The sequence below is a fragment of the Citrus clementina genome, unplaced genomic scaffold (genome assembly GCF_000493195.1).
Source record: "Citrus clementina cultivar Clemenules unplaced genomic scaffold, Citrus_clementina_v1.0 scaffold_3, whole genome shotgun sequence".
NCBI classification, from domain to species: domain Eukaryota; kingdom Viridiplantae; phylum Streptophyta; class Magnoliopsida; order Sapindales; family Rutaceae; genus Citrus; species Citrus x clementina.
In genome coordinates, this window is record NW_006262339.1 from 50,639,195 (window position 1) to 50,776,248 (window position 137,054).

Sequence of the window (137,054 nt, forward strand, 5' to 3'; positions counted from 1 at the left end):
TAATGAAAACAATTCCTGGCAATAATAAATATGACGTGCTAAACTTAACTTGTTCAAACTTGAAAGTAGGCGAAAGGTAATATTTCGAATCATCAACATCACCAACAGGAATATCAACTGGACCCCTAGAATAAGATCCATCCTGCCAACCAAACAGTTAAATCATTAAATTATTAATGTCTTGACATAGTAACTTTTTCCCACTTCAATTTACAATCAAATAAAATGTGATATGTTGTAACTAATGCCCATCCATGGTGGAATACATCATACCTCAAAGAAAACAAGGCCAGGTTCATTGCCCATGACATCTTCTTCCATCACATCACTTGCTTCAAAGTCAAAAGACTTTAAATTAGGCAATGTTACACTGCCATCAACCACTTCCTCTGTAGGCGAAAATCCATTCCTATCCTTGAACACTTGTTTACTTTTACTATTATGAGTGCTTCCAATATGCTGCAACATTTCACCATGAGGGTTCAGAGTCACCCAATTTATCTTCCTTTGAATCAGAGATGTCTGTGCTCCAGAAGATGAAGGCACTGCCTCAACACGAGAAAGAGTATAACAGTCGTACAAGTTTTCATTCTTCTTTCCAATTTCAATTGGTTCCATTTCAGCAGTCATGGGAGAAAACACTGCCCCAACCCCCTTCCATATCCCACTCACACTGCTAGCAAATGTGTACCATGCCGGTTTTATTACAGGTTCCTGAATTGAGCCAATAAAATTCAAAATCAGTTTTTTTTTTTTCATTTAATATTTATATATTTGTTTATCAAGAAAGAACTGCAAATACAATTCCCGGAATTGAAAAAAGAAAGAAATTCCAACGAATAAAGATAAAAATAAAAGATAATACAGTAGAGTAGTAGTACCTGAGTTTGAAGGACAGTTTCAATTTCCATTAACATGGCGGGAGAAACCAAAACCTGACCAGTCTTCCCCTTGGCTTTGGCGCCCCTCCTTCTCCCTCTTCTCCTCGTCCTAGACTCTTTTTGCTTGGCTTTTGCGACTTCATTATCAACGCTCCAGACATTTTCCTGTTTGCCCCTGACCTCCACTCTATCTCTATTGTTCTTCTCTTGGTTGGCCTTGTAGCTCCGCAGCTTCTTAGTCTTAGGGTTTGGTTTAGAATTTGATGCGTTAAAATTCATCAAATATGGAATCGTGTTTGTGTGTGATGATGTGAGACTCACTGTGTGATGAAACAACCCTAACTTAACTGTGCTGCTGTTCCCAAATCCAAACGATTGCATTTGCTGCTGCATCTTTGCAATTTTCACTTCTCCTCCGACCGCTCACCACACCGCCGTTGTACAAGTGCTGCTGTTCTACAACCTGAATTTATTGGCTTTGTAATTGTATTCCCGAAATAACCCTATCAATATTCTTTTTTACTTTTCAATGAGCAAACACGGGGTAAATTATGCAAACCCCAACCTTCTTATCCGGTTCTGGTATTTACTATGCAGTGTAGTGTCTTCTCTTCTCATTATTCTGTTTTATTTTATTATTAGCTAAGAAATGATTTTTTTTTTTTTTGGGTAACAAATCAAAAGCCCGTGATGAAACTGCTTTTGGGCCGTAATAACGAGGATGGCTGCCCAATTATTCAGGAGTTAAGCTTTTGACACCACTTAAATATTCTTGTAAAACCCCTCATCCAACTCATGAAAACCCCCTCGTAATTCCACATTTTAAACCTTAATTATAATTAACTTAGATGGCAGAGAAAATGTATGAGTTTTCTCTCTCATTGAAATAATTGTTCACACACGCCTAATGTATGAGTTTTTTCTTTTTCTTTTTTCCCTCTCTCATTTTGTATGTTTTAATAAGAGACCCAAGTTTACAAATCACTTGCATGTGAAAATTTAAAAAAAAAAAAAAAAAAAAACTGGGTTCTTGTTTTCTGCACTTGGATTGGGATTTTGTTTATTAGAGCTTTTGTTATACTCTGTTCCAGTCTTATATATTTTCAAATTTCTTCCTCCTTTACCGTGCATGGTCAAATTACAAAATTTAGATCCGACAAGTGTCTTTGATAAAACAGAGTTTCCACGTCTGGTACCTGAAAATTGTTATTAATGGATAGGCCTAAGCCTAACATATCATGTCGGCCTCATCGATCCGTATTTTGACTCAATCTAAATCAAATCAATTAATGTTCCACACTTCCATTTTGTTGAATGTATGCACGAGGCTTTGCCTCAAAATACACTCCTACAATAACTACCAAATAGTTTGTCTCCTGAGGCGGCCGAGATTATTTTTATTTAACATCTCTTCAAATATCCGATTTCATATATATATATATATATATATATATTCCTTCTTAATGAGGTATTCTCAATAAAATGTCAGTAAAAGATTAAAAAAAAATGTAAATTTCAATACATTAATAAATAAAAAATATAATTTTAAATATATTAAAATATAATTTTTTTTGTATCTTAATTCACTTTAATAAATTCTCGTTTGAGAATAATTATGTACATGTATACACACCCCTTGGTACATCATTATAATTCAAGGGTGAGCTACGCTGTGCACCTGGTGCATGGTGCCTACATTAACCCAAATTTTTTTTCAACCACACGGATGTATTTTCGTTGGTCCATAGCATTGGTGTCCCTATTGTTTCATGAAAAAGCAAAAAAAGTGGAAGGTTCCAAAATTTGACACATAATTTTGAATTGTTTCAAATTTTTATATTTTGATCAATTGACCTTATTTGACTATTAATATTAGTGATAATGTAAGCGCAATAACTTGTAAAAAAAATATATTAGTGATAATTTAGCACATAAAATCTTTTTTTTTTTTGGAAACAACATAATATCTATTTTATCTATGATAAATAATTTAAATTTGTAATGGAGATATATTAATTTACCAAAAATATTAATTTTTTTTGGAAATAACATAAAATATATTTAATCCATAATAAATAATTAAAATTTAATTTACCAATAATAAAATGACCTAATAATAATGTAAACAATTTCATAATAATCCAGTATGATCTAGTATCCAAGAGTAAATAATAGAAATATAATTTAAGTGGAAATAATAGAAACATGTACGACTTATATAGTTATGTGTTAAAATTGTTGAGATCTCTAATATTTAGACCAATTAAAATTACATTATCTGATGCATAATCTTTACTTAATATTAAATTTTACAAATCACAATTTTTAAAATGCGGATGAGAATAATCAGGCTTTTTTTTTTAATCACAATGTAACATTAAAACTTCGTTCAATGCATTCATAAGATATATAGTAGCTTTAGGTGCCCACCAAATCCACGGACATAATCTATTGTATACCATTTACTCCGTCTTTTAAGGTCAATATGTTGGTTGGATTTAAATAATAAAATATTTATTTATTTCTAAATCTTTGAAGATTATATTTACCAACTTACAGAATGGAATTGTATGCAGTTGGGAGAAAACTAATTAATATTATATCTCAATATCAGTCAAATTCGTTTGTTCTAGGTCACGTCAGTTGAACAATTTATCGTGCGTCGTCGGTTATCCTGTCACGTATAGTCAGCTCTTTTTTCTTTTTTCTTTTTTCTTTTTTAATAATTTGAATAACAATTTATGTGCAACATCACGTAGAGTGCAGGCAACAGCAACACCTTATAAAAATCAACATTCCCTATTCCCCTGCGGTAATGTATTGATTTACAGTAATTGAAAAAGTAAAACAAAAAATCTTATCGTTGTGTGATATTACATTCAAGATAGATAGATACATACATACATACATACATACATATGTGTGTTAAGTAATTTTTATTTTCATTTATTTTTGTGGTTGTTCACAATGGCCGCCATGTTTTTGTCCAAAAGCACTTTACATGCTTTGTTGTAAAGAAAATAATATGAATAATTCGTTGGTTTGTCCTTTACCTACACACTTTCTATCACATTTCGGGGTAGGAAAATTTGGGTTGAGATCGAGTTTATTTATAATTTGATCTGATTTTATCTTAATATAATTCAAATCGAATCGAAAGTTTAAGCTAAATTTGGATCGGATCGAATTATAATTATATGTGTATCGCGTTAGATACCTAATATGATCAAGTTAGAGCCTTCTTCGGCATCCGATATAAACCCAAAATTTTTCGATCAAATCAAGTTATTTGATCACCCTAATCATATCCTTTTTGCCAAACAAATGTTACTATTCATCACACATTTGTTAACCGGTACATCCTCAAAAAGCCTTATTGCCAAACAACTACTTTATCAAATGGCCTATTTTGAGATTTAGTTCTTTTTTTTTTTAATTTCCTTCTAATGACAAATTACTTTTTTTTCCCCTATAAGTAAGATTCGATCCCAATTCTCTTATTTTCGCATTAAATATTTTTATCAACCAAACTAAAACTTAAATAATTCAATTGATTAAATTTTTTTCTTCTCTCCGGCTCCTCTTGTTGCTTGATTATTCCTAAGTACTAAAATTTTAAATTCAATTTAAGAATGAAAGAGACTTAACAAATTATACCAATCGCTTTGTAACTACAGCCTAAGCAGTGTTATTGACACATTAATCATCAATTGCAAATGCATATTTGGCATTATTTATTATTGTTTATTTTTTTGAATTACTTCAATTTTACTATTGCTATAGTGATTCCACTTAAAAATGAAAGGGAAGGCGACGAACAGGTGATAGAAAGCGGTATTGTGTTCTTTTTTTAAATATAAATTTACTGGAATAATAAAATATTTAATTGAATAATGTTAAAAAAGAGAAAAGGTGAGAGAATTTTGAGCTCTCTTTATCGAACCCACTCCCTCTCTTTTTTTTCAACGCATTTTCTCTTGTCTTTATCTCTTTAGCATTTTTCTGTTTAATTACGTGAAATTGACTCTAAGATAGACCGACGTTTGCTTTCATAATGGAAAGTAGAAAGTCGAAAAGAAAGCACCCATGCCATGCGTGTGGACCATTACCCTCATTTGGAGGCTATCATAAGTGAGCAAGTACAAATTATGTTACTGTGGGGTCTCACTTAAATGAACTCATCCATCGTGCGCTGGTCCAATCCTTGGCAACATCCCATGTGACTTTTTCGGTTTTCCCCCCACTTTTCTTCACAAGGGTAGTTCCGAATTTTCACTTCTCCTCAATTCCAATTCAGTGGCGAAATTAGATTTTCATTTCAACCTAGGGCCAAGCTATAATAATATACTTCAATAATTTGTATTCATCGGAAGTTCGGTACCAATGCTAAACTTTTTTTGTTATATATATATATATATATATACACACACACACACACTGTAAGAGGCTAATATGAACATTACTATTGTTATACAGAGTATAGAAAACAATGAATATTACTTATTTCTTTTTTACAGTTAATAAGAATTATTTAAAATTATCTAAGTTTAAATTTTTTTTTCTAAGAACTATCGTCTTAGCTTTTGACTCTTGTTATAATTTTTACATCAAATTTATCACTAATGTACAGCAAAGTGCGAACAAGAAACGTCTAATTGTAATTCAATGTTGTATGTATCTGAACAAAATCCACTAATTTCAACAATATTATTTCAAAAATCTTAATAAATTAATGACAATATTTCCTCTCAATCTAAGAATGAACTTGAAGATATACAAAATGACTAAATTACGCCCAACAGTTACTTCACAGTGGAGTGGGTGCCCAGCAACCAACGGCCTTTTCCCGCACTGCGCCCGTTATCTTCAAACGACATGAATCACCATCATCATTCGATTAAATTGGCAATACGTAAGCGCTAACCCAAAAAATCCTAAATCCTTTTTCCAAAACAAATAATAAATAACAATAATTAATGTGAGCTATAAAAAGATTCAACTTCCAAAAGGCATTACCTAATTAATAAATGCCATTTCGTAATCTCCGATTCGCTTTTCTCTAAATCGGCCCCACCGTTCCCCCAACGAAACCCGCCAACAAGGCAACACCACCGGTCCACCACCACCACCACCTTACGAGCCAAAAAAGAAAGGGAAAAGAAAAAGTTGTATTTCTCTGGAAGTTGTAACTTCTCTCTCTCTCTCTCATCTAATTGACACCTTATTTGTAGATCTCGAAACCCTAGCTTTATCGTTTAAAGATTCTTCCAAGAACCAGTCCACTCTTTTAACCGAGCTCCATTTTTTCCGCTGCCAGTTGTTTACAGAGCTGACTTTAATTGAACTCATTTTAGTATTTCTTTCTTTCTCTTTTCTATCTACGAATATTCTGGAATCTTCTGTGATTTCGGAGTGAGTCACTGCTATTACCGATCCGGTTCGATACTGATTGTTCCTACATTTTCGGTTCCGGTTCGCTTTCGGCTGCCTTAAGGTACTGTTTGGATTCAGTTTTGTCTCTATTCTCTTATCCGAGAAAATTCGAACATGCGGTGTCGTTTTGATTAGAATCTGATTCCCTATGTGTGCGTGTGTTTGTTAGGGTTTGTGAATTGGAGATGATGATGTGGATGACATAGAGAGAGGAGAGAAGAGAGAGAGATGGATGAAAGAGGAGGTTCTTTTGTCGCTGTGAGGAGAATTTCTCAAGGACTGGACAGAGGGAATACTTGCCATTCAACTTCTGGTAACTTTCACTCTCTCAGTTTCTCTATTAACACAATAATTGTTCTAATTCACACTGAAGTGATTTTTCTTTTTCTTCTATTTGAATTGATTGAATTTTGGATCTGGAGGTTAACTCAGTGTATGCTTAGCTTCGAAAGCTTCTTCTTCATGTTTTCGGAGATTCAAATTTGTTGTGGTGGGTGAGCTTGTTGTAAAATACTAATTTCTATTTTTGAATTATTGTTTTTTTGTTGTTAGGTTAATATGTAATTCCGAAGATGGTGAAATTTGGCAACTGCAAATTTCTTATTGAAATATTTGATTACAAACATGTCACCTGTGTTTCTACTCATTAAACTCTGTTCAGTATTTCTTAATTTGATAAGCATTACTTTTCATGCTGCTTCAATTTGCTTTTAAATTTTTATGAACGTTTAAGTTTGTGTGGATCTTCTTCATTATGATTTCTGCTTGTTGATTTCTTTGGAAATTCTGAAAATCCTTATGCTTGAAAAACATACTCTGTGGATACTATTTTGCGACATGGAAATTCTATAAATATCATTGTAAATAAATGATGAACTTGAGGAGAGATGATAGCTCGCACTTTGCAGTTGAAGGTCTAAGTGGTCCATTTTCATGAGCAGATGGTTTTATTTGTTACAGCTGAGGTTGTCGCAGGATCAGCTGCGTGGCTGGGTCGAGGTCTTTCTTGTGTTTGTGCACAGAGGAGAGAGAGTGATCCTCGTCCTTCATTTGATTTAACCCCTGCTCAGGTAACCTTTATTTATTTATTTTGGGGTGGAGGTGGTGGTGGGATTTGAATTTGCAAACAGAGTAGAGAGTGATCCTCATGTCTTCTTTTACTGTTTTCCTTTCTATCTTGTGCTAGAAAATGCTCTTCAGTTCTCTGCAATTAATGTCCAAGTACTAAAAAGGAAGCAGACTTGTATCATCAATTTTCTTTTGGGTCCCATCTGTCTCAATTTTGATTTTTAGTCAAATATCACTGATGTAAATATGTTTAATTTCCACTTTTGGTGCTGTCAGGAGGAATGCTTGCAGAGGCTGCAGCTTCGTATAGATGTTGCCTACGACAGTTCAATTCCTGAGCACCGGGTAAATATCTCTTGATTCCATCAGCTCTATAGACTTAATGTTAGAAGTGTTTAATTTCTTTCCACGGAATACCATGGTCCTAGGCTTGTCATCATTATAACCCTTGTTCATTTTCTTTATTTTGGAAAAGGAATTTATTTATCATTAGGTGATCAGTTGTTGCTGTATAAAACTGCTAGTCTTATTCATATCAGAGAAAGAAGCTTCTATTCTCACTGTTGTATGCTACCATTGCTCCACTGTAGGAAGCTCTGAGGGCCTTGTGGAATGCTGCTTTTCCAGATGAAGAGCTTCGTGATTTAATATCTGAGCAGTGGAAGGAAATGGGTTGGCAAGGAAAAGATCCATCAACAGATTTTAGGTAGATTGGTAGTATTCCATCGTTATCTATTTCTTGCCCTAATTCTGTGTTCCCATCAAATTTTTACTGGTAATGTTTTTTGTATTTGGATGTCTTGCAGGGGTGGTGGTTTCATATCTTTGGAGAATTTGTTGTACCTTGCTAGAAATTTTCCGGTATTTTTTTTACTTGTGCTGTCTCTCACCCCATTTGTTTTTCTGCTAGAAATATCTTGTGTGCTACATGTTTCATTACAAATTTGATGTTTAGAAATTGATAAAAAAGTTCTAATAAAAATTTGTTTGGTCACTTCTTCTGGAATTCTAGTATGATGGTGTATAATTTCAAATATTTAGGTTTGGAGGAAAAAAAGGTACAATATATAAATGTATAAATATAGAAGACAATAATGGGATCATGTACGGAATAAGTTGAACAGCTTGTTCAAAATAATCTTTAAGAATGTTGGTGCCTAGAATACATCTGTCATCCCCCTAGTTGGTCGGTTTGCAAGCCTGAGGGATAAAGCTGGTTCCTGTTCAAATGCTTAATACCTTTGTCTTAGGTACCGGCAGAAGTAGATATGTACAGGCATTTGTGTGATAGAGATGTTTGTGTGTTTGATTATTTTACTTTCAGTTTTAACCCTGTACCTTTATTTTCTTCATTTTATTTTTGAAGTTTGTCTGGTTAATAATAAACTGTGCATATGATACTGGTAATTCTCCAGAAGTCCTTCCAGGATCTTCTGCGAAAGCAGGAAGGTGATCGGTCAGTGTGGGAATACCCATTCGCTGTAGCTGGTGTAAACATCACATTCATGCTCATTCAGATGCTTGATCTTGAAGCAGGTGCATAGTATTTCTTTTTAGTTTTCCCCTTCAAGCCCTCTCTTCTTCTCCTTATTCTTCTCTTTTTAATTTATAAACCTATATTAAGAGAAATTCTGTTGCTGAGAATCTGAAAGAAGCATCACAAACTGCAGCTTTTTTTTTTTTAATCATTTATAACTGGTGCTGCTTCTATCTAGCACATGGGTCTGCTAGAAGTCCAGTTCTGTGTTTTTCAAAACTTGTCTGTATGACTATGTTCCAAGATATCAGTTCAGTTTTTAGAATATTGCATTCTGTTCTCCTTTTTTCAGTTATGTTGGTAGGCCTGTGGAAGAATTTATTTTTTTTGATATAATGATGATTTTTATAAATTAACAGCATGCTTTAACTTTACAGTCAAACCACGAACAATGGTGGGAGCAACATTTTTGAAGTTTCTTTCAGGTAATGTCAAAATACTTGAGTTCTCACAAAATCTGGAGTTGATCCACCATGTAAAGTTTGTTGCAGTCGGTACTCCCTATGACCTGTAACATTTTTGCTCTTATGCTGCAGAAAATGAATCAGCGTTTGATCTTCTCTATTGCATTACATTCAAGCTGATGGATCATCAATGGCTTGCAATGCGAGCATCATACATGGATTTTAATGTACGTGTCCCTTCTACTTGCTAGTTCCCTGTGTGATTATTAATTTCAATACTGAAAATTGATATATCAACCATCTTTAGGTTGTGAACAGATAAAGTCATTTATTTATATTAACAAAAAATTATCCGGTTGTCACTTTTCATCAGCTGTCTATTTCACTAGATGTATGTTCTCTGATATTCTTTTCTTTGCAGACGGTAATGAAATCCACACGCCGACAACTGGAAAGGGAGCTTTTACTTGAAGATGTAACTCGGCTGGAAGATTTGCCCTCCTACAGCCTTCTTTCTCGATAGAATAGCTGTTCCAAAAGCTAAAAAATGGGCTTGTAGCGGCAAGATGCATGCTATCGTGTGGGCGCGTTCTCCTTTGATCTCATAACTAAATGGTGCTTTGTACATGATATGGTTCCTACTTCCTTTTATAAAACTCATCTCAAAGCCATGCTTGTGCATTTTCCACTTGATTCTTCTAGGAAAGTGTTGATTTTCGCAAGTTTTCTGTATCCGGAAAAAAGGGGATTATTGAGTTTGTAAGGTTGAGACTAGTGTGTAGAATGATTTGTTGCTTTCATGTGCGGACGGCTCCCAACTCCGTGGTTCTTGTGGAAAATTATTTCCCTTGGCATGATAACCTCAAATAATGTAGGCAGGCCCAGTAAGTAAGGTGAACGGCCTTTTTGGTTCAAATTTCACCACTTGTAAAAGAATGCAAGTTCAGATGAATTTTATTACTCCATTTCATTCCAGGTTCACAATGCCAAGTTTCCTGTTTCCCCACTCAATGTTGCTTGATTTGATTTATGAAAAGTGTATTTTCTATGATGCTGGTTAGAGTTTTAGCGCATCAGGTGCGTTTTTTTTTTTTTTTTGGGCGTGGGGCGGGGTGGGAGGCGCTGAGGTGGTTAAGATACAATCACATGCAACCCAAGAATTGTATCTGATAACATCAAATAAGTCTTCCAGTTCTTGAATGCCAACTTGCACGTCTAATCTTTTATAAATATTACGTTTCAAAATCTTTATAAAAATAATACGAATCTAATAAGGTATCGCAAATAGCAAAATCTAGTAGGGTCTAATAGGACGTGTTGAAATAGATTTGATGATTTTACATTTCACTTAATAATAACTTGTCTAATTAAGGTAGCATCTATTTTTTTTTTTTTGTCAAAGATATGAGAATTTATATTTGTTTTGTTTTGTTTTATTAAATATCCAAATATAAGTGACATTTTTTATTTTTATAAACAAAAAACATTTTAAACATGATTATTTAACATTTACATCTTTATAAATCAAAGAAAAAAAATTAAATTTTATAGTTGAGAAAATAAGTATGTTTTATAAAAATATTATTAGAATATAATAATTATTTCTCACTTAAACCTTTTCCCATTAATAGAAAAATCAGGTGTAAATATCTGAAAATCAAAATAAAAGTTACCAAAAACAAACAAGTAAATTTTTAAAAAAATTAATAAAATTTCAAATTTCATACATTTCACAAATAAGCCTTAAATTCTCTTCACTGGTTTGTAATTCAGCCATATTAAAAATAACTTTGTCTATTTTGTTCCCAGTAACCTAAAACACTGCCTCAAAACACTCATTAACCCATCCAAGACAGAACTAGTTCAATCAATCAATACATTTTGACAACCTGATAAAAGATGTCATCAACAAAAACATAAAAAGTGCAACCATCATGTGCTAACCATTAACAAACTCAATTCATAATACAGTCAACAAAAAAGCTTAAATATTGTATATGGCAACCACAAGAATGAAAGCAGCCAACATAACCAGGATTGGTCTCAATTTAACTCAATACTTCATAACAGTTCACCAACAAGGAGTAACCATAAATAAGGAAATAGGGATAGGGATAGGGATAAGTCTAACTGCAGGAACAATTAGGCTCCTCAACCAAACATTAGTTTACTCATAGATCCAAGGGTGAAGGCTGCTCTGCCAGTTAATAGGGCCATCAGGGAACCACAAGGCGATTTCTTTCTGGGCACTCTCAACTGAGTCACTTCCATGGATGATATTCCTGCAAAGAGAATACTCAGGACATAAAATATTTTAACATCCAAATGCTAAGCTCATTGATAATTTAACTTGCTTCGAATTAATCAATAACCACAAATGAAAGAAGCGCTAATTTAATAAATAACCTGCCCGTCACGATAGCCAAATCACCACGGATGGTTCCAGGAGCAGACTGCGCAGGGTTGGTGGCTCCAATAATAGTGCGGCCAGTCTTAACAACACCTTCACCCTCCCAAATCATAGCAACAACAGGACCAGAGGTAATGTACTCAATCAGAGAACCAAAGAAAGGCTTCGATGACAAATCCTCATAGTGCTTCTCAGCAAAAGGGCGGTCCACAGTCATAAGCTTCAAACCTTTATTCAAATAAACACATAATAAATTCAGCAATAAGAGAAACAGAGCCAATAAGAGATGATTCAGTTTCAGTAAATTAGGTCTGAATTATATATAAACAATTCAGCAAAGTGTGGCTGAGAAAAATTGGCACGTTGAATGCTTCAATACAATAATTTGGATCAATACAAAAACAATATAACATTCACATAAAATAGAGATTGGCAATTACCCTTCAAGGAGAAACCCTTCTTCTCAAATCTGATGATGATTTCACCAACCTAAAACATATAAATCAATTCAGAAAAATAAACAATATATCTAAATCAAATAAAAGGATAGTCCAAAATGAAACTCAATTTAGATACAACAATAAGTTATTTCAGTTTAATAACAAATGACACCCCCCCCCCCCCCCCACCCCCCCCAGGCAAAAAAAAAAAAAAAACACACGAACAAATGAAAAATAAGAGAGAGTAAAAGTTGGAAACGTACAAGGCCTCTTTGGACCCCATCGGGCTTGATCATGATGAAAGTTTGTTCCATTTCTTTGAGATTCAGAGAAACCAACTTGTTTTGAGAATTGAGTGAAATAGCACAGCACACATGCGAGAGAATGAGCTTGCCGTTTTGCAAGTGAGTATATATGTAAAGAAACGCTGAATCGTAACCCTAATCACTAATCACTAACGAATATTCGCCTTTGTAGCGTCGGTATTTTTGCACGAGCCCACACACACGTGCCTCCCACCTTAAGTTATTACTTTGTATTTTCAAACTTTTTGCCTTGACAATTAAATGAGGCTTTGTCCACCATCCCGAAAGCATCGTAATCGGTCGGGAATTTCGTGGGAATACTAATATTGGTACGTATATGTACTTGGTAGAGCGTATTTTAATTATCGACTTTTTTATTTGTGGTGGGTTTGAAAACAGATGCGGATCGGAGATTTTCTGATAAAAATAAAAGATACTCGCCTCCTCCTCCTCATATCCCCTCTCTATCTCTTTTTATTTTTTAACATCTACATACATTAGAAAAAAAAAAAAATCTTAATTATTTAATTCTAGATAGACATGCAGCATTTCATTCTAAAATATTTTACAAAATTGCTTTTAATTTTAGGTAAATATTAATTATAATTTGATGATTATTAAGTTCAACTTTAACTAATTCATGATTAAATATTAAGATCGAAAACAAAAGTTTCTCTTTTGACATTTCTTTATCCATCATTCGCTCCTGTTAGATAATTCTGATTTTAAACATTATTCTATCCTTATTTATTTTTACTATGACCATTTAGTATGGTCTATTAAATGTCAAGTCTATTAAAGTAGTACAATATCATATTGGATAGTTGTTTGGATTGCTAAGCTGCAAAATGCTAATAATTATGCTTTAGGATTTTAATTATTTACTTTATTATTTATTGATTTAGCTATTAATTTTCACTTTTTAAACATTTACAAAAATTAAATAGTCAATATCAAAATAGGTTTTGGGTATGAGTATTAGTATTTTATACCCATACCTGACCAGCCCAATCAATGGGTATGAAAAATTATATTTATACCTATTCTTTCTATATATATATATAGAAAATAGAGGTAAAATTAGACTCGATATTTGACTCTATTATAATGAGTTCTCATAACCTTATATTCATGGGGGTATTTGGCCGTCCCTAATTTACCTATGAATAAATATGTTCGTTTAATTTAGTTTAGTTTAATTATCTTTTAATGTTTACCTTTTAAATACAAAACAAAACATAAAAAATTATGTTCGAGTTTATTCATTCAACTTTAATATACTAACGTTTGTGATCATTTTGAATTAACCTTGTACTCAAATTAATTTGAGTGAAAATGTAATCCATTCAAACTAGATTCAGGAGTGAGGTGCTCGCAAGAGCCGAGGCACTTGCAAGAATAATCCAATTTAAGCCCATATAAGGGCTGCAGCTAGGACCACGATAGGCCGCTAAATGGGCTCAGAAACTTAAAATAGCTTCAATTGTAGGCCTAAAAGCAATGGACAAATTAAGGGTTGGGCCACAACATTTGTGGGCTTAGCTCGTGTTTGCATTCTCATCCGGTATGCATAATGAATCTGATGGGAGCGCAGGGGAATTCGGAGAGTAGAACTAATATAATCTGCTACACTGATCGATGACACTCAAACAAGAAAAGCTAACTAGATTATAACGTTTGACAACTAATTCTAAATTTTTTTATTACCATACATATATAGTTGCCGTAATTGTATACATATGAACAGATGATCAGAGATTCGGAGTATTGGATTCAAGCCTAAAAACAAACAACCCTTAAATTAATGTCTTTGATGACTGATAAAATAAGAGACGTTGAAGCCACAGGAGCCTTTTTTTCTTTCTTTTTTTTAAGGAAATTATTTATTGATATATTGTGAGTGTATATATGTAAAAAAAAATTTATGTGAAATTTAGACATTCAAACAAAGGTATTGTTAAAAGAAAATATTTCCATAACCATACGAGTGCTATGATGTCATATATTTATGATCAAAGAGTTGGTGGGGATTGTTTTTTTTTTTTTTTCTTTTTTCTTTTTTCATCATTTATAGTTGGTAAGGATTGTTAAGTCTTACCTGAAGTAACAAATCCTTCAAATTTGAAACCCAAATTGAAGAAACGAAACAGTAAACAGAATGGACAAGCTTGGAGACATGGTGGGACCAATCAAATATATGATGTATCACTCTATCATGATGATTTTTGCAAGACTTTTGAAGTTGATTGGAAATGCCATGATTGTTGCATGGAATTCTGCATATGTTGCCTTCGTCTACCTCTCTTATTGCTTCAAATTGTAATTTTATTTGGAGATTTATTTATTACACGTTTGAACTTTGCATTCTTTGATATCATGGAGTTGTCGGAATTGCAAGTTAACTCATCTCATTGCACAAGTGTGAAACGATTGTTTGGTTGTTTTTTTCTGTTGCTTTGTGTTTTCGGAATCACCAGTGATATCACTATTCTCTCTAACTTTCTTTAGCTAGCTAGGGTTCCATGGACTTCCTCATGGTCATGGATAGCTCTCTCCTTCATGCACATACGGACCATGTGCACGTACCAATGAATATTTACACATACATAATAAGTTTCAAATCATAATTAAATTAGGGTTTTGCACAAGTATGTAGTCAGAAATTTTGTTTAGTTTGGGCATGTCCAAAAATATATTATAATTTTAAAAATTCATAGAACAATAAATACTGCAATCACTATAATATTTATTCTTCTCAACAAGTGTTCATGTTTTTGAAATGATGTATGATAGTTTTATTATCAATGTGTGCTTAGGATAGCATATTGGTGATGGCAACATAATGGCAGAAACAATGGGTTAGTATCCAATGAGATTAGGTGATGTACCTAGGGTTTAATTTTATTACTTTTTTGGTTTTTAGCGTATGCTTATATATGTTAATTATTTTTCAGTATTGTGCAAAAAAAAAAAATTAAAAAGAAGAAAACGTTATTTTTCCGTATAATTTATGTTTGTCATTTGTTATTTATTAAGGGTAGGTAACACATTTTGTAAAATCAAAACATCAAATTAAACTCTAAAGAATTGGGCTTTTTTGAAAACATTTGTTAAAAACACTTCAAAATCAATTGGAAAATTTTCATAATTTCATTACTTAGATGGGGTATTTTACAAAATTCAAAGAAAATAAGTTTTTTTTTTTTTTTTTTTTTTTTGGGGGAAATCATACGTTGAAATTTTCCAAAAGCCAACTGGGTCCATGCCTCACCTGGCCCCTATACTTGATCCGCCCATGATTTTGAACAATTCACATTCATCACTACTTGTCACGCATTTTAATGGTACCATTGTTCTCTTACGTAGGAAGAGCTGATAAGGTGACAACCCACATGGCCGATCTCCTGAAGCGAGCTGTAGGTCGGTCCTATTACACAACTCCCTTTGCCAGGTTGGCGATTTTGTAACATATAATATTAGAGTCAATAATTCGTTTCGAATTTTATCTGTTTTATATTTTATCATTGTCTCTTATACAATAACTAGATCCTCTTAAACTTTTGGGGTGTAACAATTTCTCTATCAACAATTGTGCTACAGAGACTAGAGGCTTTATTTTATTTATGATACGGTGCTGATGAAATTGATGATGAAGATGGGAATATTTTAAAATACGAATTGTTTTCTGTTATTTTATTAATTATATTTTTCTTTCTTTATTTTTTTTAATTTTTTTTTTTGGATTGCAAAATGAAACAGTTAAATGTCTTTATTTTAATACTAATAATAATAATAATAATAATAAAAAAAAAAAGAAAAGAAAGAGATTAAGATCAAATTTTCAGTTGATGCTAGCAATGATATATAAAGAGTCATATCCGTCAGTTGCGCTGACAAGCCTGCAATCATTCATATATGCAGTGGCCATCAATAAATAGAAATGGCATCCAATCTGCAGGTTTCCTCCAAGAGCTAGCTATCGTACTTACATCCGGGCGATTCACGTGGGCTCTAATTATAATAACTTGGAGAAAAAATGATAACTAATTTTTATCAGTCTTATTATATTAACCTTCCATTCAGTATCAAAAAGTAATCAAATTTTAAAGGGGAAAAAAAAAAAAAAGGTTATCAAAATTTTCTGTGCTTCATTGTTCTCGCTGGCTTTCCGAGAGGTACATAAAAGACAGAAGCGTAATTAATTATTGGCAGAATATTTTCTCCTCCTCGTTGTCGTGTACACATCAAACCCAATTATTATTATTATTATTATTATTATTAATTATATCTATGAATGCACGGGTTAAGATAAAATTAATTTGTAAACTTTAAGATTGGAATAAATTTGATGATATTTTGGGGACAGGGCTTGACGACCATTGACCATTTGTAAGGCACACGCGTGTTTATTTGAGATTTGATGATGACCAGGAGGGCCGGCCGGCCGGCCGGCGAGAATATTCTTTCGATTTATAATGATGAAGTTGCAACTGCAACTGTGCATGGGGCAACTTCTGGTTAATGAATTTCAAGCCGTTAATTATGACTTATGAAATATTTTTTGAGCGGGAGCGAGGTTCGATCCCCAACTTGTTAATTGCTACCGTTACTTTTTAAGTGTCCAGCTTTTGTTAGAGTTTCTAATTACCACGTTAACCTACAAGCTTAATTAATGAGCTTATTATAGTGGTTAAAGGCCTAATTCTAAACAGCGATATTTAGACTTTGCTGGACGACACAATTCAATCACCGAGTTAATAATAACAAGAAGCTACCTTTTAAGTATAGTCCATATTACTCAGTATCTCTTGACTTAATTTTGAAGAAATTAAAGATCTTGAAAAGAAATTAGAGGGAGACAAGCGTATATACACATAATCTTCATATATATCTTTTGTTATATATTCTACCTTTTGCAGCTTCTTTATCCATCAGCCAGCCGCATGTTCCTCCTAAGAGATTAGAAAGAGACGTAAAAAGAGAAAAAGGGTTGGCCGACCAACGAATACGTTAATACTTTCAAATTCTTCGCATCAAACAGTTCGTGAAAACGATGGCTTCAATTCTTCGAACGACCGACTTTAATTAACAAGTACATAATTAATGCTCATAACCTTTTTTTTTTTTTTTAATTACCACTTATAATTTTTCCTAGATCTATTAAATTTTCTAGTGGTGGCCATCATCATCATCCCCCAATTCCTATCACTCTGACTTCGAGATCTTCAAATGGGTAATATTATGGCAAAATTCAGCAAATTTATTTTTAAGTTTACCAATCTTTCTTTCATTTTCATTGTTAATTCTTCGAAATTGTTTCTTGAATTTTCTTTAAACACGCTCTTTTTAAAAATCCAACACTTATCGTCATATGCTCAGCGTTGCCAACAATATGTTGGATATAGCCACATAGGACTCTTCTTCTTAAGCCCTGCTTAGTGCATCTTTTCAAGTATAACTTTTATTAATAGAGTTTTTATAAAAAAAAAAAAAATTAGTTGTTTGGTTATCAATAAAAATTTTTATTAAAAATTTATGAAATTACTTTAATAGAATTTTTTTAAGTTATATTATAAAAAAATAAAATAATATTGTCAAATAAGTAGAGGATATTTTAGATATTTTAATATTTAAAAAAATCTTTTCAACCTCAACTCCCCAAAGCTCAAAATTTGAGTTTTTGCTAGTAAAGGCAAAATAAGTTATTTAAGCTTTAAAAGCTCTATTAGAAAAACAACTAAACAACAACAAAAATTATGATAAAAACTTATGGGATTAAATAAGTGCTTATGACCATTAAATAAGTCATATCAAATATATACTTAGTAATAATTCTATAAGTTTTTTCCCTTCTATATTAAATCTATGAGAAGATTAGAAGAATGTGAAGATTTTTTTCCTTTTTCCTTTTTCATTTTTTTCCGCATATAGTAGAACGTGAATATTAAAATAGAGAGTAAATCTTAAAATAAATAAAATAATGTGTGTGTGTGTGTGTATTATAATATAGTACCACATGTCAGTTATAGGCTGGCTAGAAGCACTCAAAATTTTTTCTTGTTCGTTATAATATATTTAAAATTTTAACATCTTGCATGTCACATTTGTTTGAATTTTATATTTTTTTTTAAATATTAGATTCAATAGTTACAAAAATAATGACATAGGTATTTTGATTTTTTTAAAAAATATTTAGACGAATTGAATAATTAATTCAAACTATAAGGAAAAAAGATTTATTTTACCTTTGCAATCCAATAAAAAGGGTATATAACAGGTTAGGTCAAAATTGAAATCTTTGAACTTTTGGATTTATCATCGGTAAAGAAATTGAATTATTGTCCTTATACTAAGATTTATGCTAACAAATTCAAACGTGACCTTAAAAATTGTGATATGAAACAAAAGAAAACATGAAAGTTGAGATCTGATAAAGTTGATAAATATGAGTCGGCTATGTAGCAGTAGCAAGTTGAAATTGTCCGTGCGCTGGACCAAAAAGTCAAGCCAAGTAATCTAAAGGTATGTTTTCAGCTTCAGCATAACTTTGAAAATATATCACCTTAATGATAAAGCTAGGGTTTCGTTACGAAACAGACATTCTGGTAAAAATTTGCAAGAGAGAGAGAGAGAGAGAGAGAGAGAGGATGTGATTACTGAGGGGCAGAGATAATTTTTCGGTTCAAATGTTGTTGTTGTGGGGGAAGTTGTGGATGTCTTTTCATGGTGAGAGATAAAGGAATAAAGGCAGAAAAGAACTGTGGATGAAGTTACAAGTGAGAGTAAGTGGAAGGCTGGGGAGGATAGCAGAGAAAAATATAATTATGTGGGACTGGGGCGATAGCTAGTGTTATCATTGAATTCTTTTTTTTTTTTCTTTTCTGCAGAAAAAAAGCGTGGCCCAATTGACAAGTTCATTATTATTCATTTGTGTATTATATTGGAATTTGATTTGGCACCATTTCTTTTTCTATCTTTCAACCGCCTTCGACACTTTGACATGGATGGAAGGTTTGATGTTTCCTACTACTCATTGCCCTCAAGACTCTCGACTCTCGACTCTCTCTCTCTCTCTATTCTTCCTCTTTTTTTTTTTTTTTACTTTATTCACTAATTTTTGTTGTTGCTGTACTAATTATGGATTTTTTTTATAATATCAATTTGATTACAAGACGGAGTAAATACATTAATAGAATCCTACAACTCAAATAAATAACATATTTCAATTCTCACTTTTCATTGTAAATTCAACCTATTTTCAAATTCGACTCGTTCATATTCCTACTTATTTCAATTTTAAGTTAATAAAAACACCCTACACACACATGTATAGACATATATTCTCGGGCATGGATGTCCTTTTTTTTTCATGCGAACATGTTATTAAGCCAAAGGGTTTGATATAGTCGGTGCTTAATTCACTATAAAACCTTATAGTTTAATATATTGTTTTATATCGTGTCCACATAAGAAAAAAAAATGAGGGCAACTAAACTTGAGAAGTACTATATATATACACACACACAAAAATCCATACACCTCTTCTTTCTCAAGAAGAGGTCAGCCTAATTGGACTATCATAAGATCATTTGAGGATAATTCTATGATTCTTTATATAAAGTATTTTCCAAATTTATAGTGAGAAAGATACGACTAGTGTGTGGGGGTTAGATTTGGATTCAGTGTTGAGCTGATTTGTGCTTAATTTTTCATAATTTCTATCATATGTGCATGTATAGTAAAATACAATCAAGATTTAATGAGTTTTATATTCTTATTTAATAACTATCAATTATATCTTTTTAAAAGATTAACGAAAAGAACAGTTCAACAATGAATCCAAATCCGCGTAATGTGACTGTAGTATAATTCTATAATTTTTTAGCTAAGATTGATCGTAATTATCTCCACATTCTCCCACACGTTCTAAGAAAATTCTATGAATAATGCTTGGTTAAATTAATCCAAAAAAAAGTTATTAACCATTCACTTTGAGTAAAGAGGATAGCCAACTGCTCGCACATTACGGGAAATTAGTTTCAGCACAGAATGCGCTAATATTTTTATTGAACAAACTGATGATCAATTACTTAATTCATTTCATTACGGAATTATTTTTTTTAATGGTAATATTAAAATTAGTTTTAATCTATATCTCTTTTAAGATTTAAATTTAAATGATCAATTAATTACTAAAAACAACTCGATCTGGACACTCCAACTAAGTTAATTGTGTAACTCATTTCACTAATTGTGAAAAACGAAAAAAAAAAAAAAAACATATTGACGGTGGCTTTCATTAGATGGCGAAAGACAAAAAGGAAAGGATTAAGGAGCTCTATATAATTTTGTACTCTTTATTATCCAAGATTTACAGCTTTCGCTGTTCTAAAAGTTTGATCTACTGTGAAACTCGATTATCCAAGATTTTGAATCACTGGCATTGTCAGGAATATGTATGTCATCATCAGGATGTTCTAGTGCAATTATATAAGATTAATTTCGGGATGTGATCAACTTACATTATATCTAATATAAAAATTAAACTCAATAACTCATGGTATACATTGATAATCAATCAATACGTAGCTTACATCCAAGGTAAAATTTATACGCAATAATTTAGGACATATTAACAATCAAACGACATTTTTAAGTTTTTGGGGACTATCTTTGAGTTGATGTATAAGGTACAAAATTTAAAAATCATTTGGATTATGAATTGTGTGAAAATGTATCAAGGGCTAACAATGAATTAATGTTTGTCATCGTTAATGATGGCGCAAATTGCGTGTTAATAAATTTGACATTTATGGGAAATGGAGTACTCTCGTCTAATTAGATTAGGAAAACATGGAAATACAATTGCCAAACGTGTTGATTTTGTTGAAAATCATAAAAATGCAATTCACTATATATTAAAGCACATCATGAAAGTTCAATAACTATCATGATTGGTAGATTTTAAAATAAATATGTATATAGTATATAGATAACATTTTATTAGGCAATGGATCTCATAAATGTTGAGTGACGTCCTATACATACAAAATTTTGCTATATGCGTATAGTAATAATAATAATTTCTTCATATATTGGTACTTTTGCACACAACCACATATTTCGCAGTGATAGTAGTAAATTCGTAGAAGAGCCATTGGGCCAAATAGTAAATAGCTGACTTCCTTGTAATGGATGGCAGCTAGTAGAAAATCACTCGGGCAGGCTCTTGGGTCATATATTAGTAGCATTGTAATTGCAAATAAAAAATTAAAAAAAAAAGGGAAAAAAAATCTGAAGAGGAGAGAGTCGAGAGCCGCCATATCTCTAGACAAATACTGTATCCTTCTGTACCGTATAGGAAGAAGTAGAAGCCTCTGAGATGAGGAAGGAATAATAAATAAATTAATTGATTAATTCCCAGGAAGGTTTCCATTCAGTCTGATGATGCTACTAATTGCTTGACCATTAGTCCCGTTCCGCGTGTGAAAGTAAAACACAGCAACGACTATAAGTTACGCGCACAACGCATATAATATATACATATATATAAATGTCGACGCCAACCAACAGTATTTAATTTCTTACAGAGCTCGAATCTGGAATATATGCATCCGTATGCATATATTGTTGTACGGATCGGATCATCATCGACGACGACTCCACTGTCCAGTTGCAAGTGTAGCAAGAAAAAAAAAATAGAAATCAAACACAACAGCTAGCAGCTAGCAAACTTATTAAATTTCGGTGTTAGCTTAGCCTTAGCCTTTGCTAGGGTTTTTAATGGAAGGAGAAAAATCGTCAGCAGGTGCAGGTGTAGGTATACCAAACTACGAGGTACAAGCTTCGTTCACAACGGCTGAGGCTGAGGCTGCCGCTGCGGCTGCGGCTGCACAAGGGATGGGATCATTTGTTCATGATTTCGATGAAAATCATGAGCATCAGGTCTTAAGTTTCATGGGCGCTCCTCCTTCTAACTCCCACTCACACTACTCTTCTCCCATATCTCTTCACCCTCTTATCATTAATAGCCGCCACTCCACCGAAAACTCTGCCCTAGGGTTTACTCATACTAGTAATCACGACCATCATCATCAGGTGGTTTATTTGTTTGATCATTACTTTGCTTGCTTCTGCTTCCTAATTAATTAAATTTATACAATTGTTATTTGATTGCTTTTGTATTTTGGTTCTTTAATAATGGAAATTTCGCAGGTAGGGCCATTGAATCCAAGGGCTGTTAACAACGAAAATTGCACCAGTAATCATGCTAGCGACGAAGGCCACAATTCATGGTACATAGATATATCTCCTTATTAATTTCTTTTATACATATTTATACTCCCCCCCCCCCCTCTTCTTCTTAATTTAATTTCCACGGATCTAATTTCTTTCTTCTTTATATGTATATATGTATGTGTGTATGTGTGTCTCTGTCTCTGTGTGTGTGTCTGGGAGAGATGTTGCTTCGGTGCTGTCATATATATATTCATCATCTTTTCTAATATAGTCTCTCTCTCTCTATAGTTCATAATATATATATATATAGTGGGTTCTGATTCTGAAGATGCAAGTCCTTGATACACATTGATAGCAAAATCCACATATATATGTCTATATATATCAATAGATGACTGATCTAACTTTATGCTAATTAATTATAAAGCAAATTAACTAAAAACCATAGCCTGAGCTTTCAGGTGGAGGAGCTCATCATCGTCAGAGAAAATCAATAAGGTGAAGGCAAGAAGAAAGCTTAGAGAACCAAGGTTTTGTTTCCAAACAAGGAGTGATGTGGATGTGCTTGATGACGGTTACAAATGGAGAAAATATGGCCAAAAGATCGTGAAAAATAGCCTTCATCCCAGGTACTTACAATTACTTTTAATATCCATTCAATATTTCATTCCATCACTTTTTCATTCATTATGAATCAACACCTATTATCCGTCTCTAATTTTAAGTCTATACATATGTAAATTGTTTCAGAATTAATATCAAAACAAGATAATAGAGAATATTTTTGGTACACTGTCTTCGCCATTTAGGCTTGTTTTAATCATTGAAGCAAAGAAAAAGGACTTTGCAGGTGCTGGGTGCTGCTTTTGTTCAGGCATATATTTCTTTTCTTTAACAGTTGGTGGAACACGTACATCCATAGGATATAGGTTGATTTTGCCTTCTTCAGATTTAAGTATACCATAATATGTCTCAAATCTTGGCTTTTGGTCTTTTAACTTTTTGATGTAAGATCTTAGAAACAACTTAAGAATTGCATTAACATACAATTTTTATTCTACGTACCCAATATGTAGTCTTATTGCATAAACACCGTGATTAATTTTGATAAAATTGAAACCGTCAATTCATGAAGACATTCAATCGAGTAAAGACTTAATAAGAAGAGTCCAGTGCGTAATGAACTTTCATAAATGCTGTTACAGACTCAAGTAGTTAATTGATGTGTCAAATACAAAAAATGTACTAGTTTCATATGAACATTATTATATCTAAAATGAAACATTTGTAACGTTTTGCATGCATGGGGGCATGCTTAATGGTACAAGAAATACAGCCATATTCTAAGATTGACATTTTGAGGACCTCATAGCTGGTTATGAGCTGATTGAAAGCTATTATCAAACGAACTATCATTATAATTTGTGCAAATTTTCTTTTCTGCAAAGCTTGGTATTGTCATAATTAACCAATTAATTAATTAATTTGAAAAAAAATGCTTAATAATATTGGTCTCATTGATTCTTCGGATCTAATTAATTGCAGGAGTTATTATCGTTGTACACACAATAACTGTCGAGTGAAGAAGAGGGTTGAACGATTATCAGAAGATTGTCGAATGGTGATAACTACTTATGAAGGTAGACACAACCACTCTCCTTGTGATGACTCAAATTCATCCGATCACGAATGCTTTGCCCACTTTTAATTAGCAGCAGCTATCTGGCTTAATCTTCAGTGAACGTAATTATCATTGTTGTAATGGTTAATTATATATATATAATTTAATTAGTGCGACAATCTTAATTTGTTTCCAAGTACATCTGGGATTTCCTCCATGTATTATATATGATTCTCCTTCGAGATTAATCCACCTGGAATGAATTAGAGTGCTTTCACTGTCACTTAGTCTTTGTAGCGATCATAATAGTTTGAACTAGAGTTTGTGAAGTATATATGTTGATAAATATGAAGTATAAACAACGAGTGATGCTGGAATAAAACTTACCAGTAACGTCAAAATACCAAAAACATATCCCCACTTGGTTGATTTTGCATGTTTACATAATTCTTTGAATTCAACAAATAGACATACAATTATCCATTTTGAATTCCAATAGATACGTGTGTGTGTGTGTGTGTGTGTTTAAATACAGTATACATACAGATAAATGTAACACGTGACTAATGAACATCATCAAATTGAACTTTCGATTAGTTATAATTTTATCCATCCACAAGATTTTGATACGATGCAACTAATTATTAATTTATAATCGAAATTAAAGATTGAATGAGAAAGATGATGAAGCTTTATTAGCAATAGAATAAGGGTGAAGTATTAACAGTGCAGCTGGAGCTGGTTTAGGTTGCAATAATTCCCAAGAGTAAGGCTGTAACAGTACTAAAGGGTATGGCATTTGATGGCTGCTGGCATATATAGCTCCACCCCCCACCCGAAAAAAAAAAATCCCATGGCCATGGATGAGGACAGGGATTAGGATGCGGATGAGCTTAAGTTGTTGCCACCACAGGCCACTGGGCCGCCGGCCGAAACATTGGCATCCAATGAAATTTCAAGATAGGGAGACTCATATTGTTTATCATCTCCAAGATTACACGCAAATTCAGTCCTATGCGAACATCTTCAGGATTGAACACTGAATATAACAGTTTATATGAAACAGCATCACGTAAGGGATTTCAAAATATACATGTCCCTATCCCTAGTAGTAGGTACCGCTGGGTCTCAAAATTTTCCCAAATATGAATCGAATTATGATCTTACCATTCTATATCACGATTACTAAGGCTCCAGGAATGTCAGTGGATGATCTAGAAAACTCCAATATCTTAGAGATAATCTCCGCTGGATTCTCAAGATACAACCCCCACTTAATAGTCACTTTCTCCAAGACATGTCCATTCTTAAGCGGAAAACACATCAGCGTAAGGTCATTCTCAAAACCTTCACATCAAGGAGCTCAGCGGCTTTGAGATGATTGGTCAAATGTGAAATAGCCTTACTTGTAGGAATAAGAATCATTGAATGTATTTATTAACTAAATTAGATGGGAATGAGAATCAAGTATGTGAATCCCACACACTTTTGAAATTAGCAAACGAAACTTGATTCCCAAAGGGATTACAATTTCCTAATTTCATAAGTAAACACACTATAAGCCTATTTTATCAAGTTTTCATTTCTAGAAAACTATTTCTCCCCATTAAATTTTAATAGTTCCCAAATTATCCTTAATTAAATTTAAAAAATATAAATACAAAAAAATCAAAAAAAAATTCATCAAATTCTTAAATCCATCAACATCAAAACCTACCCACAGAGAGGAAAACACCCCCTTATTGCCTCTAGAGCTGTAGCTAGTCGCCGATTGGCCAGTATCTTGTCTTTTATGGTTGATTTATTATCTTAGATTTTGTTAGTTTAATTTTTTATTATTTATTTATTGTTCACATCTTGTTTTAATTGTATAAAGAGAAAAAAAGTTAGTTTTCGCCTAGTCTACACTTGTTAAGTTAATTATTTGTGGGTTCCTTTCCTAACAAAACCCAATGACATCAACTAATCTTTTACTATTTCTAGGAATGAAAAAAATAAAATAATGAACAAAACTTTCTCAAATGTAATTAGTAATTTCAAACATATAATATTGCGGAGTCCTTCGAATATCTTATACATATCGTACTGACACTCTTCAAGCATAACATGCTGAGTTAGAGAGTCAATATGCTAAAATCCACATTCAGCAAAGAGTTTGGATCCTGAAAGTCGAAGTCCTTTAGCGATCATTACAAATTTCTCTTTGCTAACGGACTAGTAATATGCATAGATGTGAGACTTCGACAAAGACCCTTTAACTCACAGTTCTCTAAACCATCACCACCGTGATCATTACAACCATTATTTATAATAAGATTCTTCAAATTAGCAGAACAAACAGAAAGAATCTTCAAATCACGAAAAACATAAGATTGCAGACTCAAATCCTCAATACATGAACAACTTGAGATAAAGTTTCGAAGTGAAGTACTATCTTTTAACTCAATATTGTTTAGGAAAAGAGACCTGATGCAGTTAAAACTCCAAAGGGCAGAAATTCACAAGTTAAAAGACAATGCGGTAACTCAATGACTGTCTTTGGGAACACAATCAAAGCAATGGCTTACACATTTCATCTTCGAGTTCATCATTGACTATTTAAATAGAGCAAGTTTTTACTTTGTCAGACCAAATTTTATGGAAAATGCTGAAGTTTAATGAAGGCATTGAAACCCATAAAAAAAAAAAAAAACTCTTTGATTTAATAGTCATAAATTAATAATCTCTATTATATAATAATTTTCTGTGGTTCCGACTTAGCCAAAAGGTTAATTTAATAAAATAATATTTAAAAAAAAACTGCTACAATTTTGGGGTCTTATTCATATCATAAGTTAATAATTTACAGAAGTTATAAATCTCATGTTATGATATTTTATTAAATAAGATATCACTCCATTGTTATTTTTTTCTTGAAATTTAAATATAATTGGATCTCATGTTTAACTTTATTTATCCAGGCTAATATTGCAAGAATTTTTTTTGTATATTTAATTTATCTTTAGTGGATTAATTTATCTTTATTGATTAGATTGGTAAAATATAGTAAGTTTTTAATTGATTGAAATGTATGTTCATCGAATTGTATATATAGCCTATAAATCAATGAATTACTAATTTTTCTATTAATTAATACCTTTTTAAATTAATAAATTTTATATGGTCTTGACATTATTAATTAATTTATAGAGATTTTACTGTACTTATGTCTTGTTTTAATTTTGAATCTAGTGAAAAAAATAATAATTTTGATAAATGGACTTTTGATATGAAGTGTATAGTTGAGCTCCTAACACACTCTTATGAAACCCTAATTATCATGTTAATAGCCTTACCTTTATTAAAACAATAATGTTAGGGATCTCGACATTTAAATCCGAACTTGAGTCCCAATGCTATGTGCCACTTATCTATTGGACGATAGATTTTATAGCTAGTAAAATTACTTAACCACCATCCAATAAATGAATGACACGTCAATTAGGACTCAAATTGGAATTTAAATGTTGAGATACCTAGCATCGTTCTTATTAAAATTGCAAAAAAGGATAAAACATTATAATAAAGTTAATTAAATTTAAACATACTTTTTGATAATTAATAAGTTAATTAAATTTTACACATACTTTTTAATCATCAATTAGATTTTACACAATCTTTTTAATAATAAAGTTGGATAATTTATTACTTCATTGTCTCAAAATTATTTTGATTTTATTAAAAAAATAATTATATCATAAATCAAGATTTAAAAAGATGAGAGGATCCATTATTTGTAGGTGTAAACATATTTTAATTTAGTTCAATTCATAATTGTCCTTTATCTTGTTTCATCTAGTAATAGAAGTATGATAGGAGAAAAAAAAAAGTTTTATAAGGATTGTAAAGGGGTGCGGAAAGCATTACTCTTAACTTTAAGCCAAATAAATTGGACCGGTCCAGGAATTACAAAACCCGCTTGAGGTTATCGGGATAACCCACACATATCGACACACAGCAGCCGTGAAGACGATTCACCGCGGCCTAGGATAAATTGTGTCTGATACAACAGAATTACATGAACAAGGAAGCTAAGGGCGAGAGCCAAACATAACATGAATCCGGAAACAATCTCAAGCAACGAGAATATGTGATGAATAATGTGCTCCGGAAGATTGCCGAGTCTATTAATAGTAATTCCATTTTATCACTCCTCCTCCTCCTCCTCCTCTATTAATAGTAACAATTTATTATTATTATGAATAATAATAATAATGATTATAAAAATGATAATTATTATTTCAAAATGAGAATTAAATGATTATAAATAATCATAATAATAATGATTATTAAAGATAAAATGAGAATTTCAAAATTTAGGCGGAGTTAATATGGTCACTTTAAAGAAAGAGATTAATAATTATAAAAATGATAATTCTGATTTATAATCATTTAAGGTTAATTTAGTAATTTGTAATAATTCATTGCGATTTCTAGATATAGCAAATACATCAATGACAATACAGTTCATTCTAATTCTGATTCTTACAGTTGAAATAAACAATTTATTTTGATTCTCATTCTCTATTCCGATTCAAAATAAACAGTTTATTTTAATTCTTATTTCCTATTCCGATTCTAGCTCATTCTCATTCCCTATTTCGATTCAAAATAAACAATTTATTTTGATTATTATTTCTCATTTTGATTCTACTCCATTATGATTTCGGCTCATTTCGACTATTGATTAATAAACGCACCAATAATGTTAAAGATACATTTCGGTGGGTCTCTATGAGTCTATTGTCTAGCCCCTTTTTTTTCCTTCAATTAAAGTAAGGGATTGGGAAATTCCGGCGACAGAAATTAGTACGGTGGTTGACCAAATTAATTAATTTCCATTCAAAACAAGAATTTAATTTATTTATTTTCGGGTATTTAAGTAATTTTAATTAAAAAGAATTTTACGTGGAATTTAAAGAGGAGTCAAAAGGACCCAGACCTATTTACATTCACCACTGGCTTTGAACAATGGAACTTACCGGCCCAGTTATTTCTTCTTCTAATTTCTAAAAAGTGAAATATCCAATCAAATGAAATAAAATAAACGTGCTAGCTTCTCCGATAGCACAAATTTCGCGATGAATTCATCATCTTTTTCTAAGTTCTTGAAGATTTACGGTATGCACACGGTTTACATTTTATTCTCAAATGCTGTTGTATATTGATTTCTGGGCAAATTTGTAGGTTACGACATCGTTTTGGGATTGATCGCTACATTTTATGTACTCGCGGTGCCGTATACGAAAGTTGAAGAGAGTTTCAATGTTCAGGTGTTCGAATTATCTTTTCTTTCTATTTAGTAAATTAACCACTTATTTTTTTGACCGGAAGAGTATTAACCACCTGTTTTTGCCAATAGAATGTACGTAATAAAAGAATCGTTGAATTTTAAATTATAGATTTTTTTCTTTCTTTCTTTCTTTCAATTTTTTTTTTTAATTGTGCTGGAGTTTTTGACTTATCCAAGAGTAATTGGAAGCTTGAATCTATGAGATACAAATTCTTTGAATTTTAATATTTGCGGGGCATAATTAATATTAAGACATTTGGTATTTTTATTTCAAAATTATCAGGATTTCCTGTTTTGCTTTGCTTCTTCTTCTTCTAACTTATTTTTACCCGCTATGCTTTATTGTCTTCTGTCAAGGCAATGCATGATATTCTTTATCACCGGCATCACTTAGATATTGTAAGTTTACTTGCTATACTTTCAAATCAATATTTATTTTTATCTTTGTTTTTAAAACTAAGCTGCAATGGGATGTAATGTATGGGTGTTTAAATGTTTACGTCTTGTATCAGTATGATCATTTGGAGTTCCCTGGAGTTGTTCCTCGCACTTTCATTGGTAAGCTTCATATATTCCTAGGTGTAGTGAAATTGTTTTAGTCTTTTGACAGTCTTGTGAAATAGTGGAGTAACTTGATAGAAATGCTGGGGCAATACAACCCCATCACATAGCATGTTTTAATTGTAACAGAAAACTATTCCATTTGTTTTCTTGGTCTTTAGTAGTTTATCTATGTTCCAAGTTTTGTTGCTTTACTCACATCCAGTTCAGAGTTCAACCATCTTATGCTCCAAGCTCTTCCCAATGTATTGGGAATGGTTTACTTATTATAAATAACCTTAATTATTGGTACGTGTGTACATGAATTGTCCCTTGCGTTTTACAACTTGAGATTTTAATATCCTTCAATGTACTATTTATGTGAATAATTATTTGAATAATTCTAGAATTCTATGCTAATCAACCTCTAACTATAATTTTTTATTTTTTGGCAGGAGCGTTGCTTGTATCAGTTTTGGCATCTCCAATTATCTTAGTAATGAGCTTCTTGCACTTACCAAAGACACATGGTCTTATTGCAGGTTGTTTTACAGAATGCTTAGTTACATTCATGAAGTTTGTCTTTGAAGCAGTGAAATAGATTCTTTTGAGGTGCTGTACCATGTGATATCTAAAACATAAAATTGTCGTTTCACTTGCTGTTGTCTTTTCTTTCTATTTTAGTTAATGTTAACTGTAGCACTTCTTTGGCTTGTATTAGAGAATGTCAGCAGTGCAGATCATCTCAGTTTTGGGTCTTGTGACACTGAATATGGTTCTCACAGTGACAATTCACTTTTCAGTTTTGTTATATATTGAAGTAATCTGAAAATAAATCCAAGAAAACACTTTTGTCACCCTTTGAAGCATTGTTTCCTTTATTACCATGCTACATTAGCTCATGGTACATCCCTTATGAATCCTTGTCAATCATTTTGGAATTCTTTTGCATCATTCTTGAACTCTTCTAGCCCTATGTATGTTTCAGCTATATGTATATGTCTATATGCATAGTTTTCATTTTTAAACTTTAGTTGTGTTCTGACTTCTTATCCAGTTTTATAATTCAATCATTTCTGCAATTGACCGACTTATTTAGTTTGTGTTTTGTAGTACGTTTGGCATTGGGTTGCATCACACTGTCTACGCTGCGCTTCTTCCGTGCTCAGGTTTTTACTTTTGTTTTATTTTTAACTATGTTTATGTTTACCTACTATACTCTTTAAGGGGTAATCATTTATTAAATTATGAACCAAAGTTATTGTTTATATACCCAACCTATGTGGTAAGAATTGTTCTTTTTTTGGCTGGAGGATGATGTTTCAATCTCAATTGAACTAGTGGCCATTGTAATGTCAGAACTTGCAGCCAAACACTATTTCTGATTATGATATTTATAAGTCACATACTCCACTTAGACTCTGAGACCATAGAATTTTCGTATTTAGTTGGTTTTGGTGGTGTTGCAGTAGATCCTTTTCTAAGGAACGTGCTTTCCATGTGTTTTCAGCAATTGGAGGGTTGGAAATTGGTAATGCAGTTTAAAATATGTCTATCAACAAATTATTTCTCTTTAAATAAAATCTCTTCTGGTTGGATAGGGGAAACAATGGTTAAACCACTTACGCTGCATATTATGGCTAACTTATCCTACATAAATTTTAAAGTTTGAGTCTATTGATGATTGATTCTTATAAAAGAAGATATATATCTTATATAATTGAGTTATTAAGGTCAAATTTCTTGTAGCAGGTTAGATACAAGTTTGGAAGCCAAGTAGAAGCCTTCTTTGTGATACTAACTGCATTTCAGTTTCACTTGTTATTCTATTGCACTCGTCCTCTTCCTAATATCCTAGCTTTGGGTATAGGTAATTACTCCTTGTCTTTAACTCCCTTTATGTTTTCCTTGCAAAACTAGTGAGTTTATTTTCCTATGAAAGCTTGAAATTGTAGTTTTTATGGACTATATAGAAGTGAGCATTATCTGGAGAAATTTAATAGGTTGCACTTTATACTTATCTAATTATTTAAATCACAAGAAAGTTTCCAGCCTCAAAACGATTATATGAAATTTGTAATTGTTTAGTGTAATTCTGTTATTTTATCTTTGGAGGTGTTTCAGATATTTTTCATAGTCAACGTGTGATGGACTCTAAGTTTCAACACTTGGGAATTGGGTTTTAGGCTGCGGCTTAAAATTGATGGGACTCGTCATCATTTTTTTTTTCAGTGTTAAGAAATTAGAAAGTGTCCATGCACTCTTCTGGACTTGGTACGTTTATTTTTGTGCTGTTCCAGATTTTTTATTGAATAATGTGACGGTGGATCTCAACTGTGTGTCAAACTATAGTGTCTGTCTAGTGAATGTTTCATGCATATTAATTGACCTGTGCGATTAATATCTATGCTCCCAAAGGGAAAGCTGTGAGAACTATACTACCAACCCATGTGCAGAGTACCAGTGATGATCTTTTTAATTCTGTAAAAGAATTAAGCATTTATAATCTTTAAGAAGAAGTTCATATTTTCTTCAGGTCATATCTACCTAGTTTATTATCTTTATTGGCTAGAAAAGGTTGTGTGTGCAGTTTTCTCTTGTTTTGAACCCTTTCTACATTCAAGCGATGCAGAAAGGGTTTCTGGAGAAAAAGAAAAAAGAAAAAGAAAGTGATGGACACATTTTAAAATAACTGTTGCTAACTCTTTTTCCTCAATTTTGTGCAGTCAATCTGGCTTATGGGTTTTGGCTCAAAGGGGACTTTTATGCCGCATTAAATTGTCTGGTTTGTCTGCTGCTATTGCTTAAATTTTATAATATTTGTGGTTATGCAATGTTCATTTTCAAGAGATAGCCTTCGGTACTCCTAAATTCCCACATTGCAATGCTGGTGTGCTTATTGCATCCAATTAAAAAGTGCCAACTGCTTTCACATGTCCAGTTCTATCATCATATTCTTTTGGCTTTTTTCAAATTTCTAACAACTTTCTGTTCTATCATGTGATTAGATTTTCAGTGCAGTTGTCTTTAGATGTGATATGGTGTTACTTCTTTGTCCTCTAGGCCTGGTGCTTTTGTTGGTATGACAATTTTTGTCTCATAATGCACATTTTATTACCACAATTTTCTAATTTAGCGGGCATGTTTGATGAACGTTTCTGCCTTATTATAAGAACTTCAGTATGTCAATGACAGACCAAATCAATTTCATTATGGAAGGCATTGAAATGCTGTATTGGAATGGCGCTACTGTCTGTAGGTAAATAATTTGAGTTTTTTATTTGGACTTTTATTTTTGTTTTGGGTGTTTAAATTTATGTTAAAATTGTTCATGATCTTGGTTCCTGAATTAGCATCCACTCTTGGGCAGGTCTTACAGTATTGGTTGATTCAATTATGTGGAAGAAGTTAGTGTGGCCTGAATTCGAAGTTTTATGGTTCAATTCTGTTTTGAATCGGAGTTCTGAATGGGGTGTATCCTTCTTGGAAGAATTTTCTCTTCCATATTTTGATTGGTCATAGAATTTTACGGAGTTCTTGGATTTCCTAATGAGAAACCCACAAACCTGAGCAATATATGTTGAACTAAAATAGAAATTTTTGCATGTAGGTTCTTCTTTCTTGATTATCAATTATTATAGGTTTTTTATGTTTCCGCTGAGAAGTTTGCTCTACGACATCTAGGTAGTGATCAGCGTAAGGTTTTCTGTGTTCCTTCACTGTTTTCATTAGACACATTCCTTCCACTGGTACTTCACTTCTGCACTTCCACGCTCATTGCTGGCTGCATATCCTCTTTGTTTTGTGAGTATTGAAACTACTTGATTCCACATTGCAGCATTTTTCTGTTCTATTTTGATACTGATCTTGATTGTTCTGTGCGTCATCGTGTTTGTTGCTTAAAATGTGATTCTGTCTTTTATTTGAATGTTGTCGTATGGAACTGATCATTAATACTATAGTTGCAATATATCTAATAAGGTTTCTTCCTTGCATGAGGGGTTTGTGAAAATTTTTTGTGTACTAGACTTCCATTTTTGTGTGGTTGTGTATTCCACTCTATATTATTGCCTATGCACATTAGCATGACCAATCAGTATGCGACTTGTTAAACATCATGTTTACAGTTGCACAATGTAAATGTTTCTTAACTGATTGCTTGAATGTGTATTTACAATTTTAATCAATCATCTTACCTCTTGTATATATGATACATAATCTTCTTCCTCCAGCCATTTATGTGTTTTAGCTAGCAATTTGTTTCTGGGGTCCACTGGTTTCCATTAAGTTATTTTTATTAATTCTGATACTTTATTTTGTATCAGGTGCTAATTTATGTTTTTCATTTCACTCATTTTGGTCTCTAAAGACATGTTTCCATTTTTGCAGCTTGGGGCTTTACTTGATAGGAGGGTTCTGCCCTTCGTTATCCCAGTTTTCACTTTTGTGTTACTTTACTCTAAGCTTCCTCACAAGGTATTGCACATGGAGATTTAGTGATTTGTCTGGTATATACATTAGTATGAACTCAATAGCATAATCATATTTTTTAATGATACAGGAGCTTCGTTTTATTATTAGTTCAGTTCCAATTTTCAACTTGTCTGCGGCGGTTGCAGCTAGCCGAATGTATGTTACTTGCGGTTTCTTCATCATAATCTGAAATAATTTTTCTTGCTTTATCTTTTTGTATGCACTCAATTAGATCACTGTCTCTCATGTATTTCTCAATTTTAAAACTTTTTTGTTTTCAAATGCTAATAGACTTTATAATTTCTTGTACACAGCTTCATGAATAGGAAAAAAGCTTTCTGGAAGTTGCTTAGCATTATTCTGATAGGATTTCTTTTGATCAGGTTGGAAGAGGTTGTTTTACTTTATGATAGTATATTACTTCCTCCATGTTTACTTATTTTATGTTCTTTAGTCTAGGGTGCACAGCTGTAACTTTCATGGCGTCCTATGAGAATTATCCCAGTGGTTATGCTTTAAAGTATTTACATCAAATCGGTGAGTTCTCTTTTCCTCTTCCAAAACTAAATGAATACTGCTGTCACACTAGTAAAGATATTGCACGTGGTAAAAGTATATGACGTCCTCAGTAGAAAACGTATATGAAAGAACAAATTTTAGGACCTCTGCTTGTTCTAAGATTTATAGAATATACTTTTTTGTTGAGAGCCATACGTTGTGGTGTTATTTTGTTTGGATTGTCAAGTAAAAAATTTTGTATTTTTTCTTCTTTCCTTAATAGCATAAGTTAAGAACAAACATCCAATGAATGTTTTGAACAAAATTTAGTTCATCAAGGAGAAACCATTTCTTCTCCCTCCTCTCCCCCCCCCCCCCCCCCGATTGGACATTGTAAATGTAAACTTTTGATTATTATTTTCTTTTAATTGGCATTTTCTTTAACTGATTCTTGTTTATGGTAGGTCATCTTGCTAGCAATACTGAGGAACAGTGGGTTCACATTGATCCGTATTCAGCCATGAATGGAATTTCCCGCTTTTGTGAAAATGATTTCCCATGGAGGTAAACTTGATTTTCATGTGTGTAAACAAAGTTTAGCCTTATTTTAACTGGTGTGAAAAAAATGAAAACATCAAAACGACAATATTTCTCTGCTTTTGTGAGATTGACCATATGGGTATGATTATTGGTCAGTACATAATCAAGCCTACGTGGAGACACTGACATGAGTTATTAGAAAAAAAAAATTGACTTATTATTGTTGTACTAGGAAACTTACAGAAATTGGTGTTTAACGTAGTAGCGTACTAGCATGGGATCCAATATATTTATAATCCCAAGATTTGGTGAAGAGATGAGCTGTATGTCACATTCAAGTAATTCAGTTATTTGCATTTCTCATATGAGCATTAGTGTTCCATGTGGTGTACAGTAATCATATCTTCTATTTTCAAGGTTGATCTATGTGGTTATGACAGTGCTACTCTGTAATGCAGATACTCCAAAGAAGAAAGTATTCCTCTGAAAGAATATCAAAATAGAAACTTCACCTATCTAATAAAGTAAGTAACCTATGATACTGAAGTTTTCTTCTTGACGTGGCTTTGGCCAAAAAATGCCATGAAATCAGTTTGGGGTTTTGCAATTTCTTTCCCATCTTATAGGATATATAAGACAGCCAATTAGATGTGTGCGCACAACAGTAAGTGTTGTAAGGTGCCTCCTGTTAATTATCATTTTCCTTTTCCATTGCAGTGAGCATTTGTTAGTTGAGGGATACAAGTGTTTATTTTCTGTGGATGGTTTCTCGAGGGTTCGTCCTCAGCTGAGGTTTCCACCCTTCTTATTGGTAGGTACTCAATAGTACTTCACTTAGGAGTGAATATGATATTCAGATCTGAAAGATGTGTTATTCATGATTCTCTGCAGATTAAAGAGCCCAAAGTGTATGTTCATGGAAATATAAAAAATGAGGATCTAATGAACAAAAACTGGCCAGGATGCTAGTGAGTCTTCCAGATCATACGGTAAAAGTTTCCAAAATTGTAGATTTATAAAAGAGATGGTTATTGTGGTTTCTCCAAATTTTTGCTCATTTGTAATGCTTTTCAGGTACCTGTGCTCTTTTATTATTTTCATATATCTGTTTAAAAGCGTCACAAGTTAGTTGAGATGTATTCTTTGCATGGCTTTATTTTGCGTTGTTAGTTATGCGAATTCCTGCATAGCTACGGTTGTGTTGTTATATGGTACAATGGTAGTAGTCTAAGCAACCTGGAACCAAGATGTTCCGACTTGTGCAACCAATAACACGTAAGATATTTGCTGAAAGTTATTTTAATCTACTGGTTTAACCCATTTATTAACTCACAAAGCTTGGAGAATCGACACTATACGCGTTGAAAGAGGTGATTTTAGGACAAACATAAATGAAGAAAAAACTCGCATAAATAAATAAATGAAGAAAAAAGTAACCCCACCCACATGCTTTAGAGCAGCTTCCTAAACTAGACTGATCCAGCCCTTCTTCTAAGCCGTTGCAGAGCATCACCGCTTCAGCCATTGTTTTTACCCTAACTGACAAATTGTAAAACAACCCCACTTGGAAATTCTCCTAAATTGTTTGTCTAAGGGCTTCTTAAGACTTTTTTTTTTTTAAAGGTTTAAAGGTGATTTTAAAAAATTCAAAATTAATTTTAGTGTTTGGTAAATTTTTTTTATAAATTACTTTTGACTAAATCATTCTATTCTATAATAGATTTGAAAAAGAGGGAATGAGTAGCTTTTGAAATTTTGATTTTAAAAATTATTTTTATACTTAATATAATTTTATATACATCTTTATATAAATTATAAAATTATCATTATTAATTAGGAAATAAAATCATCAACTTATAAGAGATTATTATTATTATTATCAAATATAATGAGATAATAAGATAAAAAAATTAATAATATAAAATATTTATTTTAATTATTAATTATTATATGTGCATAATAAAAAAAATATTTTATATGCATGTTTATAAATATTTAAATAAATTTTTTTCAACGTTATATTTGATTAAAAAATTTACAATTTTAGAGTAGTTTAATACAGAGATTTATTAAACACATACATCTGTCTTCAAAATATTATTGTGCCTTTAAAAATAAATTTTATCAAATGTTAATTAATTCTTTTTCAAACTGACTTACAGCGGATTATTTATAAAACACAATTAAAATTAATTAAAATATAAATTTTAATAAATTTGAGACTGTATTTTATCTATATATATATATAATTCTTTAATTAATGAAGGCATCCTCATTTTAATTAAAAATAAATAAATGTATGTATGTATGAGCTCCGATGTGATTTAACTCCGCCGTCTTGAGATCGAGATAATTGATATACAGTATGTATTTGTCAAACATGAAATAGCCTCGTTCGATATTTTTGCAATAATTGTAAAAAAAAAAAAAAATGTCATACGTATATTCTACTCGTCAACAAAAAAAAAAATTGAACTACTTCTGACATTTTTACAGTTGCTGATTTTATGGCCTGTAATTATTGGTCATGCACAGCCATAAAAGATCAAACTTGATCAAAGTTCACATTTTAAAATATAATTATTCATATGAAAATTTATTATAGCACAACCTTATGTTATATAGCACGACCTCAAATTGTCGCAGGGACTTGAAAGCAACAAACGTAAAGTCGATGTAGAGCTTTGCTTTCTTGTTATTTTATATATGGGTTCAGTTACGTTGAACATCCCAACGCAGAGCAACTCTTAGAGTTATTAGATGTATATTATTACGATTATTTCAAATTCAGTTACTCACATTTAGCTGTATATATCCAACAGTTTTGGGGACTACATGCTCCAACGTAACAACTGCCTTTATATATATGTAAGTATGAAAAGGTTATTAAACTTGTAATAGTTTAATATGTATGCATGTTGCTGATCTGGTCCAATATCTAATATTATAAGCTTTATTAGAGTTCCAAAAAAAATATAATTTCATTGAACTATTAAACTCTACATTTAATAACTTTTTCAAACTTATATATATGTATGTATGTATGTATGTATATTTAGATCTGGATTCTGGTCCAAGATCAAAATGCGGTGGGCGCGGCGCAAAATAAAAATATCGATGCGGGGTGGACATCGAAAATTGAAGATAAAGAGCGAGGCATCAATGTAATTACCGCTCTCGACTTATCACTTATCTCCAAGGCCCCGAACGAAAGCAAGTCTCCTTCGTTTCACAGTTGACGGTCATTAAAAATTGTAAAGCTTGCCTTGGCTTGTCTCCTCGAAGGGTCTGAGAGAAAGAAAGAAATGATACTTCAACCGAGTCTGCACAATCACCATAAGATTTGTCTCTCACAGTCACGCACTCAACCTCTCCCCTGCAAAATCCCCAGATGTTTTACCCGTCTCCATCAGCAAAGTGCAATAAAGCACCAGAGACAGAAGCTGCCGGTCATCAAATGCTCGATGTCACAAATTCACAGCTATGGAACAGTGGACTTCGAGAGAAGACCCATGATTAAATGGAACGCTATATTCAGGAAATTATCTCTTATGGACAACCCTCAACTGGGTTCTGCTTCTGTCTTGAATGATTGGGAGAAGGGCGGCAGAAGCCTCACCAAATGGGAGCTTTGTAGGGTTGTCAAAGAGTTGAGGAAGTTCAGGCGCTACAAACATGCTCTTGAGGTTGTCTTGGATTGCTCTGTTACTTGTTCTTTACTAAATGAAATTGATTGAAATCTTTTTATTTTTTGGGTTCTTCGGGTGGGTTTATGGTTCCCTTCTCTTCAAACGCACACAGCTTTGTATATGCCTTTGAAAACCTAGTCTTCAATTTCTTAGTGTGTTTGATTGAAAAAATTGTTTAGAGCTGAATGATTAAGCTTGTCAGCTAGAACTTTAACCTTGTACCACAAAGATGTGCTGGTGATGCCGATGCACTGTGCGTACAGATATTAATGAACTGGTGATTTGATTGATGCCATGCGTCATAGTGCTATGATTGGATTTGGCTCCTCACCATCATTTTTGCTGTTCTAGTCAAGTGTTACAGAGTTTGATAAATGATATACCTTATATCATGGACATGTTTATTGAAATTTCTAACATTCTTGCAGGTATATGACTGGATGAACAATAGAGGAGAGAGGTTCAGATTATCTGCGAGTGATGCTGCTATTCAATTAGACCTAATCGCCAAAGTGCATGGAGTTGCCAGTGCTGAAGATTTTTTCCTAAGTCTTCCTGATACTTTGAAGGACAGGAGAGTATATGGGGCTCTTTTGAATGCCTATGTGCGGGCTAGGATGAGAGGAAATGCTGAATTACTAATCGACAAAATGAGAGATAAAGGTTATGCTGTGCACTCACTTCCATACAATGTGATGATGACTCTTTATATGAAAATCAAAGAATATGATGAAGTTGAGTCAATGGTTTCTGAAATGAAGGAGAAGGGCATACGACTGGATGTATATTCTTACAACATTTGGTTATCATCTTGTGGATCCCAAGGATCCACAGAAAAGATGGAGGGGGTATTTGAACTGATGAAAGTGGATAAAGCCGTTAATCCGAATTGGACTACATTTAGCACAATGGCAACAATGTATATTAAGATGGGACAGGTTGAAAAAGCTGAGGAGAGCTTGAGGAGGGTTGAGAGTAGAATTACTGGTCGGGATAGGGTACCATACCACTATCTCTTAAGTCTATACGGCAGTGTTGGTAAAAAAGAGGAGGTGTATAGGGTGTGGAATCTTTACAGATCAGTTTTTCCTGGTGTTACAAATTTGGGGTACCATGCCATGATCTCTTCTTTGGCTAGGATTGGGGATATTGAAGGGATGGAAAAGATATTCGAGGAGTGGTTGTCAGTAAAGTCATCTTATGACCCTAGGATAGCAAATCTTATGATGAGCTGGTATGTTAAAGAAGGGAATTTTGATAAGGCTGAGGCTTTCTTTAATAGCATAATTGAAGAGGGAGGAAAGCCAAACTCAACTTCATGGGAAACTCTTGCCGAAGGGCATATCAGAGAGAGGAGGATTCTGGAGGCTTTGTCTTGCTTGAAGGGAGCTTTTGCAGCTGAGGGAGCCAAGAGTTGGAGGCCGAAGCCTGTAAATGTCATTAACTTTTTCAAGGCTTGTGAGGAAGAATCTGATATGGGAAGCAAGGAGGCCTTTGTAGCATTGTTAAGACAACCGGGTTACCGTAAAGAGAAAGATTATATGTCACTCATTGGCTTAACTGATGAAGCTGTTGCTGAAAATAACAAGAAGAATGATGAAGACAGTGATGAAGATTCTGAAATGCTTCTCAGCCAACTGCAGTTTGCAGAATAGCCTGTTTTATATACATATAAAGCCTTCATTTGAGCCCAACCTGGAAGTTTTTACAGTAGCATTATGTTTCAAAGTGCTTTCTTCTGCTCACACTGTCACAGCGGTCAGAAAATGTGGGAGTCGAAAACTTTCTATGCTCCTTAGACGGTTGAGTAGACGTGTGAAGTTTAGACCCAATGGAGTTTCCTAATCGTACTATTTGTTTAGTACCAGATCATAGGAATTTCGCCATAGCCTTATAATTGGTTCATAGCTGATTAGTATTGCCGCTTTATTTAATGCTTTATCAGTTCCATTTTCTCTTTTTCAAATATTTTTTGTGTTGTGTTTCTATTGATCTTTATATATTGAGCTCTGTCTTTAATGCTGTGAGTACATTTTGGATTTAGATTCTGGAGTGGGGAGTCCTCAGAATCAATTTTTCACGTTCCTTTAAAGTGGGCAGTGTAGGAGTCTGACTATATTGAGCCCAGTCATTAAGTACTTGTCCTCGACCCTCCCATAAATTTGCAGACTCGAAATTCCATTTAAATCAAAGATACATTTAAAGGCAGTCTAATTGAAGTTCCTTGCTATAAAATCGAAGTTATTTTCGAGAATAAATTCATTTTAAAAAATGGATTTTTAGCAAGAAAAATGATTGAACAAAATTTAGCCATTCGTAGAAATAAAAAATAAAAAAATTATGTTCACAGTTGTCTTTCACTCCTAAATTTCATGTCTTCGTGGTACATATTTTGTGAGGCTGACTTCAAAGTAAATTGAGGAGTAACTATTTGTTTCTTGACTTTAATTTTAGTACATGTTTTCAATCTCCACATATGGGTAAATATGCACACTTTTGTTCTCTCATTTTTGTATGCTCTCTTCAAAAATTTTTTTTTTTTAATCCTTTTGTTCTTTGCGGGCGATTAAGTTGTGTGATTTTAAAATATAATTGAAAAAGAAAATGGAAGAAGAAGAAGAAGAAGTAAGGAAGCAGAGAGATGATGGGTTACACCGTCTTCACTCTTAAGATATGACAGAGAAGGGGGACAAATTGGAAATTAAATGGGGTTTGATATTCTATTTTAAAAAGTGAGGTTAAATGAGATAAATGGAGGAGATTAATACCACCACTCTTAAACTTAGAAATTAAGAGTAATGATAGATATCTTAAATTTTATTTAAATAATCTGTTATTTATTAAGCAGTTTATAATTTTTAACAAAATTTAAGTGAATTAATTATATTATCTCATTAACCATTAATAGTAGTACTATTGGACTTTTTATAAATAATAATGCTTAAGATTCTATCATTTGAGTTCAAGCTTAAGTTCTAATATTATGTGTCATTTATCTATTGGATAATAAATATAATATTATTTATTACTTATTTTTTATCATCTAATTTATGAATGTCACATCAGTTGAAACTAAATTGGGATCCCTAACATTACACTTTTATAAATCTCATTTTAGTTCTAAAATTACCTTATCTCCCTCTTCTGCAGATGAACTTTTAAAATATGGCGGTCTTCATCCGTCAATCTCTTGAGCATACTACTTCAACAAACAGTAAGAATTAAGATAAATAAAAAAGAAAGTTCCAATTCAGAGTGCTTTCTTCTGCTCACAGAGTCACAACGGCCAAAAATGTGGGAGTCGAAAACTTTCTCTGCTCTTTAGAAAGTCGAGTAGAGTGTGAAATTTAGACTCAATAGAGTTTCATAGGAACAAAACCATGAAAGTGATAATTTTTTTTCCCCTGTAAATCTATATAAAATTATAAATATTTGTCTCAATTTGAAAATAAAATTAAAAAAAAAAGTCCAATTCAAATGCCACGAATAATATGTAGTGGAATTCATGAAGAAAAAGAATCCAGGGCCAAAGAGAGTGAAAGATAAGTTTTTAATTTGCTTGAAATTATGTAGAGAGAACAAGAATTTTGAGATTTTAAAATTCTAATAATTATTGTACTTTTAAAATAGGTGTAGACAAGAATTTAGGAAGTTTAAATAGTCCATCCAAACTCAATATGTATTTATCCATTGTTTTAAGGGGTGTGGCGAGATTTTTTTTTTAAAGTTATTGATATGCTAATAACACTACTCTTATGATGCATTTAATTTTTCGAGTGAGAGTAGGGAGTATGGATTCAGAAGAAGAAGAAAGAGGTACATTAAAAAAAAAAAAAGTGATGAAGAGGATGAGGAAGCATAATAAACGAAGATGAAGGGAAAAAATTAAAATTAAGAAAAAAGAGAAGAAGAAGAAAAAACTTTAAAATTTAATTAGATATCATGGCTAATCTTTAATCTTTATTAAGCTACTTGACAAAATAAGCCGTCGGTGGGAAATTTAATTCAAAAGACATGATTAAAAAAAGAAAATGCCCAAAAACCAATAGCATGTGCGGCAGGAGCCGAACAAATACGAATACAATTTCATTCGTACAGCTGATCTCCAAAATCCTGGGCTTATGCTTGGAGTTGGAGGGAGGCCTTACTACAAGAATGCAATTGAATAAAGAATGTGTAAGTGAAGTGGGCATGTTTTAATTTAATCCACTACGTATGTATGGTCTTTAATCTTTATATTATACATACATAAATATAGTAATTGTTTATTTTATTTGTGAACTGTGGTACAAATTATATGATGTAAGGGAGAATTCACATGGGACAGCACATGGCTTGGGGATTCAAATACGTAACTGCCACCGACACGCGATTAATCCCACACCCATTTCCTAAATACAACTAATTTTCTTGTCAATTTGTTTTTTTTTCTTCCTTCTCATGCCCTTGATCCTTAATTACTTTTTTCTATTACTATTATTATTTTGTCGAGTTTAAACTATCTTATAACCACTATATATGCTACAACAATCAGACCATTTTCATTAGATTTACAAACTTACGAGTTAATTTGAATTGAAATGTCTAATGCAAACTCTCAAAAGTGTTACAAAATTTGTGATCATTAGATTATAATTATTGCGTTGTATATACATATTGTTTATAAAATAGTCCGAACTAGGGTATCATAGTTGTATGAATCAATTTAAATGATAATGGATTTGGGGTACTATGGTCCATTTGATGAAATAACTATTGTTATGGACCATCACGTTAGAAGCTTGGAAGTTATTGGTGCGCTTGTTGATTGGTAATCAAAATAAGAAATGTAAATTAGAATAAGTTGTTTACTTAAAATGTAAGAATTGAAATAGAAATGAATTTGTATTGTTATTGATGTATTTACTTTATCTTAAAATTAAAATGAATACTGTTGTTGTTATTATTAACATTTAACTAACAACAAAGATTGAAGAGAAGGGTGCTGTTGGATTTGCAGATAGATTATGCAAATCTATTTGGATCTTTCAATCTGGCGGCTACTTAAACATGCCCTGAACCCGAGCCATGCACGAACCATAAACGCATAATTTTGAGCATACATGTATTTGGAGCATGTACTTCATGCTGTGGACCAGCATAGCAAATCCCATGTTCTATCACGAAATTGTAATTTGTGAGGACTCATTCATAACACATGCAAGATCTCAAAAATGTGGAACCCACAAATTAAATTAAAAAATTTCGCATGTAATCACATGATGGGTACGACATGCCATCGCCATTACCACAAATAAATCACCGTAAACTTCAATTTCATCTGTCTCTTTTCAAGATAAAGATACTAATCCACTATGATACCCACCTTTCGTTCCCTCTCACACAGATCAAACTTTGAAATTAAATAATCATAACCCAACTCAAAAGCCCAAAACTTGCACCTCAAAAAGAACTCAAAAGATTCAATACCCCACTAATTGGGACATGCTAGTCATAATTCAAATTCTCGAGGGCTCTTTTAATTTGTTCAAAAATAGTTGGATATATATAAATTGGCTATATATATATATATATATATATATATATATATATATATATACAATTTATAAAAGCAATTCAAATTTAAACTTTTCCAAATTTTAATATAAAAAAAAGATCACCTTTAATAATAATGCTATAAAGTATAATCACATGTTAATTCGGCATATCAACCGCAGCAAATATATGTCTATATAGACGATCGACTATGTTTGTTGATGGTGTTTTTATTAGGCATTTTTATCTAAATGATTTTTTTTTTTTAACTGAAAAGAGAGAGAGAGAGAAATTTAATTTATAACATTTTTATTTTTTATTTTTGGGTGAGAAAACGAGCATAACACAAAACTAATGCTTTTTAATTTATAACATTTTTATTTTTTATTTTTGGGTGAGAAAACGAGCATAACACAAAACTAATGCTTTACGACATGAGAATTTAGAACATTTTTATAAATTAACATAAATTTGGGTTATTTCATTAAATTTCCGTAAAAGTTGCCACCCATTAACCACCGAACCTGTTTCTTTTTTTTTTCTTAAAACCTTAAATAGCTCAACTTGAGCATTGACAAAACTCCACGCAGAAAAAGTTTTTGCTCATCAATGGCAGAGCTAGAGAATCCGAATGTAATGACAAAGCTCATCACTTTTCTCTCTTCTTTCCTTCAAAGGGTTTCCGAATCTAACGACATTAACTGTCGGTTTCAGCCTCAAAAAATCTCAGTCTTTCATGGCCTAACTCGCCCTTCAATCTCAATTCAAAGCTATCTTGAAAGAATTTTCAAGTATGCAAACTGTAGCCCTTCTTGTTTCATCGTTGCATATGTTTATCTTGATCGGTTCGTTCAACGGCAACCCTCGCTGCCAATCAATTCTTTCAATGTTCATCGCTTGCTTATCACCAGTGTCATGGTTGCTGCTAAGTTCTTGGATGACATGTAAGTTATAAGCTATGAATTTCTTGAATTTGAAATCGGGTTTTGTTGATTTTCTTGAAATTTGATGCATACACAGTTTAGCTTTAATTTAGTGAATTTTGATATCTTCTAGAGCTTCTGGCTATAATCTCGAAGAATTTTGTGAAGCATTTTGAATTTTCTACTTCCCAAATCCCAACTAAATCTAGTCGTGTGAATCCCTTGCTGGTTTCCAGATAAACAGCCAAAATGCATATATATACATATATATATATATATGATGTATGATGGATGAAGATGTTTCTGTAAGTGTGCAAATTGTTTAATTAAAAATCAATAACTCCTTTTATCACCATACCAATGTAAATGCATGTGCTTTAAAAGTTGAGGCAATTGGCAAATCCATTTTCATGTCTCTTTTAGTAACTCACATTTTGCATTTTTGACTTTTTACAAACTAAGGTTCTTTCTTTCTTTTTCAAATAATTAATTTTCAGGTACTACAACAATGCTTACTATGCAAAAGTTGGAGGAATCAGCACAATAGAAATGAACTTTCTTGAATTGGACTTTCTATTTGGATTGAGTTTCCATTTAAATGTGACCCCAAATGCTTTTCACACTTACTGTACCTATCTTCAAAGAGAGATGCTACTGCTACAGCCTCCACTAAATGTAGCAGAATCATCTTTAAGCATTGCAAGATCAGCGAAGCTCCACTCGTGTTTCAACGAAGACGAAACCACCTCACAACAAAAGCAACAACAGCAACTTGCTGTTTAAAAGCTTTAATGCAAAGCTGTCAGTGTAGTTAGAAATAGAGAGTAGTGACTGTGTTTTACTCTTGCTCATTTTTTTGAGTTGGCAGACACAGTGGACTCATAATTTGGTGTACTAAAAACTTTTGTTTTATGTCTTGTATTTGTTTTCTTTTCTGGGTTTTGGATTTCAAATTATTTGGTGCTTGTAAAGTACAGATATTGTAGTTTCTTCTTTACAGTCTGGCTAATAACAAAGTCTCTAATGTAAATTAATTCATTAATCTTGTGGCTTCTCATGCATATGATGTTGTGCATTCTCTTTAACTTTTTGGAGGTGCCTATCAAAAGTCCAGACAGGGTTGCAAAATTGGGAAAGAAAATGAGTGGTGACTGGTGAGCGAGAGAGGAATGTAGGGGCAACAAGGGTAGGTGACAAAAGCGAATAATGTAGTACGTGTAGGTAAGTACAAATTTTATAATTTGTTGTGATCGTTTATTTATTTAATAATTTGTTCGTTTTTTGACAGTTGTACTGATTCTTCACGGGGAGACACTTGGACGAGCGAACATGTGCAAGTGCAATCATGGATGAAAGTTTTTAAGACTTTGGAGAGGATGAAAGGGAGAGATGTTGAGCAGCTTGAGCTAGCTAGCACTTACCCTCATTTGCAACATGGCAATTTGGTCACATTAAGCCCATTTTAGTTGACCAATTTATCATGCTATTGCAACATCTAAATCTTTACGAGCAGTCTTTATCTAGTGTGAAAAATGCGGATGCATTAAAAAACAGAAAAATATATTCAAAGTTTGTATTTAAAATGTCCAGCCTAGACAACTATTATTTTTACAAGTATAATTTTTTTTTGACAAAATACTATGAATCTAATTTAGATGCTCTAAATCAATGAGCAAGACAATAATACCAAATTTTGTAGGTCAAGGTTTAGAGTTGTACTCTTTCAGAGGTGTTCCCTCATTTGATCATAAATTTACCTATAACAATGTGAAATTCCCTTTTCTATATTTTCTTCACTAAAATAACTAAAAAAAACATACAATTTTTTTACAACACCCTTTTAGTATAAATTCTCCAATACTCGTTAAACCTCTGTTCTTTTACCTAATCCTTAGTGTTCAGGCATTAATCAAATGAAAAATAAAGACCTAAAGTGTAATTGAAAAGTTTAAGAAATTTGTATTTTCAACGAATTTAACCGTTGAAAGAACTCAACATCGGTGGTGGAAGAAGAAAATAGGTGAAAGAAAGTTGGTAGAAATCATCCTTGAAAGAGTGAAATACATGTTCTTGCATATTTATCACTCTCGTGCCAATTTCACTTGAGAGGTAAAGAAACCAAAATGCTTCTTGTTCAATGCTTTAAAAAGAAGATGTCCAGGCCGTTATTGTTACTGATCCTGCAGAACCAAAGAAGTTTTTGGGCTTGCCATCTACTCCCGGCTAGGGTTAAAACTTAATACAGCGATTTAACTCAGGTTAAAACAATAAATATGTTGAAGGGGCTGCAAGAGGACTTTGAGGGGGCTGCCAATAGCACGTCTAATTTCCCCAAGCTTTATAGAGACAAACATTGAACTGGCCTGTGTCTAGAACATTACCTAAAGCCCAGCCCAAACCCATTCTAAGAAGCTAGAATTAGCTATGTCGTGGGTCCATGATAAAATTAAAAAAAAAAAAAAATTCCTTTTAAAACCCCTCTATTGATTTTATTCTTTTAAAATAAAATATATATCTCTCTTTCTCTCTCTCCCTCTCTACTCTTACAATAAAGGGTAATGATATTTGTATCTTTAACCCCGACTTTTTAATTATCTCCTTTATTTCCCAAATTACCATCTTTTTGAAAATAAATAAACAATTCTTTTTTTCTCTCACATTTGCTTTCTCTGAAAGTCTCAATCTCTTAGATTATCAATTTCTGAAATTTGAGCCGAAAGTAAATTGAAGGTGAAATTTTTCAGAAAGGATGTTAATATGAAGAAGCCCGAAGAGATTACCATTGAGAAGAAGTCCAAGAAGTCCAAAAACCTCTTTCATCCTCTGTACTTTCGTTTGTCAATTTAATTAATTAATCAGTTATTATTATTATTATTATTATTTTCTTTTAAAAATTTTGTATTGCTCGCTTTGATGACGGGAAGTCTATGCGGTTTGGGTAGTTAGTTAATGTGGGGATGATCACGGACGCATTGATGGAATAATATCCTTTCTGAAAAAATTGAGAATTATTTATTTATTTTGTAAGGGTTGGGTTATTTAAATCCACCAAATTACTTAATAAATTTATTTTTTAAAATAATTTTTATGATTAAAATACCCCTAAATTAAACTATAATTATGAACATTAGAATATAATAAAAAAGAAAGAAAAATTAAAATTTGTATTCTTTGAACTCATCTTTATATTCAACATAATTTTATAGAACTCTAATAAGATTTTTATTAAACCCTAATCAATCAAGAGCTGTGATTCTTCTATCAAGCCATATATTTTTGTTAAATGACACATGTGATTCGATTCAGAGCAACAGAGTTGGTTGTTATTGATTTGATGGATATTAATTTGATGGAGGAACAAAACAATATTGACAATAATTTGAATCATGAATAGATATGAAATTTTTTTATTTACATTTGATTTTTTTTTTTTCTTTTCCATTCGAAATTGATAGAGAGATACATTCAAAACCAGCAACATAACAGACAAATATTTAGTGTCCTTCGTCAAAGATTTTTCTTTTCACTCCAAGAAAGCATTTTCTTGTCCTTGGAGGTTTTCTTTCGGTTTCCTTTATAAATCAACTTCAAATACCTTCAAACAAGTATCTCATGAATGTATTCTGAAATGTTAAAAGCAATAAATTCGTTTCCTTTCCTTTTGTTTCTTTTTTTATTTTTTCAGAAGAAGATTTTGACTTATATTCAACCGATTTTTCAGAAGAATTTAATGGGTTTATAAATAAATTTAATGGGTTTAAGTAAAATCACTATTATTATAAAAATTGGGTTTAGTAAGGGTATATTAGATATTTAAGTGAGTTTACTGAGTAAAATTAAAAATTAAAAATTACAAAATTTGATGGTAGATTTATTTAGTAAATAAGTTTATTGAGTAATTTGGTGGGTTCAAATAGCCCTACCCATTTTATAATTGATTAGTGTATGTATTGTATTAATAATTGATTAATGAAGCATGTCAAATCCAATATATAGACATTGATAAAAGATAGACATGGTTAAAAAAAAAGTATATATATATATATATATATTTGTAATATACAACTAATTATTACCACATGGGAGCTGGTTCTTTAAAACTAGGGGTAGAAGCTGGAAACTTTAGTTGTAGTCAAATAACAATTAGATATAAGCCCAAAAAAGTAAATGTGAAAAAAAAAACTCTTAACATCGGTTCGATGTCCTTTTAACGAATAAAAATTATTCATTATTGACTTATTAAATGATAAAATAAAATATTACTTAGCTTGGCTCGACTTGCTATGAATGTGCATTTTCCTCACAGTCACTCAACTTCAAGTTATATGACCTGTTTGGGGCAACTGCTCCCCAGGCCAATTTTAGGGGAATATTCCCCTAGAATTGGCCTGGGGGGCAGCTGCGCGGTGGCAGCGCATCTGCCCCAAACAGATTTATAATATAAGTAAATTACGGTGTCTAATGGTTAGTGTTTCTCATCCCATCCAAAATAAATCATAAAAAAAGAATAAAATATTAGTTGAAAAATTAAAGGAAAAAAAAGTCGATATTAAGTTAGCATTATCAAAGATCGGAACAACAATAAGATTTAGAGACGAGTTGAAAAAAAAATATTTTTTGAATTGAATATTAAACTAAAGAAGATGGTTATGTTTCTTACTACGTATGACAAAAGATAAGTTGTAATGAAATTACAACAACATTTGTAGGACTTTTACAGGTACTTAGGTAGGATACAAAAAAATTAAAGATATTGGGAATATACTAATTAATTCAGGGATATTTTTCAACTTCAATTATAATTTAGATGTAACATTTATATATTAATTTTATTTTCAAAATTCACACTGATGCTGCAATCCCTGTCCGTTTTCATTATGGTTCGGCGCTACTTAAGACGAGATTTTAAAAAAAATTATAATTTACTATAGTTTATAGTTCATTCTTATTTACTATTAGCCTAAATTAAGATTATGGTTTTTTTTATGACTATAATAAAATTACTCTTATTAAAATTATAAGGATTCTAGCGTATATGAAAAGAGAAATTTGAAAAATAAATAGAGTTAATTAGAAAGTGAAATTAATGAAATAAATAGAGAGGCCAAATACTTTCACAATTCATAGAGGCCCAATTTCGGTCTTTCTTTCGCACGGGCCTTTAAGCATTTCCGTTGAAGCTATTGGCGGACCACCACAAGTGTCAGTGTAAAGTATAAGGGTAACGCAATTCCCAACTCGAATAAAATTGGCCTTAAAACTCCTCAATCCTCCCCAACAATTATCATTTGGTTGCCTCTACCTCACCTCTCAGTCCTCACTCACCGCCGCTCCATTGAACCAACACAACTAAGCTAAGTTCAAAGCACAAAGCACACTAATAATTCTACTATTACTACTCTATTAAGAAGAAAAAAAGTTACACCACCGCAGTAAAAAATACCAAAACTCACGGCACCAATAATCCATCCACACGCACACACACAAAACCCAATCACCACCTAATTCTAAACCTAACCCCACCCACCCACAGCGCTGCGATGGGTGGGTTACTGCATCCACCAACGCTACTATTCTCATCTCATTCATCTAATTGACCATTTATACACACACACATAAACGTATATTTTATATTTATTCGATAATAATGAGAAACCACAACTGGTCGCCAAACAACAACAAAGTCAGAAAGTGTGGACCGCCTTGGCCTTGGGTGCGCAAGCGCAACCCCGCACCCCACCCCACCACATCACCCCCGGCGCACGTTAGCCCCCCACCCCTCTCACACCTAAGCGGTGGCCTCAATCCTCACTAACTAGATCTCAAAATCAGCCGCACACCCCTCCACCCTCCCCCCCCCTTCCAATCAATAATATGTCACCAAAACCAAACCCCACTTTCTCCACCACCACCCACGCCCACACCTACACCTACACTCACACGCTGTCGTTTCATTATTATCATTCTCTTCTTCTCCTTCTTCTCCTCTCTCTTCCTCTCCTTTTGTCGTGCGCGCCTTAACCGTTCTCCTCTCCCCCGCACAAAACGCCATGTCGTCTCCTCCCACGCCCCAAGATCCGATCCCTCAAGAAACCCCCCCACCACCGCCTGCGCCTCTACCTGCTCCGCCTGTACATACGCCCTCAGTCAACCCTCGCCGCCTCCCGCCTCCTTGCTGGTCCCACGACGAGACCGTCGCCCTTATCGACGCTTACCGCGACAAGTGGTACGCCCTCCGTCGCGGGAACCTCAAGGCCACTCACTGGCAAGAAGTCGCCGACGCGGTGGGCCGACGCTGTCCCGCCGCCTCACCCGCGAAGACGGCCGTCCAGTGCCGTCACAAGATGGAGAAGCTCCGCAAAAGGTACCGTACCGAGATCCAGCGCGCTAAATCGATGCCTCTCTCCAGATTCTCGTCGTCGTGGGTTCACTTCAAGAGGATGGACGCCATGGAGAAAGGTCCGTCTGTGAAAGCCGATTACAACTCGGATAGCGGTGATGACGACGACAACGATGACGAAGACGATGAAGATTTGAATCAAGATTTGTACCAAGATCGCTCGAATTTCAAAAACGGCGTCGTCAATACGAGGAGCGTTCATAATTTATATCGCAATGGTATTAATTCTGGCCCTAGTAGTGGTGGTGGTAGTGGGTTTAGAATTAGAATCCCCACCGGAGTTAGTATAGCTCAACCTGGGCCTAAGATTTATGCTAAGATTGGAACAAACCCTAACCCTAATCCTAACCCTAACTTCAATCACAAACCTAATTTCGGTTCGGCGTCGGGTTCCGGGTCTGGGCCAGCAGTGAATTATGGGACAAGGGTATTGAGAGGATGTGATGATACGGGTACGGGGATGGGGAAGAGAGAAAGGGAGCCTGTGGTGGCTGAGATGGTGGCAGCGATTAGGATGTTGGGGGACGGGTTTGTGAAAATGGAACAGATGAAGATGGAGATGGCAAGAGAGATTGAGACTATGCGAATGGAAATGGAGATGAAGCGTACTGAGATGATTTTGGACTCTCAGCAGAGGATTGTGGAGGCCTTTGCTAAGGCTGTTTCGGAGAAGAGTAAGAAGCCAAAAAGAATGCCAGACTCTGAATCTTAGGACGTGATAATAATCCAATTTGGCTTATAATGTGTAAGATTTCTAGTTTGCTTTTTATTTGTTGAAGTAGATTTATGAACACATGATCTTGTAGTTGGATTCTTAGGTTTAGATTATTCTTATTGTAGTTTTTCCTAGTGTTCATGTCAAACTTGATTAGCTGTTTCCTTTTATCCTTATTTAGTTATTTATGTACCTTTTTCAATTTAATGTAATTCTACACGTAGAGCTGTGTATTGAGCTTCAAGCGATAGGGTTCTATTGGTAACTTGCTGGTGCTTTTGTGTATGCTTGTGTGTGGAAATTGGAATAGTTAAGATGCATGTGGATTATGGGCTATGGCAATTTAATTTGTTGTTCGCTGTTCAATGACCAATTATGCACTCAATGGTCAATGGAAAAAGAACTTGAGATGGATGTAAATTAACTTTCTTGGTATATGATTCCTTTATAGAAGGAATGTTGTAAATAAATTCTAAGCTCACCTTTTTCTTAGCTCTTAGCAAGGTATCTGCTACACACAAGATTTATGCCTGGAATAGGTCTGAATGCCATTTGTATGGGTACACAACAATTTTCTTGTTATGTAGAGGCTAGAGAAATTTCTTGGTGTAAATTCAATTGGAATTTCTTTCTGCTAAATTTAAATAGTGTTGCCTGGAATTTTTCTGCTCGATTTAAATTCTGTCACATGATTCAAGCAACATGATTCAAGTGTGTAAAAGCTGTGTTGCTTTTTGCTTGAAATGGGTACACTATTTTGTAAACATGCTACATCTCAAAGATCTACCCTTCATGTCTGAGCTTTATCCATTTGCTTTTTTCTGGTCCAGGGATTTGCTTTGGGATCTCTGATTTCTTTCTTGAGTTGTCTCTGAATATCTTTAAAGCAAATCATCAATTTTAGCTATAAACCATGATAATCTCCTTGAGATGTTCACTTGATGGCATATGGTGATTGTTCTTGATTGCTTTGAGTCCCTGAAATCTGTTCAACTATTGTCATTAATTGTGATTTTTTTATTTTCTTATTATTATTATTTTTTTCCCTCCACAAGACAGTTTTAAACTGCAGAATATGAGTTTCAGGATCTCTTGCTCTCTCCAGAATATAGCCTGGTTTGCAATTTACCGTGTCAGATGCCATATGTACCATCTGGCTACTTCAGGCCAAGACGCCTGTTAGTGAACTAGTTTTAAGACTGATCCAAAATCTATTCTCCGCAGATTAATAATAATCAAAGGTGACTAAGAATTAACCAGTGCATAATCTTTCTATTCTTCAATAGAACAATTGCAGTTTTGATCTGAATTGTGCATAAAACTGTAGTGGTGAGGAGCTTGAAGGCATTTTCAATAATTGTGATATCAACTATCACGTGAAATCTCTGTTGTATTACGTTTTGCATAGAGACAACATTCTGTTTGATTTCTAATAAAGTGATAAAATGTTCTTTGATCTCCAATTGATGGTGCAAGCCTCCATTCTTTTCAAAATAACAACAACAACAACAATAATAATAAAAGAGTGCAAGTCTTCACAATTTTTTTTTTTAATATTGATTACACATCATATTACTGTATTATATAAATATTTACAATTGCTATTAAAGTAGACATTATACTGATATTTACAATCAAATATATAATTGAGATTTATATTATTACATTAATTTTATAAAGTATATGTTTAGATATATGATCCTCACAAGCGAGAGATATCTTTGTTCCATTTGCATTTTATAAGGGAGAAAGATTGACAAATTAATTCTACACAATTTTTTACTTAATTGAGAGAGATTGAACTTCTGAAGACTCGAACCACTACTCTCGTAGTCTTACTTAACTTTGAGAGTAGTGATTCACCACCGAGCGAAAGCCCAAGTGGCCCAGTCTTCACAATTTACTAGAAAACAACAAAGCTGGAATAGGAAACGATTTGTTTGGAACACTAGTAATTCCAAAGATCTAATTTTTAACAAACCTAATGAGCCATTTATGGGGACAAATGGGAAGGGATACACCACCACCTATAAGGTCAAAAACATTTTTATACAAATTGATGCGTTAATAATTTAATTAGTTAAATTAAAAAATTAATTTTATTATTTACATTTCCATTCAATCAATTATATTATCTCATATTTATAAGTATTTATGGCTATATTATTCATACGCATGCTCAGTCAAACATATTGAAACGGAAGTCCGTTTAAGAAACCAGCCTGTTGTATATCGAAACATTGAAGATTAGCAAAAAGCCAAGGGGTCTTCACGATATTAGCCCAACATAACAGGCACGCACGGCGCACATCACTCGACCCCTCGAAGTCAGAAAACCCCATTGCAGATCGGATTGCTCCCTTAAAAACAAAAAATAAAAATAAAAATAAATAAATAAATAAATGATCTGGAAAATTCATTAGCAATACTCGGTTTCATGAAACCAAGCAAATTCAACTAATCCAGGGTTCACCAGAATACCAAAACATGTGGAGAAACGTCGTCGTCCGACGACTTATATCTTATTCTCAGTCCAATCGGAGTCAACATTCATCGACAGAATTAGGGTTTCTCGTAAACAGAAAATGCCACGGTGTACGATCTTCTTCTTCAGCTTCAGCTTCGGATTCGGCCACCGGTGCAGCTGCTGATCCGTTCTCGTTGATTCGCCATTACGGTCGCTGCTATTGGGAACTCTCCAAAGCTCGCCTCAGGTTCATGTTCATCACTAATCTTAATAATTTTTTTTTTTCAAAAGCATAATTAGACTATTTTGTATTATTGTGTATGCAGCATGTTAGTTGTTGCTACATCAGGAACTGGATTTGCATTGGGGAGTGGAAGTACCATTGATTTAGCTGGACTTTGTTGGACCTGTACTGGCACTATGATGGTTGCTGCCTCTGCTAATTCTCTTAATCAGGTTCGAGGAAGCATCTTTTGTTATGTTATAAAACATGTGGTGCGTTGTTGGTATTTCACTGATTTTTCCCCCCCTAGTTGTTTGAGATAAGCAATGATGCCAAAATGAAGCGAACAATGCGAAGACCTCTGCCTTCTGGCAGAATTTCGGTACGCCATGCTGTCACCTGGGCATCTTCTGTTGGTGTTGCTGGCACTGCTTTATTGGCATGGAAGGTGACCCAATAAATTTTTTTTCAATTGCTGCCTCTCCTTTTCTTTACCATTTGTGTGATTTTCTCTGAGCGGAGAGACTAATAGTGGAGTTTGATGACAAGGTTTTTGCAGGCTAATATGTTGACAGCTGGGCTTGCAGCCTCTAACCTTATTCTTTATGCATTTGTGTACACGCCATTGAAGCAGATTCACCCGGTCAATACGTGGGTGGGGGCTATTGTTGGAGCTATTCCACCTCTTCTTGGGTAATTTCTTCTTTATTTTTTAGGCTTCTTTTTTTTTGTCTTTTTTTTTGCCCCCACGTTTGATTTGGGGTTGACAGTTATGCTTTGATTGTATTAGAGAAAAGTGCTTTTGCACTTTGTATAGCAAGTGCTACCATCTGAATTGATATTTAATGCACGTTTCGAGTTCAATATGTGATGGGACTTCTTCATCCTAATTTGGTACGCTGAGCTTAATGGATGGGATGAAGAATTAGTATCACTTTAGCAATTAAGTTATTAAGAAATGCAGTATTGGCAGAAAGTGGTTAGTTAATGTATTCCTTACACAATTTTGATGAAACCATGGAGATCAGACTGATTGATATAGAATCAGATTGATATTTCTAGAATCATAATTCAACCTGAATTCATACTTTGACGTTAAGTCAAAACATATTAATCATGCATGATGCAGGCTCATGCTTATCTGTTTGTTCTGATTCTCAGGTGGACTGCAGCTGTTGGCCATGTTTCTCTAAATGGAATGATTCTCCCTGCAGCTCTCTATTTTTGGCAAATACCCCATTTTATGGCTCTTGCGTACTTGTGCCGCAACGATTATGCTGCCGGAGGGTATGTATATTTGTCGTAGTAGATGGATTGATTCATGTTTGAAATATTTAGTGAATCCTCACTTGATCATCAGGCAGTACCCATAATAATTTTCTTTGGTATCAGTTCAATGGTTTTGCAGCGATAGTTTTTAAGCTAGTGAAGTCTATTAACAGTGTACTCTGCTCTTAGTGCATATCTCATTTTTATTATGCATTGCCTCTCCAGATATAGGATGATCTCACTTGCTGATGCTTCCGGTCAGAGAACTGCTTTGGTGGCCCTCAGGAACTGCCTGTATCTGGTCCCTTTGGGATACTTGGCCTATGATTGTGAGTTGCATTCTACCAAAGAATGTCTTTCTTTCTTTCATTCATTCATTCATTTTTGGGTAAACATTTATGTGCAGGATTTCATTAGATATCAATTACTATAGAACAAGGATGCTTAATTCACATTAGCTGCAATAAATTTTTTTCTTAACATGTGAACTGCTAAGACCTTTCTTCTATAAACTATATGGAATGAATTGTTTTTCTAGAAATCTGTTTCCTCTTGATTTCTATATCAAGCAGGTTTAATGAAATTGCATGTATATGTTTGATCTTATCTTAGTTTCTTGCAAGGATTGATCCCATTTCACCTTTGAAAACTTAATGTGCTTTGCCCACAGGGGGGGTGACTTCTGGTTGGTTTTGTCTTGAATCATCACTGATCACTCTAGCAATAAGTGCTGCGGCGTTTTCGTTCTATCGAGACCGAACTACTCAAAAAGCCAGAAAGATGTTTCATGCTAGCCTCCTGTATCTTCCAGTCTTTATGTCCGGGCTCCTATTTCACCGTCTCACTGATAACCAGCAATCCCTACCAGAAGAAGATTCAGAGAAGATTGTCGAGCTTTCTTCATCTTCAGAGACTGTCCCCGTTGAGAGTGAAGATATGAATAGGAAAAAGAAGTTGAGTTATTATTCCTCACTTGGCAGACAAGTGCGCGCACCTGTAGCATATGCTTCTGTTGCCCCATTTCCCTTTCTTCCTGCCCCTTCCTATGCTGAATGATTGAGGCTTTGATTTTTATTGGTTGAGGTAGTAAATGTGGGAAGGCAACTTATGCAAGTTTTCTGGGTTTTCTTGAAAACTTGTTCCTTTTCCTTTTATCATAAAAATTTCCTCAATTTTCTTTTCTGGGGGATTTTTCTTGTTGATAATACGCTGTGTGGGTTGGACTCTTTGTATCTGCAGCAACCATGCAGAAGGGAGAACTTTTGATGATCTGCATCATTAGATAATTTGGATCTTAAAACAAATTCCGCTGCAGTCAGTCGCAAGCGTTAAAGCATCCTGGGGATGAGTGAACAATTATTCTGTAAGTCCCATTTATTATTTCAATAATGTATGATCATTTGTCATTCTGTTTCTCTATAAAATTCGACGGATGCCGGCTAGAGAAATGTGTTCTTTGGTTGGGTTGTTCTCTGTCTGTAAAATTCGACGTGCAAAATGCCCCTTCTTGGTTTTTCGTTTTTGAAGGAGTCGCTTTATTGATTCTTTCTTGTATTTCATTAGCTTTACAAAATGGAGGCGGCCCCGGCCCAGGCCAAGCCCACCTTTTGGTGACGGGCAAAGAAACGAGATGTTATTAGAACTTGAAACTTTAACACAAAATGAAAAGATATATGCGTGGTGCTAAAGTACCAAACGAGGAACAAAAACAACCTTGAATTTCGAATTTGATTACTCAAACCAGGAAAGTGCAGGACGAGAACCGCGTTCACTCTACTCAAGACAAAGAGGGCGGTTTTGTAATTGTATATACGTCTATATACGTGTATTGAGTGAGTTTAAAGAGTTGCTTGACTTGTACTGATTCTACGAAATCTCAAGGGAATGGGCTTTTCCAAGACAGACACATTGACATTGCTCCAGACCTCCTGTTTGGTCGGAAGCCGTGCAATTCTCTCAGCAATCGCCATATCTTCGGGAAGAACAATACCAAAGACAGTGTATACTTTTTTCCACTCATTGTGATTAGCCAAGCTGATGAAGAACTCCGGGCCGGAACCAACCCACGCTACCGACCCTCTCCTTATGGTTGAACAGACCTCTAATGGAATTTCTTTGAACGTGATACTGTGTGTTTCAAGCGATCCTTGAATTAAAGCAAATGGAGGGCCGTATCCTCCGGGAGCCTGTCAAGTGAACAGCATTTTTGTGACGACGATAATGATGAGGATATTCGAATAGTGCGTTTCGTAAATGTCAAAAAGGCCTTACATTTTCAATGTGATTCCCTTCTGTATCCCAATGGGTCCCTCGGCTCTCTGCACGATGAAACTGACATCCCACACAATGTCGAGAGGCCAACAGCTCCAGCATATAAGCAACAGATAAGGGGGCACTATCAGGCAAAAGCTGCAAAACCAAAGATCATAAAAGGAAGCCGACCGATACGCAAGAGAGACCCATTCCATTAAGAGAATCATGGTGAGTAGCTGAACTCGAGTATAAGGATAAGAAATAAAGGTACCACTAACAGTAATTAAATGCCAAATATGATACTGTGACATCACAATGTGAACAACAAGAATACTTCAAGCCCATGCAAGTACAGAACGAAGGTCAGGGAGAGGAAAAGAATTCATGATGATGATGATTATGAAACTTTGATTTGTACACCGTGGATCTATTATGGTCAAATGTTTAATAGCAATCATAAAGGCTTGGACGCATGACAAAAGAAGGACCAACAAAGATGGGACTTTTCAGGTTACAGTTAGCAAGTGGGAAATGCGAAAGACGTATATGCAATAGAAGTATTAATTAGCTGCAACTTAAAGATAGTGATGATGCGAATTATCTCTCAAGAAAACTTACTTTCACATGAAGAGTCCCGTATTCAGTCTCTAACCTGACAATGCCCTACAAGGAAAAGTTAATGATAAATATTAGCAAACTGATCTAAGATTAAACCAATAAGCATGTGTTATCAAGATTCGCACAACATAACAAACAGGTCTTTTTACACTATCACACAATATACCAATGTCAAATATATCCACTTTTATGAACCTCTAAATACATGAAATGCAAATTTGGAAAGCTCTAAATCAACCTTTTCATACAATAATTTTACTAGCAAAAAGAAGAAAGGAGAGAGACTTTCTCTTCAAAATTTACCAGATATTACCTCTCCTTTCCCAAAGATTAGACCCGATGTCCACATAACTTGATCACGTGCGTCTCGTGGATTAGGCTCCAGTGCATCTTTCTGCTTCTTCAGCCAACACTAAAGCAAGAAGGAGAGCGAGATCGCATCATCATAATCACCCTATGATGTCCCGTTAGATATTTGTAATAATCAAATCTGAATTTGTACACCCAGACACACTATTAATTAAATTCTATTTCAGCCTGTTAAATTTCCACAATCCAGTAACCATTAACCACCTCCTATAATTACAACGAAAATAAGGTTTTTTCTTTTTCTTTTTTTTTTTAAATTGTTCTTTCCCACCGGAAAAAAAAAAAAAGAAGAAGACGAAAAAGAAGAAGAAGAAGAAACATTTAAAATTAAAAAGACGAGTTTTGATTTAACAGAATTGAAAAGAAAACCACACCTCACCGAATCTAGAGCCACAGGCTTGTTTATCTCCACAAAACACCCAAGAATCACACGAACAAGGCCGATCCTCAGCCTCACACGTGTCCTTACAAGCCATGCAACACTCTTTCGAAGAATTCACCTTGAAATTAGCACCCCATTTCACCGCATCACCCCAGAGCTCCAAATGCTCAATTCCTCTGCAACATCTTTCTTCTTCTTCTTCTTCTTGGTCGCCTCCACTGAATGACAGTGTTGAATCCAAAGATACATGACTAGTGCTTGGTTTATAGCCTACAGAGAAGCAAAAGTAGAACATGAAGAAGGAGATGCAGCCCAACACGAAGATTATTAGAACAGCTAATCTGCTGAGTTCTGAGTCGGTTTGCCTGCGGCCCATATCGAGTGGAGTTCGCAAACCCAGAAATTGACTCTCTTATTATTTGTTTGTATTCATTCAGATTCTCACTCCTCATTCTGCGAGCTTTTAAAACGAAAGGGACTCTGTTTTGAGTGCATGGACCTGTCATAGGCTGACGTCAACTCAACTGACATCCTTCGATTTGTTTAATGTATTCTACGTACTTTTTGACACGTGTCGCATTTCCTGCATATGGGCAGTAGATTTAAAGGAAAATTATATACACTTGAGGCACCAATGAACTTGATAAATACAAAATTCTAGGGCATCTTTATCATTAATTTAAATTTTAAATGTACCTATTAAATATTTTAAGAGTGATGATACAATTATAAATTCTTGGACAAACTTATCTTGTACAAATTGATGTGACAATAATTCATTGGTTGAATGAAAATATAAAATAATATAAATAAATCATGTGGGGCAAGTGATATTTAATTCAACTAATTTTATCATGTCACATCAATTTATATAAAATAAATTTATACAAGAATTTAAAACCATATCATTACTCATATTTTAACTACTCAGGTGAGTGTGAAATTGAAGTTCGCTCTCTAAGAAATCGGCATTTCAACACTTATTGTACAAAGAATAAAAAATTAATTTTTATAAGATAAAAGTTTCAAATTAGTGCTTATCAAACTACAGAATTGGACGTTCACTAAACATTTTAAGTAATTTTACCCCTTTTTTTCTGGATGTTCACTAAACATTTTAAGTAATTTTACCCCTTTTTTTCCCCACTATATTAAACAAATACGCAATCAACTAGCACATGTTGGGTTGATGGAAATAATATGTTCTTTCGTAGCCACTAGTTTCCTGTTTCAACCGCAATCACCGTCAGATCCATGCATTTTAACCTTTCGCGCCGAAGCTTCTTGTGTTAGGTAACGCTAATCGGCAGCAAGCAGTGTGCACAGACCAAAAAAGAGAGAGGAAAAAAAACACTACTCCAGCTGCAAATTACTTTGAGAGCAAAGCTTTTGGTTGGGGGCATATTTTCTGATATGCACACGTAAATCGTTTTTGTTGCTTATTGTCTCGCCGTCATCTGAGTTACGAGTCAAAGCGTGTTTACTCGAGCTAATGCGTAAAATGAAATAAAAGAGACGGTGATTATAAATAATACTTGACCGCCTGTGGCAGCAATAAGATCAATGTTTGCATATAAACGTGTGGTGTTACAAACAGAACAGTATACAAAATAATCCGCCTCCAAGAACATACAGTTCTCAACTATAGTTACCTCAGAGAGTCAAATATTTACAGAGCTGAATTACATAATTGATCACAAAGAGCAGGACTCAAGTATCAAACAAGTTGATAAAAGGGCCGTTAAAAAGAGGATAATATGTAACCAAACACTAAGCCAAGTGGAGAATGCCTGCACAACTAAAAATCATCTATCATGAAAACTCATACAAACAATAAATTAGTACTAGTAAGCTTTAATAACTTCTCTGCGAATTGGGCAATATCACTACTGTATTAATCCTGAGATATCAAAAACACACAAATGAAGACATTCAACAAATTCCTTAACTAAGATGAAAAAATAAATCATTGCAAAACAAGCTAATATCATTTCACCACCAAAAGAAAAAGCAGAAAAATGTTTTAAAAGAATCAACAAAAGATGGGACAGTCAACAAAGAATAGGTTACAACCCTCATGCATATGATGAAAATACAATAAAAGCCAACATAGTGAACAATCTGGAACACAATCAAGTACCCGGAAGTGTTCATTCAAACAATTCTAGAGGAGAACATGAACTTCAGATTTGTTAAAGTAAGAAATGAACCATCAAGGTCATAACTAAACTTCCTTAATTACTATACAAACCATCAAGGACATAAAGAAAAAACAATTACCGTGCACACAAAGACCAACCATTCTATATCATGCAGGAATTAACCAATCAGAGATCTAATAGCAAGCACCTAAATTTTATGCACCATGTTTCCGCTATACCCACTATTTAAAGGACACCTACCGTCATGAATTAAGGTCCTGAGACACAAGTAAACGAAAAATATAGGCTAAACCAACTAAGATAGGTTCCAGCCCACATCCCACAAATATCCTATTTCCAAAGATTGCACTAAGAACTTACACAGAAGAACCAAAAAAATCCAACTCAAAAGACGTGCGTAGCTTCAAACCAATAAGTTAACATCCAATTCAAGGATCTTGTTCCAAGATTTAGTGAAGAAAGATCTTGAGAATAAGTTCAGCAGTCGATAATAACTGATTTTCATTATCTAATGCAGTGAAGCCCGCTTTGATATCATCCACCCTGCGCCTTCTCTAGATATCAAATGAAAAGAACTTTCATCACTACCACACTCCAAAACACACCAAGCATCTGTGGTTTGATGTTAAAAGAACGGAAGTTACAGGACGAGTCCATTGACAATCCACCGAACCACTCATAAACCCAACAGCTGAACATGGGATATCTTTAATCGAGAAATGAAATCATGTGAAAACGAAACAGCAAATGTTAGGAATATATGGCAACAGACCTTCAGTCTAAATGACATCATAACTTGCTGTTGGTGACATAAACATAGGAATTTCAATCTTTCACCAGATATACTTCAAAATGCCAGTTCATAACTCAGAAGACCAAAAATTAAACGCGAGAAACACAAATCTTAGCATATCACTTGAGGAGATGTCAACAAGTAATTGAAAATTAAACAAACACTAGATAGACAAAACAGCTAAGGTGCGAACAATTTTCATGTGTTCTTCTCCTTTAAAATTCAACTTTTGTTTGTCTTTCCATTGTCACTTAGATTGCAATTCCATAAGAAAATCAAAGCTATGCTGAAATGCAAGGAGCATCTATATGCTTCACAAGCCTATCTGTAGGCTAAGCATGTGCAATACCACTTATCAACTTCCGTAAGTGGTACCAAGTGTTAAGATTAAGAAAACTTGTTATGACCATGCAAAATAATACTCATTGATTTCTTCTTACAACCATCAATTAGTTGCTTGTTAACTCGCTTTCATATTTTCATTCAGGCTTGCGGCACTGAGAGCATACGCGGTCCAACATGACTAAATTGCCTTCTATATCTCATTCAGAACTTATCCAGTGAATTCAGCATAGCAAAACATCCAAAAATGTTTTACCATATAGAGGAAAACCTCAATCTCTCATCAAAAGCTGTCCATTAAACAGATTATGCAGATGCCTCCACATTGTCCATCAAGTGGAGTTCTTATACAGAAAATAAAGAAGCAATTCGTACATATCACACACTGAACACTTCTTATTTTCATCTCTAAATGAGGGAAGTTTCCTTACAGCATTAAGACTTGACAAAGTAACCAGTCTGTAGAACCAAGAATGGCCTAAACCAGTGCAGCCCTTCTCTTACTACAAAATGTTTTAAGTTAGGAAACTTCTTCCATAACATATAGAGGCTACTAAGCCCAGCAACTTGATCCCCTCCAAAATGGTTGGAATCCTAATGCGGGAAGCTCCATATAGTCCACACCCTACAGCAGCCTCTTTTGTCATCTCAAATCTGTTCCATAGAAAATTCACTTGTAACCATAGATTCCTTTGTCGTGAACGATATGTCTTTAGGAAACTAGAGAGATGCCAAAGTCTTCGGTGAACCATTGTCTCTCAGTTTACAATACACTAGGAATATTAGATCATTGTATTTTAACATAAAAGAAAATTTTCACTTACAATTCAATTTTTACCACATCAGTAGTATGATCCAGAACCACCACTACCCATGTAACTGCTGCCTCCCACACCACGACCAGGATACATTGATGAGTAAGAGCTACCACCAACCTGCTAAGTGAGACAGAACACAGTCATAAGAAACATAGCAAAGATTGATGATCAAAATTGTCCCAAATCAATAAGGTTTTAAGAGCCATACATCAGATCCACGAGGCATATAATCACTACCATAACTGGAAGAGTACATTCCACCAACATCACCGCCACTATATGAACCTGAAAACCACACAATAGTTTAGAAAAATTTATTAAAAAATAAGTCAAGTGTCTGTAGCAGTTATAACATACTGCAGTACAACTCACAAACAATATATATTTCCATGATATATGGTCAACATCAAGTTATCTAGAAAACATACCACCTCCATAGCCCATGCCCTGACGACTGCTATAAAGTCCGTGAGAATCCTGACTGGAGATTGAGCTTCTGCTGCCACCATATCCTAGATTAGATCTCCCCATTCTGCAACATCAGAAGAAGTGAGTCATCTAAGTAGTGTTGCTGCCTAAAGCAGTAGTATGAACTATAACTGCTTCAACTTCAAATGCATAACAAACCTATCACCATATGCATCCCCATATTGAGGAGCACCTCCACCGAGGTCATAGTCCAGACGAGCCCTTGAGTGGCGAACACCAGGATCAGCGTAACGAGGCGGAACATCATCCTTGGATCAAGTTTTGAAGTGTGTATGTCATAAACAATTTAATAGCTAACTAAATTCTAACAACTGTATGGAATATGTACAAAATTTAAATGAGACTGAAACTAACCACAACAGAATAAGGACGTTTTGACCCAGACACAGTCTCATAATCACGGGCGCGCCCTTCACGGTAACTTGGAGGCGGCCTCTCAAACCTTTGAGCATAGCCATCATCTACATAAGGTCTCCTTGCTGCACCGCGAGAAGTACTTCTTGGCATGTCAGGATAGCCAGAGCCACGGGATGTATACTCATCTCTATAAGGGCGTCTATCAGGAACAACCCTTGAACCATAATCTACTGGAGCTCTACTTCGTGGAGGAGGAACCTCATCTCGGCGACCATATTCTCTCTTTAAGCCAGGCTTTGGGTAAGAAGGAACTGTCAACAATGTGAATAGCATTATACGCATAACAAATCACAGGCTGGTCAATAAATCACGGTAAGGAAATGATGCACACCAGGCGCTCTTCTATCATAGGATCTAGGTGGAGGTGGGGGCATAGGCCTAGCTCTTGCTGTCATCGACATAATAGGACGTCTATCTCTCACAGGAACAGGCCTCTTCACACTAGCTGGAGGGAGACGACTTCCAATCCCCCTTGCACTACGTCCTGGTAAGCTACGTGGTGATGGAAGACCCCATGAGCCCCTTGTTGCCCGTCCAGTCCCACGTCCCGACCGGAAATCACCACGACTAGCATGTTTGCCTTTACCTCTCTGAAGTGGTCTTGACAACCTGGCCCTAACTTTAGCCTGAATCAGGACAAAAACACAAAATAATGATCAGCTGACAGAAACAAAGGCATTACAAGGAAAAGTTACACCAGTAAGAATCAAGATAAAACCTTGTTGTCCCCTTCACCCAACTCAGCATTGTTGATGCTTTTAGCACATGTGACAGCAGCATCATGAGTATCGAATGTTACAAATCCAAAGTCCTTCCTCTTGGCAGATGGCATATTTCGGGCAAGCTCAATCTTAGTGATCTCCCCATAATTCTTTAGAAGTTCGCGGACACGATCTTCATCCCATGAAGCAGGCAGACCATCAACAAATACAGTTTTAACCTGAAATTTGAAAACAAAGTCAGTCTAACTCTCTCACAAGATCATCTGAACTCCAGGTTAAAAAGCACATCAAGATTACACACAAGTATGTGCACAGATAAAACCAACCTACAAACACTTGTATGCATACGTTTTCCAAATTCACAAACAACAACACAATTAGCATAAACAAGCGTTACATTTAAGTTATCAGAACTAATCCCTCAGACCATATCCTCAAAACAGGAAAATATGATTTTGGTGAGCAATACAGTTTATTGCGTGAATCAGAAGAACCAAATCTTGTATTAACTAACCAGTAGCCATACATCATATCCACAGAGCCACAATAACTCCCTGCATTACATTCAACAAGCAGAGAAGGACTATACCAGCAAGAATTGAAACTAACCCAGCAAGCAATGCAGAAGAATCATCCAAAACATTTACCTGAGCCATAATTTCATCGCCCGGGTCAATGAAGGAATCAGCAAAAGAAACCTTTGCTGGTCTATCAACACCAAACAACACATCTCTCTTCTGAAGACGCTTAAAAGCATCCATGGCATCTGAACGAGATGAGAATTCTAAAAAGGCAAATCCTCGATTCATTCCCTCGTTGTTACTATCTTCTACCAAAGTCAAATCTTCAACATTGTCAACTCCATAATGTTTCAGTTTCTCTTTCAACTGAAAAAACCAGTTAAAGGCTAGTCAGGGTATAATGTCTTCTAATAGCCAGTTATCTTTATAATAGAACTTTATGCCTAATTTTTACACCAGGATATACCACAGTACTTACAGCTTCTTTTGTCCATGTCTTACAAATGTTACCCAGAAAAAGAGTGTCGCTATCTTGACTAGGAGTAACACCACATTGTTTGCCATTGATCTGGAATTGAAGTAATTTAGATAATAAAATTTATCAAACAGGAAGACAACTTTAGCCTCTGTCGATGAGAGGGCAGATAAGAATTTACCACAGGATTTTTGAGCTCTGTAACAGCTTGTCTTGCTTGTTCCACAGTTGCAAAACGCAGGAATGCAAACCCCTTATTCTTCTTTGTCTGTGGGTTCATCATCAACCTGACTTCTGTGACCTCACCAACTTGACTAAAAACTTTCCTCAGATCATCCCCAACGACATCCTTATCCAAACCACCAACGAAAACTTCAAACTCCTTACGTTTGCGCCTCTCCTGAAACATTTCATGATGATCATGTTCCTCTGCATCAACCATCTCTGGACGCTCTGCTTCCTCACCAGCATTCTCAACTTCCTCTTCACCTTGTCCATGTTCCTCAGGAACATCTTCCATTTCTCCCTCAGCTAAATCATCCTCTTCTTCCTCACCAACATTCTCATCATCATGTTCATCCTCTTCATTCCCTACTTCCTGAACATCCTCATGTTCTGTTTCCTTGTCATCATAATCCACCCCTCCATATTCTTCAGGTTCGTATTCAGGTTCATTATCATCCAGGTCTAACCGCTCATCCTTTTCATACTCATCTACAGACTCCTTTACCTCATCTTCTTCTGCCATTAAAAACAAAGGCAGACCAACTAGACCAGTCAAGAAAGACTCAAATTGCTTCTTATCCTTTCCAATACTAAAAATCCATAAATTATCTCTCACAAGTCCTAAAGCTACAAAATATTGATTATACTCAAATACTGGCTATAATTTCCATTTGTAAATACACAGTCGAAACAAAAATCTTCTCAAACTATTGGGCCTAAGCAACTTAATGGAGAACCAAAACTGAAGCATTCAGTCACAAGGAAACCCACTAAGAAAAGCACAATTTTTCAAAAATAAGGAAAAAAATCAAAACACTACATAAATCTTTATAGGAAACATAATTTCAAATATTTTTGACAAGGCCCCACAACCCCCAACCCCCCCCCCCCTCCCCGCGCGGGGAAAAAAACAAATTGATAGCGTTCGATCTGAATCAAAATTAAACCAAAGAAAAATCGAGAAACTTACTTTGCGTCGCAGGAACCGAGCCATTGACATCGGATTTCGGTTCATCTTCAACAACAACTGGCTTATTATCATCCTCAACAACCGCCTTTTCTTCTTCCTTCACCGGAACCTCTTCTACTTTAACTGTCTCTTCCGCGACCTCTGCCTGCTGCTTCGCCGTCCCTCTCGTAGCTCTCGCCGTCCTCCTCGGCCCCGCTGCTCCTCGTTTTACTGTTCGCGGTGGCATTATCGCCTTTATAGGAAGAAGAATCCCTAACCTAATTGACAAGAAGCAGATACCCTAGAATTTGATTTGTGAAAAAGAACCCTAATTTCACCAATTTGATGTAAAGGAATGAATTAAGGAGACTAAACCAAAAAAACCCTAAATATAAAGCGAAGCTGGATAATGTGTTTTTGCAATATAGAACTAACTGATTCTTTTCCGTGTTAAAGTCTGAAAGAGAAAACGAGTGTGTAAGTGTTTTATTGACCACCGCTTGATCCGCTGTTGTCGGTAATTGATTTGTGAAGTTTTGGAGAAATTGATTAGGTATCTGTTATGCGTGATACAGAGGATTAAAGCTCGTCAACGATGACTTGGAAACCAATTAATAATCGATTGTTTGGTTTTATGATGTACTTTTAACCTGAAGTATAGGATCTTGGATTTTTGTTCGTTCAGTCACCGGCATTGCAACGCGACACGTGTAAGCAGGAAGTTATAATAAAAAGAAAAATATAGAATTAGAAAAGACAAATTCTTGTCTAAGAATTTTTTTTTTAATGGAATAAAATACAATTGCTATATTTAGCACCAGAATTTAATATTGTCCAGAATTATTTTTTTTTACAAATTACTCACAAATTCATCTAAGAATTAATGTTAAAAAAATTCTAAAAAATTTGGAAGAATAATAGCTCCACCCACAAATTAGTGGGAGAGCAGGCAACTCCCATTCTATATATATTTATCCGTTCAAATCCAGGCCCCAGACCCAGAGTCTAATTTTATACTATAAGAAATAATTAATTTAAATTTGAAAGTTTAAACATAAATACGAAAAAAAATAATTATGTTTTTCTAAAAGAAAATATTTGTGAAAGTTCCCTTTTTTATTATATAAATATTTTTTTAGTAATGCTATTTGTACATAAAAATATAAAATTACACACTAAGAGACAAAACAAGAAACATTTCACTAAGAGACATTTATTTAGTTTAGGCTATGGCTACCGCGGAACTGTTATAAAGTAGAGAATGAATCACAGTCACGAGTACGAATCACAGCCACATACGCAAATAGATAAATAGTAAAAAAAATTATGATAATTTTAATCGTGTGGTTATAAAAGTGTGATCTACCTTAGAGAATTTGATCGTGTAGTTATGAAAGGGTGCTCTATTTTAGAGCAATTCCAACATAGTCAGAACCTATAACTTATTATATGACAGACAGTCCACAAAAATAACATTAAAAAATCATATAAACAAAATTGACTTTTTATTGATAATACTATGTGTAAATTGAATAAGATGATTGTTTAAGGCACAAGAAAATGATTAAATAAATAAACAAATAATGTTAAAAAATCGACTATAACAAATCTTGTACTAATCATAAAAATCTTGGGTATGCTAAAGTAGAGAGAGATTGAATTGATTTTTTTTTTTTTTCACAAAGAGATTCAATTGATCTAATAAATTAAAAAAAGAAAAAGAAAAAATAATATCCATTTTCTAATTAGAAGTGTTGTGTTCCTGTTTCCAGGAATTTTTACAAGCGTTGTGCGGGGACCACCGATAGGTCATGGTTTTGTTACGACCCATGGTTGGGTATTTAGCTTTCAGCGCCGTGAAACGCTTCCAGTCACGCAGAACAAACTTGAGATCACTGACTTTAGCATCGATATGACGACAACAATTGGAATGCACGGTGGTCACAGACCAAATATTTTTGCTATCCTGACAGAACCCACTGAAATACTGTGTGTCCAGAAATTTAACCCGCATGCCCAATTGCTTAAAGATGCCTTTTCTCATCAACTCCAGCAGCACGTCTTGCTCTTTCATGCCCGTGGAGTTATCCTTCATGCCGTACCATTTGCTGAATAAATCGATGGTTCTGTTGTTTGATCTGATGAAATAGAAGCCTGTGTTGATTAAATTCTTTTGCGATCGCGGGTCCCCGTTGTATTCGTCAACGCTGATTTGGAGATCTTCAGTTTCGTTTTTGTCCAGCATCATAAACGGATTCCTCATCCACATCACGTCAGTGTCCTGCAGTGATTTCCAGTGCCCAAAAGCAATGTATAACGAAAACGGTCTTGTTTACATACATATATGTGTAAATAAATGTAATGTAATGTTACTTAAAATAAAACCCAAGAATTTAATTTTGATGATGTTTCATTGACTAATGTTAATTGCCTCCCGTTCGCCCAAGACACAAGGGAGCCAGTGAAAATCTCAACCAGTATTATCAGGTGCTGCAACACAGAAGTCAAAGTTCAAACTATTATCTATCCTTCAAGTGCAGCACATGGCTAGAAAATGAGAAGACAATAAGGTCAAGGGTACCCGAGTATCTCATAGACTAGAGATGGCAAAGTAACAAACCATGGCAAGAATTTCAAAATTCAATCCTGAATACACGAAAATCAAATCAGTTTGCGTTGCAGACGGTCTCCAAAACAAGTCTTTACAAGTTCAAAGTTTTACGCCGTGGGGATTGTTGACCACGGCAAGTTACTCTGTTTGATGACCACGGCGAGTTGAATCATTGCCTTGTAGACATTTGCTTCAATGGTGAAATTGGACTGTTGACAAATCCCTAGTAATTTTCAGCCCGGCTGCTAACCTAAGACATGAAAATAGTTTCGGCCGCCATAATTACTCGGTGGATTTTTGAAATGAATGGTCAGGAATCTAGATGGTCATGACTCATGAAAGAGTCGCACAATCCATGAGTACCCGACTATTCAGTTAAAATATCTTGGAATTTCATGTGCCGAACAGCCAATCGGCCGATAACTCAACCTTAACTTTTGGAGAACAAATATTAAAATAACCCACTGACATTCCCCCACGTGTCAAGAATCCCCGACTGGCACAGAATCCTCCCCGTGAATGAACTTAAAAAACACCGGGCAAAGACAAAGTCAAAATAATTTAAAACGCCCAACTGCAGTTGATTTTATTAATTAAACCTAACCGCCTGCGGCACCCCCACAACCCCCAACCCCCAATCCCGATCGCAGCATTAACCTATCTTGAACCCCAAGCAACTGAACAACCTTAATTTACAAATCAAAATTAAAAATAATAATTGGCAATTTAGCATTGCATGCAATAATAATAATAATAATAATAATAGTGATATGCAAAAGGAATGTTATAAAAAAAAAAAAATACCGTGAAGATGAAGCTGTATCCACGTTTAAGAACATCAAGCAATAAATTAGTCCTCCTCCACATCATCTTGATGAAATCTTGAGACATGTAAACTTTCTCAGTAGCGAAATCAACGCCGTCCGTCAGTAATCGGTAACAATGCAGACGCTTAAAGAGGCAGCGATCATAGGCCGTCTGATCGACAGCGACAATGAGTAGATTATCGAGCAACGGGCGTGTCCCTTCGCCTAACCAAAAACTCTCCAAGAAGAGATCCAGCATTGTCGTATCAGCCTTAATGCTTTGCTCCACATAAGCCCGGTTCACCACCGCGATTATAACTGTCTTGTTCGGCATTGCCGCTTCTTCCAATGCCAATTCGAGTTCATCTATCGGAAGCTTGATCGTTTTCTGCAAAAAGTTTCTTGTTTTATTTTATTTTTTAATCACTAAATATTAATCTAGACATGCACGCACATAATACTACCGGAATAATTAATTAATTAATTAATGACCGATCATATACCCAAATATACAATAACTGTAATAATCAAAATATTAAAAAAAAATGATGATGATGATGATCACAAATGAAAGTTTATTTGTTCACTTACGAGTCTGGTATGCGGGCAGATGCGTTGGGGTTTTTGGTACGGTAACAAAGGGTTTGATCTCGACGGAGACCAGATGCAAATATAAAGGACCCCTGCGAAGAGAAGAGAGACGATGAACAAATTTCCCAGAGATATTTTGGAATAATCCATCTGGCATAATAACTGTTTCATAGGATTTGGATCTCTCATGCTATTTGCTTCTTTCATGATTCACATATGTAATGTATTTACGCTGTATGTGATCAAAAGACGATCGATCACTGAAGAAAACTGTAAGGTTTTGATGGGTCTAATATTTTCAACGATCTGCTTTGAGAAAGAGAATCAAGGAGAGGAATTAATGACGAGTAGAATGATCATGCAGATGCAATGATGCTGATGAGAAGACTGAGATTGGAGGTCCCATTAAATTCGCATCGCTTTCATTTTAGTTTTGCTTGTATGTATGTATTATTCTTTACAGCTACCTACAATTACAACAAATACACATTATAAATACTTTTTTCAAGCTACGTGTTCTGTAAATTTAGAATTTTGATTAATTTGGAATCTCCAAGTCTTACTCTTTTTTTTTCTTTTTTTTTTACAATTAAGGACACACACACACACACACACACACACACACACACACACACACACACACACACACACACACACACAGATATATATATATATATATATATTTGTGATTCAAAATACCCTTTAGTGCTATATATATTTATATATTAACAATACTTTTGCATTACGGATACTGATTTTGCATGGTCCTTGAAATACACGGTAGCCTCAAATTTAAATTGATATGGAATCAACCTAGTACTTATTTCAATAATCTCAAATACTAATCCGACTATTTATTAATTAATTGTACCAATAGCTAGCTTGTGTAACATTATTCTCATAGATTTTATAAAATCTGTATAAATAGTTAGTTGTTTAAATTTAAAAATTTAATCATCATAATTTTGACAAATCCAAAGGTGGCCAATTGGTTCGTGTTGGCCTCACATGTCTTGATAAGATATTACATCTATGTAGATATTTGTACATGTATTAGGCCAATGCTATGTGACAGTGTCTCACATAAAAGTTGCATCTAAACAATTCAAAATAATTATATATACAACTAAACACACTTGAACTTGTTGGGTGCAATACTTATGTTGATGTATGTCACATATATGTATTGTACGTATTTCGGAATTAGGACGAGTCATATGATATTATCCCAGGTTATTCTGTGGCCAATTCTGTAGCTTAGTTGAAGCTTATCCAAAAACGTACACGAACAGTTAATCCAGCCATGAGAGTATTAGTTTATGGGGAACTATCTGATGATGCCACGCAAGTTGTGGTTATTATTATGTAATTTATTAGTTAGTAATTAGAGTCCCAAACATCTTTGCTTTCAGCTTTGGTCAAACTTTATATATTATGTTGGACACGCATCTTTGTGATTTAATATTTGAAAAAATTTTGCACAAAATTTGGAGTGATTTTCGTAGGGCAAATTCTATTTCCACGGCGGGCACCCCAGAAAATTGGTATGTCCCAAGATAGGAAATTAAAAATTGTTTGGACTTTGAAGGATGTTACTTGTCACTCTCACTTGATTTATGATTATGCTTAAGTGAAAGTTTCCACAATAGCAGATTTGAAGATCGATTTGGTTCTTTGTTTTTTGTTTTTTTTTTTTTTTTTGGTTCTTTGTTATTTGCTGAGCTCTATCGATGGCAATCCGATAATATAAATTAATTAGGTATTTAAAGTCTACGATAACACCATTAATGCAATAATTTTATACCAAAGTGAGGTCATTTTCGCGATCAGCAGTATTATGATCTATGTTTGGTTACGCTTTGGGGATAAAATAAATTGGATGTATATATCCTGTCCTTTTTTTTTTCTTTTTCTACATGACTCAAAGCTTATACAAACAGTTATACATTCATTTTGTTGATGATAGAAATTATAAAATAGTGAAATAAAATTGCTTCTATTCGGGAAGTACTTTATCGTTTTGTTTAACCATGGCTCTTGGGCATCAAAACGACTTGCAAAAATTCCAAATCTGTATTATTGAGAAATTTTAATATATTAGAAATACCATATGATGATATGACACGTGTGTATTTATTTTAAAAAATCATCTTGCAAGTAGTGATTATATTAAATTTAATTACACATGTCATGCATACATAACTTATCGTACCCTAACTCCCCAATCCCCCCCCCCCCCGAAAATGGCAATTAAGGAGTTCTATTGCTCTTGTATCTTTTGTGAAGGAAGGACACTCGTATCTTTCGTGAAGAAAAATTAATTGCAACATTGATACGGTAGTTAATTTGATGAGGAATTCTATAATATATTAAAAGTAATACAATCATATATGATATGTGTAATTGAATTTAATTCTACAATTTTAGAATTTCTCCTAATTTAAGAATCTCTTCTAGCATGTAATCATTTGTGAGATGATCCATTGGTTCCTATTTGAAAGAGTCTACTAGAAGATTATTTGGATTTTCCCAAATATTTGTTCATGTAACCTTTTGTATTTTTATTTCCCTTCTATTTTGTTTTACTAAAATTTCCACAATTTACTAATGGGTCTTTGGTTGAATGAGAGAGGCCTTATACTTACAATGGTAAGTACAACGATTCAAGCTTCCATAAGAGCTTTATGGAGTTTAGTTTCAGTACTCTCTCAATTATCAACTAATTAAGTGGAGATAATCGCTCTCTTACAAAGTGTGAATGAAGTAAGCACCCCTTGAATATTAAAAAAAGTTTAAATTACAATCTCTCTCTTATGAAATGTGAATGGAGTAAGCACCTCTCGAATATTAGAGAATGTTTAAATTACAATCTCTCTCTTACGAAATGTGAATGAAGTAGGCATCCCTCGAATATTAGAGAATGTTTAAATTACAATCTCTTTCTTATGAAATGTGAATGAAGTAGGCACCTCTCAAATATTAAAGATGATTTAAAGTATCTGAGCAAGTGTTTCAATGTGTCAATGTATAGCAATAGTCCCAATTGTATAGCATGATTGTAAATATTAATTGTAATATCTGGTGTAATATCAATAATAATATGTGTATAATAGAATTTAAAAAAATTCCACAATTCAATAAAAAATTACTTTGAAAATTACGATAATTTGCCTTCTATTAAATGAATAGCATGTCAGATTTGGGATGAATTTAATTCTCAAGATAAGTTCTGATACATGTAATATTATCGAACAAAAAAAAAGTTTGGGGCAGATTCTTAAATTATGAGAACTATCCAAACTTCATATAATCATTATCTAAAATAAAAAAGATCGAAAAAAATATATATAGACAACAAAGTGCAATTTCATAAGTAAATTGATTAAGAGAATCCAGAACACATTAAACCACAGCTCAAATATTATTATACATAGATATGATGAACCATCAAGAGAAGTCACCCAAAAGAAGCAAAGAATGAATCAGAATGCACAAAAGAAAGAGGAGCATAGCCATTAACTCGACATGGACAACACCTAATGGAAATTGATTAAAGAACATAGCATAGTCTCAATTTTTTCCTTTCCTTCTTAGTCTTGGGAGGTTGGAGAATCACCTTGATAGCAGCATCAAACACTATCTTCACATTCTGCATTTTTGTTAAAAATAGTTTTAACAAGATTAACAATGAAAAAAAATTGCACCTCGAACTGATTCAGGTGTGTTATAGCGATCTTGCACAAGTATAATATAACACAAAGTTGCTTGGAACATTGATTAATTGCACAAACCTGCTGTGTCTTTGAGCTGCACTCAACATATGCCAATGCTCCTATTTGCTTCTTGAGTTTTTGACCCTGGTAACGGATAATGTATAAATGTATAGGATTTGGAAAATGAAAATAACCCAGAAAGGCTGTCTTAAGCGCTATGTTTATTTTTGAATAGATTTCTTGCAGTTGCAACTAAAAGTTTGCATAATATTAAGGTAAAACGAACTTGCGATTCAGCTAAATTTACAGTTAGTTACAGCCCCAGCCACATCTTTCATACTTAACTTGTGTTTGTGACATGTAAATTGATAAGAGAAGTTGTAGAATCAAGATTTTTGTAGTGCTACTTTGGAACTATATCATTTCTGGTTCATTTCTTCCTGTCACAATAGATTGTGATTACTTTGTTTTGGGTAAACATATAACCAATAACATTAACAAAACCCATATACACATGCCTATGCCCTCTGGAAAGGTAAACACAGTGATAATTAGAAGCCTACCTGTTCTGTAGAAATAGTATATGCTCCGGGATAATCCAAGTGGAATTGTCTGTCTTCTCTAAGATCTGCTACATCACATAATTATGTATTAACAGCAAGAAGGGTCCATACTTTCAAGTGCTCACTTATGTATACACAGACATGGGGAGGTGGGTGTCCACAAATACATACAAACATGCTATTGTAAAAGGATTTTGAGGACCCAAATTGTTCGTTTACATACCACACATGTGTATGCAAAAGTATGTGTGAATTAAGCAGTAGACAGAAAATGGACAAATTTTGAGGCACAAGCACAAAACTAAGCTTAGAAACCTTTGAAAGGGAAATGAGCAGCGAAAAAAAAAAAGATGAAAGGAACTTTATTGTCTTCAACTTTAAGTTCTTTCACCAAACACATAATTATGAAGAGCATTGAGAAACTTGAATGCAAAGCAATGACATAGTTATGGAAATACCCATTCACAGAATCAATAAATCAATTAAGCGAGAAGTATATCACCTAGTTTTGTCCCCACAAGAACAATGGGCACTGATGGGGCATAATGTCTCAGCTCCGGGACCCACTTCTCCAACATAACAGGGGGGCACAAGGAGAAAGGAAAAAGAAACAACGCATAGAGAAGAATCAGAGAAGTATATAAACATGATCGAATCATGCATGGTTGAAAGTTAAGCTTTAGGAGGACCTAGTTTCAAAATTAAATTAAGAAAAAGAGAGAGAGAGAGAGAGAGAGGAGAAGCTTACTTTTTTGGAGATGTTCTCATAACTAGGCCTACTAATGAGAGAAAAAGCAAGAATGAAAACATCGGCTCCTCTGTAACTTAAAGGTCTCAGCCTATTATAATCCTCCTGACCTGCATAATAAGTTATTTAAAAACCAAGAATTATATATAATCCTTATCCTTCCACTTTTTGGCGGGTCACTTTTGTAAAATCATACCATTTGCTGAACATTAACTTGAAAATAAAAGTAAACTATTAATCCCATGAATTAAGGTTGCTTTTGCTATTCAAAAGCAGATGAAAAGCTTGAAGTTGACAAGGCTGTGTCTAGATTCCAACACCTCTAGATTTTTCACATTTGAGAGGTTATCTGAACTATTCAATTGTACAGAAGCTCTATCTTCTTTTGTAGTGGAAAAACTACTAAGCCTTAACTCTCTAAAACTTCTAAGCATCTTTGATCGCAGTTTAATTATCCTCCTGATTGTCGCCACTAGAAAGAAAGTTTGAATTTCTAAACAATCCGAGTGACAAGTTTTGCAAGATTCAATATTTTCTTCTCTGGGTATTGTCAAAGTTTATGTTGCATCAGATTCATATCATGTGAATAAAAAAACCAATCTTCCAGAAGTAAGTATGAGAATATTAACGAACTCTAGCTAATAAAATTTAAATAAAACTAGTGTGTCAATAGTCAGTCATAGCTAAATGGCTAACATGAAAATCAAACTACAAAATTAAGAGACAGAGAGAGTACCAGCAGTGTTCCAGAGACCTAAATTCACAGTCCAGCCATCAACCATGACATTAGCGCTAAAGTTATCAAAAACAGTAGGCACGTAATCATGTCACAGAACCCACAAAGCAAGATCCTTTACTAACCAAATGCACATAAAAACATGACTAAGAAACAATTTTAAGAGAAGTTATATACAGTTGGGAAAGTGTTGCCGGTGTAAGAAATGAGGAGACATGTCTTGCCAACGGCACCATCTCTAACGGTCACACATTTGATGAACTTTGTTGCTATTGTTGTCGTTGTTGTTGAAGATGATGATGCCGATGCTGTTGTACTAGTCATTTTACAGCTGCCCCATAAACAACTTCACTGAAGCAAGACTGGGCTACCTCTTTGTTCCCTCAGCGTCAGTGTCACAGAGAGAGTTGGTCTCAAGTTTTTATGCAGAGGGAATTAAGGACCAAAGAGCAAATGCAAAATACGTCTAACTTCGCAATTTTGTTTGAGCTTGAGATGAGAGGGAGAAGCGTAAAGAAATGGGATGGGTTGGGGTCGCTTTAATTTGAGCTGTCAGAGAGGCAAACTGGAAATTAAAAGCTCAAAGATTACCATTTGAACAGTATTATTACATTTTACACTACCCTACCCCACCCCACCGATGTCTATGTTTCCGCATATCAACCATCGTATTTGAGTGCGATAAATTTTCTCCGCTCTCTACGCGCCTTGACATGCCCTTGCACCTTCAGTATTAGAAAAATTAGAAATTGAAAATCTTTTGAAGTTTGCTATTTTGCTAATTTTTTTCTAGCCGTGCTGTGTCACTGTGTGTGCTTGTACCGAAAGTAGATGTTCTCGGACTTAAAAAGGGCGCGTGCGCGTGGCACGTCAATATCCCGTCACAGTGGAATGAATCATCTGGGTCTCAACTCCCAACCAGGCTCATTTTAAATTTCCCAGGAGCACGAGAGTCACGTTCCAACACGCGCTTTGCGAAAATTTGAATGACAAGTAATGGTTGGGCCGGTAGTTGTCATTTGTCTTCGGTCCAATATGATTATTATTACCATTGTACCCTCCAAAATCCTCTAAAAATTGAATTCTTTTTTTAATTGTACTCTACCTAAAACCAAATGCATCATCTTTTTTTTTCTTTCTTTCTTTTTACTAATCATTGTTTTCATTTGTAAATCTTCTTTCCTTCTTAAAATTTCTTTTGTCTTGATATCTTTATTTTTCTCTTAAAATTTTCTTTTTTACCAAAAGATTTAAGCAGTCTTTAAATTTACACCAACTCTCCAACGATTAAGATAAATAATAATAATAATGCATTAAATTTGTGTAAACCAATTGTACATATTGAAGGGGGAGAGAAAAGAAAAAGTTTATGATGATAGAGATATAAATTATTATATAAATTTATTTTAAACAAATTAACTTAGTCTAAGTTTATTGGTTGAATAAAAATATAAAATAATTAAAATAAATTATGTGGGCCAGTTGTTATTTGATCCAAACAATTGAATTATACTACATCAAGTGTACAAAATAAAATGGAATAGGACAGTTTGTAACTCTACCTTTACTTATAAAATAACACATTGATGAGAGAGAAATTATAACTGAAGTTATTCTATTTGTATTTGTCCAAATACAAATACAAACCATTAATTAATACATATTGAGAGTAGTGAGAAGATTGGTGTTATAAGCACCCCCTCAATCAACCGTATAAAATCCATCACTTGTGCAATTAGGAAAATGACACTCATATAACATTAAGCGCAACGCGTGGCACTGAATAGTGCGTTTTGAGTTGAATATAAGTTCAACTCAAAACCAGTTCCTCACACAAGTCTCACGTTGCTCATGCGCAAAACACAACCCTCTCCATGACCCTTTCCATCGGCCCACGCACAAAACCAGTTCCTCACACAAGTCTCACGTCGCTCGCACACAAAACACAACCCTCTCTGTCGGCTCACGCACTAAACCAGCTCGGATCCTTTGCACTCTTATGCCTGTTGCAACTCATATTTTCTTGCATAATCATCCCAAAATCAGCAATTCATGAAGTGTATATATATAAAAGGTCTCACAAATATCAAACAACAAAACAACATTTTTCAATTTCCAATCGCAAGTTTTAACAGATACTGTCAACAAAAATTAACACAAAACAAGCTAAATCTTCACAAATTCATAATCACCACAACCAAATTTTGAATAAATAAAGCAAATTACCTCAACAAATTGATTACAGCAGCTGAGGACGAATGAAATGAAGGTAAGAAAGTGAAGGTGAGGCGAGAGAGTAAGACACTGTGAGGGAGAGTCGATGGTCAAAGGCACCGTTGTGGTGTGTGAGAATTTGCTAGTCATATTTGGCTTAAGTGAGCTGTGGATTTAATGGGAATCAAGGGGAGAATGCAACAACATCTACCTTGTGTTCAACAATAGCATTTTATATTATGCTCAAAACGCATCGTTCGGTGCTTAATGTTGTGCTATATGTTGTGAGAATATCAGAACCGATGCAATTATAGTAAAAGATAAAATTATCTAACTAAACCCATTGTTCCCTTTCTCTCTCTCAAAAGTCAACTCTTTCGTTCGTAATCTCAATATCAAATTGATGAATACAATGATTACTGAATTTGGATCTAACAATAAATTTTTTGAAGATAATTACTCCATAAGGTAACGCAAAAGTTCAACCGTGCAAGTCGCAAACTTGGTTCTCTAAAATCCAAAAAAAAAATTGTTAAAAGATCATTCAAATAAATTAATCGCTTATGTAGTTGTACAATTTACACTAGTGTTTTTAATGAATTCCTTTCAATCTTTATAATAAAATTCTTAAAAATCAAAAGGAGCAAATAAGATCGTTACAAAATCCCATTTATGTGAACATAGTTCTATTACTAGTTGAAATTATATAAAAGGACAAACTGAATTGAATTAAATTAAAAATATCTTTACACCCAATTATGAAGCCTATTATCTTTAAATTTTAGGATTCGTTTAGTATAGTTTTTTAAGTAAAACATATTTAAGTAGAGCTTTTACCCAAAGAATTTTCGTTGTTTGGTTGTGAATGAAATCTTTTATTAAAAGTTATAAATTTATTTTAATATATAAGTTTTTTAAAGTTATGTTATGAAAAGAATAAAATAAGATTTTCAAATAAGTAGATGATATTTTAGATATTTTAACATTAAAAAAAAGACTTTTCAACTCTACTCTCAAAAGGCCAAAATTTGAGCTTTGTTAGAGACAAAATAATTTATTTAAGCTTCAAAAGCCCTACTAAAAAAACCAAATAACAAGAAAAAATTTGATAAGATCTTATAGAATTAAATAAGTACTTATAACTATTGGATAAGTCATACCAAATAAACACTTAATATATGATATACTTTTTTTTTATAAAATCATAATTATTTTGAAACAATGAAGAAATAAATTATCTAATGATTAATCCTTATTATGAAAAAGTATATTTAAAATTTAATTAATTTATTCTAGATGATAAACACTATTGTATCTTTTGTTCTTTTATGTAATTTTGGTTAAGAGAAAAGCTATGATTTGGCAAAAAAGTCCGGGCCGGCCCAAGCCCAGGCCCGACCCTCACACACCAAGAAAAAAAAAAGCTCGGACAAAGTCCATGCCTACTACTTTTTTTAAAAAATAATTTTATAAATTAGAATAATATAATTAAAATTGAAAATTCATTTAAAAATAAAAAGAAAACTTAAATTCTTAACTTATAAATCAATTATGATTCAAAAAAGCTAAAATTATGATACTAAATTCTCTATTTTGTGTCAATTAATTAAGAGAGCATTTGAATTAGAAAATACAGTATTAAAGAAAATTAAAGTTATGAGCTTTTATTTACTTTATTTATTATTTTAATTTAAAATATTTATTTTATTTTATTTATTTATGATTGTAATAACTTGTTGATTATTAATTTATTTTAAATTTATAATAATTTAAAAAATTAAAATAAATAAATAAAACCTAAGTCCGGCCCGAGCCCGTACACTTAATTAATAATGGGCTTAAATCCGAGCTTGAAAAAGCCCAGTCCAGGCCTGCTGTTTGCCATCCCTAGCTATGAATGTAACGAGTGGGGTGTTTTTTTTTTTTTTTTTTTAATTTAAAGGTGGGGTTTAATAAGAATTTTCTTAGGGTGTTAGGGCTCGACTCTATAATGTTCGAGCCGGCCCACTATTTTGCCACCCAAAACACAAACAGCATGAAAAAGAAATAAGAACTTGAAAGTTGAAACCCAACCAAAACAGATAAGAGTGAGAGGAAACGAACAAGACACAAGCATGGCGTCGGGACCTGCAACTGATACACCGCCATACGCAAGTGCTGCGCGAATCTCAGATTCTCAATGTTACCCTCAGTACACTGCCTCTCTCAAATGTAAGTTCCTCTTTATTTCTTTCTCAACTTTATCTTTTTTCTTTCAATCACGTCGCTTGTAATTTTTATATTTAATTAGCGATTGGTTTTTGGTCTTGAATCTTGCTACTTGGTATTTATTTGGATGGTTTTGGAATGATTATGACTAATTAGTTAGCAATTGTTCAGTTCCATGATTGCGATTTTATTTTAATCTTGTTTCAATTCAATGTTAATACGATGATTTATGTGCAAATAGCGTAGCTTTATGTTTCATCTTTAATTTTGCTTCCGTTGCTAGACTTTGAATGTACGTAATGGCATGTCCGTGTGGCCTTTTTGATGTTTAAGATATGTCCATGTTATTCGCTCATCCTCAAGTTGATACCTATCGACTATTGTGATTCACGATTATGATCAGTTATTGGGGCCTTAAAATCCCCTTGGTAGTAAAGATTCCTAGAAGTTTTTGTTAAGTGACGAAAAAGCAAGATCATGCCTAGAAGCTTCTCATTTTGCATTGCTTGAACATAAGCATGGTGGTGTTCAAAATGCCTTCCTGATTGGTCTATAAAACTATTTGACTGCCCATAATCTCAAAGTACCTTTTCAGGTTGGAATTGAAGTTTAGAAACAACGAGTGAATGGAATCGATGAGGACAAGATAAAGAGTTTAGATGATTTATCTAAAAATGCATTTTTGTCTAGTCTATAGAATCATTTTTCCTTATACAACTCTCCATTTTTTTGTCCACAAGATTACACCAATGATCTAGTGCCCTTAAGATTGCTGGCCTGGCTAAGGAAACTAAAGCTCTAACTAAGACAGCTCCCAACCTTTCATTCGTAGACATCGATGGTTCTCACCTAAATTTTTTACATGTGCTTCCTTTTATTTTATGGCTTTTGGAAATTTGCATATTGGTCTTGCCATATTTTAACAGATTAGTTTTCTTTTAATAACATTTGGCCAAAATATAATCCTGACTTACACTTTTCAGGTCTGGAAGAATTTAGTACAGACAAGAGTAAATGTCAAGAACATTTTGATGTTTATAAAGAATGCAAGAAAAAGGAGGTATTGCATTTTCTCTCGACTTTTCATATGTTATTTTTCATTGTGCCTTTTTGTTTTTTCCCATAGACATCTTCACTACAGCATTTAATCCTACCCAATAAAGGAAAAAAGGTAACAGGGATAGAGCCTGCATTGAACTGTGCATCTCATGTTGTTATTATACTTTTCGCTTGTGTGGTGTCAACAGAGGGAAGCTCGGTTGGAACGCAATAGAAGCAGGTCCTTCTTCTCATGAACTCCTTCTAGGAGATCCTTCTCCATTATACCCTACCATAGTTAGTAACCGGTTAAATTTTGAGCTCATATGGAGTGGTGATCCTTCTCTTGTTGCATGAGGTATAGAGTTCAATTGAGTTTCAGCCCACGTTGTACACTGAATAATACATTGTTATGAACTTTGTCTATTTTCATTTTTTTTTTCTGGACAAGGAAACTTTGGATAAGTTTAATATGGTTCTTTTGTATACCCGGAAAAGATGATGAGATTTTCCTTCCATTGAGTGATGAGATAAATACTGTATTTTCCTAAATAATTATATTGAGGTGTGAACAATAAGTCAATAATTAGTCTGCTTTGTTGGTCATGCGCTCATGGACCTGTGTATATGCTCACATTTCTCCAGTTCCTTGAGATTGAAACGCAATCCAATGTTCTAACTGAAATCTTCTCAAAGTATTTGAAGGTTGAATTATTTTTTTTTCCTTGTAGATAGCATTAGCACTTTGCAGGTATGTATAATCTTTTAAAAATAGTAAGAGAAACCTTTTTCCAGTTGAACAAAGGCAAGGGCTGTGACTTTTCTTTGTGGCCCTCTCTCAGTTGAAGCCTTTTTCATGGTATTCAACTCTTTTTAGGGTAATAATTTTCTGGCTTTGACTACTAATACAGTTAATTGCTAGTGGTTATAAAATCGATTTTAGAGTACGTTTGTGTGTTCCGAACTAACTTTGGAATTGAATTGAATAGAAGAAAAATAAACTAATCTGCTTTATTCGACAAAAGTTTCGAATTTGACTTTGTAATAATACCAAATACAAATTATTTGTCCAAATAACAATATGCTCAGACATGAAAGCACGAGAAATCAAACCCTCCTGACATGGAGTATAATTCCATTTCCAGGCACTATATTTACCCTTACAACAGGGCAGTGCTGGTAATTTGGTGAGAGCGAGAAGCTGAACTTTGAAAGAAGCAGAGAAAGAATCACTTTCAACTCTGCAAGGGCGAAATGTTGGCCTGCGCAAGCGCGAGGCCCTGCACCAAACGGCATATATGCCTGTGGAAACTTGCATGCGGCCGTAACGCCGTTGGCAAATCTTTCTGGGTTAAACTCGTGAGCATCGGAGCCCCAAGCCTCAGGATTCTGTTGTAGTATTGGGATCGGTACCTGGATCCCCATTCCTTTTGGAATCACAATGTCTTTAAACTTGATATCATCCAGGGCTTCTCTGAATACAAATCCTGCAGGCGGGTATAGTCGCAAAGTCTCTTGAATCACCATTGTTAGCTGACAGAAAAAAAAAAAAAAATTAATGATAATGATAATACGTACTAAAAATCAAACACCACCACATGACAATGTGTAATTTATAATGTGAAAAACATCACCTATAGACTTGTTTATACGTACGTACCGTCTTCATACTTGAAAGCATAGTAGAATCCAGCAAGCATCTGTCTTTACAAACTCTAAGCACTTCAGCACGAACACGATCCTGCCATTCTGGATATACAGCTAACAACATTAATGCCCACGAGGATGTGACCGCAGAGGTCTCGTGCCCAGCAAAGTATATGTTCTTGCAGTTGTCCACAATGAATTTGTCACGAGAAATATTCAAAGGAACACCATTGTAGTAACCACAACTTTTAGCACCTTCAAGTATCATTTGTAGAAGATCCTTCTCATGGGAACAAGATTGACTTCGTTCTTTCACTACTTGTAGTATCATTGAGTTGATTTCTTTGTCTAATTTCCATATGTCTCGGTTGTTTTTGGTGGGCAAGTACCTGTAATTAGCATGATCATATATATGGTACAAGTGATCACTTTCCATCCATATAAAAAAGATAATAAAAAATTTGAGATATTTTGTTGTACCTTAAGCCAGGAACTCCAACAGCTCCCTTAGACATGGCTAACACAAGACATTCGAACTTTGAAAATATTTCTTGACCTTTGGAATAATTGCTTCCAAAACAAGCTCTTGAAATTACATCTGCAGCCAAACTTTGCATGTACCTGTCCACTCTAATTTCAGCAATTCCTCCCTCACTTTCAATTCTGCTCTCCCAAGATTTTACTATGGAAGTTGTTGAATCCACCATTAGCTTCACCATCCCCTTTGAATAAAGTTTGCGTAAGGCATTGTTAGTTTAATGAAATATTTGCATACATTATAAGAATTATCAAATGCAGCCTGCTCACACATTTTAAAATGGGAAAATTTTAGGTCAGCGAGATGGTAAACTACTCATTATCAAGGTATTTTTTCTGTACCTTAACCCTTTCGAGGTATAATTCGGGTGCAATAACTTTTCTTTGATAGACCCAAAGTGGGCCGCTTGATGCTAAAATTCCTTGCCCCAGAAGAGGCCCACGATCTTTGGACAAATAAGAAGGCTTGCCTAAGCTCAAAGATGTGCACTGGTTTATTTCCTTCACCAAATCCACATCTGTTGTGCAGAATATCTGGATGCTTCCCATTGAATAAATGTACCTTGATCCTGCCAATTTTTTTTTTTTTAAACAAAATTTGTAAATTGCATTGAAAATGCTTAAAAGATCAATATATAGATGGTGTTCGAATACAATACCTAGGACAATGCTTAAGACTTCGTATTAAATTTAACGTATTGTTTAATTAAAAAAATATACATATTACGGTCACTATAACTTGTTTAAAATCGAAAGAAGAATAAACAGTTTTATACATTAAAATTTAACAAGTTACATGAGGAATTTTATGAGATTGACTTAGTTGACCCACCTCAACTATTATAAGTGTAGATCACATTTTGATAATAAAGAAATGACTAAATTACTATTGTGCTCGCTAAGACATCACAATACAATGACTAGATTAGACCAAAGAAATTGAAACCAAAACAATATAAAAAAAAAAAAAAAAAATCGTCTAAGTCACATTTGCGTAACTTACAATTAGGTAAAACAATAAAAGAATGAAAAGAAAGAAAAGGACGGTGGGCAGAGAGGAAAAGAAAAGAAAGGGAGTTTTCCAATTTTCTTATTCTTCTTTATTATTTTCTATTGACTGCTGGGTGCGGCGGCTCAGTTTGGGCAACGGTTAACGGAAAAGGTCATGAAAAGGACGGTGGGTGCGATGGTGGTGGCTTCTGAAGAGCGGCGGCTTGGTCCTATTAAAATGCCCCTGTTACTATTATTTGCTTTAACCAGAACTTAAATTAAGAACAGAACGCTCAGTATGCAAAGCAATAACAGCGATTCTTGTTCTCCCCTATGCTGTGATTATGAATGAACACGTTAAAAAGCTAATGTTTTGTAGTGAGGTACAAATAATTACTCCGTAAAAGAAAACGACAGAGACAAGAAGGGGTACCATAATCCTTTCTGTACTTGTCGAGATAGGCGAAAGCTATTGGCGGCCAATTATGAGAAATGCCAACTTTTTGTTGGTCTTTTGCAGCAGCAGCAGCTTGGTGTTGAATTCTTTTAATTTCAAAGATGTTTCCCCAAAGAAATAAAGGAGAAGGCCCTTTGACGCCTTGCTTTTGTAGCAAAGCCCTCAGCTTTTTTGGTTTTAAAACCAAAGCATTGTACATGTGTTGAAGTAGAAACAACACCACAAGCACAACGCCTCCCAAAACTACGGCCATTATCAAACTTCAATTTGATTCACTTGCTTGCCCTTTTCATTTTGCCTGTCTTCCGAAGCATTTTATACCAATTTGTCTAGTGGCTAGTGCGGCAACGTTGACATTCTAATGACAAAATACTTAATTTCGGGTTCATAATTATGGTTTTCTTTTATAATGGACCCGTTAAAGAATCAAATTTGACTTCACTGTGTTTTCTTTTACCGGGTTTTCAATTTTGTATCTTTAATTAATACTTAAAATCAAATGGAGACAAAGTTACTTTAATCAACCTTTAATCTAGCTACATAATAAGGGATTTGCCTACCTTACGTTTAACGTAAGGTACGCTCTCTCACACAGCTGAAAATGCGACTGCGACGTTCAACTAACTGGGCAATGATTGAACTTTGCGACTTCCTTCTACGAACCACACTAATCAAAGTGAGAAAATTAACATGGGCTGCCAAGGTCGTGCAATGGTATTAAGGGTGTGTTTGGTACACTGTATTGTATTATACTGTATTGCATTATTTTTATGCTGGTGTATTGTATTATGTTGTATTGCACTAACATTGTATTATAACAATGTTGTACAATGTTTAGTGCTGCACTGTACTGTATTAATTTTTAGTTATATTATGTTTGGTGTTGCACTGTACTGTATTAATTTTTTATGATTAATTTATATTATATATTTATAAAATAATATTTGTTAGTACTTAAAAAAACTAAATATAGAGGTCTTAAATTTTAGAAATTTAATTACAAAATGAATTGTGCTAATATTTTATATTATTATTAATTTTAGATTAGTATTATTGAAATTCATTCGTATTTAAATATTTATTATTTGTTATATTATATTATTTAAAAATATTAAATTTTATATATTAATATTACAATAATTAAATAGTGTAATATTATATTATATTTTATATACTTTTAAGTATTTATTATTAATCATATTAAATTATAAATTTATTAATAAATTATGATGTAAAAATAAAAAATTATATTACATTATAAATTAAAAATTATATAATTATCCATTTTTATTATTATTAAGCAAAACTAAAAGTTAAAGTTAAAAAAAAAGAAGGACAAGCTAATGCGGGAGTTCCCGCATTAGCGCGCCTCCCGATGCTCAATCCCAATGAAGTTCAGCTGCTGCCAAACATGTTATTGGTTTAAATTTATGTTGGGCCCACAATTAATCCTATGTAACACCACACACCAAACGCACCCGAAAGGTTGAATTTGGAAGCCTCAATTATGGACCAGCAAACACTTAGGTCCACTTTCGGCAAATTTGAATTACCCCATTAACGGGAGGAAAGCAAATAAACTCCATATCAAGAATAACAAACGACACAGGAATATGTTTGTGTACAGTGTATATGTGCAGTGGCATCTTTTTCTAATCAATTGATTTTTTTCTTTTTTGTTTATTCATTTACTAATTAAGAAAATCAAAGTAATGTAGTATGTAAGAAAAATGTTTCAAGGCCATGTTTGGTTTAAAGAAAGGGAATGAGAGAAAAAAAAAGTGGAATGGAAGGGAAGGGAGAAAAAAGGAGTGGGGGAAAATAGTAAAATTAAATTTTATTGTTTGGTTTGACATAAAATTTGATAGGGAAATGAATTATAATTTTTTTCTTTGGACAAATTTATCATTGGCCTTAAGTATTAAATTACTTATATTAGTAATGAGCTATAATTTAATATCAATACCGAACTTTTTTAATGTCAAAAAGTCCTAAAACTATTTAAGATTTATATTTAATATAAAATATAAAATAATTTAATATACTAAACTATTTAATATAATTTAATATGAAATATAATTTTTTTAAGCTAATATGAAATATAATTTAATATAAATAAAAGACAGTCAACGACGGTGGTCAACAGAAGTCAATGGCAGCCAACGGCCGCTTTCCGGCGAAATTCCGCGCAGCTTCCGGCAATGGTCTAAGGATCCGGTAGAGCTTTGGCGACAGTCCGGTGGAGGTCCGGGGAAGTTCTAGCGGCTGTCCGTGTGGAGTTCCGGTGAAGTTCTGCGATGTTCCGGTGGATCTCTAGGAAATTTCAACAAAGTTCCGGTGACGGTTAATTTATATTTTTATATTTTCAAAATAAATAAGTTTGTTTATTTTATTATGTTTCTTAAATCATCCATTAAATTTAATTAATATAAAATTATTTATAATATTAAATTGATAAAATAAAATTATAAATAATAATTATTAATAGCCTTATACAAATTAATATGTTGAAGGGTAATTTTGAAAACTTTGGTTTTCAACATAATAGAAATTTAAATTCTTCACTTCTTGGTGTTGGAATTCAAATTCTATATTATAATGGATATTAAATTATAATAGAAATTAAATTCTTATATATTTTGTGTAACCAAATAATGAAAATAAAACTAGAATTTGAATTACTTTCTTAATTTCTTCTCCTCCATTCCCTCATCCCAACCAAACAACACCTAACTTTCTTAATTTCCATGGCATGTGAAATAAATCTGCAATGAGTCTCTCATTTTCCTCAGAAATTGGAAAATATCATACCCAGGTTACATGAAGATTGACACCATGTCCAGGCTCCGGTTCCATAGAATGGCATATGAGCCTAGAAACTCCATTTGCAAATCGTTCAGGGGTGCGCCCATAATCATAAATCGGGATGATGTTGCATCATTAATTAATATTGATTTCATGGAATCACAATGTCTTTAAACTTAATATCTTGAAATGGAAGGCCTCTCTTGGCAGAAGCCAGCCGTATTGGCGGTTACAGGCGCAACGTCTCTTGAATCACCATATTGTCAACCGCAGAAAGATAAGAATATTAATTAAATTGAATTCATTCTCAATTAGAACGGAATTTCAAAGGAAATGCAGTACTACTTGATGATAAATTAGGCCAAAGAAGGAACAGCCAGAAAGCTAATAGCGCTACTTTGTCTGTTCATTTGAAAAATGGTATTCTGAAAGTGGGAAAGAAGCAATTTACAGACCAAGGCTAGCTGCTTCAATTTTGTTGACCATACTAGTAGTATATTCATTTCACATTAAGTATAACCTGTAACTCAGTTGATTTTTTCTAAAAAAACTAGGAGACAGCCTAACCAAAAGCTTTGAAGTAACTCATATCATAGGTATTTTACCATTTCCAAGCTTGGAAGCATGTCAGCATCTGGAAGGCCATTTCCACAAGTTCCAGTAACTCGTGCAATGTGACCATACAGCCAATAAAAGTAATACCCATGACATGATGCTGTAATGGCAGAGGTCTCCGTCTCATGACCAGCGAAGTATTTATTCATATACGCTTGCAATTATCCACTATAAATTTGCCCCCAGAGGTTACTGCAAATTAACCACTAGTGAAATTTGGATGAATATTGTGGTATCATTGAGATGTAATAAGTAACTTAAGCCGGGACGGGAACACCAACACCAACTAATCCTTTCTGCAAAAGAATCTTTTTCGAATCCTTGTGAATATCTCTTGCCCTTTAGGAGTAGCTGCAACCAAACCAAGCACTTGTATCCACAGCCAAACTTCTCGCGTCCATGTCAATTCTAATTTCTGCAGTTCCCCCCTTGTCACTTTGGATTCTACTCTCCCAAATCCAATTAAGATCCTAGCAGTGCCAGTGACGAAGTAGACTCCACCATCAATTTGACCGCACCTTGACTTTGTCAATATAGAATTCAAGAGCAATAATCTTTATTAGTTTTCTATTGTCTCCTGTACTTTGGTTATTTTACGTAATAGAAAATACATTTTGTGCCTAACTATATATATATTTTTAAAAAAAATCTATGTTTAGCCGCCTATAGTTAAATAATTTAAGGGTTATTATCATTTCACTACTTTAAAAATTGACAAATATCAAATGATTACAAGAAATATTGTCCTCTATCATTTTTCTACTATATCTTTACAAAAAAAAATCATTTTACTACATTTCCGTTACAACCGTTAGTTGACCAGTTAATTCACTAACAAAATATCAATTTTACCCTTCATGATAAAAAATAATAATTGAAACTTATTTACAAAATTAGCTCTTTCACATTTATTTGATCATCCAAGTGTCAAAACTCCCTAATTAAGCGACTCAATCCTGTATGTTTTTCTTTGATAACAAACGAATAGAAAGTAGATCCATAATTCAACAACATACTTCGAGGTATGTTTATTTACTTATATTTGTCATAGAAGTCCCCCCTCCTTCCCACCCCAAATTTTCTTTAAAAGATACGATAGTTATATACATATCACGGACTAATCCCCAGCCTCAAATTTATTCTTATAGGTTGGACATCAAATTCATATTTGATCCCATGATTTTACAGATTATAAATTGTCAATCCAATCAATTCATGGTTGGTGAAAATCAATCTAACTCCAACGAGTAAGTCTACAGATCAGCTGCAGATTTGACTCAATTTATATTTAATCTAACATTTTATGCATTGGTTTAGGAATTAAAATTTTTTAATTCTGTCCAATCCATGAATTAATTAAATTAAAAAGTCTAATATAAAAAATAATTTTACTATTGATCAAATCAAAATTGAATAAGATTTAAATAAATAAATTTTTTAAATAAAGCTAGAACGATACATTTAAAGTTTCAAAATATAAAACACAGAAAAAAAATTGAATATTTATTTATTTTCATTATTCTATTATTTAATTACCTTTATTTTATCTTATTATCGGATAAGATATAATATACTGTTAATGTAAATACATTTTAACTCATAATATACTGTTAATGTAAATACATTTTAACTCATTTATTTATTAGTAAGTGGTAATGCTACATTTATAAGTTTTATTATTATTATTTATAAGCAGGCGCTTAATGGTTTTATTTTTAATAATAATTATTATTATAATAATAATAATTATTATTATTATTATTATTATTATTATTATACCACCAAATATTTTATGATATATCACTTTAATATCAAAATTTTCTGACAATTATACTTAAATATTTCAACTTTTATTATTTTATCACCAAACCGTTAAAATTAACATAATTTTAAATGAAAATTATAATAAAAGTCTATTTTACCCCTAAACTGTGTAAGTGTAATTTAATATTCTAAATTAAATAATACCAAATTATTTATATTCAAAGAAATAATACTTTTTTCAATTGATTATTTTATGTATCTAAAATAATTAATTGATAAAATTGTACATACCTTGTGAAATTATTAAAGTAGTGAATATACTAAAATTCTTAGAATACTCATGTAACATCAACAATTTATTAGTCAACTTAGGGGTCATATTTTTTTTAAGAGGCTCAAAAGTGATTTTGAAAAGTGAAAAATTAATTTTGATGATTAATAAATTTTTTAAAAATCAATTTTGGCAAAATCACCTTATTCTACAACAGATTTTGGAAAGAAAGGAGGGAATAGCTTTTCAAAATCTGATTTTAAAAATTACTTTTATACTAACTCAATTCCATATATATCCTCATATATATTACAAAAATCCAAAATTATTATTATTGACTAGGAAATAAAATCATTAATTTTAAAGACATTATTATTGTTGCCAATTATATTGAGATAACAAAATAAAAAAATAAAATTAATAATAGAAAATATCTATTTTACTTATCAATTATTTTTTGTACACAATAAAAAAAATTTGTGTACATGTTTATAAATATTTAAATAAATTTTATTCAATATTATGTCTAATTTAGTCATTTTTATCAAACGTTTAACTAATTTTCTTTACGGCTAATTATTTCTACAACACATCTTACAACAATTATTTTAAAAAGTACAAATTACTAAACCGACCCTTAATGATTTGATAGTAAAATGACAATAATCGAAACATTCGGTTAAAAAAAATTGTCAAAAAATTTAATGATAAAAGAATATGTCAAAAATAATAGATAGTAAAATGATAATATTAAAAAAAATACCCTTAAAAAATTGCGATTCTTTAGTGTTAAAAAAACAAGTAAAATCTCATCAACATATCAAGCTTGCTCTACCTGGCAAACAAGCAATTCTGTATATAGGAATATTAAAGATCTTTTATCGCCTTCTGATCCAAAAACTAAATCTTGGTCGGAATTAAACGCGTTCAAATCCTTTTTTTTTTAAGGGTAATCAATTTGCTTCATGATCATTTACGAAGCTTAAGAGTGAAAGAAATATTAAAGGTAAAATATGAGAGAGAGTGCTGGACAAATCGTAAAAAATAAAAAACCACGGAAAGGATGAGAGAGAAAGACGTTAATAGTTGATTAGTTAAAAAAAATTCATTAATCCAAACAAATCTCAATCATTTAAAAAAGTCAAATGATTGAGATTAATCTATCTCGACTCCCCTTCTGATAAGGGTTTATTTGTCTTTCCGTTTTAGAGGTATAATATATTTTCCTTTAATGTTAAATGAGAGTTATTGTTCGGACAGTGCCATACTAAAATTATGAATGAGAGTCTCGATTACTTTCTGATTATATATATTAGTATAGTTTTGATTATAATATATCAGTATTTTAAAAAAATAAAATCTAAAACTGTAGAATTTTGACAGTTAGGAACACAATGAGATAGCCAAAAAAATCAAAATGGGTGAACCCGTAAATTTATAATTTAAATAAGTTAGAAAGAAAAAAAAATCTTTTGGAATTTATAATACAAGTCGTCCTTGGTTCCGCTACTACTTGCAGATTTGCCCCCTATTATACATACCATAAACTATCATACAAACTAGTTGGAAATTGGTTGAAAAATGAACGTAGTTAATAAAAAATATTTACATACCCAATAATTTACATCCAGCAAGTTATTTCATGACAGGTATAGTAGGTAAGTTTACCAACTCAATTTGTACAAGATTGTATTCGTGGCCTCTTTTTATAAAATTAAAAAAAAAAGTTTCTTTTTAATTGAAATTATCTAAATAACTAAAAATAAAATCAACTCATTTATGTTTTGAATAGAAATTCAAGTAAACAATTAATATAAATGATTATTTTAACAAAATTTTTACACCAATCCCATTTGATAATTTATATTAATATTTTAAATATTAATTGACAAATATTTCTTTTTGTAGAAATTTAAGAGTTTAAAATTATAGAGATAAAGACTGCGTAATATCTAATACAAAGAAATGATTTAAATTTTTAAGATTTTGTATGATTTTATTAATAAAAACTTAAAAGGAAATATTTTTTTAAGAATGAAGTTTTTATGATCATAGGATGATTAATTTTAATATATGGTGCGTATTTTGTAAATTAGAGTGGGTTGTTAAAAGCTCTCGTCATGAAAGAAATTTGAAGAACGAAGTTGGGCCCTGGAGTCCAAGAAAAGAATTTCAAAAAAGAAAAAAAAATCCAAAAAATTCAAAAAAAAAGAAAAAGAAAAACAGTAAGAAAGAATAGATACAACAAACAAAACAAAGTGGGGGGAGACAGAGAGACCTAAGAGGAGCTCGTGTGTGTTTAGTTTTTACCTTGGTTTTCTCCGTCTCTGAACTCAAATCAAATCTAGGGTTTCCCGTCTCCATCCCAAAAAAAGTGTCCTTTAAAGTAAAAAGTCCTTAATCTACGTAATCCATATACAGGTTTTTCTATGTGAAGTATCAAAGCTGGAATCTTTGGGAGTTTAGGGTTCTGAAATTGGAAAAGGAAAAAAGAAAATAAAGTAAAAAAGAATTGGGGCAGCTATGTATAGAGATCGAGGAGGAGGGGCGTCGAAGTCGGAGATAGTGGCAGGACCGTTGGATCGAAAGCGCATAAACGATGCGCTGGACAAGCATTTAGAGAAGACCTCCCCTTCTACTTCGAGGGCCTTGAGTTCTAAAGACAAGGAGAGGTTGTCCGTACCTTCCACTTCTGCCGGTAAATCGCAGCTCGATCACCGCGATTCTCGCTCCGCCTCTCTCCCCAAGAACAAATGCTCTGATGGTTAGTTTTTTGTTTCACTTTAGTCAGCTGATTTTCTGTGTTTGTCTGTTTGAAAAATGTTGGCGTTTCCTTTTGCGGGTTAATTTTCGATGTGGGATCTTGCATTATTTAGGATGCAAAGCTGTAACTTTTCAGCTAATTTTCTTGATAAGTTTTGTTGTTTTCGTTTTCTCGAGGTAGCTGAATGTAGTTATTTGTTGGCGCTGGAAGAGTTTCGCTTCTGAACTTTGTTTTCATTACCGAAGTGAGGTTGATACAGGTTTATGGGATCTGCATTTATTGAACTTTGTTATTTTAGTAATTGGTGATTCTTTTTTTTCCTTTTTTCTCTCTTGTGTTATATTAGCAAGAAGATATTTGTACTGAAATTTGTTTCTGAACATTGCTGTTTTCTGTCTTTATTATGCTTGAGAAAGCATTTGATATTTGAATTCATTAGTATGCTGATGGGACAGAAAAGTCTTATAATAAGGTTTTTTTTTTTGGGTATAGTATTTATAAGCTCCTTGATTTTGTTTTCAAGGTATATTTCATAAATGAGTTATTATGTTATTTATAGCTAATGTTGAGATAAAGGTTTTTTTACCACTTAATTTGTGATGCATATACCATGTTAGTGTATAGCTATGTTTTCTTGTGGGGGCAAAGGTGATATTTTGATGCTATTGATTATTGATATGGCAAAAGATCACATTTTTATTACTTCCATATGTAAAACATGGTGTGGTATCAGCTAATTATGATATTTTTGGTCATTTAAGGAATGAAAATGTTTAATATTTTCTTGGTTTCGAAGTAGAGTACCCTGGATTTTAAGCTGTTTATTCATGGTACGAATGATAAGTTAATATCTTTGAAATTGACTGTCATGTGGGACACGTTCAAAAACATAATTCTGTTATTTGTAACTGACTCAATTGCAAAGTTTGCTTCTCCTTACTTATCTGTTGATTATGAACATGTGTTTGCATTAACTGCAGAGGAATCTGAAACAGACAGTGAAGAATCTGATGTTAGCGGTTCTGATGGAGATGACACATCTTGGATCTCATGGTTTTGCAATTTGCGAGGAAATGAATTTTTCTGTGAAGTTGATGATGAGTACATCCAAGATGATTTTAATCTTTGTGGGTTGAGCAGTCAAGTTCCATACTATGATTATGCTCTTGATTTGATATTGGATGTTGAATCTTCTCATGGTAGGCATTTCTCTCTCCCAACCCCCTGCTCTTTGAATTCTGACTCTCCCTCTCATATCTTCCTTCCCCCCTGCTCTTTTGAATTCTGATATTTTTTTCAATCCATTTTTGGATGTGGACATCTCAGGTGATATGTTCACTGAAGAACAGAATGAACTGGTGGAATCAGCAGCAGAGATGCTGTATGGTCTGATTCATGTACGGTACATCCTTACTAGCAAGGGAATGGCTGCAATGGTAAAATTCAGAGTTTGATCATCTGTACGGGTGCATTGTTAATTTCCCTTTTTATTGGCAATTATGTTGTGTTGGGAACTTTTGCAGTTAGAGAAGTACAAAAACTATGATTTTGGGAGATGCCCAAGAGTATACTGCTGTGGGCAACCCTGCCTTCCTGTCGGTCAATCAGACATCCCTCGTTCAAGTACTGTTAAAATATACTGCCCGAAATGTGAAGATATATATTATCCTCGGTCCAAGTACCAAGGCAGTATCCTTAAAGTTGTTGGGTGTATCTAGCATTGAATGTTACATTGCATGGTTTGGCATCTGATTAGTGTTGTTTTCTCAGTGACTAACTTTCCATATTTTAACAATTGCAGTTTTCTGAAATGAAAGTTCGATACTTAATCCCATGATTTATGGGTGTGTTCCTTGTTATGCCCATTTTTTGACAGCAACCATCATAGCTGTGTTTCAGATTCCACAATTAGCACCTCAATTCCTCTTTGCCCATGGAGCTTGGGTTATGCACTGCATTATGTTTAAAAGTTCAACTGGTGATTAATTTCAAATAGATTGTGTGACAACACTATGTGCTCTCTGTGCACATATTTCTTTGGTTTGTTTAGATGTTGAACTTTCCTTGACGCATCAAGATATCGATGGTGCTTATTTTGGGACTACCTTTCCTCACCTATTTCTAATGACATATGGACACTTAAAGCCACAAAAGGCTACACAGAGCTATGTCCCAAGGGTTTTTGGTTTCAAGCTTCACAAGCCCTAACATTGGAGTTGCAAGTTGCGTTAGTGTTGAGAATTCCGGTGGCAGTGCATTTCACATTTTCTCTTTTGCCTGCCTCTCTACTGAAAGTATGCATGGCCCCAACAAGTGAGGTAAAGCGGGGTACTTCTGAATATATTACAATTGATTCGCATATGGATATGTTTAAATGCTAGATGGTCTTGGTTGAGTGAAACCTATCTTTGAATTTTATTCAAGAATTTAACTGAGCGATTGTAAGCTTATTTCCGTTTCTGGTTTGGAGATTGTTTGAAATGCTTTACTTTGTAGTTCCTGATATGCATTTTTTTCTTGGTGGTTGGGTAATGCATTACCATGTAATACCTCTTTTAAAAACTGGGCCGCGAATCTGTGTGACTGCTCCAACCGATGCGTGAAAATAATTCTTCAAAACAATGTGCTGTCAATAACTGTTTTTGTTTTACGCCATGGTGCAAGAGTACAAGAAGGGAAATAATAGGAGGATATTTAGAAGAGAATCCATTTTTTTGGTTTTGCATTATTTATTTATTTATTGCTCACTGCTTATGGTTATATAAAAATGCTTGTACCGTAGAACTGTACCTCTCACTACCATTTTTTTTTTCCTGATGAGCTCTCACTACCACCTTAGTAAAGTGTGTAACTTGAAAGAATTTATATGGATGGTTGGCATTGGATTATATGATAGATGGATATGAACTTTTTGTTCAATTGTTTGCTTTCTCTCATTCTCTTGTAATTGAAAGTTGATTAATTTAATCCCCACAAGTGGGAAATCAGTAAATTTGACCCCGTGCTTTACAAATTAACGAATGGGATTGTTGCCAAATCTGGAAGCAATTAGCAGCTCAAGTGGAGGAGGACCATCTCATTGCTTCTACGTTGATTTTTTTCCCCATTATGATTATAAGAAGTAAGCCGTCGTAATAATAAAATTGAAGAAAAAAGTTGTGCATAATTAAAAATGACGATATTATTATTATTATTATTTTTTAATTTTGCATTTACAGAGTACCGCTAACTAAATATCAGGCGTGCTTCTTTTATGCGATTGATTGTCATACGCTAGGCACTAGCTTGAAATCACAGAAAGCAAATATCAAACAATTTTATCGATAGAGCGAGAGACGTACGTGCTATATAGATGATTATATTTAGCCTTAATATGATGAGTAATATCTTTGAAGCCGGCTGGTTCCGGATCCGGTTCCCATCGGGCAGCAAACTTGTCGCTTTAATTTTATTAATTGCTAATCAAATAAAATCTAAAACTCTTTATTATGGCTCACTTTGGGAAATCAGATGTCTGGCCAATCCAATCCCCCAATTACCTCTTTTTTTATTTATTTATTTATATGTATACTTTTTTTGGGGGGGGGGGGGTGGGGGGTTTGCAGCAACAAGCATTGTGAATGTGATGACGAGGATGCTTTACATGGACGCCACGTGGAAATGGAGAATTTGATCGTCTAAACTGCGTCTTTTGTCGTTCTCCCCAAGTAAAGGGAGATGAGATGCTGTCGGATGATGAAAGCCCATAGCCTAAGCCCAATATGGACTAGCCATTAGAGCCATAAACGACGACGAATCGATGAGTTCAACGAGAACACTAGAGAGTGTCTTCACTAGTTTTTCGTTTGCGGTACCCTTTTCACGTCAACATCAAATATTACAATATTAACAATAGCCGTTTTGTTTAATAAACTTATTAAATTTCCTTTACTTATTTATGTAATTGGAACTAGTCAACGGCAAATTTAATGTTATGCAATGCAGATTTGGTTTAGCCTTGCCTCAGCGACTGATGTTTCCTTCCCTATAAATAAATGAAGCAGCACACATATAGTAAGTTGTTTAGGGAGAAAACAAAATAAATTGAAAATTAATTAAATGGCGGGCCATTTGTTAAAATAAATCAAATACAATTACGGAAAAGACAAGAGGAGGGCAGTTTAGGGAGAAAAATAATCCCTAGTTTTGAGTTAAATAAAACTCAAAACGAGAGGAGTTGGGCTCTGTGGTTCGAAATTAGTGGATTGCTTAATTACCATAAACTCGACGCAGAGACCGCTCTGAAAGTAAAAGCCTTCTATTTATATACAATTCTTCCGATATTATCTATCTATTTACAAAAGAAATTTGCCGAGAAATTACTTTTTTGAAAAAAAAAAAAAAAAAAAGAAGAAGAAGAAGAACGACGAAGAAAAGAATTTTGATTTTGTTATGTAATGCATCAGAAGAAATCAGAAGTACAGATCGGAAAAGAAAGCAGCGGCGTCTCTTCCGATTTCAACCCTACACCGCCTCTTCTTTCTTCAATTCACCAAAAGCATCAGCAGTTGTCATTCGAAACGACGTCGGTTAAGCACAACACCGGAGGAGACGATCATCATCAAATTCCCCAAATTTTGATCCAAAATGACCCTATTACCCCTTCGCCTTCACCTTACAAGCGATCTCAGCACTCGTCCCTCTCCAAGTCCCCCACCCTCTACCACTTAAACCCTCAATTCGATTCTCCGAATCCGCAGTCTCAGTCTCTGTTTTCCGTTTCGATTGCCGCCAAATCCGCCGCGTTTCGGTTGCTCCGCCGCTGCAAGCACCTCCGTCGTTTGAGAGTTCATTTGCGGCTGATTCTGTTATTGTCGTTGCCCTTCTTTTATTTTCTCGTTTCTCATCCGAGTCATTCGTTTTTTCTCGATTTCTTATCGGCTTTTGCCTTCTCCGCGGCTTTATTGTTCTCTCTCAATCTCGCTCTTCCTCGTCTGCCTTCCATCCGTCTGTTCTTCGCCCGTTCTTTCCCAATTAAGCTCGCTAATTCTTCCAAAATCTCGAGGCCGCCTCTGCCTGTGTTTTGGTCAATCGGGTCGAGGCCCAAGCTAGAAAAGAGGGGAAATTCGGGTTGCTGGGTGCAAGTTTACAGCAATGGCGACGTTTATGAGGGAGAGTATCACAAGGGGAAATGTTCTGGGAGTGGTGTGTATTATTATTATCTGAGTGGCAGATATGAGGGTGACTGGGTCGATGGAAAATATGATGGATATGGAGTTGAGACTTGGGCCAGAGGGAGCCGATATAGAGGCCAATATAGGCAAGGCCTTAGGCATGGATTTGGGGTTTATAGGTTTTATACCGGAGATGTTTATGCAGGTGAGTGGTCTAATGGGCAGAGTCATGGATGTGGGGTTCATACTTGTGAGGATGGGAGCCGATATGTTGGCGAATTTAAGTGGGGGGTCAAGCATGGCCTTGGCCATTACCATTTCAGGTATCTTTTTCCTTCCCTTATGGATTTAGTTTTATCAATTAATTGGGGTGTCTCGTGTTAATATTTACAAAGTTTTTTGTAATCGGATTGTTCTATTTGGTGTTAAAGTTGGGGACTGGTGGCCTTTGTATGTGCATTGGTTTTCATGGTTATTATTCTACTTTTCTGGTTTTTACTTTGATAGCATTGAATTCAATTAATGAAATGTTACTTGCATGGTTGGGGAAAGATGACTTACTTCATCTGCTAGAATATGATCAACATCGAAGTGATATTGATTATGTGATTGTGTTTCATTGGTTTCAAATTAGTGTTCTTATATTAATACTAGACTGTTATACCTCAGTGGATTTGCTGACAACTGTTGGATGATAATGCAAGTGAGCTTAGGTTTGATTGTAATTTTATTAATCAGTGGACAAAGGTTATAGTGATCTTGAAAATGTCATTCATAAGGATAATTTATGTTCATTTTGTTGGTCTGGATACCTTGCTGAATTTTAATGGATAGTGAGTTTAATGGTAGATTGTAGTCATTGTTTGTTCTCGTATTTTTTAATGCATAGGCATATGATTCTTTTTCTTCCCATATTGACATCCATGTTTCTTTCTTACTTAGAAATGGGGACACATATGCTGGAGAATATTTTGCGGACAAGATGCATGGATTTGGTTTCTATCGTTTTGCCAATGGGCATCGGTATGAAGGAGCCTGGCATGAGGGTAGAAGACAGGGGCTTGGAATGTACACATTCAGAAATGGGGAAACCCAATCTGGTCACTGGCAAAATGGAATTCTCGATATTCCAAGCACGCAGAATACGACTCATCCTGTATCACCTATTGCAGTTTACCACTCCAAAGTACTCAATGCGGTGCAGGTACTTGAATGTTCTTAGCCAAACTTCTGTTCATGACCACTCAGCAACTGTTGATGCCTAACATTTATTACAGCTTTATTGTTTCGTTGAAGATGTTTCAACGTTCCTTTTGTAATATGATTAACGTACATCTTCACTTTCAGCATTTTACTGATGTTAGAAAGATGAATGAAATTTTTGGATAACAGTCAAAAGTTATTTTTGAATTTTGGTTGTCTGAGGAAACCACACTGGGTTACACAAAACTTGTTAACATCATAATAACTTTCTTCAATTTAGTTGTTCGATCTCGTTCACTAATTACTTGGGGGATTTTTTTCTTATTGCTGTTGTCTTTTAATCAGGAAGCACGACGAGCAGCTGAAAAAGCTTATGATGTGGCCAAGGTAGATGAGAGAGTTAACAGGGCTGTTACAGCGGCTAACAGGGCAGCAAATGCAGCTAGAGTTGCTGCAGTTAAGGCTGTCCAAAAACAAATGCATCATAACAACAGCAAAGACGGCATCCCACTTCCCATTGTATGATATATACCTATGTGCATCTCATATAGTAATACAATTGTCTACAATGACTAATGAGTCATCATCGTATCTTCATCATCTTTCTTCATCAAAGGGACTTCAAATTTTTGAAGTCCCTGCATTAATGATATTTGCTTCTCAGAGTCGGATGGTGGAAGAGCACTATATTAGGTCTGTCCTAAAATCATCTGTTTAGAAGCATTCCCAGACTAATCGGGAATGGAGAGAGAGAACAGAGGCGACGGCGATAGCTTGTGCGTTTAGATAATATTTGCCTTTTCCATATTCTTAAGAGTTTTGTAAAGTTAGATGTAATGTAAGAGCTGGAGCGCTGGTAAAAGACCTGCGGCTCAGCCTTTGTTGTATTTGAACTCCTGGTTCTTCCAATGAAACGCGATGGATGCCTGCCTGTATCTTGGGGAGTTAATGGGCTTAATCCAAAAGGATAATCAACCTATGCCTTTGAAGGAATTGATTTCATTTCGCTAAAATACAAGAGCAAATATCCCATTTTCCCTTTCAATTAGAGCTAGTTTCTTATAAATGATTACTAATTGTGGAAATCGCTTTTCATTGTCGCCCTTTTCAATAATTATAGCCTTGAAGCAACAGATCATGAAGTTACCACCACAAAACTAAAAGTCCATCAAATCTGTTTAATAAAGAGATTCAAATTCAAAACTTTTTAAACCATATATCCAAGCGTAGAAATTGTTTTAGACAATCCTGCCCCAGGAATTACTCCTATCACAAATAAATGAAAAAAAAGATAGATTGGCAACAAAATTAACTCTCGGTCTGTTCCCTCAGCCTCCGAATTGTACTCCTCACGGTCACAGCACTAGCAGTACTGGAAAGGCACATAGGACAGAATTTAGAATCATTTAAATTGTATAATCAAAGTAAAGATGACACCTGATGAGAATCTTACTTCAAAGTGTAAGCACCTCCAGCTTTCACCTTGCCACAGTCTTTGCAACCCCAGATTCCCACAGCCTTCCTCTTCACAGCATACTGCCAACAGCAAGGAGTATGTAAATATTTAATACATCCACAAGCAAAAGAGTCATTGAACCATGAGCATAAAAAGAAATGAAAAAGGATAAAGAGCAGCACAGAGGGGAATGTACTACCTTCCCACAGAATTCACAGAAGTACTTGCTGTGTTGACTGACCTCCATCTTCTTAATCTGCTTACGCAGACTGGCACCATAACGGGTACCTGGAAAAGAATAATAACTTATAATTTCAAGATCCCAAAGCCACACATGCAAAAACAGACTAAAACATCAAAGCTAGGGTAACAACAAGCTAGAGAGAAACCACCACAAAGCTTTTCATGATATGGTTCCTATCATAAATTTCTGTTTATATAATGCCAGTAGCAAGCTTTCTTGAATTAACATGTGAACAACCCACAATTCACGCTCAAAGCCAAACCAAACATTTACCTCTTGACAAACTAAATAACTTCTTGGCAAGTTAGATAATGAGACATAATATTTTTACCTCCTATTGATATAAAGATATCCCAAGGTTAGAAAAATAAAATGAACATCTAAAGTTTACTTCACCATAACATCTATACTTGAGGACACTAAACAAACCACAAAAAAAAATAAAACTAGCCTCAATACATACCATACTTCCCAACAATTCCTGCCTTCTTGGTCCTCTTTGTCTGCAAAACCCGGCAGAATGGAATCATGATCACAAGTATTGGAAAGCGAAAAACAAGACCAAAACCACAAATCATCAGTATCAAAATCATAAGTATTGGAAAGCGAAAAAACAGAGATTAAAGAAAGTTAAGAGAATCTAAAGCCTTTGACAACCAAATATCGATCGAAGGAACATAACAAACTGGAAGGTGTTACATCAAAGAAAGAAGCATTGCAGCTCGAGAATAAGTACTAACTAAACACATCTAAATTCTAAAAGCTCCAACGCTGGATTCAAAATCTAAGTCGAGTACAATCGATCCAATTATTCTTACTGGATTTGCGATGTATTTTAACTTGATAATAAGAAAACTTTGATTTTCACCCAAATCAACAACATAAATTCACAAGAAGAGAATAAGTAAAATAAAATAAAAAAGTATTAAGAGATAAAGGGATACCATTTTGCAGAAGCAGACCAGAAACTCTAAAAATCGCACTTGCTGCTGCTGAGAATAGAGAGAGATGAGAGTAGCCGAGCTAAAAGCCCTCGTCCGTTCGTTACTGTGGTAGTGGTAATTTATATATTTTGATAACAAACGCAAAAGATTTTGCCCTACGCCCGACCCGTTAATTACTATAATCATTTTCGCTTTGACCCGTATTGTATACTTACTGGACCTTATTAACAACAGAGGCGGCCTAGTATTCTGTCGGCCCACCACGACATTTTATTTTTGTTTTTTTTTTTTACTTTTACATACTAAAATTCAGTGAATTTAATTTGTTCCAAAGATTGTTTTCTAGGGGACCGTTGGCGATTTCTTTTGAGGACATTAAAAGTAATTTTAAATAGTTAAAAGTTATTTAGTATTTGATCATTTTTTTTTAAAAAAAATTCATCTATCCCGTAGCATATTTCGAAAAGAAAGAAAAGAGTAGTTTTTCAAAATCTGATTTTAGAAATTAGTTTTATAATTAAAATTATATATATATATATATATATATATATATATATTCCTCACAAATATTAAAAAAATATAAAATCATCCTTATTCAATTAAGAAATAAATTTATTAAATTTGAAGAGATTATTATTATTACCAATTATAATGAGATAACAAAATCTATATTTTTTGTTTATTAGTGACGTCCTTTTAATTTAATTATACTTAAGAGAGAATTTAATATTATAATTTTAGGGTTCTTTGAATTAGTATTAATTTATGAATCACAAATTTAAGTTTTCATTATTATTTTTCCATTATTTTTTAAAAATATTAATTTATTATTACTTATATATTTATTTTAAAAAAAAAGAGGACCAGGCTTGGCTCACTTTTTTTTTTTTTTTAATCTTAAGCCGTTGTCCAAGCCACCGGCCTGGGCGGAGCCGATCCAGACCTATTTACTCACCCGAAAACCACCTGGCGTGACACCATTTCAAACAAATCTCGAATAAACCAAGGATATTAACATACAAGAACAACACAAAACACATGATTTGCTTAGCCTTGAGAAAGGATATTAACATTTCCTCAAGATTACATAACTCAAGTTACTCAACCTCAATCTTAGTTTTGCTTATCGGGATGTAACAGAATCTGAAACCGCGTTATTTTCCAGATCTCCATGTAGTATCTTACATTGACGTAGGCTAATTACTGCTTGGCCCCTGATTTCATTCCTTCATTCTCTTAAATTCATTTCTTTCCGGTCTTACTTTTGCTTTCATAACAATTCATCAAATGTTGAGATGTGATACCATGGCACACACGAGAAGAGCTAACCTGTCACTGTTTACCTTATACCTGGACCCACCACCAGATTAAGACCACTAAACAAAGGTAATAAATTATGTTAAATATCGGAGTGCCCAAAGATAAACCCCTAGGACCAAAATCCATAGGAGCCCTCCTTGATGAAGAATTCATGCTTGGACCTCTGGCGAGCCTACTAGCTTGTGCTTGCCGTTCTTGAGCAGCATCTCTGTGCACTTCCTCGATCTTTTTCGGCCCTTCAACTTTCCTCCTCTGCTGCCATTTATTCTTTCTCAACTCAATTGAATCCTTCAACATAAGCCTAACCCTAGAAGATAGTTTCATGTTGTTTGACAACTTTTCCATTCTGTCAAAATAAGCATCCATATGCTCTTTGGCCTTGGGGTGATCGATCATCTCTCCTATTGTGCTCATTAATATACACAAAGCCTCAACATCCTCCTCGTCAGGATTCTCATACTGGCCCAGCAACTTCTTGATGCATTCATGCATTATTCTCTCAGTCAACATTTTCTTCTTGTACAACTCACCAATTAGTCTAATGTTGCCTAGCCATCGTCTTCGAGCCTTGATTCTCTTCTCTTCTCTTTCTTCCTCGGTCTGCTTAATCTCCCCCTCTTTATCAGCTTTGTTAGCTTCTTCTTGCTCTCTCTCTCCTCTCTCAAATTCCTCTTGGCATTTGTTCAGAAGCAGTCTCTTGAAAGTAATTTTTTCATTGTCTTCACTGAAATCAGGTAACTCTCCAGCAAGAAAATAACAGAAGTTTGCATACATCTCACAGAAAGTAGGCTCCATTAAAGCTTTGTCAAAAATTTGATAGATCACACCAGTGAGTGTAACAGCATTGTCGATGTTTACTGCTTTTACTTGCTCAAAGAGTTTCTCGAAGTTTTGAGGAGTTAGCTTGTTCAAAATAGCTTTCAGCTGCCTCTGCTTGGCCTCTTCCCCATAACCACGATTTTGATTAGGCAATCCTCGGAAACTACCCATCTGGGTAGTAGGGGAAGATAAGCCCCTAGGACCAAAATCCATAGGAGCCCTCCTTGATGAAGAATTCATGCTTGGACCTCTGGCGAGCCTACTAGCTTGTGCTTGCCGTTCTTGAGCAGCATCTCTGTGCACTTCCTCGATCTTTTTCGGCCCTTCAACTTTCCTCCTCTGCTGCCATTTATTCTTTCTCAACTCAATTGAATCCTTCAACATAAGCCTAACCCTAGAAGATAGTTTCATGTTGTTTGACAACTTTTCCATTCTTTCAAAATAAGCATCCATATGCTCTTTGGCCTTGGGGTGATCGATCATCTCTCCTATTGTGCTCATTAATATACACAACGCCTCAACATCCTCCTCGTCAGGATTCTCATACTGGCCCAGCAACTTCTTGATGCATTCATGCATTATTCTCTCAGTCAACATTTTCTTCTTGTACAACTCACCAATTAGTCTAATGTTGCCTAGCCATCGTCTTCGAGCCTTGATTCTCTTCTCTTCTCTTTCTTCCTCGGTCTGCTTAATCTCCCCCTCTTTATCAGCTTTGTTAGCTTCTTCTTGCTCTCTCTCTCCTCTCTCAAATTCCTCTTGGCATTTGTTCAGAAGCAGTCTCTTGAAAGTAATTTTTTCATTGTCTTCACTGAAATCAGGTAACTCTCCAGCAAGAAAATAAAAGAAGTTTGCATACATCTCACAGAAAGTAGGCTCCATTAAAGCTTTGTCAAAAATTTGAGAGACCACACCAGCGAGTGTAACAGCATTGTCGATGTTTACTGCTTTTACTTGCTCAAAGAGTTTCTTGAAGTTTGGAGCATTTAGTCTTCCTATGTCACCACGACATTCAATATGCAATTTTAAGTTTCTCATCCTCTTGCTAAGCCGTCTTTTCCCTCTGTTATCTGATCTGATTTCCTGATAATAAAAAGCACAGGCAAATCACACAGTTTATCCACTAACCCACTAACAGTAAATGTTTTATCACTAAAGAATTCCAATCAAATCATGCAAATGTAAGTGTCGCTAATATAATGATTAGTTCATGGAAGTGTATAATCACTACTACAGAAGAGAGATAACCTTATCACGTGAATTTCGATGTTTCTTGTCATTCCTCTCATGATTATCATTCTTGAGTTCAGATTCATCGTCAGGCAATAAAGAATCCACGAGGTCTTCGCCAAAATCATCCACATCATCGCCACCTTGACTATAACCAGGGCCATTCTCCCTCCTCTTATTGCGCCCCAAATGCCTTCCTCGACCTTCTCTACGCAAATCCAACAAAGACTCTTCAATGTCTAAGGCTGATACTGAATGAAGATTAATTCCAGAAGGAGGACCAGGATGATCAAGCTGTCTAGTGAGCCCTACACCATTACCACCTTCAACAGCAGAACTAGTAAATCTGTTAGTCATATCAACATTATGCTCAAATCCCCTTCTGCTATTACCACTGCCAGCAACTCTTGCCTTGTTCGAAAAGCCAGGAGGCGGTGTTGAGCCATAATGCTGTTTGCCAAGTCTCAAATCATGTTCTCGAGAATTCTCCAGATTCCTGTGCTGAAATGAATTCGGATTCGAAATAGAACTTGCTCGGGGTTGGTCAAATTGACTGTTCCTATCCAAATTGTATTTCAAATTATCTAAAGGATTCAAATTCAATAAGCTGTCGGGTTGGACCTGGAAAGAACCAAACCGCAGATTCTGCTGCTGCTGCTGTTGGTGATTCGGTTGCTGAATAAGATTATGAATTGCAGCATAATTGGCGTTAGACAACCCTAGTCTCCCCAAATCCTCGCACAAGAGTCGTTGCTGATTTTCAGTAGAAGGAGAAGCCCAAGGGTTTTGAGGAAACCCTAGGAAATTGAGAAGGAGAGGAGTGCGGGGCCAGGTCGGAGGAAGATCACCGCCGTTGGATGGCCACTGTGGCGGGAAATTTATGGTGGGGCCTACAGCCGCAACAGCAGGATCGTTGGGCAGGGATGGTTGTTGCGGTGGAGTTTGATGTGGAGGAGCTTGGGGATGCTGCTGGGGCTTTTGGAGGAGAGATAGAAGAAATTCGCCGCTGTTACAGGCTGGCGTAAGCGGCGATTCACCGCCGCCGCCGGTCATAGCAGTGAGGTTGTTTTTTACACTTACACTGAAGCGAGTAAACGGAGAAGAAGAAGAAGAAGAAGAAGAAGAATGACGCGAGAAAGCTTTCTGAGTCTGACTGTGATTTGTTGGTATTTCTTTTAGTTTTACGGAATTATTGTTACTCTATTAATTAAATAATTTACTTCATCGGCAAGTATTAGATTTTTCGCTACTCGCATCTGATCTGAAGTGGGTCCCGGTTATTAGATCAGCGGAAGATTCGTAGACCACGCTACAACGACTTGTCGTCCGTCTGTGTACTATTTGTCATATGTTTGTGGATTTATGATTCTATTCTATTTCTCTCTTACTTATTCATCAATAATAATAATTATAAAGAAAAAAAAAATCAATAAACGCTTGAAGCCTGCCTGTTGAATAACTGCCGAAGAATCGCAATGCCAAATCCAAGTGGAAGGCATGATCAACACACTAATAAGTATTATACATGTAAGCAAGTCTAATGACAAACTTGAAAACTTTCCATTAACAATATGATAAAATTGAGTCCACCAAATCAACAACAGTATTGTTTATGCATCAAATTAAGTCCGTTATTTATGTGTTGGCAAGTATGATTCCAAGACAGCTACATTTGTATTGCGTACTCCAGGCATTACTGATTAACACACACACACACACACACATCAATTGGATGTATATATTACACAAAACACATGATTTGCTTAGCCTTGAGAAAGGATATTAACATTTCCTCAAGATTACATAACTCAAGTTACTCAACCTCAATCTTAGATTTGCTTATCAGGATGCAACAGAATCTGAAACCGCGTTATTTTCCAGGTCTCCAAGTGTTTCTTACATTGACGTAGGCTTAATTACTGCTTTGGCCCCTGATTTCATTCCTTCATTCTCCTAAATTCATTTCTTTCCGGTCTTACTTTTGCTTTCATAATAATTCATCAAATGTTGAGATGTGATACCATGGCACACACGAGAAGAGCTAACCTGTCACTGTTTACCTTATACCTGGACCCACCACCAGATTAAGACCACTAAACAAAGGTAATAAATTATGTTAAAAATCGGAGTGCCCAAAACCGCATGGACAAACATTTTGATGCTCAATTGAACTCTTTTCCATAATTGCAGTTGCAGTAAAAATCTGCTGATGAAATAATATTAGTAGAAGGAAAACCCCATACTGCCATGTAGCCGCCCCCATCCCACCCATCAAGAAAAATATATTTTAGCATAATAATAATAATAATAACGAGTACCCTAAAGGCACTAGGGATCAATTTCTTCTATCGAGATACAAATGAGCATCACCTATCCCCTCTAAATAAATTTTTCTAGTATTCTTGATCTGTTAGGCTCTGGAGGCCTGAAATCCTCCAATCTCAAATTCGAGCTCATTCGAACCTCATGTAACACACTTTCTCCTTTATCTGATTTAATGATCTCTAATGTGCTTCCAAGAACATCACCCGCAAGCCCAATTTCCTGAAGACGCCCAGGTTCCTCTCCACCTTCACGTAACAACCTCCCAATCTCCCTCAAGGGAATCACATTCTCTTCGACAACTTTGGCAAATATACGGCCAAGAAATTCTGCTGCTCTTGGAGCATCATTTACTGCATCCTCCAAAGTAGTGAGAACAGATTCAAACCTACGCAAAAGAAAAATAAAAATAAATAAATATTCAATATATATCACAAGCAGATAAACTTATTATGAATGTTCATTCATCTAATAAATTTCTTAACACTGTCAAGGTTCTTTTTATTTTGAAAAGAAAAGTGAAAAAATGGTTTATATACCCTTTGATGAGCTGGCCTTGACTTAACATGCCTTCCCGAGATTTAGCAAGATTCACAAGCAGCTTAGCCAAAAGATCCCTTTCCATGTCCTTCCTCTCAAAAGAGTCTGTTACCCAGAGAGAGACCATTGAAGGGTGGAAACCTGGGGAATTCAAATCTTTGATACACCAAGCAACTTCTTTCTCATCCCGGGCACTGAAAGTTTGACGGAAAAAACATCTTAATGTTACTAATATTACAAAATGCCAGCCATAAAATTCAATCATTAGTTTGAGCATTTAGGCACAAGACATTTGCCAAAAAGTAGAGGATTCTTCTTGCATTAAATTATTAGTTCCTAAGAACGATTAGATCATTAGAAAGTGCCACTTGCATTTTTAGGGGATGGCTTTACGTAAGAAACTGTCCTCCTCTAAAGGTTAATAATTTATGCATTATGTACAACAGAGTTTAATCCTATAGATAATTGTAGAATACCAAAATATTGCCCCTGTTCCTTTAAGTTAAGAAACCGCCCCATAAATGAGAGAATCAATCCTTCATTTCATTAGCGTACATATCACGTCTTTTCCTGCTAAGAATAATATCACAAAAGACTTCAACATACTGAGAATAAATCCCTGCCAACATTTAGTTCCTGCCTTCAACAAGTATGATCAAAACACAACCATGATTCTAAAAAACTTAAACCTGTAATTACTATATATCACGTTTTTACTCTCTGTCTCTCTCTCTCTCTCTATATATATATACATATATATATAGTCCAAGAACCCTATTCATCCTGAAATTACTTTAATGAATCAAAAAGTGTGTCATTAGTATTTCCTTGCACCTAAACATGTTACTGTATTAAGTTCCTTCCCTGTGTTTTGGTGCCATGAAATTGCTGGTCCCCAGCTATTACTAAAGAAGAATATGTCCCAAACCACACAATTCCAATTCCAATTCCAATTCCATGGCCCTTACCAAGCTGCGAAATGCAGCCTGAATTCCAATATAGTATACTGCATCGTACAAGTAAAAGAATAGGCATGAAATTTCACCGATCTACAAAGCTTCCACAATAGCATAGGACTTGAGCCCTAGAAGATTCAACACCATCCAAATGATTGAACTTTTGTCTTGAAACAATGGCAAGCCCAACAAGTACAAAGAATCAGTCAACCCTAGCACCTTCATTTCCAATTTGTGCTAATACATAAATCTACTAAACATAAGGCGACAACTAATTATCAAACAAATCGGATGCAGATATTTGGATATAAATACATGCATATTTTCTTAAGCAATATTCTGTCAAGATCAGGTAAATGGACAAGGTGATAAAAGCATGCAAAAAAAAGGAGATACCTGTAGAATTCTTTAATTGCAGCAATTGACTTCTCCCGTAGGTATTCTTCAGACCACACCTTTTCTGAAGGAACATTTTGGGTGATGGATGGTACCTGGCCTTGTGTGGGTGAAGTTGCAAGAGGCCGATCAAAACTTCGCTCAGCAGCCCTTAGGTCTCGGTTACCGTAATTGATATTACGCTCTTGGGCGTTCAATTGGTCAAAGGCAGGCGGGGCTGCAAATCTATCCGGGTGATATCTTGGTATTATATCCTCCCTTGAACCATAAGCAGGCCGCTCTGATAAAGAACTAAAACCATTCAAACCAGCTGGAATTCTTCTAGGTTCTCCAGCACCAGGAGAAATATCGGGTAAGGGAGTGCTTGACATTGCTGGTGGTCCTCTAATGGACATTCCTCTGGCAAGACCGCCTTGTGGGCCCAAGGTTATTGATTCATCACCTATGGGTCTTTGAGGTAAGGGAACTGACAAGGTCCGAGCTTCATAAGACTGCCTGTCCTCAAACCGTACATCCTGACCGCCATAACCACGATTTTGAGTAGGCAATCCTCGGAAACTACCCATCTGGGTAGTAGGGGAAGATAAGCCCCTAGGACCAAAATCCATAGGAGCCCTCCTTGATGAAGAATTCATGCTTGGACCTCTGGCGAGCCTACTAGCTTGTGCTTGCCGTTCTTGAGCAGCATCTCTGTGCACTTCCTCAATCTTTTTCGGCCCTTCAACTTTCCTCCTCTGCTGCCATTTATTCTTTCTCAACTCAATTGAATCCTTCAACATAAACCTAACCCTAGAAGATAGTTTCATGTTGTTTGAAAACTTTTCCATTCTGTCAAAATAAGCATCCATATGCTCTTTGGCCTTGGGGTGATCGATCATTTCTCCTATTGTGCTCATTAATTTACACAACGCCTCAACATCCTCCTCGTCAGGATTCTCATACTGGCCCAGCAACTTCTTGATGCATTCATGCATTATTCTCTCAGTCAACATTTTCTTCTTGTACAACTCACCAATTAGTCTAATGTTGCCTAGCATTCGTCTTCGAGCCTTGATTCTCTTCTCTTCTCTTTCTTCCTCGGTCTGCTTAATCTCCCCCTCTTTATCAGCTTTGTTAGCTTCTTCTTGCTCTCTCTCTCCTCTCTCAAATTCCTCTTGGCATTTGTTCAGAAGCAGTCTCTTGAAAGTAATTTTTTCATTGTCTTCACTGAAATCAGGTAGCTCTCCAGCAAGAAAATAACAGAAGTTTGCATACATCTCACAGAAAGTAGGCTCCATTAAAGCTTTGTCAAAAATTTGAGAGATCACACCAGTGAGTGTAACAGCATTGTCGATGTTTACTGCTTTTACTTGCTCAAAGAGTTTCTCGAAGTTTTGAGGAGTTAGCTTGTTCAAAATAGCTTTCAGCTGCCTCTGCTTGGCCTCTTCCCCATCTTGCACTTTACCGACTTCATATTTTCTATCAGCTTTGTGCATCATCTGCAAAGGAGTCTGAGGAGAAGGAATTAAACCCTTCTGTTGGAAATTAGCAATGCGTTGCCACCTGTCAGCATCAGGACTATTTCTTTGCATCCCTCCCTGAGAACCCATGGGCTGCATAGGCCCAGGTAGGATACCTCCAGGATACTGCATAGGTATTTGTGGTCGGGGATTTCTCAAAACGCCATAGTTACCACCTTGGCCAGGACGGAATCCTGCATTAGCACCATAACCAACATCCAGACGCAAATCCCTCCCCAAACTTGGACCAGGTAGTCTACCCCATCTATCATCATCAACCATTACGCTTCCACGACGATCAACTCGAGGCCCCCCCGATTGCCTATCCGTTGCTCTTCCAGGACTAGGATACGAATCACGATCAACAAGATGAGAAATATTGATATTACCACTCATCAAAGCCTCTGCTATATCAGCTGCTATCTCAAAACCCTCTGGAAGATCAGTACATTGTTCAGCAAACTTCAGGAGAAAATCTCTTGAATACTTCTTCCCCAGATTTCCATTTCCATCTTCATCTAAAGGTTCTAATTTTGGTGTTGACATGTCAGCAGCATCTTCCCAATCATCAGGCTCTGCTTTACTATGAACACTTTTTTCACTGGCTACAGCATGTACATGAACAGTATCAGCAGCTACTTGCTTTGAATTCGCAATAGTAGATGTGTCTTGAGCACTTTCTAAAGGCATGGCAGCCTCCTTCTCCTCAGGACCCTTATAAGCCATGTAAAGATCTGAAGTTGTCCCGGCAGCATCAGCTTTCAGAAGGATTTCTCTTCTCTTCTTCTTTCCTCTAGTAATAGAGCTCTTTGATCTATTTAATTCTACTACAGGCATATCCTTGGAACCCGATACTGGAAGTAAGACTGAGCCAGCACCACTATTATCCAGAACCTCCCCTTCAGTTTTTGGGATTGTTTCCAGAAATTCAGTAGCTGAAACAGGAGCAGGATGCTGCTGTATTACACTTTTGCTTGACAAGGCATCCACAGTCGAAGTCTTATTACCATGTGAACATTCAACATTTGTTGAATCTGCAATTCCGGAGCTAGATGCATCCATATTGTCGGCAACCCTGTGAGCTTCAGTAGAAGCTCTTGCAGATTCACCCAACACTTCCTCCGTGGTTCCCAATATTGGAACCTCATTGCAAACAGCTGTTGCCTTTAATACAGATTCCTGATCAGTTTGGCTGACAAGTTCTATAGATTTCGAAGTAGCAGATTGAGAAGCAATCTCAGAAGGGATAATATCTTGCTTGAAACAGTCAGCCAAGGTCTCTCCTCCCCTAGCCTCTGTTCCCAAAGATTCTTGTGGAGGAAATTCACCTAGCTTTTTCTTAGCATCACAATCGGTGTCCAAGACATTCGCAGCATTTCCAGCACCAGATATTTCCGCTAAAACAGAAGTAACACTCTGCTTAGTGCTCTCATCCTTTGCCTCAGAAATATCAGAAGTAGAAGCATCAATTGCAGATGACAATTCACTAGTTGTTTTAGCTTCCTTAGTTTCAGAGACTCCACTGTTGGATTGTATGCCAGTTTCTGCAGTTCTCCAGCCCAAGCTAGAGGTTGAGGTAGATTGCCCACCAACCTGCAGACAAAGGTTTAAGGCATTAGCAGAATAACTTGAAAGAACAGTTATCTCAAAAGTTTGGCACTACCTGCTGTTGTGTCTGGATTTGTCCTTTCTTGCCTGGCTTCTTCTGATTATCTTTGATAGAGCTTGACCTACTCAGAGACTCCCTTCTTCTTCCTTCCACATTTGCAACTGGTACAGACTCCTCAAATGATGACGTGGGCAAAGAATTGGATGCCAGACTCTCAGTAGAGACAGGTAAAGAAACTGCAACAGACTGTTTGATAGCTCCTGCCAATGAATTGGACACTAACAGTTCGCTGCTGGATTTCATCTTCTGAGAAGATTTTTCTGGAGAAGTCTCCGGGTCTCCTTGATGATGAGATGTAGTAGCTTCCCCGGAAGGCCTTGAAGGTTTAGGTGTTGCAACCTTACCAACTGCAGGTGAAATGTCTGACGAAGAGGAATCTGCACTCTTTTCTCCAACAGATCCTGAGGCTGGTTTAACTGTCACCTGTACAGTTCCTAAAGGGGCAGATGAAATATGTGCATCACGCGACTGCTCAAAATTGGTTGGTTCCGCAATACCAGGCATTGGGGTCCCTGTCTTACTAACAGGCAGAGAATTAAGATTTGGATTCATGAAAGATACATTTTGGGGACCCTGGCCAACCGGATAGTTAAATCGTGTCGCCTGAGAATTGGGTGTTATCTGGCTACTTGTTAACGGAAGAGAACCTGGTGCTGGATAATAAATGGAACTTGCACCATAAGAATTAGGGTAATAATTTATTGGATGAGCAGATGCAAATGATGGTATTGGTTGGGATTGAGACCTAGGGCCTGAGACCCCACCATCCGAATATGTATCTGATCGTTCATCAAGCCTGACCTCCTTATGCGTGTCCGGATGAGTAATCTTTACAATGGTTTTACGAGGACCGCTACCAAATTTTCCTCCCTGCTGTTGGGGGTATTGTGGGGTCATGCCCATTCCCATATTGCCTAGCTGGGGAGGTAGTTGGGGAGGACCCATTTGAGTTGTGAAACCCATGCCCTGTCCCTGATGCATGAGTCCCTGAGGCATTGGATGTGGTTGAAGACCTGGAACAAACATATGCTGCTGCACTTGTGGAGCATTTCCCATTGGTAATGGAATGGGCATTGGCATAGGGAGTGAAGTGGCCGTTACATTCTGAGACTGAACTTGTGGGTTATGCCCACCAAACTGTACAGAAACTTGTGGCTGGTGAAATGGCATTTGCATAGAAGTCATTGGTATGGGAAGAACAGACGGCTTTTGCGCTGGGCTTGCCATGGGTGGAAGTGAGACTTGAGGATCCTTTTTGACTTTTGGTACTTGATGAACCTCCACAGTATTAGATTGGTCAGTAACACCAGCCTCCTTCCTAGGCTGCTGCTGCTTTGGGACAGAAGGCATTGGTATATTTGGCACTGACCTGTAAGCATCATGCAGGGTTAGAAGAAAATGCCTTTGAAGCATATAAAATTATGCATCAATTTGGTCTGACTCCTTCATCCTGCACGTGTAGTTCTCTGCTTGTGGGTTTGTGCAAAAAGGGGAGGCTGCCGGAAAGGTATCAACATATGGTTGTTGGGAAAAGTCCATCCCAACACAAGAAAAGAAAATGTGAAATCTAGGTTCAGACTACTTAGGAAGGAAGAAAAGGGAAATGAGTAAAAATCTACAGTTCATACTATCCAGGAAGACAGTAAACTTTTCTGCACTCTTGGTTCAGATAATAAATCCGACCATTTATAGTTTACTGCTGAATAATATGACCCCAGGATAGAGAAAAATATAAACAGACCTGGTCACGTTTCTGCTCATCCAAATTAGGGGGTGCAGAACTAGTTCGAGCTGGAATCTACAAGGAATATAGAAAAATAATCTTTCAGTCTTTTAGATCAAGACTTTAAATATATAACACCAATAAATACTCAAAAACTAACTCTCTAGATGGCATAAAGTGGAAAAATAATAGAAGAAGAATACCTGCATCCCAATCGAACCAAACTGAAAATGGAATGCCTTAGACACATCTCCAGGAGCTAGACCAAAAGAAAACATTATAAGCATAAAGGTAGTTACATCAATCTAGAAGTATCAAACAGTAGAACAGGATAATTGATGATAAATAATGCTAATCAGATCATATATTACATCAAAACATCAAAAGACCACCCTCATTTTGATATTCATGATTTTTTTTTTTCAGTAAAATTCATGATTACTTGAAGCATTTATAAAACCAAGCACATGCAAGGAGAAAAAACCTTTAGCCTGTGTTGCAGAAGCAGTACTGTCAGAACTCATGGAGGCTGATTGAGAAGTTGGAGCCTTTGGAACAGCTCGGGTGCTTCTCTGAGGGGTGGACGAATCAACTTGCTTGGAAGAATTGGCACCAACTGGCGCATCAGATGCTCCTAGAACAAACATAGATTCAAAATCCCATTCACATTTTTCTCAACAAATGATCCAATTTTGAGAGTAAATAAAAAATCAAAAACAGAAAACCAACAACAAAATAAAAAAATAAAAAACAATAGCAGATGCGTGCACACACCATGCAACTGGGGCTGTAAATGTGCACCGTTTTGTACATTGCGGTGAGCAGAAGCATTGTTAGTAGAGTCCGAAGAATTAACAGCGGGTACATTCACCCTAGATTGGCCTCCTTGTGCATTGTGAGACTTCTTAAAACTATCATCAATTAAAAAAAAAAAAAAAAGAATAAGCGCTCATTCTAATAATATAATCAAAATCAAAGGACTAATATGAATGAAATTAAAGCAAACACAGAGAATTAAAACCCTAGCTTTAGTTCAAGGATCAAAAGAAAAAGAAATGAAATAGAGAGTGACCTGCGATTGGAGGAAGGAAGAGAGGAAGAGGAGTGAACAGACGGTGAAGGGGCGGGGCCACCGCCAGCGCCCTTACCGTAAGAGCCTGAGGAGGTCCGCTGCTGATTGGAGCCTGCGGATCGTCCTGATTTTCGATACTGAGTCTCGCTTCTATCGGACCTTGATTGATTGAAGGACATATATCCTTCGTCGAATTATTCCCCTTAATTTCGCTTTAATCGTTCGTCTCTGTAACCAAAAACAGAAACAAAGTAGATCCACAAAATCAAAAACACATAATAATTTTAATTAGAGTATAATTAGGGTTTGGGAGTGAGAGTGGAAAAGAAGCAAAACCTGAGATGAGAGAGAGTGATGGAGTGAAGAGAGAGAAAATTAGGGTTTTAATTTGTGGTCATGACGGTAGTCGGATACACACAGAGAAGATGAAAATTTTAAAAAATAATGACAATAATAATTAATAATAATAATTTGAGAACGTTTTGTTTGGTGAGAGACGGAAAGCGAAGCGAAGAGAGAGAAGGGTAAAATAAATTTAACAAACCGACCAAGAAGGTGGTCAAAAGGTAGGTTTTTTAGGGGATCGAAAGTCGAATGGGTCGCCCGTTGCGAGTGCTCTTCGGCCTACGCTCCTCTCTCCTTTTACTTGCCGACAAATTACTACTCTCTCCCTCTTCTTTTTTATTCTCCCCCCCTCCCCCCCCCCCCCCCTGTTTTTCACTATTAGGCTATGTTTGGCCTTTAAACTAGTCCCTAAAAAAACCACATTTGGCGGTTGTAAGCCTTGTGGTTGGTTGGGGGATAATCATTGGAACTACACAACAAATTGTTAAATTCTAAGGATGCATGCTGGATTGAATGGAATGAGATGGGAATAACACACGAAAGAAAAATTTATGATTAGATTACGTAGAGTATTATGTTGTATTTGGTAATTGCCTAATTGGTAGGATATAATGAGATTGGAATGAATTTTATTTAGTATTATCTTGTGTTCAGTATTCTAGAAGATTAAATAAAAAATAAACTAAATAAATATTTAAATATCAATATGACAATATAATGTAATAATATTTATAGATGTTATATTGGGGAGATTGTTAATTTCCTCGTTACAGTAATTAATATATACCATCTACTCCCCTAATGTTTTTATAATAGCCAATAACCCCTAACAATATAAGTTTAGAATATTACTATTATTTTCAAATACACTCTTATTTATATTTATTATAAATTAAATAAATCACATAAATGAAAAAAAAATTAAGTATTAAAAATAAGAAATATATGTTTTGATGTGAACAAAAAAATTAATATTAAAATATTTTCTTGTATTTTTTATTTTATAAGCATTTTCTTAATTTAATATGAAAAAATGTTTACAAAATAAAAAAGTACAAGAAAAATTTTTATTATTAATTATTTTTTGTTCACATCAAATCATATATTTCTTATTTTTAATACTTTTTTATTCAGTTTCTATTCGTGTGATTTATTTAATTTATAATAAATATAAATAAAAGTGTATTTGAAAATAGGGGTAATATTGTAAAATAATGTTGTGAGGGGGTTATTAACTATTATAAAAACAATAAGGGAGTAAATGGTATATATTAATTACAATAAGGGGGAAATTGGCAATATCCCTATTATATAGTATAGCTATTCTACAATTATTTTTAAACATGAAAAAATTTATCCCTAGGATCCCAGGGGAATCCTCACTTATCTTTGTGACACCAAATAAATGATTGTACTATTTTTTTAAAAAATAGTTCAATCCTCTTAACTTTATGCCGCCGCCAAATGTGCCCCAAGCTTAATCCAATATTGTGTAGTGAGTATAAATTTTAAATAGTGATGCATTAACAAGACTAAATCTCAACTAATGTGTCGCGAACATAAATTCGTTATTTGGATAAGAAGGAATATGACTCAATATTTGTTAATCACAAAGCCTTACAAAAAAAAAAAAAAAACGACACATTAGTTAGCATACAAACTTTGTATTATATCTTTTTAACGAACATCGTTAAATAATAGATAATATAACAAGTTTTAGTCAATAATCATATAAAATATATATTTTTGGTGTTATTAAAGCAATAACTATCTAACAATTTAATAATAAAGTATTATTTTCTTTTTTGTATTTAATGAGTTTCTTATTGTATCAATTGAGTTAAATTAAGGATCAATTTTGGAATTAAGAAAGTCCGGAGTAAATAAAGAAGTGTGCATCTTAGAAAATTTTAGTGTTTTTTTTTTTTTTCATTTTTGCAAACAAAAAGATGTTGGGACTGGGGCTAGAGGTATTGCATTGCAATTCTCAAAATAGGTACCTTACGAGATGAAGGGTTTGATAGGGAATTTTTTTTTTTTTTTGGTGTTAACAAAACAACGCTTAAATATTTTAATGGTGCATTTATTATACTATATTGTGTTAGCCACAAATCATTCGTGGTGACTATAATATTAAATTAAAATTATTTAAATTTTATTTTTAAATATATTAAGTAATTATTTTTATAATAATTACTATAATTAAATAATATTGTTATATACAATACTCCTCAAATCTTATAATAAAAACTATAAAAAAATAATTAAAAATATATATAATATAAATTTATTGTTATATGTTAATTATCATAATATTACAAATATAAAAATAAAAAAGTAGAATACGATATAAATTATATTATAATACAGTAAAATATTAAATTCGAAATACACCACCACGATATAATTATATAAGTTCCGAAATTATTAAACATGGGTCAGCAATAACTTAAAACCGTATTATGTGGGCTGTCAAAGGTCCCCTAATAACATGTTTCAATGAGCTGGGCTTTTCAAAGGCGCTATTGGAAGTAATTAGTGGATGCCAATCCCCACCTTTGGGCTTCGGGCTTCGGGCTTCGGCCTTGTATCTTAAACCTTCTGGAACACGCAAATCTACGAGTGCAACTGAATGAATCTGTGGCGTTGGACAGCAACGGCAAGCTCGATTTGAGGAGCATTGTATATATATACCTATATAATACAATTTGTCCATGCCAATGATATAATACATGCAATAGGTAAAATCAAGTGACCAAATCATGAACTCTTTTTTCATTATCTTTAGCTATAGTGGGATCCCGTAACACTCGTTAATGATATTGAAACTATAAACTTAACCACACAAACGTTACAAGATGATAAGTCACCGTACGTAAGTATCTATTTGAACAATACGAACCAATGAGTCATCACTTTGAATTCAGAAACTCAAATAATTGCTAACTCGTGAACTTCTATTACATTAAAGATAAAAAAAATAAAATAGATAACTTAATAAATAATCACGTCTCATTAATTTGTTGAATCAGACGTGTGACTGTGAAGCTAAGTAATGAATGAATGCATCACCAGCGCGCCCTTACCGTAAGTTAGTTTAACGGTATATTATTATATGCAGGACGATGCAACTAAGGAAGGAACGATCTGAAACTTTGGGAACAAGATTCCATGACTTATTTGTTAATAAAAATAGATTTTGCGGGTCAGGGGTGTGATTAAACCGTAGTTGACTCATTCCAAAAGTTTTTAAGGAACGTGTATGTTCTAGCATTGTTTTGACTAATTAATGCATCTAACAGCTGATAGTTTGCCATCCTCTCCCGTGTTTCATTTATTAATTAATTTATTTATTAAACTTAGTGAGTTTGACTTTTGTCAAACAAATTTGGTGGAGAAGGTGACAAGAACACAATTTCACAAGAAATTAAGAAAATCACGTGAATATATTAAGTAAGAAAGTCAAACAAGTTAACTTCAGAAGAAACAACTAGAATTAATAAAATTGCATTGAAAAGGGCCAAATTGACCACTATAGAGGAGATAATTTTTTGACTTCCGAAGAAGAAGCCAAGGTGATCGCAACGACGTCTTGTTCGTCTTAAAAAATAGAAAGTTACATTAAAAAGGACCAAATTGACATTGTTGAATTTTTGAAATCTATGACAGGGGATACTTTCGTAACTTTGTAAGACGAAGCCAAGATATTTCACATGGGCCGCATGTAGGATGACTTTGACAGCTCTACTACTTAATATGTTGAGTAATGTAAATATCTCATACTTTTTATCCTAAATTTTATTATAAATAATATCTCATTTATTATATATAGTTAATAATTATTTATAAGATCTAAATAAATTAACATATTAGTCTAAATAATATGTCATTTATTAAATAATTAATTTTTTTTATTAAATTTAAGTAAACCAATTATATTACCTCTCTGTATTTTTTAAAACATAGGTGCCACTTCTCAACTCTGATCCACATCGATGTCCACGTGGGTACAATGTTTCATTCGTCGGATAGAGTCAGTCAAGCTAATAATGATAGAATACTCGCACGCGCCGAACAGAGGACAAAACTGTCTTGCCCGGATGGACGTACCCCACGCCCACTTTGGCATTTTCTTCAGCAGTCCCTACTGTTTCATTTAACAATGAAAATGGTAAGTTTTAAAAATATTATATAATAAGTCCCAACTAAAATATAATATTTTTAAAATTTTAACTCTGGTTGACAAATAATTTTCCTATCCCTTGCCAAAACACATCGACTTATATAGAGGTAAACTGCTTACTTGTCCGAAGGGCAAGGCCGCCGGCAACTCGGAAGGAAGGGTGTAACCGTCATTTCTCTTATTTTTATTAAAAATAGATTGTTGTGATTTCAACTTTGAAAATACTTTTTCCGTTCATGAAAATCTCGGTGGGATTTGGGATTTACGATTATAAGATCCTAAAAGTTATTGAAATTAATCAAATGTGGTTAACCATAAATTTCTTATTAATGAATTTAATTTAGGATTCTGAGCAGATCCACACCGGCGCACCGGAACAGCTCCTTTCTTCGACGTTAGATTTAGATTTGGTTGAAACTTGAAACTGAAGGTCAAGGTGTGTAGAAGTGATGATAACTTTTGTCTTTTTCGTAATGGGTCGCGTAGAGATTTGATAAATCTGTGCAACCGAGCGGGCCCGTTAACCAAGTGAAGTCATAATCAAAACAGTCTCTTGTTTGATCGTCGGCTGAAAAAAATGACTAGTCAGAATTAAATTTTTTATTCTCCAAATTCAAAGCACCAAATATTACAAAATCGTAAACGGGCACGGCAGGGTCAGCGAAAGGTGTATATTCTTCTTCCTCTAATATTTTGTGCAAAATAAAAAATATATAATACTCTGGTAAATTTTCTTCTTGGTGCTCTTGTTGATTTTTGCGGCAAATAGGTTACTAGCTTTTCGTTGATTGCTTGTTTTGTTTTTTGAGTTGTATAAGATGAAGTGCTTTCACTATTTCAAGGAGAAGAAATTGAGAAGAAGGGAAGAAAGATCAGCTCCAGAGTTGAAAGAGCCAAGAAAGTCTGAAGATTATTCTGGGGCAGAGAGTGATCGTTTTGTTAAATCTTCATGCTCAGCGTCAGTGACTTCCCCGCGTGGGATTCCTGAGTTGTACGAAGAGAAAGCTCATAATTTGAGAGTGTTTTCATATTCTGAGATGAGACAAGCCACAAATGATTTCAGCAGGATGCTTAAGATTGGTGAAGGTGGATTTGGGAGTGTGTATAAAGGTCCAATTAAGCCTGCTGCAGGTGATGGGACAAGTGAGGCTACTGTAGTTGCTATCAAAAAGCTTAACAGGGACGGCTTGCAGGTATGAAATTAAATTAATTATTATCTCAATATTCTTCTTCTTTTTTAATTTTTTGATTTGTTTGGCGATCCATTTTCTAATAAAAATATTATATTTGAATGCTTGAAGTATGTATGTATGTATTTGGTCAGAACTCCGATGTGATTGTAGTTTCTGTTCAAATTTTTGCTTATGAATGCCTTTTTTCTTGCTTCTGATTTCTTACTTCACACGAACCTAGTCTTGCATTTCAATCATTATCTTCGGCATTCATTTGTACTCAGATTGCTAACCTTTGGCTTTAGCTATACATTTTGAACCAAACATATGCTCATAGGCCATATGCAAATGCAAATCAAAGATGCCCAAGCCATATATATATATATATATATATTCTGGTTAGCGTATTAAATCCCTATGTATTAGCTCATTCAGGGCTTTTCTTTAACCCCGAAAGATCACCAATTGGGTTCTTTGTTGTTAGATTTATATTTTCCAGTACATGATATTTACTTGCCCTAATACTTTGCAACTCAAATAGGGTCACAAACAGTGGGTAGCAGAGGTCCAATTTCTTGGTGTTCTGGAACACCCAAATCTTGTCAAACTGATAGGATACTGTGCTGTAGATGGAGAAAGAGGGATCCAGCGCCTACTTGTATATGAGTTTATGCTGAATAGGAGCTTGGAAGATCATCTTTTTAACAGGGCATTTCCACCCCTTCCTTGGAAAACAAGATTACATATAATACTTGGGGCAGCTGAAGGATTGGCTTACCTACATGAAGGATTGGAAGTTCAGGTTAGTTCAGTTTCATTGTAATTGTGCCACATTTTTACCTTCTTTCCCCAGGTTATGTTCATGATCTAATCAACTTCTTAGTGTTTCTTGCTATCTAATGTTTTGTTATGGTAATGGTGAAGGTGATATATCGTGATTTCAAAGCCTCCAATGTTTTATTGGATGAGAATTTTAGGCCAAAACTTTCAGACTTTGGACTTGCAAGGGAAGGGCCAATGGTTGGCCATACACACGTGTCGACAGCAGTAAGTAACTCCTTTTTGCCAATATTCTCATTAACGATCCTCTCGAATCATATTTTGAGCACTGGACTTCTGTAAAATTCAACACAAAATCAAGTTGAAAGCATGCACTTGTGTCAAAGTTGTCAGACAGAACAACTTAAAGTAGAAATTTGAGTTGATCAATGTTGTTTGTGGCTCATAAATGACTTTACAGATTATTTCTTACAAGTAGCAAAACTGGTTAATCTGAAATAAGTAAGAGACTGATTTTATTGTGCTCATGAACTAACATTTCTAATTTTCTGTGATCAGGTGGTGGGAACATTCGGATACGCTGCTCCAGATTACATAGAGACAGGTCATCTCACAGCCAAAAGTGATGTATGGAGCTTTGGTGTAGTATTGTATGAGATGCTTACTGGTAGGCGGTCATTGGAAAGAAACCGCCCAAAAACAGAGCAGAGACTTTTGGAATGGGTGCAGCAGTATCCCGCTGATAGTAAAAAGTTTGGCTTGATAATGGACCCTCGACTTGAGAAAGAGTACTCGATCAATGAGGCTCGAAAAATTGGCAGGTTAGCAGACAATTGCTTGTCAAAGAGTTCCAAGGATCGGCCAAAGATGAGTCAGGTGGTGGAGAGATTGAAGCAGATAGTGCAAGTTTCAAATGAAGGAGACTCCTTTGATAAAACTTTTGAAGAGATCTGTGAAGAGGACCCGGTTGAGGCACAAACGAAGCAGAAGCAACATGAACCTTCTGAGGCATGGAAAAGACGAATGGCACATTTAGCTAAACTTGGTGAGCATGTAGAAGGAGCTAGTAGAAGAAGATTGTTGATTATGCAGAGAGCCAAAGTGGTTTGACAGTTCTTTTCATTTTTTTTTTTTTTGCTGGCTCTCCTATTGGCGCTTCCCTAAGTTTCGTTCGTAATATGTTTAATGGAGATGTAAGAACTTATTTATGTTCAAATATCATATCGAAAAAAATGAAAAAAGAGAGAGAGAGAGAGAGAGAGAGAAAGCTGTAGACAATAATAATAATATCATGCCTCTGGCTGGCGCGAAGGAAATATGAAAACATACCTGGAAAAGAGCAGTCAATAGTTTTGCATCCTCAACAATTTCATATTAGTAAATGAATGTATTTTGCATAGAGTTTTAAGGAAGTCGGCTGAAAATTTAGCTGAAAAATTGGGACACGCCGGTTCAGATCCAGGAAATTAAAGGGCAACACTATAATAAAAGAGTTGATGAAAATACTAATCTGCCCCCACTGCAAAAACAATTTATAAAATTAGTTCATTATTAATTTTTCTTTACAAAATTATCCCCACTGTAAACATAATTATCCCAAAAATTAACTTATAAATCGCCCAAGACTCGAGCAAGTAATCTTATTTCTTAGGCTTATGGTTACCCAATAATCAGCATCATCACCCGTAGGTACCACTCCTGCAAACTCAATGCGATGGAGTGTCAAGTGTCAAGTTCGTCCCGATAACTTTTTTATTTTTTCACGAATTCAAATCCTCTAGAGGAGGAGAACTTGAAGTAAATTTATGATGCAATAAGTTATGTTTTGTAAATGGCCAAAGTTCTTCGAAGGTTTATATTCTTCCTTCCACAACACACACAACCCCACCCCCCACAGCCCTTGCCCAAGTTTTCTAATTGTTTAATGGAAATGTAAGAATTTCTCGGAAACTGAATGTACTGGTTGTTTCAACATTTGGGACCTTTGTGTTTGGGGCCAGCTTACTAAATGGTCGTGCTAATATTTTCCTGTCCTGACGTAACAGAGGAGTTTCTTCATTTCTTCATTTTTTTTAAATGTGGAAGCAGCTTCCTTTTTAGAAGTATTAGAGTAAATAATGCCATTAGATAAGCAGTTTAGTTGTGCAACAACAAAGAGAGCAATGAAAACGACCCTTGCGAGTTTCATTCCGCTAACTTGGAATGACTATTTCCATTTAAATCATTGTCCAATTAAGCCCAAAAAGCAAGGAGAAAGTTTTTATTCTGTGATTTTGATTCAACCTTAAGTACTGAAACTATGCAGCATTTCCCTAACTCATCCTTCTAACAAATAATTAACAAGTCAAGAAGAGCATCCGACTTCATTTGGCTTCCGCATGGTTCCCTTCAACCTTGGCTGCAATGGGCAAATGCTGCCTTCTAAAACAACCCATGACCCAAATAGAATGTAGCCTATATGCACACTGGTGCAGTGGACTCAATTTCTATGACAAACCTGCAGAGTTTAAGCCCTCAGTCTGGCTGATCCACCTTCTTCACTGGCAAAGGCCATACTGCAGCCTGCAACAAAACAGTGTCTCGTTGTCAATCATCAATTTTGATTACTTCATATACATTTTGAAGGTATATGGTGTTTGTTATGCTCTTGTTACAGAACAGTTTTGGGTGACAGCAATAACAAAAGGAGAAGCAACCATGCATTACTGACCTGTCTGTGTAATATGCTTTCATAGTAAGTTAATAGAAAGCCGCCAGATTTCATAAATGAAACATTAGATCATGCTATACTGCAAGTCCTGCATAAGACTTCATCCACTTCACCTGTTAAAAGCCCAGAGCAGTTAGGATCTTTCATCTATCCACATATATTTCCTATAATAAATTGCAGAACATAGAGGAAATTTACATCATAAACAATAACTCATTACTTGATTTGCTGGAGAGGTAACTTGTGCCGAATCTAATAATGTCAGCAGCTTTACATTTTCAATGAAGGTGACACACATACTATTAAAGAGCGGTCCAATAAAATCTCTCCTTAGGAGCTACACTCATGCCCTCTACCTTACCTGGCACTTTCTTTCATTTGTCCTCTCATATTTTCAATTTGTCTTTCATTTAAAGTAAAGGAACCAATCTCCACTGCAGTGTGTCAACGAACTTTCCTGCCTCTTCTTCCAATTGCCGCTGTTTGTAATTTCATCGACTGAACACAAAAATCCCCGGTAACGTTGAGTGTCATACACCCCCTAATGACAGTAAATGATTCAGCAAGACAAGTTGAACACACTTCTGAAATCATGTTCTGTGAGGTTATTTCAGGATCCAGCAGAACAATGCTCAATTAATTTAAGGGAAGCCTGGCTGGTTTTATAGTTGGGTCTGTTTCTCCAGAAGTAATCATATGTAATGTACATGAGGAAATCCAAAAAAAGGCTCTTTTCAGATGTTTCTTGAAAAAACTCAGCATTTTCTTGTATATTATGGTAGGCTCTGTCCATTATCTTATAGGAAGTCTCATCAAAATCAAAGGAAATTTCACTCAGCTTCTGACCCCACAATAGAGTCTTCTCAGGCATCCCCTGCTTGCAAAAGTGAGACAGTAATACGTTAGTAGTAACGACATTTGGAACAAAGGCCATCTTAAGCAATTTTGCAGCTATTATTATAGCACGATCCAGTATGTCACAGCAAACACCATTCATCAGTGTGTTGTATGTTACCGTATTTGGAACTATACCCGCTGAAACAAGCTCATCCAGCATCATTGCAGCTTGATTCATTTTTCGAATATTGCAGTAACCATGCATCCGTATGTTATAGGTTGTGATATCGGGGTCCAACCCGCCAGCATACATTTTATTCACCAACTCATCTGCTCTAACAATGTCAAGTGCTTTACAATACCCACCAATCAAAGTGTTGTATGTGACAATATCGGGGACTAACCCAGTTCGATACATGTCCATAAAGGCATCAATTGCTGGCTTCATTCTGCCTTGTTTGCAAAAGCCGTTGATGATAATATTAAAGGTAAAGTTATCTGGAAGGAGACCCTTTTGCCTCATTTCTCTCTCCAATTTCAATGCTTCATTTAGCTTCCCACGGTTACAAAACCCAGCAATTAAAGAGTTATATGCAAAATTATTTGGTACAAACCCTATCCTTGACATTTCTAAAAACACGCCATAGGCCTCGTCCACCAGACCTGCCTTAGAAAGTCCGTTGATATAGGCTGAGAAGGCAACAGCATCAGGAAATATTTTTCTCCTATTCAACTCATTCCACAGACTCTGAGCTCCTATCAGATCCCCTATCCTGAAGTACCCATCCAAAAGTACAGTAAAAGCTACTTTATTGATGGGAAAACCCTTCTCTATCATCTTACACAAAAGATCCCAGGCTTCCGGCAGCCTCCCCTTTTTGCACAAACCCACAAGCAGAGAACTACACGTGCAGGATGAAGGAGTCAGACCAAATTGATGCATAATTTTATATGCTTCAAAGGCATTTTCTTCTAACCCTGCCCTGCTATAAGCTGCGATAATAGAATTAAACGCAAAAATACTTGGGGATATTCCTTTCTCAAACATATCCTCAAAAAATTCCATGGCCTCATCCAACCAACCTGCCCAACATAATCCTGCAACTGTAATATCATACAACGTACAATTGGGAAGCAACCCCGACACCGACAAATCCCTTAACAACCTATCCCCATCCTCCATTCCACCATACTTGCAATGCCCTGAAACTATAATATTAAAAGTTACAGCATCAGGAGCTATATCTCTGCTCCTCATTTCTTCATATAGCATGTTTGCTTGATCAATGTCCCTAGCTTTAACATATCCATTTAGTAGGGCATTATAAACTACCACATTTGGAGAAAGACCCTCCTCTTGAATCATATCAAAAATCATCCTGGCCTGCACCACATTTCCCTCTTTGCACAAGGCATCAATAACAGTACTAAATGTAGCAGTGCTTGGTTTGCAGCCCCTTTCAATCATCAAATGCATCCAATACAGTGCATATGATGTCTGCCCTCTGATGCAATAAGCATTGATCAAAATGTTATAGGCAAAAAAGTCAGCAACACACATGTACTTATGCATCACATGAAGCAAACTCTCACCAATTCTAATACAACCATTTCTACAAAACCCAAGAATCAATGCATTAAAAGTATAATTAGAAGGTCTAGGCCCTAAATGAATCATATCTCTAAACAACTTCCACACACTACCATAATCACCAACTCTAAGTAACAACTTAAACAGAATAGTAATTGCAGACTCACTCGGCATGATGCCCACCTCCCTCATTCTATATAAAATCTCCATCACCTCAGCACTCATTTCCACCCGCAAATAGCCGTGCAAAAGAGCATCGAGTACCCGAAAATCTGAGCCAAATAGATGAAAATCATCACACATAAACTCCACCATATGTTTACTCCTACCAGCTCCAATTCTGCTAATAACCCAAGTAACCACATCTTGTGCAAGAAGCCGTAAATCTTCAGCCGCAAAAATATGAGCGGCAATGCAACAAGACCTAATTGTGGACTCGGAATCATCGCAAACCACCAACTTGAAGAATGCAAATGCTGTTTCACGAGTTTCTAATAGTTTCATTACCTTCACTAAGAAGTATGGGCAGAATTTTTGTGAAAAGGCTTTTAGTATATATCCCTTTTCGTTTTTGACCATCTTCGATAGCCCCACAACGATTTTTCGCCGCTCATATGAATTTATGTGTGTTAACGAGTTTGAGTTTGGAATGGAGAAAGGTACAAACTGATTCAAATAATCACAATTTGAAGAAGAGAAATGAGGTGGAGTGGTGAGATTTTGGGTTTGTGGACAGCTCAAAGTGTGAAGCTTCAGTAAAGAAAGAAGAGAATATGAGTGATGTACCTTGAGAGTACTCCGCAATTGGCGCACGTTAGCGCACATCCGAAGTTTTTGGTTTTTCCGGCGATTGGTTTTAGATTGTCTTATCTCTCACACAGAGCGGCGGGATAGCGGAGTTGAGGAAGTACACGTCCGTCGTAGCATCGTTTATTTATTTATTTCTCGATGAGTTGTGAGTGACATCTCTAACCCGACTAATTTATAAATGTGTATTTAGAAATTAAAAGGGTACATTTAGATTCTCCAATAAAATAAACATAAAATTAGCGCTTTTTTCATCAGCAAATCGAACAAGGGGCTGCAAAAATGGTGTGAAATGGAGAATGTCCAGCATTCACAAGCATGTTCGGAAATCTATCTCCGTCAATTTACACAATGTTAAAATAGCATCAAAACGGGTCATGTCATCAAAAAATAAAAATCCAATCCTGGAGCCCCACCCTATTCAGATTTGGGTCCTGGACATGCCCCGACCTGACTGATTAAATGTCTCCGTCTTTTGGCCCCAATCCAACTCGATGGGTCGCTGGAATTCTGCCATTCCAGAAACAAATGGAAAAAAATTATCCGGTCTGAGGAATTCTCTATACGTTTGTTATCTCTAGTTCTTTCAACAAAAGTTTTCTTCATTGGCAAAAGAAAAAAAAATAAATCATTAAATAAAACCATTTCCCTAAGCTGCAAATAATATGCAAGTCAGAAACCATGTGTTTAATGTTTATGTACTGTTTAATTTACACCAACCAATTAAACTCATTATCAAAAGAGTTAATATCGGATTACCCCTCCTGAAATAGTTATCTTCAAATCACCCCCTTTATTTTAGAAAACCTCAATTTACTCTTCTTTTTATTAAGAAGACAAAAAAAAAGTTTCATCATCCATCCCATTTTACCTTATTTTTTGAACAAATATTAGTGTAACTTGAGATTTTTTAAAAACAAAGAGTAATTTGAAAATAATGAAGAGAGTAGTCTGAAATTTATCTTTATTAAAATCCGAAAGTACTAGTTTTACTCTATACGCCATCTAAATATCAAATATACCCTTATGAAAATCAATTCTTAATTTTTCACTAAATAAATTGATTAAAACTTTTTGCAATCTCACCTGTATTCATTTCATATTTAGCGAATTCTATCAACCAAATTATCGAAGAAGAGATACGGAGAGAATTCTCAATGAAGGCCAATTAAAATTCTCATGATCTTAGCGAAGGGTAATTATAAATTCCTGTATTAAAACGCAGAATGAAACAAATTTAAATAAATAATAATAAAATTTGGATTGCAATTCGTCCAAGAATCTAGATTTTTTCCCCGCATAATAACCCAAGAAAAAATCTATAATTAAAATTGGATGGATTGAAGATGTTTGTAAGGAGTAAAATTATTATATTTAACCCTATCATCTTGTCCCTAATGCTAAATCATTATGTGGACATTTTAGTAATAAATTTTTTTTATTAAAAAATAATGTTTATGGTATTTTAATGAGTGCAACTAATCTTATTTCGAGATCAAATAGGATATTTATTTAGATTTTTACTTTTTCTCCCTTATGTCGATTAAGTTAACAAAATATCTTAACAATATAAGGGTGAACTAATGTCTTTAAATTATAACGGTGGAGTAACAAGTGTCGATTTACTATAGAATGTCAGTCAAGTTTAACCATTTTCTTTAAAAATAAAGAAAATCAACCAAAACATAAGAGAATTCTTGCTCTATCAAAGTGACTTCTGAATATTCAAAATTAATATTATTGGTAAAATTGAAATATTTATTTACATGTTTTGAAATTCTAACTAAACAACTCAAGAGAGGTGAATTGCGGTTTTAAAAATTTCTCCAATAATAAGAACCATAATCCACAATACCAGCTACCATAATCCAATAATAACAAATACAACAAGTAAATTAAAGAGACAGGGGTTGAGAAAACAAATACTATAATTTTTACGTGGTTCGACAAAATCCATTATGTCCATGTCTCAAACAATCCAATGTTGAGGATTTCACTAACACCAAGCCTTATATTTAAGGCTCAAAAAACAAGTATAATTAACTTCAAATATATTAATAAATTTTTACAAATTCGAGGTATACATCCCACACCTCTTTACCCAAGTGTTATCCACACTTACAATCACTCAATCGAAATATTAAGATGAATTTTGCAAAGAACACACTTCTCACAAGAGAGTCGTAGGTAGGGGTGGGCGTTCGGTTCGGGTTAACCCGAACCGAACCGAACCCGAAATTTATTTCGGGTTTGGTTCGGTTCGGATTAACCCGTGAAATCCGAACGGGTTCAAAGTTTCAATCCGTTCGGGTTACATTTTGGTTCGGGTTGAACCCGAACCGAATTTTCAACCCGTTCGGGTTGAAGTTATTTTTTTTAACATTTAACTTCTCCCTCTCGGCCTCCCCTCCTTGCTTCCTCTTCTAATTTTCTGTGAACTGTGGCCGACGACTTCTGCAGTAGTCACAGCAGCCCCTTAGCAGCAGCCACAGCAGCCCCGTTCAGCTCCAACAGACACCAACAACAGCAGCTCGCAGCCGCCAGCAGCAGTAGCTCAGCCAGCAGCAGCAGCTCGCAGCAGCCACCAGCAGCAACCACCAGCCACCACCAGCCACCACCAGCCACCAGCAGCAGCAGCAGCAGCCAGCAGCAGCGGCCAGCAGCAGCAGCCAGCAGCAGCGGCCAGCAGCAGCCAGCAGCAGCAGCCAGCAGCAGCGGCCAGCAGCAGCCAGCAGCCCCATTCACCGTCTTACTCCCTCCCACGACAAGAACACTCACAGCAGCAGCCAGCATCTCCGTTCACCGCAGCCCACTCACGTCAGCCAGCACGCCTTGCCCGCAATTGCGCTGTGCGTTCGCCGTTCAGCTCGCGTCCCACTCAGCCCAGCAAGCCTCGATCTGCCGACGTTGTAGCTACTCCGACCTCCGAGATCAAGGTTTGTCTTACCTTGCCGACGGCGACGCTATAACTTGCTGACTTGCACGCAGCTGATGGCAACAACCCGATTCAAATTTTAAGTTTTTAACAGCCTATTGATATTAATTAAATTGTAAATTTTTAATTAATTGATTGATAATTATTCAATTATTTGAAGTGGGTTTGTTGTTGTTGATTGATAATTGAATAAATGGAGATTGTTATTAATTAAATTGGAGTGAGTTTATTGATAATTGAACAATTGGAGGGTGGAGATGGTTATTAATTAAATTGAAGTTATTAATTAAATTGGAGATTGTTAATTAATTGATTAATTTTTGCTGTTTTTTTAATTTAGAAAATGGTAATATGCTGAATTGTTGATATGTAGTTATTATTATTGTTTGTATTTAACTTAAGTGTTGTTCAATTAATTAAATTGTGATATTTGTTCAATTTAGGATATTATAAGTTATAACATTATGAAATTTTGAGGTTTTGTAATGACAACCTAATGCGATCATGTTATGGATTTATGATTCAGATGTCTGATAGTGGTGGCTCAAGAAATCATGAAAGCATCCAATCCACTGAATCTAATGAAGTTAGTGATATATCACCAATGGCTACGGGAGCCCAATCCGAATCAAAGAGGAAGAGGTCATCGAAGACATCATCAAAACCGCCTCAACCAAGAAAAGTGATGGCTCCAAGATCAAAGGTATGGCAAGATTTCACTAAATTGCCGGAAGATTATAATCGGTGTAAGTGCAACTACTGTGGCCAAGAATATTCATGTAAATCTACTGATGGGACTAGTAGTTTGTCGAACCACTTGAAAAGGTGTTTAGAATATGAAAGTTATTTACAAAATCAAACAGCTTTAAGTCAAAAAACTATTGGTGTCGGTAATGAAGAGGTTGGTCAGGTTGTGGTTAGGGGGTTTAATCAGGAGGTTATTAGAAGAGCGACTGCTAAAATGATTATTCTTGATGAATTGCCATTTTCGCATGTGGAGAATTCTGGATTTAGACATTTTTGCAGTGTTGCATGTCCTAGGTTTATGGTTCCATCTCGTAGAACTATTACCAAGGATATCCTTGACATATTTCTATCAGAAAAGGCTTCATTGAAGAGTTTATTATGTGATAAGAAGCAAAGAGTGTCTCTTACTACGGATATTTGGACTTCCATCACAACGGTCAGTTATATGGTAATAACAGCACACTTTATTGATCAAGATTGGCAGTTACGCAGGAGGATCATCAGTTTTAACACAATTTCTGATCATAAAGGGGAGACAATTGGTAAGCAGCTCGAGAAATGTTTGCTTGATTGGGGTATAGAGAGGGTGTTCACAGTCACCGTGGATAATGCAAGTGCAAATAAAGTTGCCATTACCTATTTGACGAATAAATTGAAGACTTGGAGAGATGGTGCATTGGTGTTGAATGGTGACTTTATCCATGTACGTTGCTGCGCACATATCATGAATCTTATTGTTAATGAGGGGTTGAAAAAACTAGATAATAGTATTATTAGTATCCGTAATGCTGTGAAGTATGTAAGATCATCTACTGCGAGATTGAAAGCATTTCAAATTCGTGTAGAGCAAGAAAAGATCTTGGGGAAGAATGGTCAGCCTTCTAGAGGAAGTGTGGTTTTAGATTGTCCAACTAGGTGGAATTCCACATATACCATGTTAACAACGGCATTGAAGTTTAGATCGGCATTTGATCGAATGGCATATGAGGATAAGCTTTATGATGCTTATTTTCATGAAGAAGAATGTGGGAAAAAAAAAAATCGGACCACCAGGAAGTTATGATTGGGATAATGCTCGTCGGATGGTCAAGTTTTTGAGGATTTTTTATGAGGCCACATTGTCATTTTCTTCTTCACTGAGGGTGACATCTAGTACGTGCTACAACGAGATATGCAAAGTTGAAAAAGCTTTGAATACAATGGCGGACAGTCTTGACCCACACATTAGTATGATAGCAAGTAGCATGAAGGAAAAATTTGAAGAGTATTGGGAGGGGTCTTCGAAGATAAACAAGTCGTTGATCGTTGCTTCTATATTAGATCCACGGGGGAAAATGAATTTTCCAGCACTTTGCTTTGAGACTTTATATGGTAAAGATAGTGCAAAATGTGCTGAAATGAAAAATGTGGTGAAGGATGTGTTAAACAAGCTTTTTGAAGCATATAGTGCTCAACACTTTAAACCAAGTGCTAGTGCTAGTGCGAGTGCGAGTGCATTTCCGAGTGAAAGTGTGAGTGCATTTCCGAGTGAAAGTGCGGGTATTAGTGCTAATAGTGGGCTGACTTTTATGGATGAAGACGATGAGGTATTTGAGGACCCTTTTTCCAAATATACTGAGATGGTTGCCGTTACTAGAGATCACATAGAATTTTCAAATGAGCTAGATCTTTACTTGATGGAGTCGGTTGAATATCAAGTGTCTAATGCATTGGGGCTCCATTGATATTTATTATGGTGGAAAGCTAATAGTTCGAATACCCAATTTTATCGCAAATAGCTAGAGATGTACTTGCCATTCCCGGTATCTACAGTTGCATCTGAGTCCGCCTTTAGCACAGGAGGTCGTATTTTAGATGAATATAGGAGTTCTATGACTCCTGATATGGTGGAAGCATTGATACTGACACAAAATTGGTTGCGAACTTCACTTTTTGTTGATTCAACGACAAACCTTCAGGTGTTGGTGGAGGAAAATGAGTTCATGGATGCTCTTACAGAAGGTATAAATATTAATGATTATTTATTTATTTTTTAGATTTGTTTACTTTAAGTTAAAGAGTTATTTACTTCAAATCTTTTTATTTTATGTAGAGCTTCGTAAATCGACATAAGCAGAACATCCAAGTGTTCTAATATGAAGATTTTTGCTGCAACAGTAAGTTTGTTATCGATTTAGATCAAACTTAATAATCATTTACAATTAAGGCATAGTCATAATACAAATATGCTACTAGTAATATTGAGAATTGTTAAGGCATATTGAGTTATTCAACTAAATTTTAATTAAGTTTTTTAATTTTTTTGCAGCATGGACTGATTTGCTTCATTTTCTATCCGTTGTTGCTCGATATTTTTCTATGGTGGTGGTTAATTATTGCTAATTTGGAGATGTTGTGTTGAGTATTGATGGTGTTAGTCTTAGAGATGGATTATTAGCCTTATTTGTCATGTGGAGAATGAAGATGTTTAATCATGGTTGCCATTTGCCATTTTAATTTTTAGATTTGTAATTTTTGTAGTTTGATTGTACTGGATATTTGTTGTTAAGAATGTTTGGAATTTAAATTTTTAGATTTTAAGTGGTTAGAAACTTAGAATTTTTAGATTAAATTGTTTCAATCCGAACTAACCCGAACTAACCCGAACTAACCCGAATTATTCTAACCCGAACTAACCCGAATTAACCCGAACCGAAATTGTAACCCGAATTATCAACCCAATCCGATCCGAATTGTCAACCCAAATCGAACCGAACCGAATTAAATTCGGTTCGGTTTGGTTCGGGTTGGCGTTTTGAACCCGATTGGGTTCAATTCTCCAACCCGAACGGGTTGAAACCCGAACC

At 34.7% G+C, this 137,054-nt stretch overlaps 21 protein-coding genes, 1 long non-coding RNA gene and 1 pseudogene across 32 annotated transcripts in view; 12 read left to right on the forward strand and 11 right to left on the reverse strand.

Annotated features, from left to right (window-relative positions):
- LOC18048348 overlaps positions 1–1,470 on the reverse strand; it is a 2,716-nt gene extending 1,246 nt beyond the window's left edge. Inside the window, exons 1-3 of the mRNA XM_006445380.2 lie at positions 882–1,470; positions 274–714; positions 50–142 (exon numbers count right to left, since the gene is read on the reverse strand). Of these exons, the coding sequence (XP_006445443.1) occupies positions 50–142; positions 274–714; positions 882–1,274 (927 nt within the window). The 5' untranslated portion in view covers positions 1,275–1,470. The remainder of the gene's footprint in view (positions 1–49; positions 143–273; positions 715–881) is intronic.
- A 4,342-nt stretch (positions 1,471–5,812) lies between these two features.
- On the forward strand, positions 5,813–10,329 carry LOC18048349 (ELMO domain-containing protein C). The gene is made up of 10 exons (XM_006445381.2): positions 5,813–6,375; positions 6,484–6,627; positions 7,275–7,384; positions 7,659–7,727; positions 7,973–8,088; positions 8,189–8,243; positions 8,798–8,918; positions 9,297–9,344; positions 9,456–9,550; positions 9,745–10,329. The coding sequence occupies exons 2-10, from the start codon at positions 6,543–6,545 to the stop codon at positions 9,844–9,846; spliced, it is 801 nt and encodes a 266-aa protein (XP_006445444.1). The 5' UTR covers positions 5,813–6,375; positions 6,484–6,542; the 3' UTR covers positions 9,847–10,329.
- A 911-nt stretch (positions 10,330–11,240) lies between these two features.
- On the reverse strand, positions 11,241–12,640 carry LOC112100387 (nucleoside diphosphate kinase 1). The gene is made up of 4 exons (XM_024189810.1): positions 12,437–12,640; positions 12,174–12,222; positions 11,730–11,961; positions 11,241–11,605 (listed from the first exon to the last, which is right to left on the reverse strand). Exons 1-4 carry the CDS (start codon positions 12,485–12,487, stop codon positions 11,491–11,493), a joined length of 447 nt encoding a protein of 148 aa, XP_024045578.1. The 5' UTR covers positions 12,488–12,640; the 3' UTR covers positions 11,241–11,490.
- A 9,479-nt stretch (positions 12,641–22,119) lies between these two features.
- LOC18048350 (probable WRKY transcription factor 12) lies at positions 22,120–24,454 on the forward strand. Its single transcript, XM_006445382.2, has 4 exons — positions 22,120–22,576; positions 22,694–22,773; positions 23,179–23,346; positions 24,263–24,454. Exons 1-4 carry the CDS (start codon positions 22,262–22,264, stop codon positions 24,423–24,425), a joined length of 726 nt encoding a protein of 241 aa, XP_006445445.1. The 5' UTR covers positions 22,120–22,261; the 3' UTR covers positions 24,426–24,454.
- A 4,868-nt stretch (positions 24,455–29,322) lies between these two features.
- On the forward strand, positions 29,323–36,854 carry LOC18048351 (dol-P-Man:Man(7)GlcNAc(2)-PP-Dol alpha-1,6-mannosyltransferase). Of its 3 annotated transcripts, none has more exons than XM_024188258.1 (20): positions 29,323–29,498; positions 29,565–29,650; positions 30,028–30,069; positions 30,183–30,228; positions 30,666–30,752; positions 31,324–31,379; positions 31,960–32,080; positions 32,937–32,995; positions 33,219–33,290; positions 33,406–33,469; positions 33,581–33,684; positions 33,943–34,014; positions 34,600–34,686; positions 34,772–34,839; positions 34,998–35,066; positions 35,138–35,220; positions 35,646–35,745; positions 36,180–36,245; positions 36,439–36,532; positions 36,613–36,854. In XM_024188258.1, the coding sequence occupies exons 1-20, from the start codon at positions 29,459–29,461 to the stop codon at positions 36,688–36,690; spliced, it is 1,494 nt and encodes a 497-aa protein (XP_024044026.1). In that variant the 5' UTR covers positions 29,323–29,458; the 3' UTR covers positions 36,691–36,854. The 3 variants fall into 3 exon arrangements, with proteins under 3 accessions (XP_024044026.1, XP_006445446.1, XP_024044027.1); XM_006445383.2 differs by having other exon boundaries at positions 31,963–32,080; XM_024188259.1 differs by lacking the exons at positions 31,960–32,080; positions 32,937–32,995 and having other exon boundaries at positions 29,324–29,498.
- A 1,942-nt stretch (positions 36,855–38,796) lies between these two features.
- On the forward strand, positions 38,797–41,432 carry LOC18048352 (pentatricopeptide repeat-containing protein At1g02150). Its single transcript, XM_006445384.2, has 2 exons — positions 38,797–39,407; positions 39,839–41,432. Exons 1-2 carry the CDS (start codon positions 39,027–39,029, stop codon positions 41,063–41,065), a joined length of 1,608 nt encoding a protein of 535 aa, XP_006445447.1. The 5' UTR covers positions 38,797–39,026; the 3' UTR covers positions 41,066–41,432.
- Positions 41,433–45,502: 4,070 nt separating this feature from the next.
- Positions 45,503–46,746, forward strand: LOC18048353 (cyclin-U4-1). The gene is made up of 2 exons (XM_006445385.2): positions 45,503–45,889; positions 46,366–46,746. Exons 1-2 carry the CDS (start codon positions 45,555–45,557, stop codon positions 46,649–46,651), a joined length of 621 nt encoding a protein of 206 aa, XP_006445448.1. The 5' UTR covers positions 45,503–45,554; the 3' UTR covers positions 46,652–46,746.
- Positions 46,747–51,131: 4,385 nt separating this feature from the next.
- LOC18048354 (trihelix transcription factor ASIL2) lies at positions 51,132–53,248 on the forward strand. Its single transcript, XM_006445386.2, has one exon. The coding sequence runs from the start codon at positions 51,919–51,921 to the stop codon at positions 52,978–52,980; it is 1,062 nt and encodes a 353-aa protein (XP_006445449.1). The 5' UTR covers positions 51,132–51,918; the 3' UTR covers positions 52,981–53,248.
- A 2,051-nt stretch (positions 53,249–55,299) lies between these two features.
- LOC18047744 (protoheme IX farnesyltransferase, mitochondrial) lies at positions 55,300–58,553 on the forward strand. Of its 2 annotated transcripts, XM_006445388.2 has the most exons (8): positions 55,300–55,697; positions 55,777–55,906; positions 55,984–56,121; positions 56,233–56,366; positions 56,835–56,960; positions 57,168–57,271; positions 57,613–58,025; positions 58,182–58,553. In XM_006445388.2, exons 1-7 carry the CDS (start codon positions 55,471–55,473, stop codon positions 57,996–57,998), a joined length of 1,245 nt encoding a protein of 414 aa, XP_006445451.1. In that variant the 5' UTR covers positions 55,300–55,470; the 3' UTR covers positions 57,999–58,025; positions 58,182–58,553. The 2 variants fall into 2 exon arrangements, with proteins under 2 accessions (XP_006445451.1, XP_006445450.1); XM_006445387.2 differs by lacking the exon at positions 58,182–58,553 and having other exon boundaries at positions 57,613–58,061.
- On the reverse strand, positions 58,527–61,096 carry LOC18047745. 3 transcript variants are annotated; one of them, XR_002906459.1, is made up of 6 exons: positions 60,557–60,966; positions 60,127–60,225; positions 59,814–59,858; positions 59,214–59,351; positions 58,656–59,128; positions 58,527–58,546 (listed from the first exon to the last, which is right to left on the reverse strand). XR_002906459.1 is itself a non-coding variant. In XM_024188497.1 (6 exons), the coding sequence occupies exons 1-6, from the start codon at positions 61,068–61,070 to the stop codon at positions 58,781–58,783; spliced, it is 969 nt and encodes a 322-aa protein (XP_024044265.1). In that variant the 5' UTR covers positions 61,071–61,096; the 3' UTR covers positions 58,641–58,780. The 3 variants fall into 3 exon arrangements, 2 of the variants coding, with proteins under 2 accessions (XP_024044265.1, XP_006445453.1); XM_024188497.1 differs by lacking the exon at positions 58,527–58,546 and adding an exon at positions 61,010–61,096 and having other exon boundaries at positions 58,641–59,128; positions 60,557–60,834; XM_006445390.2 differs by lacking the exon at positions 58,527–58,546 and having other exon boundaries at positions 58,641–59,128.
- LOC18047746 (heterogeneous nuclear ribonucleoprotein Q) lies at positions 61,096–69,099 on the reverse strand. 4 transcript variants are annotated; one of them, XM_024188495.1, is made up of 12 exons: positions 68,499–69,099; positions 67,485–68,044; positions 67,307–67,396; positions 66,955–67,194; positions 66,304–66,525; positions 65,917–66,211; positions 65,523–65,836; positions 65,307–65,416; positions 65,108–65,211; positions 64,888–64,964; positions 64,686–64,796; positions 61,096–61,147 (listed from the first exon to the last, which is right to left on the reverse strand). In XM_024188495.1, the coding sequence occupies exons 1-11, from the start codon at positions 68,722–68,724 to the stop codon at positions 64,704–64,706; spliced, it is 2,331 nt and encodes a 776-aa protein (XP_024044263.1). In that variant the 5' UTR covers positions 68,725–69,099; the 3' UTR covers positions 61,096–61,147; positions 64,686–64,703. The 4 variants fall into 4 exon arrangements, with proteins under 4 accessions (XP_024044263.1, XP_006445455.1, XP_024044264.1 ...); XM_006445392.2 differs by lacking the exon at positions 61,096–61,147 and adding an exon at positions 62,100–64,515; XM_024188496.1 differs by lacking the exon at positions 61,096–61,147 and having other exon boundaries at positions 62,100–64,796; positions 65,111–65,211.
- A 1,038-nt stretch (positions 69,100–70,137) lies between these two features.
- LOC18047747 (uncharacterized protein At1g28695) lies at positions 70,138–72,927 on the reverse strand. Its single transcript, XM_006445394.2, has 3 exons — positions 72,486–72,927; positions 71,893–72,282; positions 70,138–70,758 (listed from the first exon to the last, which is right to left on the reverse strand). The coding sequence occupies exons 1-3, from the start codon at positions 72,690–72,692 to the stop codon at positions 70,219–70,221; spliced, it is 1,137 nt and encodes a 378-aa protein (XP_006445457.2). The 5' UTR covers positions 72,693–72,927; the 3' UTR covers positions 70,138–70,218.
- A 3,108-nt stretch (positions 72,928–76,035) lies between these two features.
- LOC18047748 lies at positions 76,036–78,569 on the reverse strand (annotated as a pseudogene).
- Positions 78,570–82,483: 3,914 nt separating this feature from the next.
- On the forward strand, positions 82,484–84,191 carry LOC18047749 (cytochrome c oxidase-assembly factor COX23, mitochondrial). The gene is made up of 3 exons (XM_024188932.1): positions 82,484–82,670; positions 83,651–83,727; positions 83,915–84,191. The coding sequence occupies exons 1-3, from the start codon at positions 82,574–82,576 to the stop codon at positions 83,960–83,962; spliced, it is 222 nt and encodes a 73-aa protein (XP_024044700.1). The 5' UTR covers positions 82,484–82,573; the 3' UTR covers positions 83,963–84,191.
- Positions 84,192–84,717: 526 nt separating this feature from the next.
- Positions 84,718–87,662, reverse strand: LOC18047751 (cytochrome P450 714C2). Its single transcript, XM_024189120.1, has 5 exons — positions 87,313–87,662; positions 86,232–86,458; positions 85,833–86,074; positions 85,366–85,741; positions 84,718–85,238 (listed from the first exon to the last, which is right to left on the reverse strand). The coding sequence occupies exons 1-5, from the start codon at positions 87,587–87,589 to the stop codon at positions 84,813–84,815; spliced, it is 1,548 nt and encodes a 515-aa protein (XP_024044888.1). The 5' UTR covers positions 87,590–87,662; the 3' UTR covers positions 84,718–84,812.
- Positions 87,663–95,029: 7,367 nt separating this feature from the next.
- Positions 95,030–98,260, forward strand: LOC18047750 (casein kinase II subunit beta-1). Of its 2 annotated transcripts, XM_006445400.2 has the most exons (6): positions 95,473–95,555; positions 95,736–95,814; positions 96,536–96,754; positions 96,882–96,991; positions 97,079–97,244; positions 97,633–98,260. In XM_006445400.2, the coding sequence occupies exons 1-6, from the start codon at positions 95,553–95,555 to the stop codon at positions 97,761–97,763; spliced, it is 708 nt and encodes a 235-aa protein (XP_006445463.1). In that variant the 5' UTR covers positions 95,473–95,552; the 3' UTR covers positions 97,764–98,260. The 2 variants fall into 2 exon arrangements, with proteins under 2 accessions (XP_006445462.1, XP_006445463.1); XM_006445399.2 differs by lacking the exon at positions 95,736–95,814 and having other exon boundaries at positions 95,030–95,555.
- A 1,526-nt stretch (positions 98,261–99,786) lies between these two features.
- LOC18047752 lies at positions 99,787–102,896 on the forward strand. The gene is made up of 3 exons (XM_006445401.2): positions 99,787–101,031; positions 101,651–101,912; positions 102,257–102,896. Exons 1-3 carry the CDS (start codon positions 99,992–99,994, stop codon positions 102,434–102,436), a joined length of 1,482 nt encoding a protein of 493 aa, XP_006445464.1. The 5' UTR covers positions 99,787–99,991; the 3' UTR covers positions 102,437–102,896.
- A 162-nt stretch (positions 102,897–103,058) lies between these two features.
- Positions 103,059–104,726, reverse strand: LOC18049751 (60S ribosomal protein L37a). Its single transcript, XM_006445403.2, has 5 exons — positions 104,556–104,726; positions 104,075–104,114; positions 103,567–103,655; positions 103,365–103,447; positions 103,059–103,283 (listed from the first exon to the last, which is right to left on the reverse strand). The coding sequence occupies exons 1-5, from the start codon at positions 104,556–104,558 to the stop codon at positions 103,220–103,222; spliced, it is 279 nt and encodes a 92-aa protein (XP_006445466.1). The 5' UTR covers positions 104,559–104,726; the 3' UTR covers positions 103,059–103,219.
- An 809-nt stretch (positions 104,727–105,535) lies between these two features.
- Positions 105,536–109,104, reverse strand: LOC18049752. The gene is made up of 2 exons (XM_006445404.2): positions 107,943–109,104; positions 105,536–107,777 (listed from the first exon to the last, which is right to left on the reverse strand). The coding sequence occupies exons 1-2, from the start codon at positions 108,975–108,977 to the stop codon at positions 105,900–105,902; spliced, it is 2,913 nt and encodes a 970-aa protein (XP_006445467.2). The 5' UTR covers positions 108,978–109,104; the 3' UTR covers positions 105,536–105,899.
- Positions 109,105–109,574: 470 nt separating this feature from the next.
- On the reverse strand, positions 109,575–118,769 carry LOC18049753 (eukaryotic translation initiation factor 4G). Its single transcript, XM_024187861.1, has 10 exons — positions 118,438–118,769; positions 118,102–118,329; positions 117,804–117,940; positions 117,514–117,663; positions 117,233–117,288; positions 117,047–117,104; positions 115,301–116,694; positions 112,139–115,230; positions 110,786–110,980; positions 109,575–110,634 (listed from the first exon to the last, which is right to left on the reverse strand). The coding sequence occupies exons 2-10, from the start codon at positions 118,278–118,280 to the stop codon at positions 110,304–110,306; spliced, it is 5,592 nt and encodes a 1,863-aa protein (XP_024043629.1). The 5' UTR covers positions 118,281–118,329; positions 118,438–118,769; the 3' UTR covers positions 109,575–110,303.
- A 3,973-nt stretch (positions 118,770–122,742) lies between these two features.
- On the forward strand, positions 122,743–125,978 carry LOC18049754 (probable serine/threonine-protein kinase PBL19). Of its 2 annotated transcripts, none has more exons than XM_006445406.2 (5): positions 122,743–123,296; positions 123,439–123,822; positions 124,343–124,603; positions 124,726–124,848; positions 125,140–125,978. In XM_006445406.2, the coding sequence occupies exons 2-5, from the start codon at positions 123,448–123,450 to the stop codon at positions 125,689–125,691; spliced, it is 1,311 nt and encodes a 436-aa protein (XP_006445469.1). In that variant the 5' UTR covers positions 122,743–123,296; positions 123,439–123,447; the 3' UTR covers positions 125,692–125,978. The 2 variants fall into 2 exon arrangements, with proteins under 2 accessions (XP_006445469.1, XP_024044574.1); XM_024188806.1 differs by having other exon boundaries at positions 123,448–123,822.
- Positions 125,979–126,598: 620 nt separating this feature from the next.
- LOC18049755 (pentatricopeptide repeat-containing protein At1g63330) lies at positions 126,599–130,717 on the reverse strand. Its single transcript, XM_006445407.2, has 3 exons — positions 127,512–130,717; positions 127,292–127,404; positions 126,599–127,143 (listed from the first exon to the last, which is right to left on the reverse strand). Exon 1 carries the CDS (start codon positions 130,542–130,544, stop codon positions 127,902–127,904), a length of 2,643 nt encoding a protein of 880 aa, XP_006445470.1. The 5' UTR covers positions 130,545–130,717; the 3' UTR covers positions 126,599–127,143; positions 127,292–127,404; positions 127,512–127,901.
- A 5,449-nt stretch (positions 130,718–136,166) lies between these two features.
- LOC112100333 lies at positions 136,167–136,658 on the forward strand. The gene is made up of 3 exons (XR_002906676.1): positions 136,167–136,209; positions 136,301–136,364; positions 136,517–136,658. It is a non-coding gene; the product is annotated as an uncharacterized LOC112100333 (long non-coding RNA).
- The last annotated feature ends 396 nt before the right edge of the window (positions 136,659–137,054 follow it).

What these genes read in the sequence shown, in the direction of transcription:
- LOC18049751 (XM_006445403.2), bottom strand. An exon ending in TCTGTGAATTCTGTGGGAAG is followed by an intron (nt 103,448 to 103,566) that starts GTAGTACATTCC and finishes TGCTGTTGGCAG; the next exon opens with TATGCTGTGAAGAGGAAGGC. An exon ending in GGAGGTGCTTACACTTTGAA is followed by an intron (nt 103,284 to 103,364) that starts GTAAGATTCTCA and finishes GTGCCTTTCCAG; the next exon opens with TACTGCTAGTGCTGTGACCG.
- LOC18049754 (XM_006445406.2), top strand. Translation starts at nt 123,448, where the DNA reads ATGAAGTGCTTTCACTATTTCAAGGAGAAGAAATTGAGAAGAAGGGAA. An exon ending in TTAACAGGGACGGCTTGCAG is followed by an intron (nt 123,823 to 124,342) that starts GTATGAAATTAA and finishes CAACTCAAATAG; the next exon opens with GGTCACAAACAGTGGGTAGC. An exon ending in ATACACACGTGTCGACAGCA is followed by an intron (nt 124,849 to 125,139) that starts GTAAGTAACTCC and finishes TTCTGTGATCAG; the next exon opens with GTGGTGGGAACATTCGGATA.
- LOC18047747 (XM_006445394.2), bottom strand. Translation starts at nt 72,692, where the DNA reads ATGAAAGAAGCAAATAGCATGAGAGATCCAAATCCTATGAAACAGTTA. An exon ending in TCTGCCCGCATACCAGACTC is followed by an intron (nt 72,283 to 72,485) that starts GTAAGTGAACAA and finishes AACTTTTTGCAG; the next exon opens with AAAACGATCAAGCTTCCGAT. An exon ending in GATACAGCTTCATCTTCACG is followed by an intron (nt 70,759 to 71,892) that starts GTATTTTTTTTT and finishes AAATCACTGCAG; the next exon opens with GACACTGACGTGATGTGGAT.
- LOC18048354 (XM_006445386.2), top strand. Translation starts at nt 51,919, where the DNA reads ATGTCGTCTCCTCCCACGCCCCAAGATCCGATCCCTCAAGAAACCCCC.
- LOC18047752 (XM_006445401.2), top strand. Translation starts at nt 99,992, where the DNA reads ATGCATCAGAAGAAATCAGAAGTACAGATCGGAAAAGAAAGCAGCGGC. An exon ending in CTTGGCCATTACCATTTCAG is followed by an intron (nt 101,032 to 101,650) that starts GTATCTTTTTCC and finishes TTTCTTACTTAG; the next exon opens with AAATGGGGACACATATGCTG. An exon ending in AAGTACTCAATGCGGTGCAG is followed by an intron (nt 101,913 to 102,256) that starts GTACTTGAATGT and finishes TCTTTTAATCAG; the next exon opens with GAAGCACGACGAGCAGCTGA.
- LOC18048350 (XM_006445382.2), top strand. Translation starts at nt 22,262, where the DNA reads ATGGAAGGAGAAAAATCGTCAGCAGGTGCAGGTGTAGGTATACCAAAC. An exon ending in GACGAAGGCCACAATTCATG is followed by an intron (nt 22,774 to 23,178) that starts GTACATAGATAT and finishes CTGAGCTTTCAG; the next exon opens with GTGGAGGAGCTCATCATCGT. An exon ending in AAAAATAGCCTTCATCCCAG is followed by an intron (nt 23,347 to 24,262) that starts GTACTTACAATT and finishes AATTAATTGCAG; the next exon opens with GAGTTATTATCGTTGTACAC.
- LOC18047745 (XM_006445390.2), bottom strand. Translation starts at nt 60,940, where the DNA reads ATGGGCCGCAGGCAAACCGACTCAGAACTCAGCAGATTAGCTGTTCTA. An exon ending in TAATCTTTGGGAAAGGAGAG is followed by an intron (nt 59,859 to 60,126) that starts GTAATATCTGGT and finishes TTTTCCTTGTAG; the next exon opens with GGCATTGTCAGGTTAGAGAC. An exon ending in ACGGGACTCTTCATGTGAAA is followed by an intron (nt 59,352 to 59,813) that starts GTAAGTTTTCTT and finishes TTGGTTTTGCAG; the next exon opens with CTTTTGCCTGATAGTGCCCC.
- LOC18047749 (XM_024188932.1), top strand. Translation starts at nt 82,574, where the DNA reads ATGGCGTCGGGACCTGCAACTGATACACCGCCATACGCAAGTGCTGCG. An exon ending in GTACACTGCCTCTCTCAAAT is followed by an intron (nt 82,671 to 83,650) that starts GTAAGTTCCTCT and finishes TACACTTTTCAG; the next exon opens with GTCTGGAAGAATTTAGTACA. An exon ending in AAGAATGCAAGAAAAAGGAG is followed by an intron (nt 83,728 to 83,914) that starts GTATTGCATTTT and finishes TGGTGTCAACAG; the next exon opens with AGGGAAGCTCGGTTGGAACG.
- LOC18047744 (XM_006445388.2), top strand. Translation starts at nt 55,471, where the DNA reads ATGTGGAGAAACGTCGTCGTCCGACGACTTATATCTTATTCTCAGTCC. An exon ending in CTCTCCAAAGCTCGCCTCAG is followed by an intron (nt 55,698 to 55,776) that starts GTTCATGTTCAT and finishes TTGTGTATGCAG; the next exon opens with CATGTTAGTTGTTGCTACAT. An exon ending in GCTATTCCACCTCTTCTTGG is followed by an intron (nt 56,367 to 56,834) that starts GTAATTTCTTCT and finishes TCTGATTCTCAG; the next exon opens with GTGGACTGCAGCTGTTGGCC.
- LOC18048349 (XM_006445381.2), top strand. Translation starts at nt 6,543, where the DNA reads ATGGATGAAAGAGGAGGTTCTTTTGTCGCTGTGAGGAGAATTTCTCAA. An exon ending in GATGCTTGATCTTGAAGCAG is followed by an intron (nt 8,919 to 9,296) that starts GTGCATAGTATT and finishes TTAACTTTACAG; the next exon opens with TCAAACCACGAACAATGGTG. An exon ending in CATCATACATGGATTTTAAT is followed by an intron (nt 9,551 to 9,744) that starts GTACGTGTCCCT and finishes TTTTCTTTGCAG; the next exon opens with ACGGTAATGAAATCCACACG.
- LOC18049755 (XM_006445407.2), bottom strand. Translation starts at nt 130,544, where the DNA reads ATGTGCGCTAACGTGCGCCAATTGCGGAGTACTCTCAAGGTACATCAC.
- LOC18049753 (XM_024187861.1), bottom strand. Translation starts at nt 118,280, where the DNA reads ATGTCCTTCAATCAATCAAGGTCCGATAGAAGCGAGACTCAGTATCGA. An exon ending in CTTCCTTCCTCCAATCGCAG is followed by an intron (nt 117,941 to 118,101) that starts GTCACTCTCTAT and finishes AATTGATGATAG; the next exon opens with TTTTAAGAAGTCTCACAATG. An exon ending in TTTACAGCCCCAGTTGCATG is followed by an intron (nt 117,664 to 117,803) that starts GTGTGTGCACGC and finishes TGTTTGTTCTAG; the next exon opens with GAGCATCTGATGCGCCAGTT.
- LOC18047746 (XM_024188495.1), bottom strand. Translation starts at nt 68,724, where the DNA reads ATGCCACCGCGAACAGTAAAACGAGGAGCAGCGGGGCCGAGGAGGACG. An exon ending in CTATGATAGAAGAGCGCCTG is followed by an intron (nt 65,837 to 65,916) that starts GTGTGCATCATT and finishes CATTGTTGACAG; the next exon opens with TTCCTTCTTACCCAAAGCCT. An exon ending in AACGTCCTTATTCTGTTGTG is followed by an intron (nt 65,417 to 65,522) that starts GTTAGTTTCAGT and finishes ACTTGATCCAAG; the next exon opens with GATGATGTTCCGCCTCGTTA.
- LOC18047751 (XM_024189120.1), bottom strand. Translation starts at nt 87,589, where the DNA reads ATGGCCGTAGTTTTGGGAGGCGTTGTGCTTGTGGTGTTGTTTCTACTT. An exon ending in CAAGTACAGAAAGGATTATG is followed by an intron (nt 86,459 to 87,312) that starts GTACCCCTTCTT and finishes AAAAATTGGCAG; the next exon opens with GATCAAGGTACATTTATTCA. An exon ending in TGCTTTCAAGTATGAAGACG is followed by an intron (nt 85,239 to 85,365) that starts GTACGTACGTAT and finishes TTTTTCTGTCAG; the next exon opens with CTAACAATGGTGATTCAAGA.
- LOC18047750 (XM_006445399.2), top strand. Translation starts at nt 95,315, where the DNA reads ATGTATAGAGATCGAGGAGGAGGGGCGTCGAAGTCGGAGATAGTGGCA. An exon ending in CAAGAACAAATGCTCTGATG is followed by an intron (nt 95,556 to 96,535) that starts GTTAGTTTTTTG and finishes CATTAACTGCAG; the next exon opens with AGGAATCTGAAACAGACAGT. An exon ending in TCGGTCCAAGTACCAAGGCA is followed by an intron (nt 97,245 to 97,632) that starts GTATCCTTAAAG and finishes TGACGCATCAAG; the next exon opens with ATATCGATGGTGCTTATTTT.
- LOC18048351 (XM_024188258.1), top strand. Translation starts at nt 29,459, where the DNA reads ATGAATTCATCATCTTTTTCTAAGTTCTTGAAGATTTACG. An exon ending in AAAGTATTTACATCAAATCG is followed by an intron (nt 35,221 to 35,645) that starts GTGAGTTCTCTT and finishes TGTTTATGGTAG; the next exon opens with GTCATCTTGCTAGCAATACT. An exon ending in AACTTCACCTATCTAATAAA is followed by an intron (nt 36,246 to 36,438) that starts GTAAGTAACCTA and finishes TTTCCATTGCAG; the next exon opens with TGAGCATTTGTTAGTTGAGG.
- LOC18049752 (XM_006445404.2), bottom strand. Translation starts at nt 108,977, where the DNA reads ATGACCGGCGGCGGCGGTGAATCGCCGCTTACGCCAGCCTGTAACAGC. An exon ending in ATCGAAATTCACGTGATAAG is followed by an intron (nt 107,778 to 107,942) that starts GTTATCTCTCTT and finishes TTTTATTATCAG; the next exon opens with GAAATCAGATCAGATAACAG.
- LOC112100387 (XM_024189810.1), bottom strand. Translation starts at nt 12,487, where the DNA reads ATGGAACAAACTTTCATCATGATCAAGCCCGATGGGGTCCAAAGAGGC. An exon ending in ATGGGGTCCAAAGAGGCCTT is followed by an intron (nt 12,223 to 12,436) that starts GTACGTTTCCAA and finishes TATATGTTTTAG; the next exon opens with GTTGGTGAAATCATCATCAG. An exon ending in TTGGCTATCGTGACGGGCAG is followed by an intron (nt 11,606 to 11,729) that starts GTTATTTATTAA and finishes TTCTCTTTGCAG; the next exon opens with GAATATCATCCATGGAAGTG.
- LOC18048352 (XM_006445384.2), top strand. Translation starts at nt 39,027, where the DNA reads ATGATACTTCAACCGAGTCTGCACAATCACCATAAGATTTGTCTCTCA. An exon ending in GCTACAAACATGCTCTTGAG is followed by an intron (nt 39,408 to 39,838) that starts GTTGTCTTGGAT and finishes ACATTCTTGCAG; the next exon opens with GTATATGACTGGATGAACAA.
- LOC18048353 (XM_006445385.2), top strand. Translation starts at nt 45,555, where the DNA reads ATGGCAGAGCTAGAGAATCCGAATGTAATGACAAAGCTCATCACTTTT. An exon ending in GCTAAGTTCTTGGATGACAT is followed by an intron (nt 45,890 to 46,365) that starts GTAAGTTATAAG and finishes ATTAATTTTCAG; the next exon opens with GTACTACAACAATGCTTACT.